This window comes from Vigna unguiculata, chromosome 5, assembly GCF_037176805.1.
Source record: "Vigna unguiculata cultivar grain cowpea cultivar isolate G323 ecotype 2 chromosome 5, ASM3717680v1, whole genome shotgun sequence".
Lineage (NCBI taxonomy): Eukaryota > Viridiplantae > Streptophyta > Magnoliopsida > Fabales > Fabaceae > Vigna > Vigna unguiculata.
Window position 1 is genome coordinate 49961081 of NC_140796.1, and position 133480 is coordinate 50094560.

General features: G+C 29.8%; 12 protein-coding genes, 1 long non-coding RNA gene and 1 pseudogene across 15 annotated transcripts; 7 read left to right on the plus strand and 7 right to left on the minus strand.

Moving 5' to 3' along the window:
• Positions 1–7599: 7599 nt before the first annotated feature.
• On the minus strand, positions 7600–9699 carry DPBF2 (Basic-leucine zipper (bZIP) transcription factor family protein). Its single transcript, XM_085673487.1, is given in 6 exon segments — positions 7600–7970; positions 8209–8238; positions 8336–8407; positions 8594–9321; positions 9324–9368; positions 9672–9699. Coding segments are annotated over 6 exon segments (999 nt in total). The 3' UTR covers positions 7600–7874.
• Positions 9700–19859: 10160 nt separating this feature from the next.
• Positions 19860–22940, minus strand: LOC114183887 (alpha/beta-Hydrolases superfamily protein). 2 transcript variants are annotated; one of them, XM_028071055.1, is made up of 5 exons: positions 22747–22940; positions 21259–21514; positions 20935–21146; positions 20548–20803; positions 19860–20422 (listed from the first exon to the last, which is right to left on the minus strand). In XM_028071055.1, the coding sequence occupies exons 2-5, from the start codon at positions 21508–21510 to the stop codon at positions 20117–20119; spliced, it is 1026 nt and encodes a 341-aa protein (XP_027926856.1). In that variant the 5' UTR covers positions 21511–21514; positions 22747–22940; the 3' UTR covers positions 19860–20116. The 2 variants fall into 2 exon arrangements, with proteins under 2 accessions (XP_027926856.1, XP_027926857.1); XM_028071056.2 differs by lacking the exon at positions 22747–22940 and adding an exon at positions 21858–22373.
• Positions 22941–27373: 4433 nt separating this feature from the next.
• LOC114184750 (pentatricopeptide repeat-containing protein At1g74630 pseudogene) lies at positions 27374–29645 on the minus strand (annotated as a pseudogene).
• A 6852-nt stretch (positions 29646–36497) lies between these two features.
• LOC114184219 (CEN-like protein 2) lies at positions 36498–37688 on the plus strand. Its single transcript, XM_028071499.2, has 4 exons — positions 36498–36777; positions 36868–36929; positions 37018–37058; positions 37140–37688. The coding sequence occupies exons 1-4, from the start codon at positions 36571–36573 to the stop codon at positions 37358–37360; spliced, it is 531 nt and encodes a 176-aa protein (XP_027927300.1). The 5' UTR covers positions 36498–36570; the 3' UTR covers positions 37361–37688.
• Positions 37689–49011: 11323 nt separating this feature from the next.
• On the plus strand, positions 49012–52937 carry LOC114184129 (zinc finger protein WIP3-like). Its single transcript, XM_028071380.2, has 2 exons — positions 49012–49678; positions 52025–52937. The coding sequence occupies exons 1-2, from the start codon at positions 49214–49216 to the stop codon at positions 52466–52468; spliced, it is 909 nt and encodes a 302-aa protein (XP_027927181.1). The 5' UTR covers positions 49012–49213; the 3' UTR covers positions 52469–52937.
• Positions 52938–58688: 5751 nt separating this feature from the next.
• On the minus strand, positions 58689–59794 carry LOC114185906 (A20/AN1-like zinc finger family protein). The gene is made up of 2 exons (XM_028073856.2): positions 59508–59794; positions 58689–59406 (listed from the first exon to the last, which is right to left on the minus strand). Exon 2 carries the CDS (start codon positions 59392–59394, stop codon positions 58924–58926), a length of 471 nt encoding a protein of 156 aa, XP_027929657.1. The 5' UTR covers positions 59395–59406; positions 59508–59794; the 3' UTR covers positions 58689–58923.
• Positions 59795–60729: 935 nt separating this feature from the next.
• On the plus strand, positions 60730–65005 carry LOC114186010 (uncharacterized). Its single transcript, XM_028074001.2, has 3 exons — positions 60730–63374; positions 63455–64262; positions 64340–65005. Exons 1-2 carry the CDS (start codon positions 61497–61499, stop codon positions 63533–63535), a joined length of 1959 nt encoding a protein of 652 aa, XP_027929802.2. The 5' UTR covers positions 60730–61496; the 3' UTR covers positions 63536–64262; positions 64340–65005.
• Positions 65006–75287: 10282 nt separating this feature from the next.
• On the plus strand, positions 75288–81358 carry SKD1 (AAA-type ATPase family protein). The gene is made up of 8 exons (XM_028072799.2): positions 75288–76025; positions 76154–76259; positions 79029–79227; positions 80168–80236; positions 80318–80392; positions 80493–80591; positions 80679–80834; positions 80989–81358. Exons 1-8 carry the CDS (start codon positions 75551–75553, stop codon positions 81112–81114), a joined length of 1305 nt encoding a protein of 434 aa, XP_027928600.2. The 5' UTR covers positions 75288–75550; the 3' UTR covers positions 81115–81358.
• A 1020-nt stretch (positions 81359–82378) lies between these two features.
• LOC114184199 (Tetratricopeptide repeat (TPR)-like superfamily protein) lies at positions 82379–85417 on the minus strand. The gene has a single exon (XM_028071475.2). The coding sequence runs from the start codon at positions 85230–85232 to the stop codon at positions 82602–82604; it is 2631 nt and encodes an 876-aa protein (XP_027927276.1). The 5' UTR covers positions 85233–85417; the 3' UTR covers positions 82379–82601.
• A 2042-nt stretch (positions 85418–87459) lies between these two features.
• On the plus strand, positions 87460–94442 carry HIRA (histone chaperone HIRA-like protein). Of its 2 annotated transcripts, XM_028072291.2 has the most exons (11): positions 87460–87608; positions 88132–88303; positions 89026–89301; positions 89508–89759; positions 89835–90232; positions 90368–91379; positions 92107–92317; positions 92497–92737; positions 93124–93246; positions 93586–93703; positions 93841–94442. In XM_028072291.2, exons 2-11 carry the CDS (start codon positions 88196–88198, stop codon positions 94183–94185), a joined length of 3084 nt encoding a protein of 1027 aa, XP_027928092.2. In that variant the 5' UTR covers positions 87460–87608; positions 88132–88195; the 3' UTR covers positions 94186–94442. The 2 variants fall into 2 exon arrangements, with proteins under 2 accessions (XP_027928092.2, XP_027928095.2); XM_028072294.2 differs by lacking the exons at positions 87460–87608; positions 88132–88303 and having other exon boundaries at positions 89073–89301; positions 89505–89759.
• A 2699-nt stretch (positions 94443–97141) lies between these two features.
• On the minus strand, positions 97142–98407 carry LOC114185738 (uncharacterized). Its single transcript, XM_028073623.2, has 2 exons — positions 98330–98407; positions 97142–98121 (listed from the first exon to the last, which is right to left on the minus strand). The coding sequence occupies exon 2, from the start codon at positions 98113–98115 to the stop codon at positions 97312–97314; it is 804 nt and encodes a 267-aa protein (XP_027929424.2). The 5' UTR covers positions 98116–98121; positions 98330–98407; the 3' UTR covers positions 97142–97311.
• LOC114184751 (uncharacterized) lies at positions 98114–100161 on the plus strand. Its single transcript, XM_085673489.1, has 5 exons — positions 98114–98123; positions 98616–98689; positions 98883–99001; positions 99593–99676; positions 99813–100161. The coding sequence occupies exons 1-5, from the start codon at positions 98114–98116 to the stop codon at positions 99865–99867; spliced, it is 342 nt and encodes a 113-aa protein (XP_085529615.1). The 3' UTR covers positions 99868–100161.
• A 2239-nt stretch (positions 100162–102400) lies between these two features.
• On the minus strand, positions 102401–103280 carry LOC146886519 (uncharacterized). The gene is made up of 2 exons (XR_014994774.1): positions 103199–103280; positions 102401–102952 (listed from the first exon to the last, which is right to left on the minus strand). It is a non-coding gene; the product is annotated as an uncharacterized LOC146886519 (long non-coding RNA).
• An 18031-nt stretch (positions 103281–121311) lies between these two features.
• Positions 121312–126912, plus strand: LOC114184085 (alcohol-forming fatty acyl-CoA reductase-like). The gene is made up of 10 exons (XM_028071325.2): positions 121312–121479; positions 121570–121673; positions 122391–122593; positions 122672–122772; positions 122898–123090; positions 124864–125025; positions 125403–125484; positions 125580–125846; positions 126073–126200; positions 126385–126912. The coding sequence occupies exons 1-10, from the start codon at positions 121401–121403 to the stop codon at positions 126536–126538; spliced, it is 1473 nt and encodes a 490-aa protein (XP_027927126.2). The 5' UTR covers positions 121312–121400; the 3' UTR covers positions 126539–126912.
• Positions 126913–133480: the final 6568 nt, after the last annotated feature.

The window sequence follows — 133480 nt, forward strand, 5'->3', positions numbered from 1 at the left end:
AAAAACGAAGGTATGAGTAAAGAAGATATTGTCTTATTAAGGTGGTTCATTGCACAACTTGGTATCTAAAAAGGAAGGGTTGTTTTTATGTTCTTTAAGGTTGCAAATGGGAGAAGGAGTGCTTTATGTTGATTGGTATGAAGTGGTGGCAATTAGGTTTAGTTTATCAATGCAAAAGAAGGAAAAAGAAAGAAAGTGGAGGGAAAAAAAAGTTGAAAAAATGAAGAGGGGTTTTTTTTGTTTCTTTGCTTCTGTTCATAGGGATAGAATATAGAGGAAAAGATTTGGATTTTATGAAAAACTCAAAAGCATGGTTTCAGAATGATAGAGAGAATTGCATGTAACCCCTTCACTATCAGACAACAGATATACTCATATAATTTATTTTATACAGGTGTATTCATTGTTTCCATAACTTCTTCTTCCAAAAGATATCAATGTCAGATTTATCACAATACACTGACACCACACACTGTAAAACTAAAACCACAAACAAAAATTAAATGTCATTTGTGAATATTCGTTTTATAATTAATATTATTATTTAATTATAAATTAAGTTTTTCATAATAAGTTTAACTGACATGTGAAATTGTTTTATTAACTGACAAAAACATCACAATTATTGAATTTATATGAAAAGAATGAGTTGGGATTTTTATTGTTAATGAAATAATTTCATCTTAACACTATACATTGATTGCTCTGTGTTTTCTCAATACATAAATAATTTAATATATAATTAATTATTATAAATAAATATGATTAAAATATAAATTATATTTTTGTTTATTATATTTATTTATATTTATTAGAAATAAATATGATTAAAATATAAAAGTATTAGGTAACGTACGTTTTCAATCCTTATTAATTTATAGTTTGGGTTTATTCTATCATAATAATAATAATAATAATAAATTATTGTATATATAAGTTAAATAAAGTAATCTACCTTCGCTCAAATACATATACAGTACAACTCACGACATGCATAACAACGTAAGTGTCAATAAAAACTTTTACGCGTACATGCACATCCCGACAAAGAAAATAAATAAAGTACTATTTTCACTTCAATATGACATTTTTAATTGAACACGTGATAGATGTTTATATTATGGTTAAAAAAAAAAATATTATTGAGTTTACGTGTTAATTTTAATGCTATTTTAAAATTTTTAACATAAATTAAAATCTTCTTATGAAAATATAAGAAAACTCTTAAACATAACCAATTATAGTAACACCGTTAGTAACTATAGTTATTGATTATTAAAATAGTCATTATTATGAATTAAAAAAATATAATTTGATCATTAAATTAGTCTTCAAAATTAATTACTAAGATTTTGATTAAGAAAGAAGATTTGTCAATAGAAATTAGTTACCAAAGTTTTGGTTTCCAAATGAATTAGTTTCTAAATAGATTTCTAATTAATTAGTAACCAATTTAATGATAAATTATAATTTTTTAGTGACTATTGTATTAGTTTGGTAAACTAGTATCAAAGTGTAGTCACTGTAATAATTATCTGATTATAAATTTTCTTGTATTGTAATTTTTTGGATGAATAACAAAAATGCTCAAATAAGATATAAGTGTTTGATGAAACACAGGTAAGTTAAAACTTGAGAGAAATATTTTATTGAATTATTCTAAAATAAAAGAAATGTGCTTGAATATAAAGGGAAAATTCAAGCAACCGAAAATCATAAAATAAAAAACTGAAAGAAGATATTAAATATATCTCTAATATACTAAAGGTCAACTACAAAATAATAGAATATTAGACTTGATTGTAATTTTTTATTCCTCACTTTTCCTTTAAATTTAATCTCTAAATGTCTAAGTATTTGTAATTTCATTTAATATTTTATTTTGAGACATTTACCTATTGTGTTGGACTAAAAAAATAGTAAAATAAATTAAAAGGTAAATATAAAATAAATACATGTTTTCTTTATGATGGGAGTATTTTTTGTTTTCAAATTATTAAACTATAGCTTATAATTAAACTTATAAATAATGTATAAAGAACAACTAAAATTAAAAACTAATAGTCACTTAACAAATAAATAATATAAAGATGATCACCGATTTGTAATGTATGAACAAAGAACTTAAAGAAATTTAATAGAAATAAACATAATTTGTTTATTACTTGACAATATTAGATTGGTTAACAATATATTAGAATTAAAAATTATTTTCAATATAAAGTATGATAAATAAATAAAATTTGATAATTATAATTCAATTTTTTTTCATGGAAATCACTTATTCAAAGTATATATTAACAAAAAAAAAACATTAGTAAAATAAGATGAATTTATTATTATAATAATGATAATAATATCATTATTATTATTAATAAGTGTATGAATTACAAATGAATACTATGTAATCCAAAACTAAACCAAAACAATAAAATTGTCTAATATTACATCATACACTAAATAAAATAAAAAAATTAATTATCTAAAGCCATATTAAATCAAACTTCTAAGCACAATTCAAAATTGAACTAAAAAACATAACTCTTTAATGACATACAATTACCACTATAAAATCCAAAACTAAACCAAAATTCAAAATTGCTTAAAGTTACATCACACACTAAATAAAACAAAAACAAAAATAAATTTGTCTAATATTATGTCACATCTAATTTTTGAATTTTTGAACAATGACACACAATTCAAGATGACAAAAAAATATAATTATTTAATTGACACAAAATATTATTGGACAATCAAAGCTAAACAAAAATAATAATAATAATAAAATTGTCTAATGTTAGATCACATACTAAATCAAAAAATAAAATTATCTAATGTTATGTCACTTCTATCTTCTAAGCACAATTCAAGACTAAACAAATAAATAAAATTATTTAATGACACAAAATAATCGTTACAAAATCCAAAACTAAACAAAATAAAATAAAATTATTTAATGTTTCATCATGCACTAAATCAAAAAAACAAAATTATTTAATATTATGTCATATCTAACTTCTCAGAAGTGACACATAATTCAAGATGACCAAAAAATAAAATTATTTAATGATACAAAATGATCACAATAATATCCAAAACTAAATAATAAAATAAAATTGTCTAATGTCATGTAAGATATTGAACTAAAAAAAAATGTCTAATGTATATCATATCTAACTTTTAATCATAATAAAAACATGAATAAAAAAAAACACAATTTTTAATGACACAAAATGACTTTTGTGTTTAACATACTTATGTTAAACAAAATTGGTATGTTTTTTTATCTAACTTAAATGTATTTAAGATTGAATGATAATTTATCTATGTTGCATTTACTTATAATAAGAATTAATTAGTCATAAAAATAAATTTTTATTTCATTTTTAAAAATATTTCTTTAAAGTTAAATTATAATTTTGCTAGTCAAATAAGTTATAATATATATTTATATTTAGGCATTCAATTACACCTGTCTCTAAATACGTTTTGTCATTATTTACAGTGATTTCAACATGTAAAAAGTAGAATTCAGATGACAATTTTACTGAATTACATGAAAAGAATTAATTCAGATTTTGATTGTTAATGAAATAATTTCATCTGAACACTACATTGATTACTCTATTTCCTCAATACATATATACTTGAATATATATATATATATATATATATATATATATATATATATATATATATATATATATATATATAAAATTATTTATTATAAATAAATATAATTAAAATATAAGAGTATTAAGTAAGATAAATTTTCAATCTGTTCTATAAGATAATTGAATGCATAAATATATATATATATATATATATATATATATATATATATATATATATATTAAAATTCAAATACATAATACAGTTCATAACACGACATGCATGATAACGTAAGTGTAAATATAACTTTTACGCGCACATGCATATCCCGACAAAAAAATAAATAAAGCATTATTTTCACTTAAATATGACATATTTTTAATTGAACACGTGATAGATGTTTTTGTTATGGTTAAGATATTTCTTTATTGAGTTTTTATATTAATTTTTATATTAGATTTTATAGAAATCACTTTAAGTATATATCAACACAAAAAAAACATTATGAAATAAGATAAATTCATTAATAATAATAATAATAAATTATTATTATGTATATCAATTATACATAATATATTATTTTTATGATATATATATATATATATATATATATATATATTTAATATTTTTCAACTTTATTGCAGGTTTGTGTTATTTCAAATGTCAGAACTCTTTATTAAAAAGATTGTATTGTACAATGTTTGTTCAAGAGTGTACACTCAACAATTTCTCTTAAATACAATATATAGGTGTTATTCAACCACAATCCTTCCTTGCCCTTGTTATATAATATGAATACAAGTGGTATATAAACACAATCATTTATTTTATTTTTAAACATTTTTAATAAAAAAAAAATATACCTTTTGTTTAATTTTTATCCTTATAAGAAAAGAAGCTAATTAATTATATTTTTAATATATCTATCTTTTAAAATTTTCTGTTTAAATTTAGTAAGAATAAAATTTAAGAGAATAAGTTATAATACATGACAATGAGGAGAGTAGTTTTATGTAGTACCCTTGGTTAAGCAAGATTTTATAAACTTGATCAGAATTGAATTTAAAGAGAAAACAAAGAACATGTTAAAGAAACAGAGTTTATGTGACATGAATACCAGTTTTAATGGATAAAACAATATTTTAAAGATAAACACTTATCTCCAACTAGACATAACCCTTGTTCTAACGTCTTGCAACACTAAACACTCCTTGTTGAGGGATACAGAGCTATACCAATAACTTATATACAGAGAACATCAAAATTTGCTCTGCTCTGTTTAATCTCTACAATTAGTTTAATCAATCTAATTATAGATTAGTTTTTTGCAATTGGTAATGCAACTCCTAAACCATAAATCACAGTTTTCTTTTTTATTTATAGTGAACCCTTAATTCAAAATGAAGTGATTGAATAAAGAAAGGTTATGAAAACAAGTGAGATAATTTATCATATAATAAACTTAAATCTTAATTAATAGTTAAATGTTCAAAGATTGAAAAAAAATATTGTTTATTGTTTTATATTTTTATGGTCAAAATTCATTTCTCTAATCTCTCACCCTCTGCAGGAGCAAAAGTATTACTTCACACTCTCCCTGTAAATATATACATAAATAGAATAAAAATTATAAATTAAATAACATTTGAATGAAAAAAAAAATAGAGTATTACATCGAACGTAAAATTTGTACGTGCATGCATGCACGGTAATATCTCCGTGTGAATTGGGGCTGTGGGCGCATATCGCACGTGCATATTCGAATAAAAACAAATAATGGTTAACGTAAACGAACCGATTCATGCACAGTTCATGCAGAAGAGTTCCAAGTAAAAATAATGATTTTCTTTTTCTATTTAATTAACAATTCAATTCAATTTAGTATTTATCATAATTGTAAATCATTGCTCAAAGCTTTAAGTATACAAAATATTTTAGACTGCAAGTGAAATTAGTGAGTAAATAACAGTGTAGAATTACTGGACAATAAAATAATAAATTGTTGAATTTGATATTTTATATAGATATTTTTAGAATAATCTTCACAGTTCTTTCTTTAATACCAGGTGAATATAACATTTATGCGTTAATTTGTTATGTGAGATTTAATTCCTGAACAATGACACATAATTTAAAATGATCAAAAAATATAATTATTTAATGATACAAAATTGCATGATCTAAAATTAAACAATAAAATAAGATTGTCTAATATAATATTATACATCGAACTCAAAAACAAAATTGTCTATTGTATATTATATTTAACTTTTTAGCACAATCTAAGACTAAATCAAAAAACACAATTTTTTAATACAAAATATCGCTCCAAATCTATACCAAGAAAAAAAATTATATAATATTACATTACGTACTAAATCGAAAAGTAAAATTGTTTAATATTATGTCATATTTAACTTCTGAACAGTGATATACAATCCGAGATTGAATCAGATAACAAAATTATGTAATGACACGTTACATTTAACTTTTGAAATGATAAGGTTAAAAATTTCTAACACACATTTTATTATTAAAATATATTAAAAAAACTAAATTATTTAATATTACATCACATACTAAATCGAAAAGTAAAATTGTTTAATATTACGTCACATCTAATCTCTCAACAGTGACACACAATCCAAGACTAAATGAGAAAACAAAAATATATAATAACACGTTACATCTAACTTCGGAATAATGATAAGGTTAAGAAATTCTGACACACATTTTATTATTAAAATGTTGAAAAAAAAAACAAATTGTTTAATATTACATCACATACTAAATAAAAAAGTAAGATTATTTAATATTATGTCACATCTAACTTCTGAACAGTGACACACAATCCAAGACTGAATAAGAAAACAAAATTATGTAATAACACGTTTCATCTAACTTCTGAATAATGATAAGGTTAAAATTTCTAACACACATTTTATTAAAATATATTAAAAAAATAAAATTGTCTTATATTACATCACATACTATATCGAAGAACAAAATTATTTAATGTTATGTCACATCTAACTTCTGAACAGTGACACACAGTCCAAGAGTGAATGAGAAAACAAAATTATATAATTACAAGTTTCATCTAACTTTTGAATAATGATAAGGTTAAAAATTTCTTACATACATTTTATTAAAATATATTAAAAAAACAAAATTGTCTTATATTACATCATATACTAAATCGAAGAACAAAATTATTTAATGTTATGTCACATCTAACTTCTGAACAGGGACACACAGTCCAAGATATAATTTTGTTTTCTGATTCAGTCTTGGATTGTGTGTCACTCTTCAGAAGTTAAATGTGACATAACATTAAATAATTTTGCTTTTTGATTTATTATATGATGTAATATTTAAAAAAAATATTTTTTTAAAACATCTTAATAATAGTGTGTCAAAAAATTTTAGTCTTATCATTATTCAAAAATTAGACGTAACGTGTCATTATATAATTTTGTTTTCTAATTCCTGAATATTAATAAGGTTAAAAATTTCTGACACACATTTCATTATTATAATATATTAAAAAAAATTGTCTTATATTACGTTACATACTAGATTAAAGAACAAAATTATTTAATGTTATGTCACATCTAATTTCTGAACCGTAACACACAATTCAAGATTGAATCAGAAAATAAACATACAGTCCAAGATTGAATCAGAAGACAAAATTGTTATATAATGACAGGTCAGATCTAACTTCTAAATAATGATAAGGTTAAAATTTCTGACACAGAGTTTATTATTAAAATATATTATTTTTCTTTTAAGAAAATCAAATCATTTCCATGATACTGAAAATGAGAATTTGCAGGGTTAAGCTTTTACAATTGCATAGCCCTTTAATACATAGTTTATTATATTCCATAGTCTCATTTTAATGATAAAGAAATTACCAGAACAATTTAAACTTGTAAACATATCAAAAGGGTAATACAAATTAAGCAAAGTAAACCACACTTAACATAAAAACTCACAGATAGTTTTATTACAAACCAGGAAATTAAAAACTGAGACACCAGGTGCATATTTCAAAGAAACAAAAGCAACACTTATAACGATAATACTCATAACTCTTATTTTCTTCTACTCTCCATACTTCAAAATAAACCATCATTTTAGATCTTGATAAACGGTTCAGGTGCATCTCAGATAACGCATACACTTTATTTCCTTTTTCTCACAATGTGCATGTTCATCTTCTAATGTGCCTGCCGTTGAAGCTTCTTCACCACTCACCAGGATGCACTCAGAGGCCTCTTCAGTTTCTTCAGTTTTTCATTCCTCTTTTGAGCCATTGTTGAGGGTGGTGTCTTCATGAACTCAGTTAACTGCATCAAAATATTATAATTATACAGAGATCTTAATTCAGTAAACCTGCAATATGTATTCAGAAAAATAGACTAAACTCAAAAACTGTCATTCAATTTCAAGGTTATCAGATATAGCAAATTTTTTAATTTACAATAATTATCTTAAAAATCATATTAATGATTGTTAAAAGTGCTTGACAACATTAGCTTAGTTGTCAAATACAACACTAATTATATTTGAAACATAATCACTTACTATTTTCTTTCTCTTCTCTTCATCTTCAGCCTGTTGCAGATGTAAAAGAATATAAAATATGTTAAACACCAAAAAACATTTAGAAAGAAAAAAAATAATAAGAACCCTCAATTTCAATATTGTCTACCAGAATATTTTTCAGACTCTCATTCTCGGTTTTGAGATTTCCCAGCTCTGCTTCAAGCTCCACAGTATATGCCTGCATCAGAAGATTTTGCATGTTAACTAGTAAACCATATCTAAAAAGACACGGTGAAAATGAACCAAAAAATTGATTATGGAAGATGAGAAAGGTAACATACTCTTTATGTTAGGGGATTAATAATTATCAAACATATGAATCTGATGTATATAACAAAAGAGAAGGTTACGATGACTACAAAACCTGTCTTCTTGCACGAGATCGTGCTGCAGATTCTCGATTCTTCAGCATTCTGCGCTGCCTTCTCTCTACTACCACTTCAGGAGGACCAGACATGATCCTCTTCTTACCCTTGTTGCTACTTGATTCAGCTATGTTTTGAGGATTCTCCACAGCAACATTTGCAGGAGGGAGATTCCTCATAACAAAGTGGTTATTCTGTGGCAGCATTTGAGGTGGTTCAAATCTAGCACAGGGCACATTGACATTAGATCCAGTAGTGCCTATTAATATATAGCTTGTGTTAAATGGCACATGAGTTGGGATGGTAGGGAAATGATTCTGAGGTAATATAGTAGTGAACAGTGTTGATTCAGTAACAACCCCAGCTTTTACCAGGAAATCCTCCAAAGTCATTTCTCCAAATGTGGATTCATTTTGGAGGGTTTCATTCCTGGCAAGAGTGGTGTTGTTGTTGTTTTCAGGTTCAGTGTTTTGTGGTTGGCTTTTCTGGATCTGAGACCAAACTTCTTCCGAAGTTTTCTTGCAATTTGGGGGAGGGACAGAGGTTGAGGCTGAGGCTGAGTTTGGCTGAGGAATGGTGGGTTCCGGTGCAACGCCTTTGTTCTTTTCAGCTTCATCGTAGGGTAGAGGAGGGTTCACTTGGATTTCATCGGTGTTCCAAATGCTGGCTATGAATTCATCCATGTTCATCGTTCCTGAGCTCTTTCCGTTCTTGCCACTGGCCTCGTCACTGAATTTTGCTGGTTCAGCTGAAAATGCAGTGGCACCTCTTGCTCTGATTGTTGGAAATTCAAGAATGCAGATTAAAAAAATCAGTTTTTGCCTCAGAAATCACCAGTAAAAAAATGACAGAGAGCTTGAAATGAAATGCATTAAAAAAAAATGACAGAAAACTTGAAATGCATATCAGAATTAAAAACTCATGGAAAATTGAAACGCATCGGTAGCTAACTTGAAAACAGCACATCTGGGTGAACCTTGAACTAACCCCAAGATCCCCAAAAGATAAAAACCAAAATTCTCATCATTTATCAGAAAACTCAGATTATGCAATCGATGTGCTGAACTGGGAGTGTACCAGTTGCATGCAACATGCAATCATGCATCTGAGTATGATCGAAATGATAGAAGCCGATTAAGGGCAAGAACAGAAGCAAAATGATGCAATGCAGAAGAAAGAGAAAAAATTGAAGCAAAGGGTAGCTGAGTACCAAGAGAAGGAAGAGACTGAATTATGAAAAATGAGGAAGATGTGAGGAGTTAATATAGGCGATGAGTAAAGGAAGAAGAAGAACAAGGTGAAATAGAGGAAGAGATTAAAGAGAATGGTAGAAATGGTTTCACTGGATCGAGACAAGGCTTTAACTGCCATTGGTATCATTTTAACACAATATTTGTTTCACTCAGTTTCTGGCTTTACTTTATCATTGACACGTTCTGCGAAATCAACCGTTTTCACCTTACCACAACAAAATTATTTCGTTTATTTTCATTTTAAAGCATCTACCTCTTCGATGTTCCTTGTCCTGTTTCTTGTTCGGTGCGTAAAGATAATACTATTATTATTATTATTTAATAAATGAATGTTATTTCAAGATTTTTTTTTTCGATAAAATTTAAGAGTGTTGTTTTTAGAGAGAGAAAATTATTAATTGAGGTTTCACTTTTTCAATTGGTTAATACAGAAAAGTAAATTAAAGTCCGAGAAAAGTCATGGAACCACCAACCCTTTTTCCCTTCTTCTCACACAATTTGGTTGAAGTTTAAATATAATTTGTATAGATGATTATGATTTGATTTTACTTTTTACAAAAGAAATTATCTTTCTAGAATAGGGAATTTTATTTTTATTCTTTTGTAAAATAAATAAATTTTAATTTCAATTTCTAGACTTTTTTTAAATTTTAATTCTAGTATTCATTTGAAGAAGTATAAATGAAATTTATTTTAGATATTTTTTAAGTATTGTATTGCAAATTACGATACTAGTGGGTGTTATTTAAAAGTATGAGTTAACTTTTTATTCATTCATAAGAACTAATTATTGCTATGCAATGTTATTAATAGAAATAATTAATTTTCATTTTAGAAGAAAAGAATATTTTTTTTTACAAAATCAATGCAAATTTGATGGATAGTTTGCTGAAAGTTGTGGTATTGATCTTTGAAAATAATTGTGTGATGGGATCTTTCATTACAACAATTACCGTAAGTATAATAATTACCTAATTATGAAATCATAATTGTTTAACCGTGATAACTAGAAACAGGTTTCTTTTATATATATTACATTGTATCTTAAAAACTAAACAATATTCAAAATTAATATCTCTCATTATCAAGTTACTTTGCATCTATACAGTACCATCATATACAATCATAATAATTTAAAAATAAAATGATATACATAATTTTGTTTTAACTTTTTCTATTCACTTATTTGATTTGGATTATTTTTCTATTCATCTTTCAATAATTAAAATAATATAGCTGTAAAAATGAAAAGAGAATGGGGAAACCATGAAAAACAACAAACCTGTTTAAAAAGTAATAAAGACAAAAGAAGGGAAGAAAAATACAACATATTCTCATTATTATTTTTTTTTCCTTTTCTAACTTGTAATTAAAATAATACTTGAATTATTCCCAACAATCTCCTATCAATTTTAAGGGTTGAATTTCCAACAAACACTTAAAAATTACCCAAAATTAAAATATTTTATAAAAAAATTTAAGGGTTAAATAGTTTAGAATTCTTAAATTTAGACATAAAATTAAAATCCTTCTTTACTTTAAACTTTGATATATTTTGGTTTCAAATATTAAAAATGAATTGATAAAGTATTTTTACAACCTAATCTAACAACGTTAAATTTCTTTCACGCAATAGACAATATTTTATATTAATATTTGAGTATGAATATGTCAATCAATATAAACAGTTGTGTCATCAATATAAAATATGAAATATCCTTCTATACGTAAAAAAAAAGTAACTCAATTCAATTAAAAGAAATATCTTTATTCATTTTAAAGTTAGAGATCAAATTAAATTAATATCAAAGTTTGAATTAATATTAAAGTTTGAGACAAACAAAATTTTAGTTTAATACATTTTTTTTTTCAAAAAGTAGTCATGCATTCCTGATCATAAAATGAGTTCAATGTAAGAAATGGTAGGGATGGAGTTCGATCAGTAAAATAAGATTGTAAGTTAAACTAACAAAGATTATTATTTTTTTTTAAAAGTACATAATAAAAATTTTAATATATTTTTTACTTTTAGTTATTTAAAAAAAAATTATTACTGCGACTTGGACCATCAGTGGCTTCTCAATTATTATTTTTCTTCTTACTAATAAGTTTGATTTTTTTTAGAAAAAAAATAATTTAAAAAATTGTGTGATGTAACTTATCTCTAAGGAGAAGAAAAACTCAAAACAAACTCTGATTACTTTCCTGCTAACAATCACTACCACAGTGTCGAATTTGTGGTCACACTTCAGTGCTTCACTCTTCTCAATGAACTCTTATGTTTGTTAGTGCCTCACATATTACCCCCACCACACAATCAATCTTCCAATATCTACTTTTCACCACTTCGCTATTACAGTTTTACAATCTAAGTCTTTCAATTTTTCTTCATATCACAAACCCTAATATTCTTCTACATAAACTTTGTCTTTTCTATCTTTATATTATGTATATAAAATATAAAAAAAACAAAAAACCTTACTAGGATTACATCATGAAGAGAGTTGACTATATAATTGCCTGTTGAGGTTGTTTTATTTCCCTTAGATTTTGCAATCTAAATTAGATTTGTGAGCTGTAGAGCATTGATTTTGCAATCTGAAATAGATTTGTGAGCGGTAGAGGCTTGTTTGGATATTTATTTTTGGATTAAATATGTTTTTAATTTTTGAACTTTGACACAAAATTAAAATTCATTTTTGTCTAAAACTTTTATATATTTTGATTTTCATAAATTTATCTAAAACGGTGTAAATAACTTAAATTTGACATAAAATAAAACGTGTTTGACATGTTAAAAAATTTAACATAACTAAATTAAGGATTAAATATATTTTTGGTCCCTTAACTTTCAGTAAATTTTGAAATTAGTTAATTTCAAAATTTTGGACCAATTTAATACTTCATCTTTCGAAATACATGAATTTAGTCCTTTTAATCAATTTTTTTAAAGTTTAGTTGACATTTCAAACGCGTTTCATAATAATATTTGACTTAATATTAAAGTAAAAATATGTCATACAATATAAACAACTCAAATACAATCCTGACATGCGTACGAAATATCAAATAAACCTAAAAAAATTGATTAAAAGGACTAAATTCACGTATTTCAAAATATAAAGAACTAAATTGGTCCAAAGTTTCAAAATAGACTAATTTCAAGATTCACTGAAAGTTAAGAGACCAAAAACATATTTAACCCTTAAGTTAATAAGATTATATTTATTCACTTTTAAAATTTGGTAATGACTAATTTTAATTTCCGCATCAAAAATCAGAATTAAAAACATATTTAACTTTTTTGTATTTGTTGGCTTTATAGTATTAGGAGAGGAAATTTCTTTCCACACCCCCATAATAGGAGTGGGTGAGTGTCTTCTCAAAAATTGGGTTAGTATTTTCCGAAAAAGAATGTTTCCAGAATTGATGTAGTGTGTTTTGGAAAATAAATTTTGGAATGATGAGCTGCAGAGAGAAATCTGATAGGGTGCAGGATGAAACTTAGCAGGAGGGTTGTTGCAGTTAGGCCCATTTTTTTGTTAGTGGCCCGTGATTGTTCTTCCTGTGTTACATCAGTTCATGAAAAATTAGATTTGTGAGATGATATAAGAAATTATAATTTTTTGACTAATATTGTTCTAAAATAGCCCAGGAAACCTTGTAGGAAGTTAAAATATATTACATCATCTAATAGAATAGCATTTCAACTCCTAACCTCAAGCTTAATTATGTTTCACTTAATCATTAAGACATATTAATTAGACTAGTAATATTAGGATTATATTTTCCTTTTACATACTTTCAAGTGTAAGAAAATTAAATCACATAACAATGAATATACATAATATTTTATTTATTAATTGAATTGATTTTTTATTTGTTAAATCATTTGATCTCATAAAAAGTTTCTTAATTATTATTAATTATTATTATTTATAATTATATATGGCTTTCTATTTAATGTTAGTATTTTGTTTTTACTATCAATGTTTGTTGGGGTTTCATTATTCATGGCTTGATATTTGTTTTGTTGAGTAAGAAAAACTTTTGTGATCTAGAACCGAAACAAAATATATAGTGAAACTTCTATTTAGTAATAAATTTTTACTCATGTTGTGAAAGTAAATTTGCTTACTAAGTGCTCAAAGAATTGACAATTAATAAGAAAAATTAAGTTCATATAAAAGTGGTAAAATGGGACATCTTGATCCGGCCCACCACAACAAAATGGACTATAATTTGTGATCCATGCACCAAAGGATGGGCCGGCATATTGGCCTGCCAATTTTTTTCTTAATTTCTATTTTGATTTTTTTTAATCTTTAACTTTTAAAATTGTTTATATATATATATATATATATATATATATATATATAACATATTTAATCATATAATTATCTTTTATATTGATAATTAATTAATTAATATTTTTTTTAATTAGATAAATTAAAATAATCATTATATTGTGTTAAATTTTTATATTATAATTAATAATTGAAATTTAATTTATAAGTATTAGTGATTTAAGTTATAATATATTACATGTTTATAGTTTTCAAGAAACATAATATAGAAGAATTAATCTTTATTTTAGTTTTAATTAAAAAAAATGGTTAGTCTACTTGCCATGTTCAAATTGGTTTGACACATTGATACAAAACATATTAGTATATTGAAAATTTCAACATGGTATATCCTGTTTTTGACCTTCACCCAAGGTTGCATCCCACTTTGTCAACTCAAGATTCATACTACTAAAAAAATAGAATTTAGTTTTAGTAAAATTAAGGGTTTATTTAGCTTTAAATTAAAGAGAAATTAAGTAATAATATATATGAGAGTGAGGTTAAAAAAAATAATTCTAACAATAATATGGCATATAATTCATTATCTATTCTTCTATCTAAATGTGATAAAAATCAAAAAGTTTTTTTTTTCTTAACTTTTATTACTTTAAACATCAATACAATATCTAAATTAATTATCGATTTAATTATTATAATGTATTATACAATTTCTTTAAATAGCAATAACTATTTATTATTTAATACGGCAAAACTACAGGAATAAGATTCTCACCTAGCATAAACATTTATATTTTGTTTTTGTATTTCAGCTAGAAGAATTTGTGTTAACTTGAAATGATGTTTAAATATTTTCATTTGCTCCTTACCTATTTGAATTTAGATAAACTTTTCACGCACCTCCATGGAGTGTGAGCAAATTCTAAAAAACGGTTTTTTTACATGTATAGTGCAATTTCGTTTCAAAATTACTAAAATGATGCAAATTTTGAAACAATTTCAAGTAAGGGTAAATCATATGAAGTTATGATGGCTTTGTTATAAAGAAGTTGTGTTAGTCAAAGATAATTTTAATTAGAATAAACTGAAATCATGACAAATTTTATTTATAAAAAGTAAAGTCGTGTCATCGACATATGACTTTGATTAAGAAGTCGTTCTAAGATGAGAAGATTTTAGTATCAGATTACAAATAAAGAAGTCGTCCCTAAATGGAGAAAGTTCTATTGAATTCAGAAAATGAAGAAGTCATTCAAAAATGGAGAGACTTCAGAAAATGAAGAAGTTGTCCAACATGGATAGACTTCAATGTTAAAGAAGTCGTCCCACCATGAAGAGACTTCAGGGTTGAATTTGTAACACAAGTCGTCCCATTGTGGCATGACTTTAGTGTAATGTTTTATGTGTTTTTTTACAAAGGTGGTATCTTGCGCCATATCTAAGGCATCATACCCTTACAAAATTGTCGCTTTAATTGAAAAAACCCAGTACCAACTAAATCCTAGACAACTAAAATATTTCTATAGTTTGATTGGGTCATGCGACAATTTGGATTTCGCCAAACTATTCCTATCGACCCTTTAAATTTTGATCAACTACATAGAGAATGTATGAGAGGCAGAACAAAAAGATATTGGCCTTAATACCATGCGACATGAATAGTAATGTGGAACGATGTAAGTGACTTACCTAAAAAAATATTTAAATTTTATTCGTATTAACCTACACATCCTTTAACACAAAAGTCATTCCATTATTTTATTTGCACTAAAGTTGTGCCATTATAACAACTTCATTTCACAAATAACATTGAAGTTGTGTCAATATAATACGACTTCTTCATTTGCATTAGTGAAGTCGTTTTCATTTCAACTAAAGTCTTGCCATTGTGGTACAACTTCTTAATGTCTTCTTCAACACTACGGTCTCTCCATATTGGAACACTTCTTCATTTCGTGAAGTCTCTCCATTTTGGGATGACTTCTTCAGTTTTCAAATTTACAAAAGTCTTTCTATTTTGGAATGACATCTTTATTTGTAATTTGACATTGAAATCATGTGATGATGACACGACTTCACTTTTTATAGAGTAATCTTATCAATTTGTCACGATTTCATTTCATTTTAATTGAAGTTGTTATTAAGTGATATGACTTTTTGTAATGAAGTTGTCCTAGTTTCCCAAAATTTTCCCTTGCTTTTTTTTATTTTTTTTATTTTTGCACCACTTTAGTAATTTTGAAATGAAATTATTCAAAATTTGCCCCACTTTAGTAATTTTGAAATGAAATTACGCCACATATGTTAAAATAAATCCTTAAAAGCAGTTGTTTGAATGTATATTTGCGGGAATCGCTTACACATCTCAAGTATTTACAATGAGTATTCCTAAAATATAGTCATATCCATTCAATTAAGTATGCATTACTCACTGGGCATTTGTATGGAAATATCGAAAATAGTTTATAAAAATATATTAGTTAATCCAGTTTAGTCTAAGTTTTAAATATATATTAATTTTTGTAGTCCAACTTGGTCTGGTGTTGGACCAATAATCCATTTTAGTTTTTTTTTAAATCTTAAATTTAAATCACATTAATAAAATTAATTTTAATTTTTAAATTAAGTGATTTAATGTATATAACACATATTATTTATTTTTTTAATATAACTACTAATTAAAATCACATAATTATTTCCCTAAAAGCCATTCCATCCTAAGCCCAATGAGTTGTGTGTTAAACAACTTGATTCAATTTAAGTCATTAAGTCATATTTTTTCTGATCCAGCCCAGTTTGTGGACTTATTATATTTTCAACACCTCTATATGTATAAAGGTTGTTTCTTTCTGAACTCTATCAATTTCTTTTACCACATCAAAGTTTCCGAAAAAAAAAATATCAGAATAAGAGTGGGTGAGTACGTTTAGAAAAAATATTTCTGGAATTGATTTAGTGCGTGTCAAAAAATAAAATCTGAAATGATGGTGCAGGAAGATATTTGATGGGTGCAGGAAGAAAAAGTCATATATAAATACATTTTAAATAGTATTAGTTTTATAGTAAAGTACAATAAATAAAAATGTAGCGTTTTATTGAAAAGATTAAAAATTATACTTTTATAATAATTCTTCCTTATTCTCATTTCATATTCATGTCACACAATACTACTCCCTAAAGTTCAAATTGTAACGTTCCATTTAATTTATAAAAGCAATTAAAGGAAACGCTAGATAGTAAAATAACGCAATCCTGGGGTCTTAACGTCATCCATACAAAACTAGGCACACCACGATGCCAACGGGATACAGTTGAAAGGTCAACAGATGAAGTAGTTTACTAAGTATAAATAGTACATAGGCCCAAGCTCTAAAGAAAACCCATCAAGAAATAAAATCCAGTCAACGCGGACTATGCAGCAGACCTATCACCACCCTGTTGTCCGCGGGTGTTCCTCACATATGCTCACACCAACGAGTTGATGATCATCGCAAGAGAGAGTACCACACAGCAGAACACACAACAAAAGTAGGGTAAGCTAAAACACAAAAGATTTCATCCATTCAATCAGATATAATTTCACAATATCATGCACTCGATTCAACCAAGCATGTTATGACTTGTCAAGCAATACACTACGACTCGACTCGACTCATCTGGATACATATAACTTGGTCGGATTCAGTGGATGCTTGCACTTGTGGTGGATACCTCTGCTCACCCCCGAGCTATGTGTTACAAGTGTTACAATAAATCAATTTCCCTCACCACAAGGTTAGCCCTTAGTGAATTTTAGACTTCTTGCTACTCTCACCACAGGAGCCAGTCCGCTCTAGGTGAGACTAACTGACTCCTTAGAGTGTCAGGATGCAACCTTACCTTGAATCCTTACCTAGTTATACATATGGAGCACCACCATTGACACCCACTAACAGGGGCCATGGAATTACGTCCCGACCACTGAAGCGCAACCCCGGAGGTCTCACCTAGAGACCCCAAGGAATTACACGCTGACACAGACTAACAATCATAAATCAACAGTATGAGAACATTAAACCATGTTTGCAATTTCATACCAACCCTTGGAATTAATTCCTCATACGTATCACATTTTGAATCCATACCATTGGTCATCGCCACCCCATGAGTCTAGGTCCTCATCTCATATCAATAACATGTTACTTTAATTCCAATCCACTCATTCATTTCACATGCCAAGTTCCCACAATATCCATCATTCACCATTCATGAATCATGTCACGCATACATAACAATCCCCTAGGCATATATATATCCTCATATGTACATGTATCTCATCATAACAATCATACCCAAACAATTCCAATCATCCGAGAGTAATCACGCAATCAAACACAACATTGTCTCGCCCAACCCCTCGCTCAGGCGAGTCCCTTTCGCCTAGGCGTTGGCTCGACAAAGCACCAAGAGAGCAACGCGAGATCTCGCTTAGGCGAGACCCCTCTCGCCTGGGCGAGATGCTCGCTCGCTCAAAAATAATGAGCAGGTCGCCTGGGCGACCTCTCGCGTAAAAGGGCTTGGGCGAGCCCCTGCTCATCTCACCTAGGTGAGACTGGCTCGCTTGGGCGGGATTTGCAGGTCTCGCCACTGTTTTCCTGCAACAGTGACACCCACCACTCCAAACAACATATTTATGCGTTCCAAACCAACATAGCATCATACCACCCACACAAAACTGAAACAACAGCTAAACAACATGGAACAATAGAATATATGAGAAGGGCCTTAGCTTCCCTACCTGGAAAAAGGCCAACAGTTGGGTTCCTGGTGCGAACAGGAAACGCAGTAGCTCCCAAGGCAACTTAGTGAACTGGAAAACACAAGGATAAAGTGGCACGAAGTACTTAGTACGGCTCTAGACAGAACTCGAAGCAACTGAGCTAAGAACAAGAAGGTGTGGGAGGGGATACAACTTACATGGAACGAACTGGCTCGAACGGACGTGACGGGGCTTCAAGGCTGAACCCTAGCGGAGTGACTTCTGCGGCTCTAAGCACCAAGAGAGTGGGTTCTGAAAGTGCACAATGAAACAGTTAGGGCAAACTTAGGGTGATTTTATCCTTTGGGCCAGCCCCTAGGCCCAACAGCTTAAAAGCAACCCTTAGAACTTTAGGGCAGAAAATTGGGTTTTACACAAATAGTTTCATTGATACTCTCTTAACACATTCATTATGAAAAAAATTAGCTTGGTCCTAAAAGGTTAAAATTAAAAATTTGGTTTTTATACATGCAAATCTTTTCCTCCTCTTAAGATCTTTTCCTCCTCTTAAGAAATAACAATAGTCCCAAAAGAGGGAAAGCAAAATTTAAGATATCAGTGAAGATGAATGAAAATACTCGAAAGGGGTAAAAATTCTTGAAATTGCTAATTTGATAAACTAGATCTGAAGGAAATTATTTTCAGACATGACGAGAAGGTCATTATCATATTTAGAAATTTTATTTGTTTATTTTGTTAAAATCTTACACATTCTAATTTTTTATTACGATCCATCTTTCAGTCATATCAAAGAATTTCATTTCATTTTTGCATTATAAACTTATGCCTTTTTATGTCTTTATCATCGACAACAGAATCCTATTACAGGTTAGCCCTTTAACATGACCGAGGAAACAAAATAATTTTTGTACACTCCAATAAGCAGAATCATTTGTGCTCACTCATGTGTCTTTTAATGATGTTTAATCTATAATAGGGGTGTGGCAGAGGCAAAGCATTTTATGATTATGGTCAACGATGAACTTGGTACCAACCAGTCACACTGCTTTTATCCTATGCCTATAACATGTTCGACAATTGGTACACTGGCATGTTTGTGGGATAACAAACTCAAATATTCCTTCATCTGCTCATAAAATTTACTTGTATGGACCAGACCATGGTCTATACAATAGAGCCATGGTTTACTCCACACACTGCATCTTATTCTGAAATATCTGGTGAGAGTACAAGTGCTCTTATAATAGACTCACATTCATTTTTCTTGAAGAGAAACAAATGTCCTGCATGAGGAAGCTCATGATAAAGAATCCATGGTAATTTCTGAGAGATGTAACGGTTCAGTGTGTAGGGAATGATCCTATCTTCAAAGCCTTGCCATATGTGGACTGAACCATTGTTATCAGGGAAAGGATTTTCTATCTCTGTGGGGCCAAATTCCCACTCTCCAAAAGCACTCATTATGTCTCGGTGTAAAGATTCATATTCACCTTGCTGAGCTATCCTCTCCTGCATGTTAAGACACAAAACTGATAAACTAATTGTGTGCATCATGCATGAATGAATTTTTACATGTTGTCTTCTGTGAATATGAATGTGAAGATTAAGTGAGAGATGAAAAATGCAGGTACTACCTGAGCAGTGTTTGGGAGTTCTGACAAGGTCTTCACTATTTCTACATCATCAGGAGACAACATATTTGTCAAAGTTAATGAAGGGAACCATTTTTGTGTCATCCACCAATGGAACAACCAAGGGGCGTAATGTGCAACTCGAAAAGTCCATTGGTCTGACCGAGGTAGCATCTGAAATGCCTCTCTCAGAAGATTATCAGGAAAAGAAGGCCACCAATAGCTTATAAATGGAGCCACCAAAGCTGCTCCTGATAATCTGCCAAAGGAGTTCAAGATAACTCTATGAAGATCCTTTGTTACATCTTGATAGTGTAAAAATCATTGATCCTGTGCAAGAATGGAAAACATGAAAACCAAAATGAAGATACAAGTAAGTAATTAACATGCCTGTGTGGAATGTATTTTAGGCAGCTCCAAACAGAGTAACCTCCCATTGACATTCCAATTATGTAGAATTTATCACCAATCTCCAATTTATCAGCCAGTTCTTGAATATCATAAGCTTCACTCTTCACAGAACGTGATGAATATGGGTCACTTTCACCATAACCAGCCCTGTCGAAGTGGAGGAAATATATCCCAAGCTCTTCAATAAGTTCCTGCACACAACCAAACCCAACTAGTTTAACATTTATTAATCTATATTTATACACCTACCACTCCAGGAGTGTGACAGTATAAAAGAAGAGGAAGTAAGTAGCTGAAACATACTTGAGAAAATGGTAAAGTTGTGTCTTTGAAACTGTTATATCCATGAATGACAATGATCTTGTACCTAGCTTCTCCCTTAGGAACACCAAATTCTCTGTAGGCCAAATGCCTCCCATCACTGAGCTTCACTCTGGGTGAAGTAACTTGAGGACCACCAATGGATCCACAGGTTTTAGGAGCTGGGGGTTTTATGGCCTGATAAACCAACCCACTGAGAATCACCACCAGTGCCACTGCTATTGGAATCACCATTGCTCTGCAACATCAAACTTATTATCCACTACTTTCGTAACAATTTTAAAATGGGAAGAAACAAGAAGCAGAGTTGTGCCTCTTCTTTGCTTCCAATAACACAGTCAATCAGTTAATCAATAACATTCTCCAAGAACAGTAAAAGAATAGAAAACAGAACCAGAGCAGACTCTTCTTCATGAAACTTACCATCCACAAACAAAACTTCTCTGAAAATAATTAATCATTACTACCAAGTTTATTTCATAATAACCGGTTTAAAAGACAGAATGCAAATAATTTCTAATTGATTAAAAGTATATAAAATCTGATCTTATCAACTTTTCAAGCAACCAAATTGCTCTTACCTCTGATTACTAAAATATAATCCAGTCGGAAACAGAGAGAAGGGTAGTTATTATTATTAGAGGTGTGATAAGAATGCATGCAGTATTCTATAACTCAAATCTTTTCATCAATACAGTTTATTTCTTGGTTAAAATTTATTAAAAATTACCAAAAAAGTTGTGATTTTTAATATTTTTAAGAATTAACATGTATAAACGAACAACTCTTGCATCAATTTTTTGTTAAGAATATAAACATTGGGATTCCTTGATTCAGATATAATGACATATGTCATGTGCAGCAGAAGCAGAGCAGTGGGTAATGCATTGCAGAGTGATGGTCCCTCTCATATACGTCAAAAAAGAATTACGTGGAAAAAACACGTTATCTACACTCTCCAAACACACCCTAAGAAATATTTTCATATTCCAATTCTAATATTCCTCACCGTTTTATTACTATTTCTCTTATTCTACTAAATAAGAAATAAATAAATAAATAAATCTAAAATAACGTTTCCCAGAAATTCAGAAAACGTTAACTCACTTGGACAACTTCATGTTCTTAAAAGACACGAGTCCAAACTCCTAAACCCAAACGGTTCCTCTCTTCACAACATAAACACGTGAAGGAGTAACATTTACGCGGCCACGAGACTGCCACGTGGCAACCAATTAGACTTGTTTCAGAATATTATCTTTAATTAATTAACTAATTAATTAACACAGATTAAATCCGAGAACTGGAAATGGAAGCAGATGAACTGAGAGGGGTGTTCTTCCATTCCATATTTATAATTTGAACTGAAAAACGAAAATTTAACACAAAATTGATTTGACAGACGGTGGAACAAGGTTTGAAACAAGAGGGGAATAAGAAAGATAAAAAAAAAGGAAAGAAGAGTCTCACCTGCAGAGAATGAGGTGTCGATCTTATGAATCTGCAAAAGATGTCTGTTTCTTCTATTTCTTTACAGTGTCATGTCTTCTTCAACCAAAACTCACTCATATAAAGAGTTCAAAAGCTATGTCTGACCATGACGTCACTCTCACAAACTATAATCCTTTTTTTTCTTTTTCAATATTTGTTTCTCTTAATTACCTTCTCCATCTTGGGTCAGGTTTTCGCATCTGGTCTATATAAAATTGCAGCTTTTTTTCTTTAAAGTTTATTAAAAAAATAATAATAATAATTTGGTTCTTAACTTTTCCTTAAAAATTGAAATTAGTTATTTTTTAAAATTTTGATTCAATTTACTCTTTTAATTTTATGAATGTTTCAATTTAAATTTTTTAATAAAATTTTGTTAAATTTATTTAATGTTTCGAACGTGTTTCAATCCAGTTTCTTAGCTATTATTGAAACGAAGATGTGTCAAGCGAAGTAAACAACTCAAATATTCTCATGACAACGTTTAAAATATTAAATAAACTTAACAAAAATAGTTTAAAATGATTAAATTCAAATATTTCTAAAATGATTAGTTCTTTCATCATCATCATCATTTCATACATCAATATTCACATGCATATTTATCCATAAATTTATCAACCATTCCATAAACAACATTTACACATCAATTATATTGACTATTAAAGCCATAAACACAAATATACTAATCAATGAAGTTAAAAAGAATACAGAACTAACAGTGAAACTGGTGCTCAATGACATTATTTGAGCACTCAACGCCAAAGTCTTCACAAAAGTTGGTGCTCAGCGATACCATTAAGGTGCTCAACAACAAAGCATTCGCAAAAGATGGCACTCAATAGTTCAACCTGCCACTTAACATCCTAGAGCTAAAATGATCCTAAACCTGCACAACGAGACTGGCACTCAACGGTACATCTTGCCGCTCAACGTCCTAGAGCTAAAATGATCCTAAACCTGCACAACGAGGCTGGCGCTCAATGTTAGTCTGCCACTGCTCAACACTATATCAGATATCAGCAAATCCATTTTGTGATTTTGAAGGAACTTAGACCTGTTCAGTTGCTCAAATTGGTACTCCTCTCTCAGTACATTGGTTAAAAACAATTTTAAGACATGGGAGATTGTACCAATTTGCTCAATTTCTTAGATTTAAATTCTCCCAAATAACACAAAATCAAACAAAATCACTCAAGTATGAATCAATAATCCAAAACATACTACATTACATCAAACAAACACACTACACTAGATTCATTAGAAACAATCAATTTTGATCCCAAATGCATTAGAGTAACAACATGAAAAATATCAAATTGATAAAACTCACACAACACATATTCAAGACTAGCTTCCTTGACCTGACTAAGCAACTCATAAGATCCTAATCGGTGAAACTCCTCCCATCTCGCAAGGTACCCCTTTCTAAGTATAAAGACATTAGTAAGTAGAGATTCAAGAAAAGCCTCACAAGGTCGAATGCAAGCAGGAAAACCTCACATGTAATCAAGGTTAATCGAAGAAGACAAGAAAAGGGCAAAAAAATGACTTACCCTCAACGAAAAAATTGATCGGTCCAAATTGAAAAGTTCATCGCGAGGATCAATGCTAAGGTCTTGACTCTTTAATCAGATTAGCAAAGAGAAACAACTCTTGTAAAGAAGTCATAAAACTCTAGAAAAGTAATTTGTAGAAAGATAATATGTTTTAAAATAATGAAACTCTTTTATGACAATACTATTTATACTTAACCCTTTTAATATTAAAATAACTTAGTCTCTTTATTTTTAAACCATTAACAATTATAAAATGACATTTTCTAGATCTACATATATTCAATAAATAGTTCTAATTTAATATTTAAAACTAAATAAAATAAATATACTAAATTTGATTATTTTAATATTAAAATAACCGTCTCTCACTATTTTTAAACTATTATCAATAATAAAATGACATTTTCTAAATCTTTATATCTTCAGTAAATAGTTCTAATTTAATATTTAAAACTAAATAAATAAATTTATTAAATTGATTATTTAATAATAATGATTTATTCAATTGAAAATAGTTATAATTTTAAAAAAATAATAAAATTAAAGAGTAAAAAATAGAAGAAAAAGAACGGGATAATGTTATTTCAATTGTTTTTTGTGGCTACATTTATGAATTTGGATTCTCTGTTGGATTTTGTTTGTATTGTTCTTTTACTGTGCCTTCGTAATACACTGATTACCACTAATCTTGACATTTTAAAATATATTAAAAACATATTTAAAATATCAATATAGTGTATTTTTAATGCTCAACAAAAGACAACACAAAAAACCAATAAAAAATCTGGAGTCTACATTTATTGATTGGGTAATTGGCCAACCCAATCCAACTTACTTCATTGCATTGAGTTTTATTTATGATTAGATTAAATTAGGGTGGCAAAATGACTTGGTCCAATGGGTTAGCTCATCAGTCTGTATAAAAAGGATGGGTTAGGTTAAAAATTTCAACCCGACAGCCTGTTTTGGTCCATCCTGTCCAATCTGCCAATTTAATGGGCCAAAATTCGGATCAGTTTGTCTTAGTTCATTTTTAAAAAAACAAAATAAAAATAATTAAAAAGATTAATTTTTTATTTTAAAATGTGTAAATATATAATAATATTATAATATAAATCATTAATACCTATAAATTAAGTCTCAACTATTAGTTATAATTGAATAATTTAATACGTAAATAAATTTATCTATTTAAAAACATTACTAATTAATAAAAAGTTTAAAAATATTTTATTTGATCAAATATGTTTTTAATATTAATTTTATATGTATATATAAACAATTTTTTTAAAATAACAAAATTGAAAAAATTGAAAACAAGTTAAAAAAGTTAAAAAAAGAAAAAGAAAAAAACTGATGAATTAGCCCAACTCAAAAACCATAAACGAACTGGGTCAAAGCGGATCGAATTGCGAATTTCGCCACCCCTAAATTAAATTCAATCCAATTCAAATTAACTTTTATATAAGTCAGAGGATACGTTTAGCGTAAATGATATTATACTCATTTATAAATGTGTTATAAGCACATTAAGTATGTTTTTTTTTATCTCTTAAATTAGTTTGGTATAAACTTGTTATAATTTTACTTATTATTTACTTTAATTGTTTATATAATTTATTTTAAAGTTTGTATTATTTTTCAATTAGATTAATATTTTGAAAATACATAATTTTAGAAGAAATTCAAAATTAACTGAATTGATTAAGTATAAATTTGATTGACTTGAGTTTAACCTAAAAAGAAGTATAAAAAACCAAATTTGAATATACAACCCAATATTATTTGAATGTGTTGGATAATGGATTCGTCCCGATCTTATACGACCGTACTCAACCATCCAATAAACACCCTAGACAAGTTGATAAAATAAGAAATATTTAAAAAAATTTAATAGAAAAAAGTTAGCCACAAATTTTAGAAGTAGGTTTAAATAACTTTCTTTATATATTTGTTATAAATTAAAATCAATTTATTTATAGATTGAAAATGAGCTCTTAGAAAAAAAGTTTATTCAAGAAAACTTTTACATTAACCCATGTATAAATAAATTTTAACTTTTGAAAATGTTTAATTTTTTTATATTTTAAAATGTCCATGAAAAATCTATATTAAGGAGAACTTATAAATTATAACATTATTTTACTCTTTTAATTATTATCTTTTCTATTCTTTCAACAATTCACCTGTTTTCATGTCTCTGGTCCCTATGTTTTCAATAATATAAAATTAGTTTGAAGTTATTTATTAACCATTGATTTGTATTTAACGATGTATAACCATTTTTACTTGTACCCAGTCTGATTTTAAATATATTATCTCACGTCTTATTTTCAATAATAAACAAAAACCAGCGAAAAAAATAATCTAATTTGTGACATTGCAGAAGCAATGATGCTAAGTATGTATTATGTTCACTGGTAATTTGTGCAGGAAGATTAAATTCACCAACCAACCACCAATAATTTGACTGATATATTCAGATAATAAATTTTTATAATGTTTTTAATAACGTTATTTCGATCTCTTTTTATTTTTTATTTCTTTTGTAATTCCTTCAAATATTCTATTTCTTAAGTTTAAGTATCTAGTATCATTATTTCTTTATTACATTAACTACTATTCCACTGTTAACAAATTATTCAAATTTATCTTTTAATAATAAGTTGATGCAATTTGATTATTTGATTTTTTTAATAAGTAATATAATTTTGTACCCTCTGTCTAAATTAATTTGATTAATTAATTTTTTTAATAAGAAAATTGCTGTACACAAATAGCAACAATCTTTTAACTGGAGTTAAAATATTTCACCATTAATTAGCATAATCCTTTTAAGTCAGTTTGGATAGAAAAGAATAATTGGAATAATTAAAAAAAAATCAAATTAAACTGCTTATTAATTATGGAACAAAATAAATAATCATGATGTGTATATGAATAGTTTTACTTGAGATTAAATTTAAATAAAGTAAAAAATGTTTAATAAAAAGAATATGCCTATTATATCTTTATGTCATTTTCTTTTTCCTAATTAGATCAGTATGTTGATAAAAATAATGAAAATGATGAATTCTGTACTGGCATCATTGTGTGGTTGACAATTCTACAACATTACATAATCATCCTGTTAGATGTGGCAACTGAACAATATTTGATGTTTCGGTTGAGAAATTGTCCAAACTATATATACATTATGGTACCTATATATAACAAAATTACCAATAATTTCTGCAGGAACAACTACCTTTACTAAAATGATGAAAACGGTTTTGATCTCTGACTATAATTTGACGTTTGTAGATTTTCGAAACCAGTTGCATGAACGTGTGACAATCACAACAAATTCTTAAATTCTTCACTATATGAATGGGAACACCCTCTGGCACACTTGACAGTGCAAAAGCAAGAGCCAATTTTTCACTGTGAAGAATTAGTTGGCTCTCTTTTTCACACTCTTCAATGTCCAGAAAAACCTCATCAAGATCAGGTTCATATCCCTCTGATTTCAGCTTATACACAACCTCCTCTAACTTCAGCAAAACACTTTGGTTATATCCCTCATTCAAGGCCTTCCCCACAAGGAACTGATGCACTTTACCATCCACCAGAATTGAGCTACATCCAGGAATTTTTCTTACTCCCCTTTTTCTCATCATCAATCTAACTTCATTCACCTCATTCCACCTTCCCATTTTGGCAAAGATATTTGAGAGAAGAACATAGCAACTTGAATCTTGTGGAGCCAACTCTATGGCTCTCAATGCAGCAGTGTGCCCCAACACAACATCATTGTGCTTCATGCTGGCACTAAGAATGGCCTTCCAAATTAAGACATCAGGCTCAAAAGGCATATCATGTATAACCTCAAGTGCCTGTTCTAGGCAACCTGATCTACCAAGTAGGTCAACAATGCATCCGTAATGCTGAATTTTAGGGACTATCTTGTATTTCATTTGCATGGTTTCAAAATACAACTGACCCTCGTCCTTAAGACCTCCATGATTGCAAGCATTTAAAAGCCCCAAGAAAGTTATATCATCAGGCTTAAGTTTTTCCCTTTCCATCTCCTGAAAAAGTTCAATGGCTTCACGGGCAAGTCCATGTAAGGCTAAACCAGAGATCATAGAATTCCAATCGCCAACGTTTCGCCGGTGACAAATGCTTCTAAATACATCGTAGGCATTTTCTATTTGACCACATTTAGCATACATGTTTATGAGAGCCGATCCAATAAAACTATAACTGTGAAGCATCTTATTACAAACTATGTAATCGTGTATCCATTTTCCTTCCTCAACAAAACCAAGGTCAGCAATGGCTGAAAGGACACTAACAACAGCAGGAGCATCCGGTCTAACTCCTAAACTCAACATTTCTCTGAACAAACATAACCCTTTCTTTGGTTGATGATTAAGAACAAACGCTGAAATCATGCTCGTCCAAGTCACCACATCCCTGACACCCATGTCCATAAAAACCTCCTCAGCAAGCTCGCAGAACCCATGCTTCCCGTACCCATCAATCATGGTATTACACGAAACTAGGTCCCTTTGAGGCATTCTCTCAAACACCTCACGTGCCATGTCAATCTGACCGGCTTTTAAGTAACCCGAAAGCAACGAGTTCCAAGAAATCAAGTCCCTTGTAGGCATTTTATCGAACACCGACCTTGCAAGTTCAACCATGCCAAGCTCCAAACACATGCGAACCAGGGAGTTGGTGACAAACGGGTCGTTCCACAAATGAGTTTTCAAAATGAAACCCATTATCTGTTTCCCTTCCTCAAATGCACACGACTTCCCACAAGCTTTGAGTGTGGGAGGAACAAAAAACTCGACTCCCCTGATGCCATGGAAGCCAGAAAGTGCATGAACAAAAACGGAAATGGCGTCGTAGGGGACACTGCTCTGAGAAAGAACGTTGACAAGTTTGGCGACAGAAAGCGCGTGAGTGATGAGCTTTGTTTTGATGAAGTAGGCGTGAATTTGGCGCACTTGTGACAGTGTGGTGCGTTTATCCGACAACAACCTTGTTGGGCTCGCCCCAACTGAAACTGGAATACAGTTTAATATCATGCTAACAACAAACAACAAACGACAAACGTGAATTGCTACTTCATGCTTTAAAACCTCATTGATTTCGCTCTTATTTCTGCCTCATTTCAAGAACTAAATACAAAAATATAATCCCAGTTCCAAAAACAACATAATGCAAGAAGTTCCTTAACTGACCGAAAACTCTCTTTTAACCCAAATCCCATCAAATATAAATCATTATTTTAAGCTTAAACATAACTTGCTCAAAATAGTTAAAAATGTTTCTTTTTTTGACACTTCTAAGGCATCACAAGTTAAAAATTAATGCAAATTTCGAAGTCTGTCAAATTTAGTTTCAACAATAAAAGAAGGAGGAGAACGAAAAAGGAAGTTGATGGGTCTAATCCATAGATTTCACTTTCACATTATCATAACAAATTTTGTCTTAAAAATATTTCATCATGAAAAGGAAGAATATAGAATTCACATATATTTTAATTTATGTCTTAGGTAAAATCACCAAGGCTTATATTCAAAAGCATATATGTTCATACCATGGAGTTTTTTAACTTTATTACTCATAACACAATTAAGATCGACATGATTATCATTTACTTGTACATGTTATAATAGATCAAGCATATACATTCTAAATTGACACGTGACACTGATATATAACATTATTATTGTCACATGACATGATGCTCACTTAAAATATTAACTATTTTTTTTTAAATTAAGAAAAAATAAAAAAACAAAAAATTCACAAACTAACATGTGTCCTACACTGTTCATATTTGTTAATTTAAATAGTATTAATAAAAAAAGTTAAACAAAATTAATGTAAATTAAGACTTGATTGAAAAAAAAAACAAAAACTAGGATTGAATTAGTATTTAAAAAGAGACTATGTTAGAATATGAAGTAAGTTAAAGATGACTTGTTAAATTAAAATTATTTTAGTATAATTTTAATAAAAAAATATTTTAAAATATTAATTCAAAGAATAATCTTTTAACATTAAATAGACTAAATCATTATTCTAACATAAGAAATTGATTTTTACATTTTTGTAATATAATTCAATAATATTAATTAAATTAAATATACTAGCTATATACTTAAATTTAATATAAAAAAAACCATAATAAGCTTGTCTTTTAAAAGAAAGAAATATAATTTACTCCAAAGTGTTTAAATATTTAGTCTTGCAGGTTACAATAGCATTAGCAATTCTCATATTTCCACTTTAAAGTAGAATATCTTGTCAATTCATTGTGTAACTTTTCATCATCATTTTAAAACCAAGACTATGATACATACAACTTTCTTTTTCTTTTTCTTTTTTTTTTCCTTTTTGAAGAAGAGGACTAACATTCCTTAATGTTCTGTTCGTATTATAATCTCAAAATACATAATTCTTGCCCCATAATTTACAGAATAAGTTCCATCTTTTAAAAAGTACGTGTCATTATCCAATGCTTTTTGGTGTCGTTTATGAAGAAAAATATCAATACAAAACTCGAGTAAATGACAGTGGTTAAAAATACTCAAAATACAAAATAACCGTTGGAATTTACTTTTTTTAAGGGTAAGGTTTGTTTAGGCAACACACGAAAACGTTTACCATAAATCAAAGGTAAAATTTAGTGAAATAAACTACAAAAATTTATCTTGATAAACTGAACTAAGAAGCTTATTAAAGAAATTAAAGACAAAATTTTTAGTAATAGGCAAATTATTTTTCATCCCATTGAAGCAACTTTTTGTGCCATTTTCACTCTCACATACTCTTCAACATCATCTACTAATCATTCTTTCCACAACATAACAAATAATGCTTTAAAGTTTATTTTGAAATTATTTTCTCCCATACAATTATGTAATGTGTTTCTTTCTTCATATTTTTACTTTTAATTGACTTTCTAAACCATATTTTGCTCTTCAATTTTTTTTTTCCAATTTTGCCTTGATCTTTCCACAACCTTGTTGCATTTTTTTAAGACTTTGTTTCTTCTTTTACAGTCACCATTTACATATTTGGACTCATGAATTTTTTTTCTAATTAAAACCGCTATGTCCATTACTTATGTTAGAGCAACAATTCAAAATTTGTAATCTCTTAACTCTTAATTTTTCTTAACTTAAACACCCTCTTTCAATTTACACTCTCTGCAGCTCTATAAAGCCAAAAAAGAAAAAACACTTTAAAAGAAAAAAAAATAAGGATCCCAACAATCTTTCTCTCAAGTGTGAATTCCTTTACATAAGCATTTAACATTAATGAGACATGAGCTCAATCCACACATAAGAGATTGACATCACTCTTAGTCAAAAACTTTAAGCATTGAGTTTACGGATCTTCATTCTTATCTAATGCTCAACTTTCTTATTTTTACTCAATGTGGGAATTGAACTCACACTTGAATTCCCAATAAAAAAAAGTTTTTAAAATTTGTAATCTTGAAAACAGAAATGATTTTGGTTTTATATTTTAAATTAATGAATTAGTTTTCAAGATTTTAAAAATATATGCATTTAATCTATTTTTCAACTTTTTGGTCGCAAAAGATTACTACCAAATGTTAAATTTTAACAAAAAAAATGAACCAATTTCACATAAAATTAAGATGGGTCGAATTAATTATAGACTGATAAACACATATTTTAGCTTAATTTATTTATTATCAAAGTAAAACCTTTTACACGATCAGTCATTAAAAATTATTATTGAAAACTACAATAAAATTCAACATGTATATTATTTACTCATACCGTAAATTCTTTGTAAAAAAAAAAACAAAAAATATCTTATATCATGGACACAATACCGATCCTTACAATAATTAAGTATACGTTTCCACTAATATATAAACTTTAAATTAAACATGTTATATATATTCTTATTGTCAATTTTACATGTCTTTTCACTTTGATTAAGAGGGATAGTCCTGTCTTTATCATTGGTTATTCAATTTATAAGGTGACTGTTAGAGAATAATAACGAATTAATGAAACCTTATCTTTGCTCTTCAATATTAAATTAGATTCCTTAAAGCATATGTGGTGCCTCCATGATAATATTGTCTAATTACTCATGGAACTTAAAAAAAAAATGAAACTCCAAATAACATTATTATTTAATTTGCGTATTGAATGTTGACTTCATAGGAAAAGATAAAAAAGAAGTTGAAGCCAAGCACTAAATATGTGATGCCAATATGCATATGGGTGGCTACCAAACTTAATCAGGGGAATCCATAAAATGCACAGTTCTTGGAAAAGACTCAGTTTAATTTGTTATCTCAAAAATATTAAATGTATCATTGATTTGATGGAAAACCATATACATGAGATTCTACTATTAATCTAATTATCAATCATGTGAGAAGCTAGGTTATCTTCTATCTAGCTAATATATTGTTCTTACAATATTAAAGTGGCTATATTGAATCATTCATATATGCTTTCAGACATTGAGTCTTTCAAGTTAGTATTTTGGAATTTCATAGTCTTGTAAGTACTAAAGAAATTCACAAAAGTTAATCTTTATATTTGTCTTTTATATAGTTGAGTCTATGTAAAAAAGATAAAAAAAATCCAATGTAGAGACAGTGGTTTGGGCTTATCTGTTTTGAACGTGGATTTAGGAAAGATATTCTCGATCGTTGATTCGGACTGGCTTGTTTCGGTTGTTGGTTCAGGTGGGCTATCTCGGTTGTCGACCTTGGGTTAAGTTGTTTTGACCGTCGGCCCAGCGCAACCGTCTCAACCGTGGACCTGGAATTGCCCTTCTCGGTCATGGGCTAAGGCCAAGTCAGACCGACTATCGGCTCAGGCTGGCCCGTCTTGATCGTGGGTCTTACCTTTCTTGTCTCGCTTGTCGACCTGTTTGGTCCGACTTGTCGTGGTCATCGACCCATCCTGGCTCGTCTCAGTCATCTGCTCAAGTTGGTCTGTCTGAACTACACGCCTAAGCTGGCCCATCTCTTTCGTTACCCCACCAGGTCTTTCTTGGTTGTTTGTCCAAATTGGTTAGACTCGTCTCGGCCATTAGCCCGGGACATGCCATTTGGGCCTCAGCCCGAGGTGGTCCATCTCGGTCGTCTAGTCTTGACTTTCAGTTCGGGTCCGATCGAGACGGTTTGATTCCATCTTTGACTCAGACTCAAAATATTATTTTTAAAAATTAGTTAAAATATTCGTTTAATTATTCTTTTGGTTCCTCTTTTTGTCCAAAAATGTCAAATTAGTCCTTCAGTTTTTTTAAATTTCAATTTGATCCCAATTTTAAAAAATTGATGCAATTTGGTCATTTTTTTAAAATTTCTTAAAAAATTGAAATTGTTAATAATGATAATTTACTTTATATAATTAACATAATCGTAATATCTTCGATAACAACAATTAAGAGTGGAGGGAAGAGGAATAGTGTAATTAAGAAGGCAATAATTTGATGGTTCCTGAAAGAGCCATCCACTCCCCCGTAATGTCTAATTTGAATATGAAAAGCGGTGATTCCATCTGAATCTTCTTTTCTGTGAAATGACCATAGCCACTACCTTTCATCAATTTTCTTTATTTCTTACTGTGGAATACCTTTATACTCCAAACTCTGGTTCAATTATTGGCAATGTTACCACGAATGTTTAATTTGGGAAGGTTCTAATATGGGAATTTGAACTTTTGAATACCATCATTGGAAATGGTCCCATATATTTTTCCTCAGTTTAATGATGCCTTATAAACCTCAAATTCTCTATGTTTCCTAATATACAATTTGGGAATCACTCCTACGTTCTAGCTAACTTGACCCCTATAATAAATAATAAATAAATATTCTATATATTTATATATTTCATTTGTCTATTTTTGTTTCTTTTCGTTAGTCAATCATTTTGAACATAGTTAGAAGGTGAATTTTAACACATCCTTTCTCATAGGAAAATTTCATCATAGATACTTGATGAACTCTACTACTATTTTATGAAAATAGCTCAACTTCAGAAATTGGTTGAACCCAATCATAACTAATATTTTCGATCACTTCAAATTAATTTTTTGTAGCATATCTAGTTAAGATGGCTATATATAGGTTGAGATACAAGTTAAAAATACCTTATAGAATTTCTTTACCCAAAAAATATAGATTTTTTACTTAATTTTTACTCTTTTTTACCAACAAACTAATAAACAAATAATTATTAGTCTTATATTTAATGGACGTAAAATCTATTATGCCATAAATCTTTTTTACATATTGTGCAACAGGTGATAACGAGATAACGAACGATACGAAAGATCAAACACATCTAACAATATATTAGAAAGTAAATTTAAGTTTAATATATCTTCGTAGTATAAAAATAAGATTATTCTTATAATTTACATAATATCTCTTTTAAAATTAGTAAAATCTTTTATCATTCTAGACATCTCACACGACAAATTATTAAAATATGTCTTATTTATTATTTTTTTTAACAAATTTTGAATAAAAATTTGTAATAAAAATTTGTAAGTCTTTTCTTTCAATTTTGTAAAACTTAGAAATTATACACACAAAAAAGTTCACAAAATACTCTTGTGGTAAAATATATCAACAACATTGTAAAAAACAATTACTTATGAAAGATAATAAGCTAAATACTCTTTATTAAGAAATATATATAATTTACAGGAGTACAATTTGAGAACCTAGATCACATCGTATATTACCTCAGTCTAAACCCGAAGCACTGATTTAGTACTTACTTCAAAGGACTTTATAACATAACACAATTATAAGATATGGAATATTAACAATAGTATATAAAATAACCAAATTAATATATAGGTACATAGAAAGTCATTTTATATTTTAATTTCAAAATAAGATTTCCCCTTAGAGTAGTTATAGATTGTGTAGTGCTTGAGAATCATACTAAACTTAAACCAGGATAAAATTCTCCTACTTTCAATATCAATATAAAATTTGTTTGGTTTGAAAGGAATCCAATTGATCAATTCAAAATGCATTCAATTGTAAAACCAATTCACTGAAAACAATTCTTTTATCCAGTTCAGCTAAACAGTTCTCTAGTTTTGTTAAGTGTGAACTAACAATTTTTCTGATTCAGTTCTGCTTTTTCAAAACATTCCTCTCTCAAAAGAACAAAACCCAAACTATCACAGGAGGACTATCGAACTGAATACATAAGAAAGAATGGCAAGGTAAATATATATGCGTTAGCTTTTGTAGATGTTTCTACTCTTTTGCATCAATAGAAATCTAATTATTATAGGATAAAAAACATTCTTAATGGGCTAAAGATGTAGTTACTTTTCATAATAGACTCCTACTTATATCCGAATTTGGATTCTATGTTGATTTTTGTTGTGTTGTTCCTCTACTGTGTCTTTATAATACACTGATTACCACTTATTTTGACGTTTTTTTAAAATATATTAAAAAGATATTTAAAATATCAGTAGAGTATATTTTTAATGCTCAGCAGAAGACAACACAAAAAAACCAGTAGAGAATTTGGACTCCTTATATCCACATGTATTTGTATTTTCTAGAACATTTAAATAACATTATAATCCTAATAAAATATTCAATACATACATTATATTATTGTGATTTGTTGAGATTAAAGTTACCCTTAACTTATTAAGAAAACGATTTAGGTTTAGAAAATTACGGCAAAAAGTTATGTCAAGATATCACAACTTTGTTATGGAGAAGTTTTGTTAAGATGACATAATTTTAGTTTAAAATATTTTTAAAGTTGAAGTCATGTCAAGGTAACATGATTTTCCTTCAGAGTTTAAATTGAAGTCGTATCATTTTTTAATTGGCTTTCCATTTTTTCATTTTCAATATTTCAAAATCACTTTAGAGATGATATCTTGTTATCCTATTTTATATATAACATGTATCTAAAAATGACATTAATATTAAGATTTATTTAATATATGCTATTTTATATTTTTTTTCTAAGATATGTTACCAATATTTTTGTAAATGTGAAAAGCAACTTGAGCCTTTTTCACAATGTTCCACTTTTCTCCCTATTCTTGATTTCTGGCTTCCCACTATGACTTCTAATTATAAATATAGGGTTTCTACTCATATTCACACACAGCAAAGCAGCAACATTAACTATTTGGTTGCAAAAGCTTGAAAGTAAAGTGTAGCTAGCATTTTAACTAATCTTTCCATGGCCATGAACATGATATCAACAGATCCTCTTGTGATTGGGAGGGTGATCGGAGATGTTGTCGATCCTTTCACTCCAACCGTCAAAATCACCGTCTCCTACAACAATAAGCAGGTCTATAACGGTCATGAGTTTTTCCCTTCCTCAGTAACCACCAAGCCCAAGGTTCAGATTCGTGGAGGCGACATGAGATCCTTCTTCACCCTTGTAACCATCTTCTTTCCCTCCACTCTCCTTCATCACTTCAACCTTTTCATGCATCTCACTCACTCTTCCATTTCCATGCCTTTCTTTCAGCTCATGATAGATCCAGACGTTCCTGGCCCCAGTGATCCATATCTCAGGGAACACTTACACTGGTATCATACTAAACCATCACATGCAGAGTTTACTTGGTTTATGATTTCATCTGAAACAATGTGTCTGACCATATTTAACAACTCACAGGATAGTCACAGACATCCCTGGCACAACGGACACCACATTTGGTAAGTTATATAATCTTATTACAGACACATAACTTTCATAAAAATCTGTGTTTTTTTTGTTTTGAACATGCAATGGAACAGGAAATGAGGTGGTGAACTATGAAATCCCAAGGCCAAACATAGGCATCCATAGGTTTGTGTTCTTCCTTTTCAAGCAGAAGTGCAGGCAGGCAGTGATGAAAATACCAAGTTCTAGGGACCTCTTCAACACCAGGACCTTTGCAGAGGACAATGACCTTGGCCTTCCTGTGGCTGCTGTGTTTTTCAATGCTCAAAGGGAAACTGCTGCCAGAAGACGTTGAATAATGAACCAACCCACAAAAGTGCCACAATGTGCTTATCACTACTAAAGCCTACATACCTGTCCACTGCAGTAGTGCCCACCAAATAAGTCTAGGTTTCTAAGGGTTTGTGGGGCACTTTGTCTAGTTAAATTCCAACTTGCATGCTGAAACTCTCGTAGCATCTAACATTCTTGTTTCTAGTTTCGTGTTTTCAGTTTGTAACCATTTCAGTTTCTGTTTAACTTTCTCGTAATCTATGTCTATGTCCCAGTAACCATGCAAGTTATTATTACATTAACTAGTTTTAGTGCATGTTTTTGTTGATTAAGAAATAATCGTTTTCTTAGCTTTTTAAACTTCAAAAAATAAAAATAAAAATAAAAAACAACGCACTAGTTGTTAAAATTTGTTTGATTCCTACTACAATAAAAGTTGGTAGGCAATAAATAGTGTAATAGAAAAATGTTAACGAAATTAATGAGACGAGGTAGAAGTGGCGAAGTTTATAATATGAAAAAGAATCTTGTGATGTTCTGATGTTCTACTTTATTCAATATTTCTATTATTGATTCAGCAGAGAGGAGTGGTATTTGCTTTTTTCAATCTTTTCTTTCACTCTTCTCTTTCTTTATTATTTAACGTATAAATTTGATTTGAATCCATAATAACAAACAGCTTTATACATGAGAGTTGTTAATGTAGTATGCATCATGGTACAGTACGTGTACTGAGATGTCAACACCTCTTTATCTCTGATTCTGGGACGAAACGAAATCAAACGACATCCAAAAATGAGAGGTTATTGTTGTTACTCTAACTTCAAAAACATCAAAGAATGCGACCTGATTCATTGACTTTATCTCTTTCTCGAAAATGAAACTCCATGATTTATAAATCCCACTCTTCAAGGGAGAAGATTCTGAAGCTCACTACCCTCTGTGTAGAGCAATATTAACCGATAGATAAAAAATAAAAATAAAAAAACTTAGGCCTGCGTAGCAGACGCCATTTCGAATTTCTGACCCTAAAAAGCTTAGCCACAAATCTAAACAGTGTTTACCTATAACAAGTAACACTTTATTTTCTACTTTACTTTCGTCAAATTATTGAAAATATGGAAACTGGATTGAACAAATCTGGTATACAAGGTAAAACCAGAAAGGAAACATAACATATCCTTTTCGTGTTAGAACTGAGAAATTTACTTCTTGTCTTCGATCGTGCGAATCGGAAAATAGTATGTTTCTTTAAAAAGAAAGCCTTCATTTCTATTTGAGAAAAACCTTTTTTTTTCTCTGTAAAAATGTGTACGTTGTTAACATTTTTGTTGATACTAAACCGACTCTGTTAACATTGTCCTTGTTCATGCAAAGCTTTGCTTAAAAAATGAATGTGAAATTATAATTTTGTGATTGATATGTACTTTGATTCAACCCGTATTGAATGATCTCAATGTTCTGAACTTGCAAGGACATTTCCGTTAAAAGAGGACTACGACCTGCAGAAAGCAGTTCTGGTTGGTTGCATCGGAATCAAGCAAAAAGAACCGTTCGACTATTCACACACCATAGGGTTGAAAATGTGTCTTTTAAGGTTTGACATTGTGTTTATGATTCATAAGTAAATCCACCCATTTTAATCATGTATTCTAATCCCTGACTTTGAATCTCTGAAGAAAAAAAGATTGGACTAAAACTTGGTTTTAACATGATTTTGATGTCTAATCTTAAAACCATGTTGTTTATTTTGTCTAATGAAAAAATAGTTACATTTTTCATCTTTAAGAATTTTATTAAATTTTAAAATTCCGTATTCAATCCAACCTAAAAAAGAATGTTTAAGAATTTAAATGGATGTCTTTGACAAATTTAATCTTCAAACTCTTCGTGAACCTTTAAAAAAAGATTGTTGACAATATTAAGTAAATAATTCTCTAATATTACAATATTACTGGAAATTTGTTCTCTCTTCAAAAGTGTTTGTTTTCTGTTTTATCTTTTATTAATTTACTTCAAATCTATTTTCATTTTCATTTTTCTACTTTTTATTTTTTTAGTGTTGAACTATTTTTTGTGTACCGTCGTCTCCTCTCAATAATGTCATATGCTATGTATTTTCACATTTCTCTCTCTCTCTCTCTCTTTCTCACAGACTCACATGATTATTAAAAATAATAATTATTTTTATGTAAGAACTATTAAAACCTTCTTTCAAATATTAGAAATTAATTTTAAATAACATAATTTTATTTAATTAATTAGATTACAATTTAGTACAAATTTAAGTATTCCATATTAAAAGTAAAACAATTAGTGTCATCTTTCATAATCAAACATTCACCTTTATAACATAAATTTAAAAAATCATTATCTTGTTTTCTAAGTGATAATTAGAGGTATGTATAACTTAAAGCTAAGAGGTAAGCACATTAATTAAAATTAAGACTGTTATTAACATCCAAAAACTTACATGAAGATCAAATTCATTAAAAAATATTTAAAATAGCGAAATGTAATTGATTTAAATTTCAAAAGAACCAAAACTGCAAAAGTTAAGAGATATAAAAATAGTTTTAGCCAAATAAATATTGTGGTTTACCTGAAGGAAGGTGATGCCTTATATCAGTGACAGCCATGAATAATTGAGTCTTGTGATACTGTCATCTCCAACGTTATAATAGTTATAATCAATGCATGTATTTACTGTGGGCACATTTGAATACGACAAGACAATGATGTTGAAAGATACTATGAACCAACTAATATGTATATATATTATATATATTATTACTATTATCATATTCATGCTTCCTTCTGTCAAATCTAGGGGCTCTTCAACCACTCTCTTCTTCTGCACAAATTACTCACTCACCTAGTTTTTACATTCTGCCATTTCTTTTACAATCTATAAATTACCTCTGAAAAGTTGATCCGTTGTTCGTTTTCCAAACTATCCACGTTACCATAACGAATCCTTGTTTCAGTATAGTGTCAGAGAAACAAGGCAGGCAAAATCCTTCTTTCTCACTCTTTTCAAATTTGTTATTTACTATATACATGTGTGTAAATTTTCCAAAACTTAATTTAGTCCTTAGTTGAATCTTATGATGTCACATCAAGTTTATACCATTTAATAGGCTAAGGTTTTTCTGTTGTTAATGTGTATACATACCAGATATAATCCTCTTCATTGATATCAGCAATCTAAGACATTCTCCTTATGATTAAGTTAAGGAGGTAACTAAATATTTATCAGAAGAAAGTGTTTCAGAAGTAGAAACGATCATTCGAAACACAATATACACATATATATATATGTTTGAATGATGTGAGTAATTAATGGAGACATGTTGATTTTGTTTGTTGCATTGTATGATTTAGCAGGAGATAGGTGAGTGGTAGGTAAAATGAGAGGTAGGTTTTTGGATGTCTTGGAATTGGAGAAAGAGTGTGTTATGTATGTACTGTGGATGATGCAAAGGCTAATAATATAGGGTTAGGGGATGCATGTGATGTGCATAGCTACTTCTGAATAAATGCTTCTCACTCGGTATTCAATTCACTCTCTGTATCATCCACATTAACAACTGCTATTAAAGAATATGTTACCTCATTTAGTTCTATATATGAGAAATTAAATAGAATATCATTTGTCTTAGATGTATGTTCAGCTAATAAGATTTTCAAAATAAACTTTTCAGAACATATATAATATGTTCTGGAATAAACTTTTAATTAAATGACTATTTATACATTTTTTTTTTTAATTTAATGGTTGTCAATTGAAATTTAAGCTTTTGGTGTCACTTGATTCTTGTATCAAAGAGGCAACAACGAACGAGATACATATTTTGGGTTTTTTCTTCTTACACCCACTTAATTTCTATGCGCACCCCTCCCAAATTTTTGTAAAAGTGACTCTCTGATTACTTGATCTAGAAATTTTTTCAGAAGAAGTTTTATGAAATTAAACGCTTTATGGAATAAGATTTTCGAAATAAACTTTTCAGAACATATATAATATTTTCTGGAATAATTTTTTTAAAACAAGTTTTCCAAAAACACATAAACTATATTTCAGAAAAAGTTTTCTAAAATTAACTTTTTTCGCAATATCTATCTCTTCTTCCATTACTGCAATTTACCTCTCTTTTCCATTCTCTACGGCGGCAGAAATGATGGCAGCGGAAACAACAGTGGTGGTGGTGATGTGATACATTGAAAGCGAGTATTTTAATTTTTTTTCTATTAATATGAGCTGCATTTAGTAATGATAGGGTGCAGGAAGAATAAGTCAAAAATTTTATTCCAGCCCATTTTGGTGGCCCTTGATTCTACTACCAAATGGGTACTCTAGCCCACCCAAACTGTGAATTTCTACCAATAAATAATATAACTTTATATGATTCACATTAAACATTAGATCAATACTTCACTTCAAAATAATAGAACTTTTTTAAGGATTTAAAATTAAAATCTATAACAATTTTTCATATAAATGTTTGGTTTGGTATATTTAACGCAGTAAATTTGAAAATTTTAAATAAACTTTAATTAGGAATTAATTCAAGTAGATCCTCATGCTCCCATCCACCATAACTTTGATCTAACTTCATGTAGTTCCTATTCATAATTATCTTGTTCATTATCCACTTTCATCAAAATTATTTCATTTATAATTATACGATGTCCATTCACTTAGATAATTCATCATTACTTGAAATATCTATATTCTTGTTACACCATAATTTAATACCACTAACATAATTTATACAAATAATAATAATAATAATTTGTGTCGCATTAATATATTATGATCAACTGTCCATAAAACAGTAAGAATGTCAAAGCATGTTGGTCAAAAAATACACAACAACTATGAAGATAAAATTACCCATTCATAACCTTATTTAAGAATGTTTTTAAGAGAATAGAATGTGGAAACCATTTTCAATGGAGTTCCGAGAAAAATTCCATAGTTTTGGGTCTTCTCCATTGAAATTTGTGTTGTCTCAAAACTATTACCATGAAAAGAGGAGGTCAAGGTCAAATTTGTGTGGAGAAACTTCTAAATTTGATTCTGTGTTGTAATTTTAGAATGTGATTATCTCAATAATTAATTAAAAAGTTGCAGGTAATGTACGTCAATAAGGTGTTTAGTTTAATTTATGAACAATTACTCATATTAAAAATAAAATAAAATTAGACAATCATTATTTAAAATTTAACTTGAAATAGGCATATACTTAAGGGTTAAATATGTTTTTGGTCCCTCAAGTTTTAATGAATTTTGTAATTAGTCCATTTTTGAAACTCTACACCAATTTAGTTCTTCATCTTTAAAAATACATGAATTTAATCATTTTAACCAAATTTTGTCAAGTTTATGTGACGTTTCAAACGCGATTTATGATAATATTTGAGTTAATATTAAAAAAAAGAATGTGTCAAAAAGTGTAAACATTTCAAATACTAACATAAAATGCGCTTGAAACGTCAGATAGACTTAACAAAATTTGATTAAAATAATTAAATCCACGCATTTCTAAAAATTGAGGATTAAATTGATTTAAAGTTTCAAGGAGTGATTAATTTCAGATTTCACTTAAAACTTGAAGGACAAAAACGTATTTAACCCTATAATTAATACGGTGAATGCACTCTCCACCATGATTTTAAATAAAAAAAATCATTAATTTAATAAGTATTCTAGAATTCTTGTTAGAAGGGGTTAACCTTAATTAATTTTAGCCTGAGTTACCACCTTGACGTGAAGTTATGACGTTAACTTCCACTAACTTCCAAAACTTGTAGTTTTATTTTTCTCTTTATAAATGTAATGTTAGTTTGAATTAGTCAAGCCAAATGAAGCTAATTTTAATTCCATGAATTTGTTTAATCCCATTCTTTGTGGATTTGATGGGTTATGTTGAAAATAGACGATGAAGTTAATGATGAAAGTAAGAAGTTATAACATATTTATGTTGAATTTTAACGATCGTTATTATTATATATTAGTGCATATTATACATACATATTATTTTTCTATTCCTTTCCCATTCATAAGATCCACCAAGACTCGCTCCTCAAATTACGCACAACTTTTTTTTTTTAATCAACCAATTAAGAATTTGATGATATGGGTTAAGTCTTCACTTTTGCTAAACATATATACCTTAAACTTAAGAAAGGGACAACTTTAATGGGAAGCTTCATTTTTGGATCACACTTTAATTATTTGAAATTCTATAAAATGAGTGCTACATAAGTTTGAAAAAAAATGATAGCATACAATTGAATTTTGAGCATTTTCCAATCTAAATAAAACACTATGTTGTAATTTGAGAATTCAAATGAATTTTTGTTTGCTAAAAGAGTTAGGTAAATATGAAATCGAAATGACACTCTATGAGGTTCATGCATGCCTTCGTTAGTTGTCTCTCATCAATCAATTCTCTTCCTAGTATAATCAGTAATTGTGACAATTATATTTTATATTTGCAAGAATATATAAAAAAAATGAAAAAGGAGCAAATTTTAAAAACGAAGCAATACATTATCTTAAAAAATGTCATTTTGGAGATGAAACCAGATTGAATGCCATATATAACTTGCTTACCTTCGATACCAAATAATGATATAAAAAGAAGGCACATGTAATAATCCTTAATTTATGATTATTATAATTAAAAGTCTTTTTAGCATTGTTAATTAATTTTCAAAAAAAATTGAAGATATTACTTTAGTTATCTGGAATCATTTTTAATTGTTGCACATCTTTTAAAATACAATAAAACAAAATATTTAATACCTAATTATGATCAAGGATTTGTCCTCCACTCCCTTGTACATTTTTTATCTAGAGTTACTCTTCTTTGTAACATTTAATACCTATTTTTCTTTTTCTTTTTCTTTTTTCTTATTTCTTATAAATCATAATGATTGTCATCTTATTAATATTTGATAATAAATATATTATTTTAAAATAAGTGAAATTTTATTTTTAAAATATAGAAAAACATGGATAATCCATGATAAAATTACATTACAGACATAAGCAAAAATACTTATCATGAAAGAAAACTAAATAAGTATGATGTTAAAATGGGTCATTCAACTCGATCCCGTCCGATCCACTACGGGTTGACAACTTAGTGAGTTAACCCAATTTGACTCACTTATTAACGGGTCTAAAAATTTCAAACTCGATCCGGTCCATAACGGGATGTATTAAACTACTCACTTAATTAAAAACAATTTTTTTTATTCTAAAAAAATTATAATTTTGATTAAAATTTAAATAAAGTTAAAGACATATTATAGTAAAAAAATGAATCAGTTATACACTAGAGAATTAGAGAGAGAAGATTATTTAGGTTTTTTTTTTAATATAATTTGATATTTAAAATTTATGGGTCTTAAACGTCTTGTCCTTTCAAGTTTGAATAATATATTCAAAATTGTGATATTCTTAAACGAGTATTATTATAGATGAGTGTTTGTCTAGTAGTTCAATTGTAGAGTGTATAGAAAATTGGAAGAAAGAGATTATACTGTATCAATGTTTAGCATCACATCTCAATGAAAATAGAAATAATTTATATACAAGAATAAAGAAGAGCCCACTAATTGATCAAAGGCAGGACGAAAATTCAGTAAAGAGACAAGAATTTTGATAAGATTGATAAAGGCAAACTAAAAATACTCATAAATATGGAATCTACCTTGAAAAAGTCTAATTTATGATTTAGATATAACAGCACTTTATATAAGTTGCAAATAAACAGAAAATTTAATTAAATTTTAAACCAGTCAAAAACATTTGTATTTCTAAGAGACTTTTCATTAAATTGTTTGCTTCATTTATCAATCAAAGTTTTATATTTTTTTCAATTGAATTCCGGTTCCTTAACATTTTCCTTTGTGAGGGTTGTTATTTTCCCTATCATTTTCCTTACTTATATTCACATACTAATTAAGGGTGGCAAAATGGGCAAGTACGGTCCGTTTTGACCCGGCCCACCTGTGACCCGTCCAAAACAGGTCGGGTCGGGTTGGCCCGCCATCCAAAAACGAGTTGGATATTGTAACCCGTCTCGTTTTAGGACGGGTTGGCCCGCAGGCTGGTTTTTTTTTTTTTTTAACTTTTTATAACTTTTTGTTTATAAATCTATTATATATATATATATATATATATATATATATATATATATATATATATATATATATATATAATTTATTTATATAATATAAAAAAAATATTATTTTTTAATTAATTTTAATTTTAAAAATAAAAAAATTTAAAAAAAAATAAAAATAAAAATAAAAAAACGGGTTGGCGGGCTGGCCCGTTTTGGCCCGCTAAACTAGTGGGCTAGGTGGGCCGAGTTACAGTGGGATGATGGGCTGGAAATTTCAACCTGGCCCGCCCTTTTTTTGGCAGACTGGCGGGCCTGGCCCATTTTGATATCCCTAATACTAACGTATGTGAATTTGTTTGTTAATATTAATCGGGTTAAATAATATATTTTTTTATTTTTTATTTTTCAGTAAAAATTGAAATTAGTTCATCTCTTAAACTTTGGATCAATTTAATTTTTCTTTTGTAAAAATGTGTGAATTTAGTCATTTTAACCAAATTTTATTAAGTTTATTTGACATTTCAAATGCGTTTTTTTACTTAACATTGAAGTAGAAAGTTGTCAAACGGTATAAACAACTCAAGTCTTATTATAAAACACATTTGAAACGTCAAATAAACTTAAGAAAAGTTGGTTAAAATGATTAAATATACATATTTCTAAAGTTGAAGAACTAAATTAGACAAATATTTCGAAGAGAAACTAATTCTAATTTTTACTTTAAAATTAAGAATCAAAAGCTTATTTTAGTCGTATCAATATTGTGATTCATATAAAATGAAACATGACTTTCATTGTTTTTAATGAAAACATATTCAATAATGAGATTACCTACTCCTTATATATAGATTAAGGTAGTGTTATAATCAATGGAAATAATATATAGGATTTGTTAGTTTTCATTAATCACAAACAAAATCTCATAATACATGAACACAAGTAACACGTTGTGATTCAATTGATTCAATTATTTTCTATTGGTAGTAACCATGTGTTTTCTAATTTTTTTTTCTCTCTTTTTTTTTCTGTTTTATATAAGAGGTGGAATAACCTATTGTATTACTGTTAATAAAAAAAATAAGTAAAATAACATGACAAAATAACTGTCCCATCATTAAGTTAATCAAAAATTAAATAATAAACTCAATTAAAAAACATAAAAAGAAATTAATTACAATAAACAGACAAAAGTAAACAAAAAAATCAATTAAAAATACCTAAATTTGTAAAAAACTTGGAACTTACTTATACCTAAATCGAATGCCGCTATCCTCTTCAAAAAATTTAACACGCATTCTTAGTTCCCTACCACAAGATTTATTTATACAATATAATTGGATTCCTTCTCTATATGTACATTATGTAAAAAGTTTTGAAAAAATATGACATTACTTTAAAAAATGCTTAAGTAACTTTTAAATTACCCCAAAGAGTGAGCAAATTTTCTAAGGTGTGGTCACGGGAAGGTATGAGTGTGACATGCAGCCAAAAAGAAAAGGGGTCTCAAGGTAACCTACTATACATGTGTACAAATCCAACACTACCTTTCAATTGTCAAAATCCTCAATTAACATACCAACTCAGAATTTCTTTCAACATTACAACACCACCACAATTAGACAAGACCACTAATTCATTTATTGCCGCTAACTACTCACTAGCAGTTACATTGTCAATTAACAATAACCTCTTCAAACCATTCATCTTCTGCAAAGGACACTTTTGTGTATATCAATATCATCTCTCCTGGGACAATAATACAAACATACATATAAACAAGACAAACCACCCAGATTTTGATTGATGCAGGTTAATCTTTCTGATTCATCATTCATACCCAATTTCAAGGATTATTCAGTGAATGATTCATTGAATTTACCACCTAGCTACGATACATATAAACTTTCTTAAACTGTTGTAATCAATTGGTACGTGAATGTACTTCGAGTCAGATTTTGGACCCCTTCACTATCAAACACGGAGAAAGGTTACAAGAACTGAACAAAGGGTGTTACAATTTCAGTTAAAGGTGGTGATCAATCGAGACAGAATGATATAAAATGACTTACAATGATCACATACATCTCAGTGGTGTGAAGCTTGGTAATTAACCAAGTGTGGTTAACTTGTTACAAGAATGAACTGTTTTAGGGTTGTAGTATAATTTTCTGATCTCAACTAACTGGGTAAAGTTACCTCAGTTCAGATCAGAATTTTCTTCAGAGAAAGTTACATTTTCTATAAGGGAAGAAAATTAATAAAAAAACTTATAGAAGATGCATGGTCATATGATCATATAGATCGATGTATAGACAACATATGCATACATAGTAAATAAGTGAAAGTCAAAGAATGATAGTAACTGCTAGGAAAGCCTGTGAAAGCATTTGTCGTTTAAGAAAGAAGTGATGACAGTGTTTTGTCGGTGACAACCATTAAGCTCTTCAGACTTCATCACTGATCAGTTCAGCTTACGCTTCAAAATCCTCAGTACTATTCTGCTTAATTTGCAGAACAGCATCTCTCACTTTTTATATTCTTTCTTCATAGTTACATTTTTTCCATAATCATGTCAGTAAAATACTTCAGAATAAGGATAGTCATGCTGTGATCAACATAAATTATATGAAGAGAGTGATAAAGAAGTTGAAATTAGTTTATATATAAATATTTGAACGTGGCATTTGTCTGATAAAGATCTGTTGTTGGATAAGATTTGTGTAGCACAAGTTTAAGTTATTGAATACAATATTAGTATTATATATATAATTAGTTAATTATAAAATTAAAGTAATAAGTTATTATAATTGTACTTTCCAGAGGATTAGTGTCCGATTAATATAAGCAACAAAGCTTAGTTTTTTTAAGATGGGTTGTTTCTCTTGAATAAATTGAAGATTTGAAACGAACCTTCCCCAGCACTTTTCTTTTCATGTTCTTGAACAGAACTTAAGTATATAAGATAGAATAAATTAAGAATTATGAGGAAAATATAATTAATAAGAAAAAATTTGGATTAAATATGGTACTCATAGTTATTTAATCGGCATATATACTTGCAGCAGTCATGATCAACACCAACAATTAAGCCTGAATTATATTCGTTTTTAATCATAGATGTATGAAACTTAACCAACATGGCACGTACTATTGTTGCTGTTGTTGGTTTACACGGCACATATATTATAAAACACTACATAACATACTGTCTAGGTCCTCGTAACATTGTTCGTCATTTCTAATACTTTTTCTCAGTTTAGGTATTGACCTAATGCGTCCATATCTATTTTCATCCTCTTATTTGAAATCATTTGTTTAAGGTCAATGTGTGAGAAAATGTGGGCATGTGGGTCAAATTCCATTGTATGTTAGAAAGAGAATATAAAAGGATGAACTCGTTCGCTTCACATTGTACCAATTACCAAGTAGTAGTTCACCTCAGAGTTCATACTGTTCTAAGATTCTTTTCTACTAAATTGGTCATTCCTGTTTTGCATGTCATTTTCTATCCCCACCAATTAGTCTCCTTTTTTCTCTCACCAAAAAGAAACAAACAAAGGCCAACACAGGAGAAAGAGAAAAAGTAAGGGTGAAAAAAAAAAAGAAAGGAAGAGAAAAAAAGAAAAGAAAGCTTGATTTCTTTCATTCATCAATAAGTGCAGGCTTTCTTTCATATAGGCCTTTTTCTGAGTAGAGAAATTTCACAAATCCTTGGAGTCTCTTTGAGGAACATGAGTTTTAGGGAGTGCAATGTAGAAAACGAGAATCTGTGTGTTCAAACCCCAACTTTTATTGAGTGGCTGAAACCATCTTCTTCTTCTGTAATTAGTTCGATATCATCATCACCTTCTCCTTTGTCTCAGCATGATCAAGAAACGATCCAGTTTTTGCCCTTCAAGGAAAACCATGAAAAGGATGGTTTAGAAGTGAAAGAAGAGAAGGTGGAACAGGTCACTGTGGCTTTGCACATTGGATTGCCTCACACAGAAGAATATGACGCTGATAATCATGAAGCCACTGAGAAGAAGATTACCCATGTAAAGGAAGAAGAGCCCTTCAAGAAAAGCTTCCATGGTTGTTCTTTCAACCAGGAGAGAAGATTTTGGATACCAACTCCTGCACAGATCCTTGTTGGACCGATGCAGTTTGCTTGCTCCATCTGCAGCAAGACCTTCAATAGATATAACAATATGCAGGTTAGTTTGGTTCTCATCTTCTGGTGTAAACAACACACAAAGATTTTCTATTAATTCCACATAAACTAATTAACTTGTTTTTAAACAAACACCTAATATGCAAAAGGATCTAGCTTTCAAACTTAGAATTAAGTATCTCATTACTGCTTAACCTACCACATAGTTTACACTTCAATTTCGTCTCTATATACAAGTACCACAATAAAAAAGTAGAATCTAACACCAGTTCAACACAGTAAGTTGGGAAATGGAATGTTTTGTTTTTGTATTGTATCTGAAAGAACAGCTCTTTTGGAACGTTGTACCGTTTGAGATTTATAATACTAAAAAATTGAAAGTTGTGTATGTATCAGTTTTCTTCACAATAATCACAGCAGCAGAATAGACATTCTGGGGAAAGATATAGGTTTCAAAACAAAATAAATTCGTTGTTAGAAGCAGTTCTATATCATATAAATTCTATGATATCATTATTAGTATGTGAATGAATATGTTTGTCACTTGATTTCAATTTCAATCTGATATAGTATCCCTCTAAAAACTATATCTTGAGGACAAATATCAGTGCCAATAAATTAAGGGAAATTTGCAGTAATTTGCTGGTGTGAATCGATCTATACTCAGAATTTGAATACCCTATCCAAGCCTACTTGAAGTAGGAGTTTTTCATGATGATGATGAAGATGAAGAATAATCATCAAGGTTAAAACAATCATTTAAATGAACTTTTATGGCTATATAAACATGACTGTTAATGAGTGTCTTTTTCTTTTGCTTTCTTTTTCACTTTAACAAAATTGAGTTATGGCCTATTGCCCCGCCATCACCACCATCTTCAACTTTTAGCAAAAGGCTCCTTTTAAACCATAAGATTTCAAAGGGAAATTGAACTTCCATATCTTCATGCTTTTCTCCTTCTTTTTTTTCTTTTCTCTTTCCATATGTGCATGTTTGTCCTTTTGGGTTAAAACCTCATCACTATATACAGCTATCATAGGAACTATTCTTAGGTGTTTGAGGCATGCATGCAGTGTAGCACAATGTATATCTACCATAGCAAGTCCTTTTGAACAAGAACTATGCCTTTTAAAATAATTATATAGGCAAGAGAAGGTACATGATTTTCCAATCTTAAAGAGGCATTATTATATATGTATCTCTATTAATTAGATTACTAAAAATCACTTTTCTTTTTGTTTGATTTTTCCTTTAATTGAAAAATGAGTTAACAACTAATTAATGACAATGGCCACTGCTTGTCCATATAAAGGCCAACATTGGTAGGTTATATTAGTGGATGGAAATCATTTGTTCTCCATTCTTCTGTCTTTCAAATTAAAAAGCAAATTTTTTTTATCAGAAAGTATATTTTCTTTTTAATTTCTAGTTTGTTTATTTACATGCTAGCTTTTAATTACTCAAAAGAGCCAGAAAACAATATAAAGAAAAGGAGACACTTAATTTGGATCCCACATAAGCATGCTTAATTAAGGATTATAATTTGAAGCAAGTTTTTGGTATCAATTATACAAAATGAATATGTTAAACAAGCTCATGTATAAAGGACGGTTAAAGTAGTCTTGTCCTTTTTAATAATTTTTTTTTTGGACTTTTTATAAACAAAAAGAATTTATCAAAATGATAGATAAAATTTTAAATAAGTACACAAGGTGTGCCAGTTTAAGTCTCCTCCAGCACACTTGATATTAAACCAAGTGTGAAACAAAAAACCATACTTCACAGTTTAGAAGATATTCATTATATATTTACCTCACATTTCAATTCTACTAATTTCATTCATTTTTCGACTGATTTTTTTTGTCTCATCGTTTCTTCTTTTTTGTCTCATATATCTTAAAATTGAGTCATGATTGTTATCAGTGTAAATTACCTCTCACATATATAAATGAAAATTTTCAAACAAAAAGTTAATTAACTACTTTTAATAAGAAAAAAAAAAACGTGTTAATCACATTGTTTTCATTATTTAAAATGCACACAACTTATTTGGTTAATATATTTGTTAAAAGTGAGGATTGTGTGATCCGTTAGCAGTCCAATATCGGATGGAACGGAATATACAAAAAAATTCATTAGGATAGACTATAACTTTGCTCTTATCATGTTAGAAGTGAGTTTTAAATCTAAAAAGGTTTCACAAAATCAACTTATAAAATGAGGATTGCACCCAGTTATATATTATGAATTGATCTTATCTCTAGTCGATGTGGGGCTTCGTTCAATGTTATTAATTCTGTTAACCATAATGTAATGGAATTATCTAATAGTCATTACTCAATTTATTTTTCTTATGATGAACTTAACAAAAACCTTAACAATTTGCAGATGCATATGTGGGGGCACGGATCCGAATTCAGAAAAGGACCAGACTCACTGAAAGGAACACAACCAGCAGCAATGTTAAGGCTACCATGTTACTGTTGTGCCCAGGGTTGCAAGAACAACATCAATCATCCAAGAGCCAAGCCCTTGAAGGACTTCAGAACTCTCCAAACCCACTACAAAAGAAAGCATGGTGCAAAACCATTTATGTGCAGAAAGTGTTCAAAATCCTTTGCAGTTAAAGGGGATTGGAGGACTCACGAAAAGAACTGCGGAAAGTTGTGGTATTGCACTTGTGGTTCAGATTTTAAGCACAAAAGATCCCTAAAAGACCACATTAGATCCTTCGGAAATGGCCACTCCCCTCATCCCTCTCATGAAGGCTTCGTTGAAGATGAGAAAGAATGCGTTACTGCATCTGATGAAGATGAAGTTGCTCATACATGATATGTAATGTAACATGCTATATATATATATATATATATATATATATATATATATATATATATATATATATATATATATATATATATATATATATATATATATATATATTTTGTCTAAATTAACTCAAGCAAAATGAAACTAAACAATCTCATGGTTGGTGCAATTCATACATGTATACAAGAGAATTGCACCAATCATGGTTTAAGTTCATTTTCACTTGAAATAAGTTAGACAATTTCTGTATAAATAGGTTTATTCATATATATATATATATGAAAGAGTAGTGGAAGTAAGTGTAGCAGATGATGTTACTGCTGCATGATGCCCTTGTGCTCAGTAACAAAAAATTCTCGACAATTAGTGAGGGATATTAGGGAGCGGTTTGCTACCGAGCACTTGAAGGATGTGATGGTGTGCATGCATGAATTTGCTTTGTGGTTAATTAATTAATAAGATTATGGTTCTTCAAGTGATGAAGCATGTGTGATTTTTTTCTGATAGCTGCAGAAACAGAAACAGGAGCTACACCATGTTGAAGTTTTCATATATCTTTCCAATGGAGAAAAATTATCCGCTTCGCTACTATAATTAAGGTAATGTTATATCAAGAACTTTGATGAATATGTCGTTGAAATCTTTGAACAGTATTTTGATATATTACATCCTGTTAATTGTAACAATACTTTTGGTTTGAGTTTACTTATGGTGTGCTGATATAGAATCATTTATAATCATTAAGTAGGAGATATTAGCGTCTGCAAAGGATTTTCACAATCTTTACTACTTTTTACGAATATGATTACTGATTGACCCCTCGTGTGAGGAACAACGAAAACTGCACAACATATAGAAAGCTGTCATTTATTTATCCTTATAAAAGTTCAGAACGGAAAAGAGAATAAAAAAAAGACACTAAAAAGCTTATCAATGGTAACATAATTGACTCAATAGTGAATAATTATAAGATGGCTCGCCGCAAATTTACTTGCTCAATGCGAAAACTGTGTGATCAGATAGATACTCGGATACCAAGTGTATGCAACTAGGTTTTCTTTTTTCTTTTTGTCGTACTTGTTCTCATAAATTTTATGTGTAATTTAAATCTGATTTAGTATTAGTCTTACAAATATAAGATTTCTTCTTACTTAGATATTATAAATTTATTTTGGTGGTATATTTAGATTATCTATTACGAAAAAGTATCCAAATTTTTTATTGATTTTTTTGTGTTATTTTTTATTGAACATTAAAAATACATTAGTATTTTAAATATCTTTTTAATATATTTTAAAACATTAAAATTAGTGATAATCAGTGTATTATGAAGACACAGCAAAAAAATAGCACAGAAAAATCTAATAAAGAGTCCAAATTTGTGTTGAATTACGCAAGTAGTTTTGAAAAAGAGATGGGTATGGTGTTATAAGAGGGTGTCTTTTGTGACAGAAGACATGGTGATCCTTAATACACGTGAGGAAGAAAGAGAAAGAGAAAGAGAGTAAATTTATAAAAGGGTTTGGGATTTGGATTCTTTTGAGGAAAGCAAAAAAGTGGTAGGGAAAATGGGAGGTTGTGTTTGGTTTTTTTGAAGATAAGGGACCTCCACCATGATTTGTCGGGTAAAACGTTGGAGGTGTAGAAAGATGAAGAAACCACCGTCTTTAACTGCACCAATTTACGCTTTCACACTCAAAACTGCTTCTCTCTCTCAATGTCATACTCCCAACCAACACACTACATTTTAGATCAAATTAATATTCATGCAATATTCCACCCCAATTTATCCCTCATAAAGATCGAATAAATAAGAAAATATGTGGCTATTTAAACCCTTTTACAAAAACCAAATATTCATGTCACAGATAAGACTTATAAGATTGATTAAGCCGCAAAAGCTAAAAAAAATGGTAAAAAATGTAGTAGGTTCAACTCTCCTCTCTACTTAACATTTGGAAGTATAAATTTGGTTTGAAATAAAGGATAAAGAGATTTGTGAGTACTTTACCCATTAACAAAATATTAACGATTAACATCGATAAAAAATATCACAATATCCAATCTAAAAAATGTGAATATGTAACAATATAGTTTAAATTGAGAATTGAAAAAATTATAAGATAAATAAATTTCATTAATACTCATTAGATAAATTAGTGAGATAAAATTATTTGTCTAAGTAAGAAAAAAAAAACATATAAAAAATTTTTAGAATAAACATAAGGGATAAACATTTAGTTAAAAATTTAATTATATGGTATATTTTTGTCTAAAAACATACATTTTGTTTATATAATAAAATTTATGTATCTATGTCATGTAATATCATTTTATACTTATCAAACAATTAATGACTAACCTTACTAAAATTTTTCATATTTTATGAGATGTTTCTTAAAAATTTGATATAAAAATTTGCAAATAAAAAAGAAGTTATTATTTTTTCTACAAATTTAATTATTATTTACTACAAAATTATAAAATTTGAAAGTAATAAATTAATAAATTATATATGCACTATAAGTAATAAGTTAAGTTATTAACTCACAACTCTAAATAAAAAGACTATAAATTAATATATAAACACCTTATCACTTAAAAACTAACATGATTGATTTCCTAGTTAAACTAGTTTTGCCAACACTTCCTATTACTCTAAAAGGTGTCGGCTAGCAAAATAAAATAAGTTAATCAAACTCCTGTTTGTATAATCATCCCCTTATTGAGAAGATGTATAATATATACAACAAATTTATCACTCGTAACAATTTTAGGTCCAATAGACATAAACATTTAAGTCTAATTTAATTTTATAAAACTAGTTAGTAATAAATGAGGTGTGCACTTTACTTATATATTATAAAATTATCTTATTTTAGTCGATGTGGAATATTAAATTTTGAATAAATTTAAATAGGTGCTAACTAGAACCGTGTAAGATGATATTCTAAAAAAAATTACATTGACAAATAATATGACTAAAATTAATATTTAAAAATGTATATAAACTAACGACAATATTCCATCATAGTTAAGGTTTCAGAATATGTGCAACAAAAGAAGAAAAAAATTTGAGGGGTGGTTGAAAATGTGGATGCTGGTGCAAAATGTAAATAAACCCAGCGAGAGGGATAGATAACCAATATTCAAACTTGAATTGTACATGTAAATTTGGGAGATGAGGACCATAAGTTATTTTTTAACTTTTTGTACCAATAACTCTCAAAAAGTCCACAATCTGAACTTTATACATTATATATAGTAGTTGGCTTATGGAAATCAAGTTTGAAAATTATACTGAAAACTTGTTTGCATAAACAACTTTTGAAAGGGTCATGAGAGAGCATGGTCAAAGTACTCCTTATGGCTCATTCAAAATACAAACTTTAATGTGTTATAATATCAATTCAATGTCTTTCTTGTGCTTTAATATTGTAATAACTAGGTTTTGGGAACGTAAAATTTTAATATATTTGCTTTAAATTTATTGACAGAACACTGTTTATTTTTTTGAAAATAATATACTAGTTTATTTATTTTATTAAGGTTATTTGGATAATGTAACTTCTAATATAACCACACTTACTACTAAAAATAATTGCTTTAGAATAAAATTTATTGAGAGAAATGTAAATGTATAATTTAGCACTTCAATAATGCATTTATAAATTATATTAAAATAATTAATTTATTATAAATATGTTCATTTTATTTATGGAAGATTATTAACATTATTTATAAATTGCTGCTACTAAAAGATTTTTTTAATTAAAACTGTTTAAATTTTACCTAAAATCAACAAATTTTCTTGGCAAAATGGGTTAACTAGTCATGTTACAAGATAAATCTACAAGCTTTTTCAACATTAAAAATTTAGAACTCTATTGTAAAACGTTAATTAATGTTAGTCTAAATTAACATGAAAGCTCCAAAGAAATTTAGAATCGTGTTGCAGAGTTGTCCACAACCATGTCAGTCTAGAATTTGTAACATATAAATGGAGTTATTATACAACATGAACACTCATTTCACTTTTCATTTTAATATTTAGTCTAAAAATAATCTAAAGTATGCATATGTTGGAGATGTTAAGTATTTTTACATTAGGTTAGTTAAGATAATATCATTGGGATTAATTATGGTATATATGGAATTATCTATTTTAAACCCTAAACTCTAAACAGTTTTGATTTTAGAAAACATTTCGAAGATAAAAAGATAAAAATAAAAAGGGAAATAAACTGTACTTAAATTATCCTTGACATTAATTCATGAGCGAGGTAAAACTTTTGAACATAGAATTACATAATAATTTTTAAGATATAACTAAAATATTTTTAAGACAGAATAAGGAAAAATAAAATGAGTATGATTATTCCAAGATTAGATTAGGTTAGGTTATAGTGTTTGTGACTTCATGAGTCCAACCAACCAATGTATATGCAGTAAAAGACAGAAAGAAAGGAACAAAAGAGTAAGTAATGCAGGTTGAAGCAAAACAATATAAGCAACATTTATAATATTCATTCATCATAGGAATATGCAAGAAATTATTATGATTGTGTTGTGGGGACATGAAGGTGGGTTTTAAGGATGTTGTGAGCTTCAAGTTTGATCATGTTGATATGACTAAAAACAACTATACTGGTTTCATATATGTGGCTTTCTTAGTTTCTCAGAGACTGTGGAAAGTGTCTGTATAAACACTTCATCATGCTTTCAACAATCTATATTACTGTCACTGTTGCACTGCCTTTCCATTGAGACCAAAACAGATGAATCAGAATAATACTTGCCTAAACCTAATTAAATACAACTAATTACTGACATTTATAATAAGAATTAGTCTGGTATAGTGAGTTAGGAAAACATGACAGAAGAAAAGATACTTATTAATAAATAATAATTGATTTATTTTTTTTATTGTTTTAAATCTTATTATTTTATTTTTTAAAATAAAATAATTTTAAATGAAAATAGATAGTGTGATAGTCAAAAGAAAGTTTTGAGTCCGTAATATATTACTGTGTTATTTCATGTAAGTAGTTTGTAGATTTTTTTAGTCTTAACTACTTAACAAATTCAAAGTTTAGATATCAGTTTTTGTCATTACTTTTTTCTGATGGAATGATAATGTGTATGTTAGTATAACACATTAGCAATCCATCGAGTTGTTGGCTTATGGTATACGTCAAAACAGTATTTCAATTTGTTAAGTATTCAAGAAAAGGAAAAAGGTTTTATTTATATCTAAATTTGATTTGATATGAAGAAAAACTCATAATTACCAATTTAAAAAAAAAAACTAAAGATGAAAAACACCCTAATCCCATTTGTTGTCCAAAATAAACAATTGAGTTCTTTTGACGCAGTGAAAAAACATTCAATTGATTTAAAGCGAATTTTTAATAAACCATAACAACTTATTGTTAGCAATTTAAAAAGTAGTCTAAACCCTAATAATAGTAGCTTAGTAAAATAGTTGTAATATCATGAGAGGTCGAAATCAGTTGAATTTTTATAATATATATTTTTATTTCAATACTAAAACTTGTATCATATTTAACATGGCACTCTATCTACCGCAAAAACATTTCACAAAGAACAAAAAAAAAGTTTTCTTCCAGAATAGTTAAGAAAAAGCATTAATTGCGTTCAATTGGTCCAATTTGTTATGTTTTGTGCGCCACAGAAGAAGGGCGTGGCTAGCACTTACTTTCACTACACGTTAACCACAAAATAGGTATAACGTAGCATTTATTATTCTGTTATCTAAAAAATAAAATAAAGTATATATCATCCTATATTAAGACTGAGATTTAAAAAGAGGTATTAGGAAATGCTATTTATTACAACAATTTAGCTTAATCAAATGAAATAAAATGGGAAAAGTTATGTTCATTATACGTACAAAAACTAACATTTAAAACATAAAAAATGATTGATTACACCCCCAAAATTGATGCGAATTGAGTGGAGAGGATATAATGGGCTTCGAAAAATGTACAATAATGGGTATTTATTGGATACGATAAACTTTACTAATAATGAAAATATATTTTTGGTGAACCCCACCTAACATTGAACCGCTTACCACTTTTCTAGCGTGAAGGAAAAGCCACCGGCCCACGGGTTCGCAAAAGAATTATTAATTTTTATTCAATTATTGATGTAAAGGATTAAAATTAATTGTTTCGGAGGGTAAATAAAAAGAACTAGAAACTGCTTTCAAACCAGGTGAATGAAATTGAAATGTTTTTAAATTTAATTTACAATGACAACGCAACCACATAGCAATGACCCACTCACCCACCCCACCCACCACCCACCGAATAATACGGGCGCCCGTTCGTAACACCCACGTCACGGGTCAATCATCCGACCCGAATTCCACATCGGCAACCACCAACTTGATAAACACGAAATTACCATAACACCCTTCGTCGTTCGTTTCCGTTTCAGATCTTCTCGAGCTTCTCGCCCTTCACCACCGGATTCGCCTTCGCGATCTGGTCCCTCCCCATCCCCTTGAAGTCGAACTCGCACGCGTGCTGCTCCGGGTAACGGTGCGTCCCGCAAAGCATCATCCCGCACCGGCACTTGAACCCCGTCAACCCCACGCGCCGCCTGCACGTCATACACCGGTTCTGCTGCGGCGCCTTAGCCTCCTCCGCCGCGCGTGGCGCCTCCTCAACCACAGCAGAAGCCGGATCCGCCGCCTTCGAAGAAGACGGCTGAGAAACCGGCGCCGGAGCCGCCGGAACAACGAGAGACTGATTCAGAACCATCTTTGCGTTGGAAGATTGCTGCTCGTTGAGCTGCAAATCGCGGTAACACTTCGAGCACAGATTCTGCGTGGCAGGGCTGCCAAAGAAACCGCAATTGTTGACGCACAAGCGTGGTGCCTGGCATCGGTGTTCTTCGGCCATTTCTGTAGCAACCTGAAACACGACGAGATCCGATCCGTCAGAAACGTGAGATTTGATATCGAAACCCTAAAAAGAAACGCAGAAAGGGAAAAAAGAAAGCGATGGATTATTACCGTTAAGGAGAAAGGTTATTAGGTTAACGAATCTGCGGAGAATTGGAAAATGGAAGGAGAAATAAAAGGAGGAAAAGGAGAGGTTGGTTGTTATAAGAGAAAGAAAGGAAGGAATCTAGAATTTGAAGGAAAGTCCCAAAGAAAAGAACCTCCACACGCACACGACACACCAACGATCTGAAGAAAATTCCAGATACGCTTCTCCCCTTCTTCTTCTTCTCTGATTTTTTTTTTTTTTATCTTTCTACTTTTTCTCGGTTTGGGCCTTGTATTGAATTCCTTAAAACTAGTTTCCGTTTGTACCAAACAGAGCGTAACGAAACGCGTGCCTCTATTGTAACGCGTTAGCGAAACGGTCTTTTTAAGGAGTCTCCTTCTCTTCTCTCTCTCTAGGTTAGCCGTATGGGGTCATGATTCGGTATCTTCTCGAAGCCGTCTACGCCACGCTACTACTTTCCCTTATTGTTATTAATTCTCATAATGATGCCATTTACTATTTTTTTTATCAGACCCTTTTCTTAATTTAAAACGATAAAATATTTTACGAAAATAAAACGATTAAATTAAGAGCGCATTTACTAATTTGTCCCTTCATAAATTAAGCAAGAGGGCAATTTGAGGGTGAAACATACGGCGCCGCGGATAAGGCACGAGGCCAACAGATTTTGAGCGTACGCGTTCTGAGCCGTTGATTCATTCATTTTCTTTGGAAAAAAAAAATGGAAAAGAAAAAGGTTTGACATTACGATGCATTGTATAGTGTTTATGATGGTAGTCGTGTGAAATTGACAAGTCGAATGTTGTTTGCCTCGGAAAATGGTTATTTACATATCATTATCGTCAACTGGCTGATGTGACCTCCCGTTTAATTAACCCAATTTTGCATAAATAATTATCTTTTTTTTCTTCTTAACCATGTTTTTTTTTCTTAATGATTAATTAATCCCATTTTTTATGGCGTCAATTGAATATTCAAATTACATAAATAACATGAGAATTTGATAATTGTGTTACTTAGATTAGATTTCAAGTATATAATAATAATAAAGGGGTGATTTTAGTTCTTTCCTCTTCATCATGTTTATATTATTTTGAATTAAATATATTTTTAGTAGTTCAAAATTATAATTCTATTTGAAATTTGGACACATTTTTGCTATCAAAACTTTAAAAATAATGAATATATTATCTTTAATCTAATTATGTTAATTTTTGTTTGAGATGTCAAATGCATCTCATAAAAGATATTGAACTGACTCCAATACTAACATGAAACGCGCTCGACAGTTAAAAAAAATGGGTTAATTATGTTTTTCGTCCTTCAACTATTATCGTTTTTTGGAATTGGTCCCTCTCCCAAACGTTAAACCATTTTGGTCCTCGTGATTTTGGAACTACTGATTTTAGTCCCTAATTTGTGAACGGTGTAAGTCTGTGACTGCGTGGCAAACGACGTTCCACCTAGACTGGTCATCTGATGACACGTGTCTATTCAGATGCTGACACGTGTTAAATTAATATTTATAATTCATAAATTAAATTTTTTTTCTTCATTAAGTCGTTTAATTATTATTTTTTAATACTAATTTTAAAACCGTGAATTTGAGCACGTGCTTGGCGTTATGAATGAGCAGCGACATTCTCTGGTTCCTAAGTTAGGGAGAAAGATTTTCTCCGCGAAAGCTCATTTGCTGTGCCGGTGAGAGTGGAAAACCAAACGTCAGTGAGATTATGTTCTGGGCGAGGTTGTTTGAAGTTGTTGGCGTAGCTGGTGACTAGCTTTCTCGACGAGGTTGCAAGAGTAGAGCATTGGTTGGAAGCAGAGGTAAGTTCTTTCCTTTGTCACTCTGATTTAGGGTTTCAGTGGTTTTCATTTGGGGGGAAATCTATTGCGCATTTGGAGGTCCAATTTGCAGCGGTTGTGTTAGTGTGGGTTTGATTTGTGGTTGGGTTTGATGGGTTTAGGGTTCTGTTTTGGTTGTTATACAGATGGTTTTTTCAGTGGTTTTTCGGCACATGGGGAAGTTTGAAAGATTTAGGGGAAGGATGCTGCGTTACGAAGGTGGAGAGGAGCATGTAGTGTGTGGACTGGATCCAGATATGTGGTCCTACTTCGAAGCATTGGGTATTCTGAAGAAGGATTTTAAGTATGATGGAGAACTTTATATGTGGTGGAAGCCAAAGAAGGGGAGAATGGATAGAGATCTAAGGCCATTATGTGACGATAGACATGCTTTGGAGTTGGCCGAATATGCAGAAAATAAAAACGAGGAGGTTGAGATTTATGTGGAGCCTGTGGTTAGTTCTGCTCAAGTTATTGAACTTGTTGAAGGGGCTGTTGTTGGGACAAATGAGGAGGTTGGTGCTGCTGTTAATGTTGGTGTGATACTTGAAGAACAGGCTACTGGTGCTAGGGAAAATGAAGAGGTTGGTGCACCTGTTAATGCTGGTGTGATAAATGAAGAAGAGCCTGTTGCTGCTGGGGCAAATGAAGAGTTTGGTGTCGCTGTTAATGTTGGTGTGATAAATGAAGAAGAGGCTACTGCTGCTGGGCCAAATGAAGAAGAAGCAACTGCTGTTGAGAATGGTGGTGAGGTGAATGAAGAAGAGGCAAATGTTGCTGCTGCTGGGCCAAATGAAGAAGAAGCAAATGCTAGTGTTGAATCTGGTGATGAATTTGGCGTTGTTTCAGGTGATGATCAAGCTGATGAATTGGATGAGAGTGAGGAAGAAAGACATAGAGATGATGATGACTGTTTTGGGTTGGAAGATATTCCACGCAGGAATTTTTCTCAAGTTTTAGACAGGTGGAAAAAATTCAAACAAGAGTGGAAAAATAGGAAGAGGTCAAGAACAACTGTTATACCTACAGCTGAAGGAAACCAAAGTGAAGGTGTGGGTACATCTACCACACAACAAAGTATTGTTGATCATGAAATAGATGCGAACTACAGCATTGATGAGCTAGATAGTGATGTTGACATTGCTTATGGGGATGGTGGGAGGAAATACCCAATATTCAAGGGCGAAGACATGTGCAAGGAATTCAAATTCAAACTTGGGATGGAGTTTTCTTCCTTGAAAAAATTCAAGCAAGCTTTGATGGAGCATTCTGTGTTGAATGGCATAGAGGTTAAATTTGTGAAGAATGATGATGTCCGAGTGAGGGCTATCTGCAAAAGGAAGTGTGGATTTTTGAAGTGTGGATTTTTGATTTTATGCAACAAAGTTAGAGGAAGTCAAACTTTTAGGGTGAAGACCTTGATTGATAGTCATAATTGTGGCAGAGTTTTTGTTAACAAGAATGCAAACAAGGAATGGGTTTCCAAAATTGTAGTTGATAAGTTTAGAAATGTTGGGAGAATGACAGCCAATGAAATAATTGATGATGTCCGAAGGTCGTACAGTGTTGCAATAACCCCCTGGAGAGCTTGTAGAGCAAAAGAGATTGCAATGGACATTCTTGAAGGAGATGGGCAAAATCAATATAGTATGCTATATGATTATGTTGCAAAGCTAAGGAGAGTGTCTATTGAAACAACAGTTAAGATAAAAATTAATCAACCTCAGCCCACATTGCAGCCACAGTTTGGGTCTTTCTATTTGTGTCTAGATGGGTGCAAGAAAGGGTTCGTGAATGGCTGTAGACCATTCATAGGTGTAGATGGATGTCATTTGAAGACTAGCTATGGACGCCAACTTTTAGTTGCTGTGGCAAGGGATCCAAATGACCAGTACTTTCCACTGGCATTTGTTGTTGTAGAGAATGAGTGCAAGGAGACTTGGAGGTGGTTCCTAACATTATTGTTAGAGGACATTGGAGACATTCAAAGTAATCGATGGGTATTTATTTCGGACCAGCAGAAGGTAAATTCAGATTCATGTACTTAAGTATCACCAATTAAATTATATGTATTATTGACTTATTGTATATGTACATTTTACAGGGACTGATGCAAGTATTTGATGAATTATTGCATGGAATGGAGCATCGATTTTGTCTAAGGCATATGTACAGCAACTACTAGGTTACATGCAATTCCACGTAAGTCTTGGTGTAAACATGCATTTAGTGCATATTCTAGGTGGGATGTCCTCATGAACAACTTATCAGAGTCATTTAATAACACTATATTATTAGCTAGGGATAAACCAATTATAACAATGATGGAGTGGATTAGGACATATTTGATGAGTAGGTTTGCACATTTGCGGGAAAAATTAAGTGCATTTACGGGTGTTGTAATGCCTAAACCTAACAAAAGGCTAGATAGGGAAATAGAGAAAAGTGGAAACTGGTTTGTTGTTTGGACTGGAGATGGTAAGTTTGAAGTTACATAAGGATTCACCATGGATAAATTCATAGTTGACCTCACAAACCACACTTGCACCTGTTATTTTTGGGACTTAGTTGGCATACCATGTAGACATGCCATGGCTGTAATCAATTACAGAGTAGAACAACCCTCTGATTATGTGCACGCTTATTACAAAAGGGAGGCTTATGAAGCTTGTTATGGGTCACCAATTTCACCCATTAATGGCCAACAATTGTGGCCTAAAAGTAATGGACCACAAATCCTACCCCCAATATTTAAGACTCCTCCTGGGAGGCCACGAAAATTAAGAAGAAGAGAACCTGATGAAGATGTCAGCCACTCTAGGTTGGGGAAGAAACATCTTAGAATGAAGTGCAGTAACTGTGGCCAGTTTGATCACAACATCAGAAGCTGCAAGCAGGGAAAAACCAACAAGGTAAATCTGTTTATCATAATCAAATGAAGTACGGTATAATTAAGAAGTTGGAACTAATGACTGTGCGGTCTTTGCAGGGAAAACAGAAAAGGAAGAAGTCTGCAAAAACTGCAGCTGCTACTGAAGAAAAATCTGCCATTATTTTTTGTAGTAGTTGCTTTAAGAAGCAGTAATTGGTCGCCACAACCACAAACTTTTCTTCCAAAATGAGAAGATCCCACTTGCGCAGAAGAAGACGAAGACGATGGACAACCCTTCGACCCAACACTCATCTTCATTTACAAACCCTAAAACACAAAAAATTCCCAAATAATCAAATCAACCTACCTTATGTTGATCAACAAATGTTGAGCACTTCAATATTCTATGATGGCGTGGTAATGGCTTTCTATTTTCATTCCTTCAGATTTCAACATCCACATCTTTCTTCCAAACTCTTTCTCTTCGATGGATTCACAGACCTTCACAAACCTAACGGTTCCACACTTTAAAAGGCCAACTGCACGTGCTCAAAATGAAGAAAAAAAAATTAATTTATGAATTATAAATATTAATTTAACACGTGTCAGCATTTGAATAGACACGTGTCATCAGATGACCAGCCTAGGTGGAACGCCGTTTGCCACACAGTCACAGACTTAACGCCTTTCACAAATTAGGGACTAAAATCAGTAGTTCCAAAATCACGAGGATCAAAATGGTTTAACGTTTGGGGGAGGGACCAATTCCAAAAAACGATAATAGTTGAGGGACGAAAAACATAATTAACCCAAAAAAATTAACATAAAAAAGTAAAATCTAAACAAAATACCATGTGGCACAATCTCAACAACACATTCCAAAATCTTAAAAAAAACATAATTTTTTTAAGAAAAAAGATGTGCACACATAGAATTGTGACACATGATGTGGTGTAGTGTTGACACGTGTCCAAATTTAAATTCGAATATTTGTCATTTCCCTCCCAAACTATATATTGTCATTTATTTATTAAACATCTCATTTTATTCCTCTTAACCTCTCATTTTAGAAACTCGTATCTCTCTCAAAACCCATTTCTCTTTCACCGTGACTCGTCAGTGTGACTATCTCTCCATATCGCTATATCAGTGTTTGCACGGAGGTTTTGTTAGTTCCTTTTTATGTATATTTTCTTTTTATTTATGGTTAAACAACTCTTTAATTAACTTGCCTATAAAAAAAATACTAAATACTAAAGAGTATACAAAAACCAATCACACACCACGTGGCACAACTTAGCAACATGTTCCAAAATTCAAAAAAAAAATCCAATAAATAAAAAAGAGGTGCACACCTAGAATCGTGACACGTGGTGTAGGGTGGGCAAAATTAACTATACTGAATTGAACTGTCAAATAATTATACCATATTATACTAAAAATATTGAACTATTTAGAATGAAAATTGAACTAAATAATTTTATAGCTTAGTTTTTAAAAATTGAACCTCTAAAGTTGCAATTAATTGCTCATTAACTTAAACTACTTTGATTTATACTTTTTACTTGTATAAAGTGTCTTGTCCCTTAGGAAGTCAAAGACCAAGTCTTTAAGGACAATGTGTTTCTGATCTACGTCACATAGTTTGACTACTTCAAACTTTTAAGGAATGACATTGTACATTGAACATTTTATGACAGGTAAAAAGGGCTTGCTATGACAAGTATTCGAGTAACAATCATAGTAAGTCCAACTCAACTTCATTGCAGAATACACATAAACATGGCCCATCTCACACCAAATCATGTGACTCTATTTTGTTCATTTTACCTTCAAACTCTTTAAACTTTAATTAACACATGATTTATGTTCAAGACATTGAATACCTCTTCAAGAAGAAATGACATATGTAATCCAAAAAGGAGGCAAGTCTGCAAACTCTCTCAATCAACTTTGAGCGATGTTGGATGTGGAAGAAAACAAACCACAATCTCCATCACCATCCAATTAACACATTAAAACAATAAATATAAATATTTGAGGTTTGATGCAGAAAGAAGAAACCCATATAAGAGAAGTGGGTATTAGCGCGGATAATGCAGAAACTAAACTCAAGGATGAGAACACGACCAAGACCAGCCTTGTCAGAGCATGATAACGGAAGATGAGGACATGACAATACAAATTGAGAAGTGATAATGAAAAACGAGGTGCCACTATGTGAGATGAAGGGGACAATGGTGCAAATATGGTAGACGACAACACTACGAAGGGGAGAGGACGCCTCTATGTGAGAACAAACTAGATGATGACAATTGTGTGAGAAAACTTAAGAATGGAAGACCGAGAGGAATATTGAGCATGGGCGGATTGGGAAATGCGAGAGTGCCAAAAGTTATGGATTTAAAGATGTTATGACATGTGTGGAACTAATAGTCATGGTAAAGTCTATAACATGGTCCTAAAACTGAAATAATAAGTTTTCAACCTAATTACATATGTGTCATAATAAGTTTTTCCTCTTCACTTATTATGCCAAGTCCCCTTTAACCCGTCATAATAATTATTATTTTTGTTACGAAAATGTCACCGGTCAACTTATTATGATAGGTGAATTATGCTAGTCATTATAATTTGTCATTTATTCTTTTTTTTTTCTGCTAGTGATCGTAGAGAAGAAAATCATTGAGATTAGAAGCATTGTTGTTCTCACAATTTGATTTTAATGGTATCGTTTACAGTTTTTATTTTCCTTTTGTTAATGATATGTTTCATTTTTTTATGGACAGACATTATTGCTTAGAATTTGATATATAATGCTTCTTTCTAAATTAGACTAGTCAAAAATTGGGATTAAATCAAATTTTGGAATTTGGCGAGCACGTTTTCATTTGGATCTCTTCTCTATATATCTATTTAGCTATCCAATAATTTCATTTAAAGTTATTCGTCTCTTTCTATGAAAGAGCTATGTTTTCCTAATGAGAGCTTTTCAAATATTGGTCCTCCTTTGTTTGATAAATGAGATATTTGAGAGTTTTAGATAACTGGGTGTTTTTAGCGAGGGATGATAAATAGAATAATAAAAAGCATCATAAATTCATGTGTTGCAATTTGAAGAATGTTGATGTTTGAATATTAGAAACTCTAGAGTTTGAATCTATCAAACTTTATTATTTTTTTTGTTATCAGATGAATTTTACATTGCCAAAAATAGTAGAAACTCTCACACAAATACGGTTGGAATTCATCTTTTACCTCCTTGTATCGATACACCATCAACTGAGCATAGTAAAAGTCGGTCAGATGTATGGGGACATTAAGAAAATCCTAATACAGAAGCATTCAAAAAACAAAAACTCTCATCATTAAATACAAAAGGGGTTAGTGTTGGTCATTCACCAACTATTTCTAAATATTACCAAAATGCATCTCAAATGAAGTTGGTGAAGATGTTTGTGAAGTTCGAGCTTCCTTTTCGATTTGTGGAAGATGAGGACTTTCATGACTTTTTATGATCCTTACAGCCACGATTTGAATTCTCATCCTGCTCTACATTAAGGCATGAAATGTGGAAACTTTATGATATGGGAAAGGTAGAGTTGAAAAAAATTCTATTAAAACAGTGTCGGAGGGTTGCTTAGTTATAGACACATGAACTTCATTTCAAAACCCAAATTACATGAGTTTAACAACTCACTTTATTGACAATGATTGAAAGCTTTAAAAGAAATTTTCTCATAAATTTCTTAAAAAATAAAATATTCTCATGAATGTCTTGAATATGAGCGAATTTCTTATAAAAGTCTTGTTTGTCTTGATGTTGGAACTAGGTGGAATTCAACTTACTTAATGTTAGAGGAAAGCTTGAAGTATAAAGATGCCTTTGTCTTGCTAGATATGCATGATAAGAAATTTTGTGTTGAAATGACCAAAAGTAATGGTGGTGTGCCATTAGAAGAGGATTGGGAAAATGTAAGGTTTATTCTACCATTTTTAAAGATGTTTTATGACTCTACCATATAAATTTTTGACAATGAAATTAAAATTATTGTCATCTTTAAAAAATATTTATGAATAATATCAAAGTGTTGAGGAGGGTTCTCAAAGTAGCCAACAAGAACCTCAACGAGATGAGAAGATGATCTTCATGGCATGAGTTTCTACGTAAGAGCTACAAGATAAAAATTTGATTATATTTGAGAAAAGATCTTGAACCTTATACAAAGTCATATGAGCTTGATGTTTTACATTGGTGGAAAGTCAACTCAACTAGATTTTCTATCATTACGAGCACGGTTCGGGAAGGTTTTAGTCATTCTCATTTCTATCGTAGCGTCAAATTGTGCATTTAGTACAAAAGGAAGGGTGATTAGTCTTGATTGTTGTTGCCTAACGTCTAAATCTAAAGTAGTGAAGTACTTGTTTGCACACAAGATTGGTTGAAAGAAACACCTTTCTCCATACTTGTAGAAGAGAATCCTAAAGAATTTGATAAATTTAAACGAGGTGAGTTTATATAAAAAAAATTATATATTTTATAGTTTATATTTTAAGTTTTCAAAAATGATTTTTTTTTCTGGATATAACATTTTAAGGTGGGGTGAACCTTCAATTGCTATTAATTTGAATGATTGAATGTATTGGTTAGTTGTATTTGTATTTTATAATGCAACTTATATTTGGAGATGTATTAATTTTTTTATTTTGTTGTTTATAGGAGAACCTATGTTCTTGAGTAGAGACAAATCTTTCCCATGTATTTAGTTTTATGTCCTTTTTTTATAAGGAACCTATATTATAAATGAAGTAGGTAAATACTTCCTTTTTTTAGTTTTTTAATTGAAATGCAATGTTTAATTTAATTATTTAGTTAAACAATTCTAATGATGTTAATGTCAAATATCTATTTAATATGAAATGGAATGCTTTGTTTTTTAAATCATTTTTTGATAAAGTGACGAACATAGCCGAATTGACCATTGGGTGTTAATTTTTCTTCTTTTTCAACTTTTTTTTAAAACATCAACACAATTCAAAAATAGTTCACAGAGAGTTAAATTCAAAAATATTGCAGTTTGGTTAAAAAATAATGCAATTTAGTTTAAAAGAGGTGTAGTTCGAAAACATGATAAGGTACGTAAAAGTTCAATTCATATTATATTTAAATGCAGTTCAGTGCAATGTAGTTTGGTATAACAAAATATAGTTCAATTTAGTTTGTCTGAACTCATTTTCAGTTCACTGCGATTTTTAAAAGTTCTGTGTAGTTCATTTATCTCACCCTTAACGTGGTGTTGTTTAGTGTTGACATGTGTCGAAATTCAAATTTAAATACATTATTCTTATTCCCTCCCAAATTATATCTCTTCTTTTAATTATTAAAAACTCATCGATATCTTTCTCTCACTGTGGGTCGATCATTATGGCCCTCTCTACTTGTCGCTCTTGCGGTGTTTCCATGGAAGTTTCGTTATCGTTATTTTTTTCTCATTTTTACGTTTAGTTGAACTGCTCTTCATCTAACGCATCTATACAAAATATAAAAGAGTAGACACAAAAGAGTAGACACAAAAAACAATCAAATGTCATGTGGCACAATCTCAACAACACATTCAAAAATTCAAACAAGTCCAAAAGAATATAACCTATTTAAGTAAAGATGTGCTGACCTAGAATTGTGGCACATGGTGTTGTGTAGTGTTGACATGTGTCCATATTCAAATTCAAATACATTTTTTTGATTTTTCTCCCAAACCATATCTATTATTTTATTTGTTAAAAACTCTTCTCTCTTTTCCTTTCGGTTTTTTTCTCTCGAAACTCATATCTCTCTCGAAGCCCATGTCTACCTCTCTCGAAGCCTATGTCTCTCTCTCTTTCTCTCTCATTGTGGGTTGATTAGTGTGATTGTTTGTCCATGTCACTATGTTGGTGTTTCCATGGAGGTTTCGTTATTTTCTCTTCTTTTTATATTTTTCTTTTATTGTTTATGGATGAATTGGTTTTCATTTATTGTATCTATAAAAAATACAAAAGAGTAGACACAAAAATCAATCACACGTCACGTGGCACAATTTCAATAACATTCCAAAATAAAAAAAGAATCCAAAAAACAAAGGTGTAACCTCTTTAAATAAATAAGAGGTTCTAAGATTGTGACACACGGTGTTTTGTAGTTTTGACACGTCATATTCAAATTCAAATTCAATGTTGAACAATCAAAATTTATGGGAGAGTGGCGCACACGCGAATAGGTATTGGAGAGACTTTTTCAGATATCGAATTGAAGATTTGGATATTTGGAATTCATTATCTCTTAATGAAGTTAAAACCTAAGGAAGATTGATTTTTAGTGTTGGATATTTAGAATTAGTTTTGTAATGTTTTCTAATTTTACCCACGAATTTAACAAAATTATCCATGCCTTTTCTTTTCCCACCAATCTAGTTTGATAGGTAAACTTTTTTCTTAACCCACTTTTTCATGTTAATTTCTTTTTGGTAGGTAAAGATATTACATACGAATGTGTGTGTAGGTAATATAAATTTACTTACAAATATTATTCCCTTAGTAATTATTCACGAAAAATTGGAATTTTTCTTGAAATGTATATTCATTTATTCTTATATTTTGAAAGTAAAATATATGAATTATAATTTTACATTAAAGTTAAGAAATTAGAAACATATTTATTTTTTTATAATATTTTGTTCACAAAATTCTAAATTTTGAGACTGCTTCCACTACGTATAAACATGAACAATCATTCTAAAGTTTTTTATATGCATCATCTTGCGCGCTCTATAAATGGTTTATTTGTGTATTTATTTATTCATTTGTTATAACTGTTAATTTTATTTATGTTTTTGTTTATTTGCATATGTTGATATTTAATCTTTATTAATGGTTAAAGATTGGATCTGATTTAATGACATAGTGTGTTTTATGTATGTTATATATGTTCAGTTAGTAACTATAATTGTACAATTGTAAGTAAATAAAATGTAATGTTTTTTTGTCAAAACTATCATCGCATTGTGTTGGTAAGATTGATCTAACAATTAATGCTTGATAAATCATTAACAACAAATTTGACGAAAATGATTATAAATATAATGTTTCTGCTCAATCATTTAAAAAGTAAGAAATTTTATTGATTATGATGCAAAATTAATTTTATATTAAAAAAATGAAAGAATATGCGATACTCCATCATTTAAAAAGTAAGAAATTTTATTGATTATGATGCAAAATTAATTTTATATTAAAAAAATGAAAGAATATGCGATACTCCTCCGACCAATAGAATCATTGTTGATGACTTCAATAATACAGATATAGAAAGAGACATCAATTTATATTTTATAATTTTAATTATATATTTTGAAAATATCTTATAACAAAATATTTTAGAAAAGGTCAATTATTAAAATATTATTTGTAAATATAATATAAATAATTTTGTACTAATTATTAAAATTAGTTTGAATTTAGTTTCTTTATTTAAATTAATTTTGTGAAAAATAAAATTTTATTAAGAAGATATATTTATTATCGTGTGAAAAAGAATATTTTATAAAAAACATATAATTTATAACAATATATAAATAAGATTCTTTTTTTTTTAATATTTTTATAATATCAATTTTATTTTTAATTATTTTAAAAATTAATTATTATATAAATAATTTATTTTCAATCATTATTCTAATTTTTTTTTAATTTTAAATTATTATTTTAAAAATGTACTGTGTTCACTAAGTAGAAATAATTTAAATATATTTTTACATTAACAATAATAAAATATTATTATTTAATTTAATAAAATTAAAATATCAATATTAATTTTTGTTATATTTTAGTTAACTTAAACTTATTTAACAATTAATTTTTTTTAATGATAATGATATTTTAACCTACTTTTTTTATTCATTTTTAATTCAAAATTTCAATCACCCTTAAATCATCACATCACTACAAAAAATTAAAACATATAATCTAAGAGTGGTGGAAAGAATGAATTAAAAGTGGATAAAAAAAATCAATTAAAATATCATTATCTTATTTTTTTAAATAATCCTGTGCATTGCATAATAAAAAACTAGTAGATTTATATATACATGATATGATTTATATATATATATATATATATATATATTGAATAACTTATATTACTCACTTTTTAATAACGAGATTATTCCTTTGCCATCATATACGTGTTGATAAGAAGATTCTCGTACTTTTTTCGATCACTTTTATGTTATTATCAAAGTTTTTTTTTTCCATATTAGATGAAATTATATTTATTCTTCAACATCCTTTCAATAAAAATAATAAAAGTCTCTCTTATTCCTTTTACATTAATTATAAATTTTTTATATTAATGATATGACCCTTTATTTATTATTTTATGCAAAAAAATAAATAACAACATTTTAATAAAAAATATAAAAAGTTTCAAATATTGAATTATCAACATTTTTCAACGAGAAATTCAATTATAAATACGAATATAGTAAAACTGAATTAAAACTAAAAGGAATAAACATATTATTTATATTTAAGTCAAGATATAAGAATAATGAGTCTAATACAAATTTCATATTATAAAAGTACAGCGAAATGATTAATTTATTATAATATATAAAGAGATTATCTGTTTTTGTCCATATAATTTTATTTTTAATTATTATTTTAAAAATTAATTATTTTATAAATAATTTACTTTGATATTATCTTACAAATTTATTTTTTTAAACTATTATTTTATTTAATAATTATTTTAAAAATTAATTTACATATCAAAAATAAATATTATTCAACGTAACTTAAATCTTTATAAAAATTAAAAAATACGAAGACATAGTTGCAATTATGTGTTTTCAGGTATATAATAACATTCATACATGATCTATTATGAAATAGAAAGAAAGAAAAAAAATGGAAATTGGTATTACAAATAACAATATTTTTATATTAATATCGGTATGTATTTATTTCTCTTATTTTTATATTATGATTTGTTTGGTTGAACGAAAGTATGTTTTTCATCTCTTTTAACTTGTCCATGTTTCCTTACAAGTAGATGTAATTAAAAATGAAAATTAATATGACATGTAAATGTAATTTTTTTATTATTAATGGATTCAATATATTAAAAATATTTACTCTAAATTAATAAATTTATTATCATAAAATTTTACATGATAGAAAAATAATATGATTTCTTACAGTACATTAAATGTAAATTGTTTTTAGCCATTTGATTTTCTGATCCTGATACCTAATTGATCAGGATATTCGACAAGCACAAGATTAAAGATTTAGATTTGTGCCGAGATAAATACATCTTGTGGTACACGGTCTCTAGACTATTGGACTAAACACATATAAGATCACATAATTACGAGAAAGTGGTCTTTATAAGGTAATTAGCGTCTAAGCATGATTAAAACATATTTAGATTCAGACTAATGTGTAAACAATAAGTCAGGTCCGACCTATAAACATAGGTAAAACTAAACATATGAAATTATTTTAAGCAAATATTAACTTAAGATATCAAAGTATTTTTTCCAATACTAAATAACGAAAAGCCTACTAATAGAAAAAGATACATAAGAAACATAAAAATAAAAGTGATTGATCGACTTAATATATCTCTATTAATCAAGAATAATTTATAAATTATTTACATAAAATATTTTTATATAATGATTTAATGTATTGATTTAATTTTAAAATTTAATAAGATTAAATTAAAATACTCAGATGACTTAAAATTAAAAAAATTACGTTAAAGCGTATAAATACGGATTAAGTCGTATAGTTATAAAACTTGAATTACATTGTTAGTTTTGACTCGAGTCTCAAGAAAGTGAAAATTTAGAAATAATCTTATTTGAGAATTTAATTAAAAAGTATTATTACGTTTATTAGAATTCAATATTTTACATCAAAATATATTATTTATAAGAAAGGAGAAGTGTTTTCGTTTATGATCATAATTTAAAATATCATATTTAAAACATTTTTTAATTATTTAACTAATAATTAATTTTTAATAATACAGGAAAAATATTTCTTGGCTTGAATATTTTTGATCTCTCATATTTATGCCAAGATTGTTTTTGGACTTTCAACTTTAATGGTAATAATTATTTTAGCTATGTAATTAAAAATTGTGCGTTTTGTTTTCTAATTTATTTTTTTTCTAGTTCTAAATAAAGTTTAAAAATAATTATTTGCAGATTAGAAAGATTAAAAATAAACACAGATACTTATTTTTTGAATTACGTCTTAAATTTTAAAATAAAAAATGTAATTTTTCGCGTATCATGGCAGTATTAAAATTAAAATCTAAAACTTCATTCAAGTCATCTAAAGTCCCGACCGATGAACTTGATGAATTGTCATTTATATAAATTGATAAAGAAGAAAATGCATAAAATTACATTAAAAGCAAATTTATATTTTCTAAAAGTGAAATAATTATACATATACGACAGTTTGAAAGTAATGATTAAGTAAGGAAAGAAAATCATTAATTTTTATTTTTTTGATATTGTTTGGTATCACTCAAAATCCGAAAAACAAGCTTATGGATTTACTCTTATTTGCAATCCTTCCAATTGAAAAAACAAAATATTTTTTAACTGAAAGACCAAATTATCCTTGTGTATATATTCATTATATCTTTATTAATCATGTTTGTATCATTTTATATTTCATATTTGACTTTTTTTTAACTTTTCCCCCTTATTTCTTACGGACAATTTTCACAATTATTTAACTTTTTATTAATTTTATTTTCTCTTACCTTTTTCTTTTCTTCTTAAACCTCGCATACCAAAAGTGCCCGCTTTTTCCAGTATTTGGAATTATTTTTAAGTGATTATAATATAAAGTTTAAGTTCAATGATGAATGAAAAATATTTTAGATTAAATTAAATAATAGGATAATTTTCTTTTTAAATTTATAAAGAAAAAATGTATTTTAAAATATCACAACAAAACGCAACGCATTAGGTGGTAGTCTCTCGGCCACCCCATGGATGGAAAATTCACACAAAATAAGCGAAACGCGTATTTTTGGGTGAAAAATTACAAAACCAAACATTGCGTTTTTCTCTACTCTTTTTCCCCTTCTATCCTCGAATTTCCGATCAGTTCCGATTCTTACAACTAGGGTTTGGAAATCGACCACCACACTTTCTCCCTATTCGCTGAACGCGCGATCGCGATGCAGCTCTAGGGTACTTCCTTTCTTCCCACTCGCGAATCTGAAATCTCGTTATCGTACATGCCATCGGTGGTGACCGCAAGATGTATAGCAATTTCAAGGAGCAGGCGATAGAGTACGTGAAGCAGGCCGTGCAGGAAGACAATGCCGGAAACTACGCCAAAGCGTTCCCTCTCTACATGAACGCCTTGGAGTACTTCAAGACGCATCTCAAGTACGAGAAGAACCCTAAGATCAAGGAAGCAATCACGCAGAAATTCACCGAGTACCTGCGTCGGGCCGAAGAGATTCGAGCCGTCCTCGACGACGGAGGCCCAGGCCCGGCTTCTAACGGGGACGCCGCCGTAGCCGCCAGGCCCAAGACCAAACCCAAGGACGGTGAAGGTGGCGGCGACGGGGAGGACCCCGAGCAAGCCAAGCTCAGGGCTGGGCTCAACTCGGCCATCGTGAGGGAGAAGCCCAACGTGAAGTGGAACGACGTCGCAGGGTTGGAAAGCGCCAAGCAGGCCTTGCAGGAGGCTGTGATTTTGCCTGTGAAGTTCCCTCAGTTCTTTACTGGTGGGTTCACTAGGTTGTACGAATCCTGAGTTAGAATGAGTTGCATTTTGTCTGAGAAGTGTGAAGGGATTTTCTTGTGTGGAATTTGGTTGAATGTTTGATGTTTTTTCCCGTGGTTACTTTTTCAGGGAAAAGACGTCCGTGGAGAGCCTTTTTGTTGTATGGACCTCCTGGAACGGGAAAATCTTATTTAGCCAAGGCAGTTGCAACAGAAGCCGAGTCTACATTTTTCAGGTAAAATTGTTGATTTTACGGTTTAAGTGAAGGATGGAATTTATAGAACTAAATAACCTTTAGGTCTGGTGTATACCATATTACATGAAAAGCCATTGAAATGGATTCTGATTCCTAAGTTAAAGAATGCGCGTGTCTCAATTTCCGCACTGCATACCCTTTTATCGGCATTAAGATTTGAATCCAAGGTAGTTAAATTCTATTATTTATCTAAAATAGGAAGGGGGTCTTAGGAAGATTTTACAGAATTCATAATCCATATTTTCCATGTCATGCATAAAATTCATAAGTAATAACCCATAAGGTAGTATAAAACTTAATAACTCTACAACACAGGTACACAAAACATTGTACGGCATAATCTGACATGTGCTTGCATTATAATCATAAGGATCTACTGTTTGATCCTCACCTTCAACTCCATCTACTTCGCCAACCAAATTCTCCTAGTCGTGATGACCAACTATATCCGCTCCAACTTGTCTTAAGCCAAGTTGTCTTCTCCCTCATCTTGATTTGAGAAGCATTGAAATATATGGTGCCGTTGTCTAAACCTTCAATCTCGTCATCATTTTCTGCTCATCATTAGGCCAAACATCAGGAAGATCCAACTCCGGAGTTCTTCTAGCTTACTTCTTTTTAATTAATTTTAAACTTGCCATGATAAATACATCAGTTGTTGTCTTTTGCTTTAAGTGGGTTTTTCTCTAATGACTTTGGACAAATACAAATAATGCTAACATAGGCTGTTAGGTAAGGATTCTTAAGTAGACTTTAAGCCTATCTCAACCTCATGAAACTGGTTTGTAAGGTTTGCACCCACTTTCATACTATAGTTTAGTTACATCTCTAGTTGATTTGAGATCTTCAACACACTTCTTGACTCTGCTGACTCAAAGTCTCAAGTGTGGAACTAGTTATTTTCGGGTGGTTTGATAGTGGTCTAATACCAGGTGACACAATGGGCCTGGCAAACACTCATTAGGACAGGCTCTAATACTATCTTACAAAATGAACTTTAAGTTTAATTCATTCTCATAAAATCAACTTGTGAGGTTCTGTTTGCACCAACTTGTTACTGTAATTTGACCATATTGGTAGTTGACATGAGATCTCTAACACTAATAAATACATTACAATTCATATGCCACATTTTAAAAATATTACCGTGTCCCATTATATTCTTGCCCTGCTGAGCTGCATGTCATGCTTAATGTGATTGACAAATCTTTTGATCTATGTATGGCCATCAAACATCTCAAAGGCTTTGCTCTCTGTTTTAAACATGTGGTACACAGCAATGGACTTCAAAAACATTATTCCTTTAGGGGCTGCTAACTGGAAATTTAAAATTGTCAATCAACGATTATTGTGCAATCACTTTCCAAATGGTTTTACGTTCTTCATGTCAGTTAACGAAAATGTTTAGATTTGGCCCTCTCTTGTCAGTCCACGAACCAGTCATTATCGTGGAACCAATTGCTTCCAAACAGTTTTATCTTCTTAAGTAGCCTCCACTGTAAACTTCATTTATTGTTTCAAATGCTCTACTCCTCTAATGTTATGATAGGAAAGTGGTTTAAAACCTTTTGCTATGGTGCACAATGAATTAACATAATAGAAAAACCTTGCAATTATTTGACATGCATTCTCTGGTGTACCCTTCTTAAACATGGTGTTGATTGTGTCTTCAGAGCCAAATGCGTTTTCTCTGGAAAAGGTTTATGATTTCAACATTCTCAATGCCATCAACTTCATTGTTTTTTCTCTTTTCAGCCCTGGTACTCTTTTACCACCCTTGGTTTTGTTTAAAACCAGCCACAACTCCCAATGACTCCATTTTCACTTACTTTGGAGCAGCTTTGCAAGGTTCAACATTCTGAATTGTTTGAGCAAAGTGATGGTTAAACCTATATATTACTCCAGTATATACTTTTTGACAGAATATGCATTGAAACTTTGTAGTACCTGCATACTTTTATCCCACATCAGTTCCAGTGAACAAATCTGTAAACGTTAAGCTAGCAGTGGAGCATCCTGCACAGTATTATCACCAGCACTTTAGCTTTTACCAGCCCCACCGGGTTCATGGTCATCACCCCTTGTGAAGCCATCTTCACTTTAGTTAATAATAAAACACTGGAGCCCTAAATACGACTTCGTTTTGGGTTTAAAACTTTTTCTCGTCGAACTCACCAAATCGTTACAAACTTGTGAGTTCAAACGAGTTAACCGATCCTACATCTGATTTTACCTGAAAAATGAGTTTGCTTGAGAGTTGACTCGGAAGCCATGACTGGGCACGTAAATGCATCCAACTTAATGGGTTAACTTGTGAGTTTGATAACCGTTGTTGCATTTGTATGAAAAATAACATTAAAATCCTAAAAAACTGCAATATTCCTGTAGTGTTGTTTCCTGTCCTCTTTTGTTTTCGAATCTTATTTTTGTATGATAATTAAAGGAAGTAAAATAAATGTTATTTACCATTTGATTTAACACTTAAATTTCTAGCACCATGATAAATGGTGTTGTACTTTTTCCCATTTTTGTAAATTTAAGAAGATGACACGTCCATGATTGTAGTTTTCTTCTAATTCATCTTTCCATTTTCTCTATACTTTTTCTTGACAGCAGTTCTATTATGAATTTGAGATATGTTTGATATGATATCTATTCAAAAATGGTCTTTTGAATTGTTGTGAATGTAGGTCCATAAGTGGACATGTTCTTCTTGCAAGCATTTTTAACTTTTGAATTCTTCATCAGTGTTTCTTCATCAGACCTTGTTTCAAAGTGGATGGGTGAAAGTGAAAAGCTGGTTTCAAATCTTTTCCAAATGGCTCGGGAAAGTGCTCCATCCATCATATTCATTGATGAAATAGATTCCCTATGTGGTCAGCGTGGGGAAGGCAATGAGAGCGAAGCTTCAAGACGAATTAAAACAGAGCTTCTGGTTCAGATGCAGGTATTAGTTTTAATTGTTTGTAGGTTTACTTATGAATTGCAATATTGCATGTGCACAACAAGCTGGCAACTTGCCTTAGTCAGTGTTGTATAGCCATATATGTGGAACTATTGTTAATTTAGCTTCAAATCATGATGAAAAAACGTCAGTGATTTGATAAATTCTTTGATAAGTCCTTTTAAGCACAAACACGTGATTAATTTTTAAAAGTAGCTTCCTCCTTGGGTTATGTCCTCGCTTGGCTGGGTTCTAATGAACACATCATATATGCTTCCGTTCTTTTGGTTTGAAATTGGAAAGGCTAAACCAGTAATCTGTTTAAAACAATTCAGCTAAATTTTTCTTGTTTTTGCATGTGAGGTGGCTATATTAGTTGAATAGGAAGACTGAGCTAGTTCATGTTGGCCCTTGCTACTTGTTTTTGGGTTTCAATCATGTTTGAGTATATAACTGCAACATTTGGAACTAGCTCTAATTCTACGGTTTCATTAAACCTATAATCAGCATGTTGTTTTCTCTGGTGTTTTTCTTGTTCAAAGCAATTCTTCACAGTTGCTAATAATTACATTCACCTTGGATTTAAAGTTGTCCTTGTGGTGTACTTGGCGTGCCGTGTACTGTTCTTGTTTGGTGAAATGTTTGCACTTCACAAATAAAGTTGCATATTTTCAATTATTCTCTATCTTATATCTACGTCTCAAAGAAATGCTAGGTTCTGTTCTGTTTTACACTGGTTTATTAAGTTAAACCCAGCAGTTACTACTTTGTATAATATCGTCAGAATATATGGCTTGCGTATCTGTTTTTTATTCTCTCATTTTAATTCACTTTTTTGCTATTAACATCAGGGAAGTTTCCAACAAGAAATTCACTTTTTTATTCTCTCATTTTATATGTTTTCTCTGTTTTATTTAATATAGTTTATCCACTTACACTGTAGGGTGTAGGGCACAATGACCAGAAAGTTCTTGTTCTTGCAGCGACCAATACACCCTATGCCTTAGACCAGGTCAGAAAAATAATATTTGTTTATGCAATCCCATATAGAATTAATACTATGTTGTTTTCACTACTGCACTTCTAATTGCAGGCAATAAGGCGAAGATTTGATAAGCGCATATATATTCCACTACCAGATTTGAAGGCTCGCCAACACATGTTCAAGGCAAGTACAATGTACTTTGATTGTTGAATGATGGATTTTGTTGTGCTATACAAATATTATGGGTTTAATATGCTATTTTGCGGGCTTAATAAACGAGCAGGTGCATCTGGGAGATACTCCTAATAACTTGACTGAAAGTGATTTTGAGTACTTGGCGAGCAGGACAGAGGGGTTTTCTGGTTCAGATATCTCTGTCTGTGTAAGTTTGCTTTTATGTGAAATGATTGGTTTCATTAATCTAATACTTGATGAATCTCTAGTAAACAATTTTGGACTTGCTCTTCAGGTAAAAGATGTGTTATTTGAACCTGTTCGCAAAACCCAAGATGCAATGTTCTTCTTTAAAAATCCCGAGGGTATGTGGATCCCGTGTGGACCAAAGCAACAGGGTTCTGTACAAACCACAATGCAGGATCTTGCTACAAAAGGACTTGCTTCTAAGGTATTTAATGTGTATAGTCTTTTATGGTAGTAGGACTGTTCGAAGTGTCTTCATTTTCTTAATGATAACTGGAGAAGTAGAGTTGTCTTTGGACGAGCTTGTTATGTCTCTAATTGAAGCTGGGAAGTGCTTACTACTTTGAAACTTGTTGTAGATCCTGCCACCCCCTATTACGAGGACAGATTTTGAGAAGGTACTCGCTAGACAAAGGCCTACAGTAAGCAAAACCGACCTTGATGTTCACGAGAGATTCACGAAGGAGTTTGGAGAGGAAGGTTAATACTGATGGAATTTCACTCTGAAGGGTCCACACTGGCTTCAAATATATTGTTATAATCTGTAATTTATTTAGCTGCTGGATCAAATGAAATGCATCTTTTTCATTTTGTTCTGGGGAATGCAGAGGCCCCTTTTGTATTTTGTACCGAGGTGGATTTATAAAGGTCGATACTCATTTTACTTCTAAATTGTGTATAACAGAATCTGAAATGATTTGAAAAAATAACTTGTGTGATTCTGGTTCTTATGTTTGTCTGCTTTGGTGGATGTAGGATGGCCATAGATTTTAGTGCTTTTTAGTTTCGCGACGGATCAGATACTCAAGAAATATGTTGCAGTAAAAATTACTGCTGATGGGGACATACGAGAGACTCATAATAAAAGATGCCATGTTGACCAGGCTATTCTACTTAGCATAAACTGTTGACTAATTGTAATGATAGAATGTTTTTCTATTCAACTGGCCATTGTCGGTATACTATTGATATTACATTGTTATCTCACATCACAGCTCTTTTTTTTTTATACTTTTTTCCTGGACGTTATCAGTTTTTCTGTAAGACTAAATCAACCAACAAGAGTTATTAAATTTACATATTGTCATGCTGGCTGGAACTATATGATTCAGGGACATGGGCAAGTGAGTTTCACTCATTAAATGTTCGATGAAATTTATGCAATCAAATGGTTTAGACGAGACATGCTTGAATTTTGTTCAAAGCTTTAGAGAGTCTGGCTCCCTGATGTTTAACTTTTTTTTCCTACAAATTTTGGCATTTCGGGATATAATATGTTGTTGATAGAAATTAACAAATGGTTCGAAAGATTAAAGTGCATTGGGATCAGACTAAGGTTATGAACATGCATTTACAAAATTCGTTTTATGAGTATCAGAACTAATGATATGATTTATTTAGCATTTATTATTTATAATAGTTAGATGAATAGTCCCATTTTGTTTATATTTAGCATGTTTTTCAAACTAATTTAAATATTGAACTATAAACACTTGAAATGAATCTTGAAGAAGGTTTTAGCAAATATACAATTTTAAACATCTTTAAAATTAAATTCTAACTCATTTATGGTGTGATTTTTACATATGATTGTCTTTTATTGGTTCAGGAAGGAAACGCATGCATACCCTCTTAAACTTTAGGATATCTAAGCAATCGCATTTTAAACTTTGATTTCTGTAATGTTTAGAAAGTGATCATAAGAAATAGGTTTTCCCATAATAGTATCTGCAATGGGCGATCCAAGAGTGGAAAACCAATATCATCATACTCATTGCCATAATCTACCTCAAATGTATCCACAAAAATAGTCACGTGTGGATTTCAATTCCAACACTCTTTCCTTAAAGCTGCCATCAGAATTTATGCCTTAGAGAGGCTTCATGGATTCAAATTCTCTGGAAAACAAAGGTCTGATCAACCAAATCAACCAAAGAATCTTCGAAACAAATAAAACATATTAGCCCAAACATCACCAATAGTCCCCACATGAGCACAAACCCTCTTTAAAGTGGTGAAATCGGTTTGAATCTCTAACAACAATATATCTCTGTTCAATGAGTGACACTAACTTAATAAAGCTGTGGCAATCTCCACAAACTCTAAGATTCTTCACAATCTGAAGGGGAATTCCAGGAACTGTAGCTATTAAGCCAAAGGCAATGGCAAGCCTTTCACTATGATGAGAAAGAATCGTTTCTTTTTGTTCATCTTCAATATCATGAAACACATAATTTGTATCGGGCTGATAACCAGCATCCCTCAACCGGGTATTTAACTCCGAAAGTTTTGAGTAAATATGATCTGACAAAGGATGCGACAAATCACCGGCCAAGAATGAGTAAGTCTTGTTTTTCACCTCAATCCAACTGTACCCAGGTTCTTTTTTCACTTTTCTCTTATCCATTAGTTTTCTCACATTCACTTTCTCTTGCCAGTTTCCTGCTGCAGCATACATATTTGATAATAGGACATATGCAGCTGAGTCTTCTGGTTCGAGTGCAATAATTTTTTCAGCTGCAAGTTTCCCCAGCTCTATATTGTGGTGTACTCGAGAAGCTGCCAAAACAATGCGCCACACGGTTGCAGCTGGTGAAAATGGCATCCCATTTATGATATCCATGGCTTTTTCCATCATTCCTGCTCTGCTATATAGGTCAATCATGCAGGAGTAGTGCTCCATTGTTGGATTAACGTGATGATCATTGATCATTGCATTGAAGTAGTTTTGACCTTTTTCCACTAAGCCAGCATGAGTGCAGGCAGAAATGACACCAATGAATGTTATAGCATCCACTTGCAATTTTTGTTTTTGCATCTCCTCAAATACCTCTAATGCTTTCTTTGCCTGGCCATGCTGTGCATATCCAGAGATCATCGAGTTCCATGAAACCAAGTCCCTCTCCTTCTGCCTTTTGAAAACTTCATGTGCACTATCAATGTTGCCTCTCTTTGCATACATGGTAACAAGGGAACTACTTACACACAGAGCATTATGCAATCTCAGTTTAATTGCATATGCATGGAATTGTTTTCCTTGCTCTACTGATGCCGTTGGAGCTGTACAGGCGTTAATGATGCTGCAAAAGGTGAATTCATTTGGTTTAATCCCCTCCTTTGTTAATTGGTGGAAGATTTTAGCAGCTTCTTCAGTTTCTCCTCCTTGGGCATATCCCGCTAGCATTGCAGACCAAGCTATTACGTCCTTCACTTCAATTAGTTCAAAAACTTTAACAGCATCATCAATAATTCCTATCTTAACATAAGCATCTAAAAGTGCAGTTCCCACCGAAGACGACTTCTCATAGTTAGTTTTGATGACTTCCGCATGTATTTCAGAAATGAAAGCAACATGTTGCACGGTAAGGATGGCAGAATAAGTGAAATGATTTGGTTTAACACCTTCACCCCTCATTTGAGAAAACAAATTCACAGCTTGATCAGTGCCCCCATTCTGCAGGTAACCACTGATCATCGCAGTCCATGAAACCACACTTTGAACCCCGTCCATCAAGGAGAATAAACTGAAGGCATCATCCATTTCCTTGCACTTAGTTAACGCTACCATGAGTGTTGTTAGGATCTTTTGGTGAGCGGAAAACCCACTCTTAAGAGTCTTACAGTGCAGCACTCTTAACAAACCTAATTCTTTAAGGTTGGCACATGACTTGATAACAGATGCAAATGTCGCGCTTGTTGGTTTAGCCCCTGCAAGTTGCATTTTGTTAAATACTTCAAAAGCTTCCAAATCTTGTCCATTTATCACATGTCCAGCAATCATGCTATTCCAAGAAACTGAATCCTTGTTCTCCATGCCATAAAAAATAGCTCTGGCACCTCTTAACATCCCTGACTTTGAAAGCATACTGATTAGCGAGTTGCACACGAGTTTTTCTGCCTCAAAACCGAGCTTTACAACCATGGCATGAGTTTGCATTCCTACAGCAACCACGCTCAGCTTGGCCAAAGCTGGAATTACAGTAGAAACAGTATAATAGTTAGGCCTGTATCCCTCAACTTGCATCTGACAAAACAATTCCCACACCTGATCATTAAACCCATTCAATGAATAACCTGTGAGCAAGGAATTCCAAGACACCACATTCTTGTCACCCATTTCATCAAAAACCCTCCTCCCATCTCTAACATTTCCAGTTTTCATGTACATATCAACAACAGAGTTTCCAACGCTAACATGGTGCACAAATCCACATTTCACACACTGACAATGCACTAGTTCACCGACAGTCCCATCAGAGGAACCTGCACAATGATCCAAAACATAGCACATGCTTAACTCATCAGGGGATAAACCAGAACGGCAAATAGAGACAAAGTGGTGGAGGGCTTCTTGGGATTGTTCATTGCTAAAGGAACCAAAGGGCAGCCGGTTAGGTTGTTTGAGGTCTCTAATGGGACTTTGATCGAACAGTTGTTGTGCAATGGGAGGGTCAGTGTCCCTTAAAAGGGTCTTTGAATTTAAGGCAACAGCATGGGATTGCAGAAGAGGGTTGGAGTGGCAGTGAAATTGGTAACGTCCAAGTCTGAGAATTGGGTTGGTTGAAGTGTTCGAGAATGTCCTTAAAGTTGTATTCAAAGTCATTTCTGGTGGAAAATTTTTACTCTAAAGATGGTGACTTTTTAGAAGGGTTTTGTTTGTTTCATATTTTTAAGCAGTGTTAGGTACAATGATGCTACGAACACCATTATAATGGCTATGGTTTCTGTTGTTGTTGGGTTCTTTAGTAAGAAGCGAAACAGTGACATGTGAACTGATACTAAGAAGAAGCCCACGTGTGACTGTAATGTCATGTTCACAACTTCAAAATTTAAAACTATCTTCAATTGTAATATTTATTCAAATATTTAATTTGATAAATACAGCTAAATTCACATTTTTATATAATAACGTAGAAGTGGCTAAAATAAAAAAACATTTCAAAATAACATGTTTCCATAGTTTAAATTTTAAAAAATTATAATGGTAAAATAACTAATATTCAAAATAAGAATATAAATCCATAAATAAATATAAATTAACGAGACTGGGTCAATTCAGTAAAACAGATAATTAATTAAATACCGAAAGGCTTGAGTGTCTTTCCAAATTTTATGCTTGTTATAATGAATAAGTAAATAATGTTTATAAAAAATCAACAATAAAATAATAAATAAACATATTAATATTAGAAATAAAAATAATTAAAATGACGATGCTTAAAATTATAAATAAGTAATAGTACTATAATTTTAAAATTAAATAAACTAAAATAATATTATTTTATACTATTTTCCTTTTATTTCTCTCTCATGAAATATGATTTATTTTCAATATATTTTAGGAGTGCAGTTAGGGTCAGGCCCGTCGGACTGACCCGTAGACCCGCGAAAAAAAACGCGGGACGGGCTAGAGTAGTGAGCCCGTAGGTCTGCAATGGCCCGACTCGCATAAGCTTGCAGTTTGCGCGGATCGGTCCGCAAGCTCGCATAATTTTTTTTAAAAAAAATAAAAGAAATTGCACTTATGTATATATATATATTTTTTTTATGACTATTGTATTAACGTTTCAAATTCTTGTATAACTGGAAAAGACAAGTATTATGTATTTTTTAATGTGCTAAAATTTAAAGAATACATTGTGTATGTCATAATATGAATATGATAACAATGTTGAACTATCAATTTATCATCTAATTTCCCAAAGTCTTTACTTAATTTTGTAAACTTCTTAAAGTTTTACAATTTTTAAACATTGAAAGTTTATCATAAAAATAAAAAAAATAAAAAATAGTTAAAAAAAATGGACCAGCTCGCAAGCTCGTAGACCAAAGAATATGCAGAACAGATCAGTATTTACAGCCCGCATAAAATGTGCGAAACGGGATAAACCAACTCACACAACACGAATTTTATGCGGGTCAGACCAGCCTCCATTGGCACCCCTAATATATTTCAGTGCCATCAAATAACTTCTTATTCTATTAATTTATTGTTCTTACCAAATGTACCCTTGTACCAAACCTAAGTGGTCCTCCATTTTCTTTAATTTATTCTCAACTTGGTTATTATAAAAAAGACATTTTCTTTTAAAAAAATGCTATAAACCAATATATGTCACGGGACCCAAAGTATTATAGCTATATTTTAATTTATATAGAAACAAAAGGTCCTATTTTCTCATATTTTGAAACAGATTCTAATTTTGTATATTAGTTTTTTAATTTATTATTTATATATAAATTAATTTTAATATTTTGTAGTGACTAAACTTGTTTAGAAAAATTAAACTTAATGTGTATTGAAAGTGAATTTAAATTATATTTTAGATTATTCATTTTAATTTGACTTAATATTCATATTCTATTTTATACTTTCTTAACAACTAAAAATAAAAAATGATTTTAAATTTAATCAACATATCTACACTTCTATACTATTATATTCTTAATACGTAATTATTTTAAATTTAAATAATAATCTTGCAAATTTTATCTTTTATGTGATTGATTTTTAAAATTTAATCAGTTTTTATTTGATGTTTTTTAATTTAATAATTTTTTTAAACTAAAATAACTATTTATAATAAAACGTCTATAAAATAAAAAAAATATTTTTTTATTATAATAAATATTTATGCTGATATCAATTTAATGTTATATTATTTTATTATTGATAAATTTATATATCATTAACATATCAGAAAATTTTATTAACATATAACCTTATTTAGTGTATGGGTTTATCAATTTTAAATAGGTTAAATTCTTCCCCCAACAAGTAAATATTAAACTAAAACCCGACACTGCAAAGAAACATCACATCACACATATTTATTTTGAAAAAAACCAATGTTATACAATTTCTGTGTATTTGTTTCTGCTTGAATAATTGTATGTATACTTTCTTGCTTCTTAGTGCTACTAACCAGTGGGAATCTGCACATTGAAGGTTAGAGAATTTGAAAGCCTCACTCATAAAGTAAGTTAACCATTTATTTCCACCACTATACCATTTTCTCTTTCAATCTCTGTTATGCTGCTGCTTCTTTTTTATTATTATTATCCTTTAAAAAAATTATCTTTTTATTTTTTAGTCATTCGAATTTTAGCTAGATTTGACCGTTAAGGAGGAAGTTAACCTTCGATCTTCTCCACGACCAACATCTTCACCTTTTAGGGTTTTTGTCCATTTATCCCCAAGCTTAGGCCCTTGTTGTCCCTTTAGCTTTTTATTTTTATTTTTTAAATTCGAAAGAAGATTCTTTTTTTTTCTTCTTGGGTGCTCTTCAATTTAGGATTTTCACCCTTTGAGGAAAATTGCAAAACCCTTAAAGTCGGTACATGTTAAATTTTTTTTTTTTTTTTTTTTTTACTGTCTCGGTTTCACTGTACTTTGGGGGATTCAGAACCAGGAATTTGCGAGTTTTGGGCGTAGTGGGTGAAATTCTCTTCTCATTTCGCTGTCCCCAAATTCAAGCTTCTTTCTTCCTTTGAATTTCCAGCGAGCAGAGTGGAAGAAAGATCGTGTCTTTTTTGTGAAAGAAGAAAATTTATTTCTTGGGGAAGATGATAGCCGAGAAACCTAGTTGGGTTAGGCATGAAGGCATGCAAATTTTCTCCATTGATGTTCAACCCGGAGGGCTCAGGTTTGCTACTGGTGGTGGTGACCACAAGGTAAGGAATTTTTACTGTCTTTAAGGTTCAATTGTGGATAATTTTGAATTTTGGATGTTCAGTTACATGGTATTCTGGGAAATGACTTCCCATTTTTATTTTAAGATTTTAAACTTATCAATACCGTAATTTTGAATATGGGATTTTTTTATTGTTCTTTCTTTTCACTAGATACAGAGGAATATTGCCTTATTTATATTTTCCATTAATAGACATCACTGATCAAAATTTCTAATGAAGTATAGAAATTGTTAAATATTTTTCTTCATTCAAGGTAAATTGCACTTCTTGTTTACTTTCTGGTTAACGACTGGTTCTTAAGGAAGAGAGTATCTTTTGTCTCATATTTCAGACACAACTTTGCTCTTGAAACCAAGTTTTCTTGGTGCACTTTGGTGAACTCTTTTTTCGTTAAAAAAGTAAGAAATACTAAAGATCTAACATTAGTAAGGTGCCTAGTGTCAGGTTTAGGTACACATCTAAGTAGTATGTCATGTGCAGTAGTTGTGCTACAATTTATTGATTTTCTTCACTTGTTTTGTTTTCATAAGTTTCCTGTCTTCCTTAGTAATGATCTCACTTTATGTTGGAGAATACTAGTTGTATTCTGACCTTCAGGGCAGGACTACATTGGGTCCTTTTTGCAACTTTAATTTCTTAATCTGTTTTAAGCACCTGAATTAATTTTCACATAATTACATTCTCAACAATGTACTATGCAGGTTCGAATATGGAATATGAAGTCTGTTAGTACTGACATAGAAAATGATGCCTCTTCTCAAAGGCTTCTTGCAACCCTGCGGGATCACTTTGGATCTGTCAACTGTGTTAGGTGGGCAAAACATGGAAGGTTTGTTGCATCAGGGTCTGATGATCAGGTTATATTAATTCATGAGAGAAAACCTGGTTCAGGAACCACTGAATTTGGCAGTGGAGAGCCCCCAGATATTGAAAACTGGAAAGTTGCAATGACTTTGAGAGGGCACACTGCAGATGTGGTAATGCTATTGCTTTTATTATTCAATCTCATCCTTTGCAAAAAATAGTTTCTTGTTTGAACCATTTAATTCCATTCTGCCATTTGCTCTCATATTTGAATGAATCAATTATCATCTAAATGGATAACTAGCTGCTTGTTCAAAAGCTTTTTGCATTTTCAATGATCATCATTAACTTGGGATCTATTTCTCCGTGCTTAAAGTAGGTGGATCTTAATTGGTCTCCTGATGATTCTGCATTGGCTAGTGGGAGTTTGGACAACACTATCCACGTATGGAATATGAGCAATGGCATTTGCACTGCTGTTCTAAGGGGCCACTCTAGTCTAGTTAAGGGGGTTGCCTGGGATCCTATTGGCTCTTTTATAGCAAGTCAATCTGATGATAAAACTGTAATTATTTGGCGAACTAGTGATTGGAGTCTTGCCCATAGGACAGATGGTCACTGGGCAAAATCGGTAAGTTTCTTAATTTGAAAACTTTTCTTATGGAATAAGCAACTCTATTTCCTAATTAACATCTCTTCCTTTCAGCTTGGATCAACCTTTTTCAGGCGTCTTGGATGGTCACCTTGTGGTCATTTTATCACCACTACTCATGGTTTCCAGAAGCCAAGGCATTCTGCCCCAGTGCTGGAGAGAGGGGAATGGTCTGCAACGTTTGATTTTCTAGGACACAATGCTCCAATCATCGTGGTGAAGTTCAACCATTCTATGTTCCGAAGAAATTTGACCAATGCTCAGGAAATGAAATCTGTACCTGTTGGGTGGTCCAATGGCACTTCCAAGACTGGAAGCAAAGAGCCACAACCTTACAATGTTATTGCCATTGGAAGTCAGGACCGAACTATAACAGTTTGGACTACTGCAAGTCCTCGTCCTCTATTTGTGGCTAAGCATTTTTTTACTCAAAGTGTTGTGGATTTGTCCTGGTACTTCTCTTCATCTCTGGTTGTGGTTGACGTGATATGTGAATGTTGTATTTTTGCTTGATATTTATTTTGGTTTTATTTTATTTTTTGTGAGTAACTCCTCATTGCTGTTCTTTCTTTTCCCTTTTCAAATAGGAGCCCTGATGGATATTCACTTTTTGCATGTTCCTTGGATGGGTCCGTGGCTACATTTCATTTTGAGGTAAAGGAACTTGGTCAGAGATTAGGTGATGCTGAGCTAGACGAGTTGAAGAGAAGTCGTTATGGTGATGTGAAGGGTCGTAAAGCAAACTTAGCTGAAAGTCCAGCACAGTTACTGTTAGAAGCTGCTTCTGCCAAGCTAACAACTAGCAAAAAAGTGGTTTCAGATGTTCAGCAAAACCAAATTAAGGCAAAGGCTTATGCTGATGCGGGAGTTACTACAAAGAACGCTGAACCTCAAAATGATGATAGTAAGAAGAGCGTAGGTCCAGTTGGTGATGCATCAAACAAAGTTACAACCTCTGGCCGGATTTCTAGTCCTGTTAAGCAAAGAGAATATAGACGACCTGATGGGCGTAAAAGAATTATTCCAGAAGCAGTTGGAGTACCTGTTCAACAGGAAAACATTTCAGGTGCAGTTCAGCAATCACTTGATTTTCCTGCAGTGTCTTCGGATCACAGAAAGGATACTGACCGAATTGTTTCCAATGATGATGGTGTAAGAGTAAGTACATTGGGAGCAGCACATGGGAGAAATACTGATTTGAAAGAGCGCTCAGGGGTTACTTCTAAGACCACAATTTCTGAGAGCCTAGTGATTGAGAAGGTTCCAGCTTCTACTGGTGACGGAAGTGTCAATGTTGACCAGTCGGCCAATTTGATGACTTCCAGTTCTTCAGCTGCTTGTAGTGGTACACTTTCCATTAGAGTATTTGACAAGAAAAGCGGAGAAGATTCTTCACCTATTCTTTTGGAAGCACGGTCAAGAGAACATGCTGTAAATGACATCGTGGGGCTGGGAAATACATCTATGATGAAAGAAACAGAAATTGTGTGCTCGAAGGGGTCTCAGATACTATGGTCTGATTGGATATCAGAAAAAGTTACTGTTTTAGCTGGCAATGGAAATTTTTGGGCCGTTGGGTGTGAAGATGGATGTCTACTGGTAAATTGCTTTTCTGCATGTATATGCATGGTTTTCTTTAAATGCTAAATTTTTGTTAACATTTCTTATATGTTGCGATTTGGTTTATGACTGATGTCGAGCTCTGGTAGTCGTACCCCAGATCCTTTACAATAATTTCTCTTGGTATTATTGAACTTAGTTGTGTTTTCTTTATAATACCCTCATGTTTTAATATATTAAAGATTTGTCTCTTCTATGCCTTCGAGGGTTTTCATGACATGTTTTATAGTATCTTGGTAGCATCTCTTACGCATCAATTAAGTCCGTTCAAGTTGTTAATGTGTGTGTTCCTTGCATGCATACCACTGACATAAACTTAAATATTTTAGTTGTATGATTTAAATTGATTAGGAAAGTTGCTTACACCTATAATATCCCGTATTACAAGACATTGAGGTTGAAAACAATAAACTAGTTGAATGCAAGAGAGATATCTGTCAACATTTGACTGTAAATTTGTATCTCAAGTTGTGTGTTCCCTATCCCTTTACTCCCATTATCTTTTAGTATTCTGATTTCAGAAAAAGTATTGTCGAGTTACTATTCTGATAAGTGCTTAAGTACCTTGGGACTAGTGCTAATTTGTATGCAGTGAGATGTATTCTTAAGCTTGTAAAATTATGGGCTTAGTGTATTATTTTAGCGCTTGTGCAAGCTGTAATGCTGTAGAAATCTCTAATTTTTTTTTTCTTTGGCTTCCGAAAAGATTTACACAAAGGGTGGTAGACGAGCAATGCCTACCATGATGATGGGTTCTGCAGCAACATTTATAGACTGTGACGAACGCTGGACATTACTGCTGGTGACAAGGGATGGATCCTTGTACTTATGGGATTTATTCAACAGAACCTGTCTTCTTCAACATTCATTGGCTTCTCTGGTATCTTCAAGTCCTAACTCATCTGCTAAAGATGCAGGTACCATATACTATCTTCTTTTGTTTGATATTGGAGATGCTTGGTCTTTAACTACGGCCACTGTCTGACAGCTTATTTATATTTTCCTTGTACGAGGACAACTTGCCCCGGTTTTCCAACAATTTTTGTATTTTTTTCAGCGGCTCTATGTTGTCTTAAAATTTACCATTTCTTTTCAGGAACCATTAAAGTTATATCTGTTAAACTATCAAAATCGGGTTCCCCTCTGGTAGTGTTGGCCACTCGTCATGCTTTCTTATTTGATATGAATGTCAAGTGTTGGCTGAGGGTTGCAGATGATTGCTTTCCTGCATCAAATTTTTCCAGCTCTTGGAGTTTGGGTTCAATTCAAAGTGGCGAGCTGGCAGCATTGCAGGTTGATCTTAGAAAATATCTGGCCCGGAAGCCAGGTTGGACTAGGTATGTAGTCAAATATTTACCCCATAACGATCATTTGATGATGAACATTTTTCACATTCAAGCCTCTTTGTTCTTTTCTCCCATGGCCTAACCATCTTGGTCAAATTTTTGTCATCTTATCTTTTGAAGGTGTGACTTAAACTTTTTCTTGGATACATTTGTTTCACATCATCTTATATAATATGCATTTATAATGAAAGATGCCAGTGAGAAATACTGTGGCAGCATTTTCATTGCAGAATCCCCATCTGTCATATTCTACCCTGTCTTCAATGGACTGTTTTTCATTCTAACAGATCATAAAATTGAAAAACCCCTTTCCCCTTTTGTTAGAATTGTGATGTTTTTTAAAAGAGCACTTTCTGATGATGACTACCATGATACAGAATTACTGATGATGGAGTACAGACACGTGCTCATTTGGAAACTCAATTGGCTTCTTCCTTGGCTTTGGGGTCCCCCAATGAATATCGTCAATGCCTTTTAGCATACGTACGCTTTCTTGCAAGGTGCTATTCTTCTCCCTTTTCTTTGAGATATCCTTCAAATACAAGTTCATCACTTCATTGACCTTACATAAAACATGCACAATGCTTGTATACACTTTCAGCTTTTGCCGAACTATCTAGTTTGTATGACAACTATTCTTATGATGAACGGAATGCAACTCCTTTAACTATCTTCAAGATTTTTCTTTTATTAAGAAGGTGGCATATATATTATTTATACATGGAAATGTATGTCTTAAATCTTAATTTTAATTCTTGTGATTATATATGTTCATATATATTATTCTGTTGTCTTTGTCATTTTGGACAAGTTCAGACTAAATTATGAAACTATTGCAGAGAAGCAGACGAATCTCGTTTACGAGAAGTCTGTGAGAGTTTCCTTGGACCTCCAACAGGGATGTTTGGGGAAACATCTTCGGATTCAAAGAACTTAGCATGGGATCCTGTCGTGCTTGTAAGCTTTTCCTTATCTACATCTCTTTTTTCTTGAATTATTAAAAGTAAGTCAAGTTGGAAATGGTAAAACAGTACAGAAGGTAACATGAACATGATCTTCTCAGTTTCTCAAATGTTCTTGCTGAATCTTTGCAGGGAATGAGGAAGCACAAACTCCTTAGGGAAGACATTCTTCCATCCATGGCATCAAACAGAAAAGTCCAAAGATTGCTGAATGAGTTCATGGATCTTTTATCCGAATACGATATCAGTGATGCAAATCAAGAGCAAACAAACCGCACAGTGCCGAGTTCATCTCCACCAGCAACCAATCCAGTTGAGGTAAGTTCTGTAGCAACAACACTTCAGGAGCACACTGCTCTACCAAAATTGGATCACAGTACCCATCTGGAAAAGGAGCAATTAGGTTTCCCTCCTACACTCACAATTGATGGCACTGCAGATACCCCTATGGCAGATCAAGCTAACAAGGATGCATAAGGGAAAGTGCTCAACTTGTGCATATAGAACACAGCATTAAGGTTAGAAGTGTTTCAACTAAGGATGTTTTGGTGGCATGGATGAAGCCAATTTCATGTTCTACTTTTATGATGCGTGTAGCTCTCTTTTAAGGTTGATCACACTAACACACACTCACAGAGGTATCATGAGTTATATGTTGTAACTTCTCTCATCGACTTGGACCTTCCTTCCTTGTATAATGTCTCAATTAAAGGAAATTAGAATTTAATTCTTTCTGGTTTGAGTTAACAAAACAAGGCTCTTTTCTTTATTGAACTCCAACGATATATTACTTCACATAAGAAAGATGAATCCCAAATGAAAAAGTCTTCATTTTGATGTCTTAATTCCGAAATATGTAAAGGAATTTGTTTTTCGTTTTGAAATGGTTCATTCAGAACGAAGGTTCTTCTTTTTCAAAAACCCATCGACTGTTTCATTCACGTTTGGATTTTTGTTTGCAAGTCTATGATTTGCCTTCATTAAAAAAAGGTTGTTTTAAACGAATCTTTCTCAACATTAGTTTATAAACAAGTTATTTTTTAGAAAGAAAATTAATTTTTTATTTGTGCATAAAGTAATTTAAATTAATGGACAATTTTTTTCCTAACAGGTTTTATGAAATAATAAGTAGTTTGGTCTCATTCGGAATAATTAATTAAGGATCTAAAATCGAAACTTTAATTTATAGAATTATACTATTTTAAGAATAAAAGCATTCAACCATAATTTATATACATCCTTCAACTTCAAAATTTCAACTATAATCAAAATTATTATTTTAGATTTAGTTTTAAATTTTGACCGAAGCACATATTGGTCTTGCAAACACACCTTTGTGGCTTCTATCATTTCACACATGTTTAAGAAAGCAAAACTAAGTTGAGCTTTCTTGAAATTTAGTTCATTTATACTTAAACTCTATTGTTTTAAAAGATACACTTTTCATAATAAGATTCAATTATCATTACACTTCCCTTTTTAAAGAAAGAAATCATTAAATTACACTTTTACTAAAGAAAGGTGAGTTTGACTTAAAAAAAAGACACATCTTAAAGTCTACTTCAAATCTCTAAAAATGTTAGACAAACTCGTTAAAAATAATTAACTTCACTAAATTCATTGAAAAAAAAAATTAATGAAACTTTACTCATTGGGTCATTGTGGTATAAGTTAGAAAAATATATAACTTTTGTAAGTGTCAAAAGTTAATTAGTTATATTATTATGTTATGAACCCGTTGAAGAATTAGAAATAATTATTTTGATGATGTAATTAATATTTACTCAAATAAGTATTATTATTTTTATGTTTTAATGATTGTGTTACACATTAGATTATATCCTAAGTAAATTGCATTAACTTATGTTTATTTAATTTCTGAACACTTGTATTTTTTTAAGAAACATTTAATCAATAAAAGAAAAATACATTCTTGATAAGCTTAAGCTTAAAATTGAGAAAATACTAAGGTTCACAGGTGATCAATTGTCTATCATAAATAAATAATGGATTATGTTTAAGATAGAACTATTATTTGAATGTTTTTCAAGTATTTCTTATATGTGACATTTTCCGACACAAATTCACTGCAAATTTTCTTACAGAAGATGAATTTAGGTAATTGTGAAAATAGAAATTTAAATTTATTCTGCAATGGTTTCCAATACCTTCCAATTCAAGCAAAACTTATCCAAACTTATTTTGCACGTCATTCAAAAAAGTCTTTATGTTAAACACGCACATACATATAAATTTGTGTATTTTGTTTTCATTTTATTTTTTTTAAATTACTGATTTGAAAATAAAACACTATGTCTATAACAAAAGTACATGGACTTAATTAACTTCAGATACAAAAAAACAAACCTAACACTTACTAATTATTATTGTGGTGAACATAAGAGAGCGGAGAAATAATTAATAAGTGCTGTTAAAAGGTTAATAATTAACAAGCCTGTAAATAATTCTAAACTCATCTTACTCTCATCATTAAAAAGTACGCGCAATTGTGTCTTAATATCTATATTTATTTGTCATCATTAAATCCCAATTATACTTACTTATTTCAAAAAATAGTTGTTATTAAATAATTAATTTTCTTAGGAAACACAAATCAGAAGGATTCCGGAACAAATAGGAAGGAAGTATTGGATAAAAAGGAAAAGTAATGACATATCAAAATAGATAACTTTATAAAGTCAAAATAAATCTAAGCATACAAAAATAGTGTTAATTATAAATAGTAATGAATTATTTCTGATAAAAAGATATAGGTGTGTTTCAAAAGATATTAATTTTGGTTTAAAAATAAAAAGAGAAGATTTTAAAAGTAATTTCGTATAGTTGATATTAAAATACAATCCCAACAAGTTCATGATGAAGGTCGGTATTAAAATTTAACCCTGATTATTGATATAAAATGTAAGTAAAAAGTAGTGATATAGAAAAAACATATCTAAATTTTGTCTCACATGAGAACCTCCATATCTTGTGGTAGCCATACCACAAAGTTCTCTCACATGAGAACCTCTAACTCTACCTGGCTATATAGTATGAGCCTCTTCTGAAATTAAAGATTATCCAAATATCTTTAATGGTAAAAATATTTAAAAAAATTTTTAGATTAGTAAAAAATATTATTTTATAAATTTTAATAACAATTTAAAAAAAAATAAACTATATTATATTAAATTATTATTATTATTTTTATAATAATTACTATTATTTGAAAATTTTATTATTTATTATTATATTTAATTACTATATATATTATGTATAAATCATGTGACTTTTAATCGTATAAACACAATAATGCAAATTCTTTACTTTTCCCTTTCATGAAAAATTTCACCAACCATACATTTTCAGGAATTTCACACAGAATTGTAACTGAAAAAACAAAATGCAGTACATTCACATGTTTATAAAGAAAAAAAAAAAAAGAAAACTTTATTCATGGTGACGTGGGTATAGGCCCTTGATCTACATACATTATACCGTACCCCCTACACATTATACCGTACCCCCTACACATTATACCGTACCCCCTACACATTATACCGTACCCCCTACACTGCCCCTACACATTATACCCGTTGAATCCTAAATACTACTTTTGTTAACCATCAACCTTGCATCCTTCCAGTATTTAACTAAGCAAGCAAATCTTTTATCCTCAATCTGTCTAATATCTCTTTTAAGAGCTTCAATATTTGCATTTAACTTGTTAATCTGCTCTACAGACGCCATATCTTCTGTTTCAAAAGCATGCGCCATTAAACCCATAGACCGGACATTGTTTCTACTTACACTGATAGGGTTAGGGTTAGGAGGAACAACCGGAGGAACAACCGGAGGAACAACCGGAGGAACAACCGGAGGATCAACCGGAGGAACAACCGGAGGATCAACCGGAGGATCAACAGGAGGATTAACAGGAGGATTAACCGGAGGATTAGGATTACGGTTAAGGTTAATCGTATTAGGGTTACCCAAAGGGTTACCCACACCAGCCGTATTAGGGTTAGGAGGAACAGCAGAAGGAACAGCAGGAGCAGCAGGAGGATTAACAGGGTTACCTACGTTAACCACAACACGGGTACTACCGCCGCCGCTACCGCCGCTGCCGCTTCTGGTATTGCGCATAAGGATACGAGCACTTCTTCTCAAGTTGTCAGATCCTTGGTGACCATGACCTCTCCGACGGCTCCTGCTGGATTCTGAGTGACACGGACGGGAACTTCTCCTGCTGGATTCTGAGTGAACCGGTCTCATATCAGTTCCACGAACGCGGCCTGGAGACTTGTCGATCTTATAGCAAGGAGCTAAAAGACCTCGGTAAGGACGAACATGATGCCTCATCATTCCTATCCTCGCCGGAAAAGCATCATACCGATACATCACCATGATGAACTGTAAACAAAGACAAAAAAAAATTTAAAATAAAAATACAAAAAAAAAAATAAAAAAAATGCATATATATATATATATATATATATATAAACTTAAATAACTATAAATATTAAAAAAGTAAATAATAAATACAAATATAAAAAATACAAAAAATGAAATACTACATAAATATAAAAACGAATATCAAAGAAACATATATTACACATGCCTAAAATTTGAAAAAAAATTATTGCTAAGAACTTTGGTTATTACTACTAAGTACCCAAAGCTAATTAAACAACGGAAATTAAGCCTTATATAAAATAAGCAGAGTCAGCTTCATGGATTCAAATAAACGATGTGGGACTAGAAATCAAAATGAAGAAATGAATTAAGGGATTAACTTCAACAAGGTTCAGCAATAGTGCAATATGTTAACGAGATCATTGTTTTTAATATTAGATGTTTGTCTATTCCAGTCTTCTTTTATCTGAACGTTTTATGAGCTTTTTCAGGCTTGCAAATCAATGACATTGAACCGTTTTGTCAAGACCAAATTGCTTTATATAAGGAATGTGCTGAACGAAGGGTGAGACCATTGTTATCATATATCATTTATGAATATCCGTTTATTTCTCTTCCTCCTTACTCCATCTCTTCCATTTTACCACTAAATCATATGTAATCTTCTTTGAATGATCTTTAATATGTGACAATTCAGTTTGTTAGATTATCTTCACCTTTACTCTTTTTTTTTTGGAAAAAAAATAAATAAACCACAGGATAAGGAGATACGGAAGCGACTTCAAGATAGTGAATTGAAGTTGGGTTTATCAATGCCTCTAGATGAAGCCAAGGGGAGGGCCTCTCAGCTTGAGGCAGAAGTTACATCATTGGAGAGGTATGTTCAAGTAGTCCTATATTGTGGTTTATTGTCTAGAATGTTTCTTTGATTTAATATATCCTAAAGGAGCATAAAGCAAGCTTTTAATAAATCGTTGAAGAATGATTTTTCCCAAGATTTCAAACTACGGAAACTCCAGCTTCTGTAGGCATGATTATCTTTTATAACTAACATTTATTTTAAGGAAGGTGCTGCTGTATCTTACTCTTTTAAAGATATTACTGTACTTATCCCAAAATTTATGATGGTAGAGAAGAATATTTGTTCTTATTTGAACTTCTAATATCTATTTAAAAAATAAATCAAAATCTAGGACTAAAGTACATAATTTATTTTATTGAAGTTGGTAGTGAATTTGCATAATATAAACTCTCTTTAGGCTCTAATAACTAGAAACTAAATTCATAAGGGCTCTTGGATTGCCTTATATACTTCTATTGGTTGACCTTATTTCCTCACTTTGACACTCAAACTTTTGATAATATTTTTTTTGTGTATTGGATATCGTGTGACATTTGGGTGTGTGAATGTGATGTTTAGAATTTTCAATCTGTAGAAATCTTATGTACCTTGGTTTCATATGTATAGGCGCCTAATTCTTGCTAGTGGAGTTGAGGGCATTGAAGGTTTCCGCCAAAGATGGAGCCTACATGGCCGCCTTACTGATTCCAAGTAAGGTTTATAATCCATAATTGTGTTTTTGTGACACGTCACTTGATTGCCAATATTTTTATCTTGTGTCCATACATGAAAAGCCTTTGTCATTTTTATCTTGTCCTTGATTTCTGGTAATGTAAAATTTATGCAGAAATAGGTTGCAGTTCTTAAAGCAGGGCATAGATAGCAGAAAAAATAAGGATTAGTCCATTGGAGAATCAACTACCAAAAATTGACTCTTGATGTGAAGATTGAACCGGCATGAGGATTGCACCATGTTTTGTTTGTCCTCCCAATACTTTAAAGTTTCAACTTTTCTAATACTCCAAGTGATAAATCAACCAAGAGTTTGGGATTTTAAGTCTGTATTCTGCATTTACACAGAGATCGACTGATAAAATATTGGATTTGACCATTGTTGTGTTTGCTAGGAGTGTTAATTAGTTGGATCAATTCGACCAACCTATGAATGTAAAACACATGAATTGAATTGGTTCAAATGGTTTAGAGCATTTGCAATCTACAAATCCTTTATATTTGAATAAAACAAATGGTATATTTTTTATTAATTATTATGCATCATGTTTTTGCTGGTCTAAGTTAATTAAGATACAAAAATTTTATATCTTCAAATGATAAAACAATGAGCTGAGTTTTTTTTTTTTAAAAAAAACATGCATTTTTTTTCTTTTTCTTAAGTGATAATTTGATATATTTGCATACAATTGAATTTAATTGATTGAATATGATTTAGTTTAGATATTTTAAAATCTAATTCATTGAAAATTAATTTATTTGAATATTAATTAATATTATTCAATACTAGTGGAAATACATGAGACATGCGTATTTTTTTATTGTAGATAATTGTTTTAATTTTAAAAAAAGTAATTAAATTTAGATAAATATTAATTTAAAAGAATAAAATGATAAAATAATTAAATTAACAGTCATTAAAAAAAGTGAAAATATAATTATTTAAATTTTACTTAAGGATAAAATTAGAAAGAAAGAAAAAGTGTATAAAAGAATGATATTAGCACATGACATCTCTTCATATATAATATATGTATTGAAGGTATCTTAAAATTATTTTAAAGTTATAAATGATGGTTGAGTAAACCTTTAATACTCTTTACTGGAGTTGAAGATATTTAATTTCTCAAATCATACATAGGGAACAATGTTATGTGCAAAACTTGTGTTTATATTTGAAAGAAAGTTGTCAAGTTATCAAAGGAAACATGTAAAATATCTATTAAGTTCTTACTTTAACTCAGTCATTTTAATTACTTCTATATACATATTACAAAAGATAACAAATTACAAAATAATAAGAAAATAAAAATAAGGTCAAAGAATTCATTACACACTTGGGAAGGTCTCTCTAGACATTTCCTCCAAAATATCATTATTTCTTAAATGTTGTCTTATACAAGGTATTCAAATATTCTAAAAATGTGGCATAGTCATGTTCTATTATTGTTAACAACGGATCAACAATCACATGTGGAATGGGCTTCTCCAAGGTCCAATTACCTTTCTTAAATTGTTTTTTGTTTGAGTTGTTGACAGAATCATCCAAAGAGGAAAGACAGATCATGAACCCATGGTCTGTAAATAAATAATGAAAGAAAGTATTTGATACAATGAGAATTACATTTCAAAAGTTTTTTATAAAGCAATTTTATGTTTTAACTAAAAATATTAGTGTAAATAAAAAAATATCAAATAATAAGATTGTTAAAATACAAAAAAATATATAATTATTTATTTTATTAAAAATTAATTACATAATAATAATAATTAAAATGTCATAATATAATGTGAATAATATGTATCGTTGTTCTATTGGATATGTTTTTTAGGTAGATGGTCTGGAAAAAGGGTTATTAGTGACAAATAACTCTGAATCAATATGTAGGCTATTTAACAATTGAAGTTGATGATTTGGATTTTTGTCTACATAACTTAGTTATATTCATATGTTTTTCTATACTTTGATGTTTTTCATATGTTTAGCTTTCTTTCTTGACTTATATTTGGTAGATACATATTTCTCTAAGTTAATAACAAATAATGGCTCAAAATTTTTAGTTGAAAGTTGAAAATATGACACTTAATAATTTTAAAGACAACAAATTTAAAATGTCCTTAAAATGAGAAATATATCATAATGTCTAAGGAACAAAATAAAACATAAAAAAAAATAAAAATAAAACATCAAAGAAAAAATGTAAAACAAAAGAAGAAAAAGAATAAAAATAATTTTTAGAAATTAAAATACAATATCATACCTCGTTGGGTTAAAATAAATAATTTTAAATATTTAGAAGTTTAAGCAACTATTTCTAGAATAATGTTAATAAAAATTACTTGTTATCTAAATAGGCCATTGGAATGTTTGGAAAAACATAACCTAAACAAGAAAATAAGCCAATCAGAATTGGAATTAAAAGTATTAATTTTTATTTTCGATTCTTATTTTGAATTTTAATTTAATTTCGTTAACGGTTGGAATTTTATTTTGAATTTTAATTTCGTTTACGGGGTCTCCCTTTCAATAATGTTATTGTTAAATTTGAAATGTTTATATTAAATAGAATACAAAATTATTAAAATATAATATTCTTCTCCAATTCAAAAAAATCTTCAATTCTTATGATTTTGTTGAAATTAGAAACATAATTAAATAATTAAGTAAAAAAAATTATACGAAACAGAACTAAACTAACGTAGTTAATATAAAGATTGTTAATAAAATTAATCAGGAGAAATAAAAAATACAAACAGTAAAAAGGGCACAAATAAAAAAAAGTATAAAGTAAACAAAAACAAATAATAAAAAAATCATGAACCCTAATCTAATCGATTCGTCTCATAAATTAATTTTCGTAAATCATCCCATAAGTTTGCTAAATTGACGTTTCTCCTTTCTTCTATCTGTGCCACCTCTGCTAGTATCATCCTTTCTTCTATCTGTGTCATCTCTGCTCGTATCAGAATCTTCTCTTGTAACTCTTTAACCTGTCTTTCATCTGCCTCATCCATCAGGTTCCATTCATCCACCATTGTCTTTAACACTTTAATGTTGTTCCTTTTGATTTGAATCACATCAATACCGGAACGAGCAGTACTAGAGGTACTACCAGAGGTACTACCAGTACTAGAAACACTAAGATGAACACTAGAACTTCTGGGATGATTACCAGCACGACCAGCTCCGGAATTAGCTCCAACTCCGCCACCAAGAGACCGACCTCCAGATCTTTTTCGAGCCACCATGGTGAACTGCAAAAGAGGGACCATACTGACCGGTTACACCCATATACTAGACAAAAGTAATATACAAAAAAAAAATAAAAAAATATATATATACGAACATTTTAAAAAAGCATACCAATAATAAAAAAATTAAAAAATATACAAACATAAAAACTAAATATCAATATAAAAAAGAAAAAAAATATACAAACATTGAAGAAAAATATAAATATAATAAAAGAAATAAATATATATACATTAAAAAAACTTTACCACGTTAACAGGTTAATAGATCAAAATTAAAAAAATCTTTATTTCTGAATGTACTTGCGTTATTCTGTAGGTGTCCAAAGTTAATTAAATCATGCAGATTAAGTGTTATATAAAATAAGCGTCAGACATATGTGCAGAAACACTAAACGATGTGGGACTAAAAATGCATGTGCGGTACTGTTTGTTGGTTTGAATAAGTTAATTTAAGGAAGTAAAATAGATGTTATTTATCATTTGATTTAACACATAAATTTCTAGCATCATGATAAATGGTGTTGTACTTTTTCCCATTTTTATAACTTTTAGAAGATGACATGTGCATTATTGTAGTCATCTTTCCATTTTCTATATACTTCTGTAAAATAGTTATATTCTGAGTTTGAGATATGTTTGATATGATATATATTTAAAAATGATATTTTGAATTGTTGTGAATGTTGGTCCATAAGTGGACATGTTCTTCTTGCAATCATTTTTAACTTTTGAATCCTTCATCAGACCCTGTTTCAAATGGCTCGGGAAGGTGCTCCATCCATCATATTCATTGATGAAATAGATTCCTATGTGGTCAGCGTGGCGAAGGAAATGAAAGCGAAGCTTCAGACTAAAAGGTTCTGAATATGCATTTGCAAAAGGAAATTTCGTTTCATGAGTATCAGAACTAAGATATGATTTATTTAGCATTTATTATTTATAATAGTTAAATATTGAACTATAAACACTTGAAATGAATCTTGAAGAAGGTTTTAACAAATATACAATTTTAAACATCTTTAAAATTAAATTCTAACTCAATTATGGCGTGAAGTTTACATATTATTGTCTTTTATTGGTTCAGGAAGGAAACAAATGCATACCCTCTTAAACTTTAGGGTATCTAAGCAATCGCATTTTAAATTTTGATTTCTGTAATGTTTAGAAAGTGATAATCAGAAATAGTTTTCCCCATAATAGTATCTACAATGGGCGATCCAAGAGTGGAAAACCAATATCATCATACTCATCCACAAAAATAGCCACATGTGTATTTCAATTTCAATGACACTCTTTCCTTAAAAGCGGCCATCAGAATTTATGTCTTGGAGAGGCTTCATGGATTCAAATTCTCTCGAAAACAAAGGTCTAATCAACCAAAGAATCTTCAAAACAAATAAAGCATATTAGCCCAAACATCACCATTTGAAAGACGTGGTATAGTAAAATTAAGTTATTAGCTTTTTTTGGTTTTAATTTTATGTGATTTTCACTCTCAAATTGTGAAGGAAAGAAGTCCCACATTGGTGTGGGAACTTTCTATGGGAACCTTGGTTGGTTCTTATATAAGGAGACTACGCTCCATTCTTTTCTATAATTTTCTTCACTCATATATTTGAGAGAAAAACGGAAGAGAAAATTGTCTGAATCCTTTTAGGAATAAGAATATATTGTGAGACTACTTTTGGTATGTTTCACTTATTTATTTATTATTTATGATAAATTATCATTCTTCAGTTATGTGTGTAAAAAATTTAAAATTGAACTTTATATATATATATATATATATATATGTATGTGTGTTCAACACATTTACTAGCCCAATTGCTATGTGATTTTAAGAGCACAATTCTGTTCTATCCCCTAACTATCAAAATTGTTATATGTTGATAGTATGCTGATAATTTTAAGTTATGCAAAAAAGAAAAATATCGTTCACAAGTATAAAAAGTTTAACATAAACGTGAAGAATACAAAGAAATAAATTTGAAAATTAAAAATAAACTTAAAAGTCAAAAAAAAAATTGTGAATGCTTGAAATAAAATACTGTTAATTTTCTTAGTTTTAATTGTTATTATTATAACTATAATTAAAAGAGTGATTAATATAGTTAGTTTAATTGTAAGTGAAAATGACCTTTCTTGAGCATGCAATTAGAAAGTTATTATTTTAATTGTTATTTTTTTTTTTGTAATCGGTTCTTAGGTGGAACCATATCTTATTTATTAATTATAGTACGTAACTTATCTTTTATAACTACTTTTGCTACTGAGTTGGCAATTTTTTCTTAATTTAGTTATCAAATAATAATTACAAATCAATTTCATTCATATGATCAATAGTGTTCATATATTCAGATTTGTCATTTTGTTGTTAAGTTGTACTTTATAAATGATATTAATAATACGAAATTAACTTTATAAATTTCTTTAGCATAACTTGTCATTTTGATCTTAAATTATGTAAATTGATTGTCAAATAACTGCTCCTATATGAATTAATGATAAAAATGACTTTTATTTAGTTCATAACATCCATATTCAAAGATAACAATATCATATCTATGCAAATAAATAAAAAAACTCGAATATTATGTAGTATAGGGTTTGTTAACAAAAATACTCATTATGAGCATATTTATACCAATCTTGTTCTAACAGAAAAAACAATATCCTACACAAGAGTTCTTAATCAAAGACCAATATTCAAAATAACAAGCTCTTAATTGTGAAATAAGAACATCATTTTGCGCAACTTAATATAACCATTGAATTGCATAACTTAAAGGATCATCACTTTTTATAATAACCTTTTAAAATAATAAAGATATAGTTATTTTACAATACCTAATATTTATAATATTATATATAATTAATTTGTTAATGTATGTACATACATGTTTTCGCAACCATTATAAGATTAATATTCCTAATAGCAAATACTTTTTAGCTTTAAAGTAGTAGTTATTTTGTAACAGGACGTTAACGGTGTTAAAAGCACAAATAAAAAACTTTTTGAGACGTCATAGAATCTTGTCCTTAAGAACTTATCGAGAATAACCTCTCACATGATATAATAGGCTTACAAAACTAGTTAGAGCACAAATGCAAAAATTAAAAAAAAAAAATTGCAAGATGAAAGACTAAAAATAAATGAATATTTATTGTGGAGGAGAGATAACTCTAGAATTTATATAGAGAATCATATTTGACCAACACGATCATATATTTTCAAGATACACAAAAAGGATGAGTAACATCATATGAAGCAAAAAGTAATGTTATGAGTAGGAGGTAATGAGTATAACCATAATGTTTATATAAGACATAAGAATGTTTAATCAACAAAAAACGTATCAATCTTTTATGAACAATCACCACATTTAATATTACTAAGTAAAGAAACTAATCTCTTTTAATAGAGAAAAACTAATGTAAAAAAGTTTCAAAACAAGAAACTAATCTCTTTTAATAGAGAAAAACTAATGTAAAAAAGTTTCAAAATCTTATTTTGGGAAGTTTCAAAAAATTTGAAGTGCCGAATAAATTATTGGAGGTGTAGGGAGAAAAGGCGAAAAAAACAAAAATTGTTTTAAACAAATCTTTTTCAACATTAGTTTATAAACAAGTTATTTTATAGCAAAAAAATTAATTTTTGATTTGTGCATAAACTAATTTTAATGAATGGACAATTTTTTCCTAAATTTTTTTTTGAAATAATAAGTAGTTTGGTTTCATTCGGAATAATTAATTAAGGATCCCAAATCGAGACTTTAATTTATGTGTATAATCAACAATTATATTACTATTTTAAGAATAAAAGAATTCAATCATAATTTATACATCGTTGAACTTCAAAATTCAACTATAATCAAAATTATTTTCTTAGAATTAGTTTTAAATGTTGACCCAAGTTTTGCAAGCACACCTTTGTGACAAAAATAAATGTTGACCCAACAAAAATCATCTTTGGAAATAACTGTTACAGGAAATCTTTTTAACCAATTCACCTCTTGATTATTATCAATCTTTATTGTTAAAAGTCTTCAAACTTAGTTAATTATAGTTAGGGATTCACATTATTCTCAACTTAAAATCTTAAAGATAATGAATTTATGAATTTTTATTATTATATAGTACTTTACTTTCTTATTTCTAGTCAACGTGGAACTTATACTTACATTCCTAACACTTACTATATTCCACATAATTACTCTATCTTTCTTCTCAATGTTTTTATTGTACTAAAAATAAATATATTCAATGATTATGTGAATCATTAAATGTTAACAAAGAAATTAAATTAATACAATTTACAAAACAAATTGCTCTGTCAAACATTATATTTGGTAAACATTGAGGTGCAGTGCTTAACAAAAAAAAAAAAAACATACACACAACGATAGAGCAAGTAGATGAAAGCATCTTAAGTTATCATTGCTGAAGTCTGAGACAGAAATTAAATTTTGTTCAGGCACTAGCTTATAATTGTGTGGTCCTGTTCTTCTTTTTTCCTCCATTTTTGTCTTTTTCCTTATTGTTTTGTTAAATCATATACACCTTTTTTGACCACCATTTACACTTAGTTTTCCCAGTGAGATATTCAAAGTCTGCATCAGTATGACAAAGATGTATATGTGAATGATTAGGGTATGCATGTTCTTCCTTTAAAGGAAAACCACATCACATGCTTCTTCCTCTCACAGAGATTCACATTTTCCAGAAATTGCTACTTCTTCTCCATGCATTCACTTCTTCCCAAAATATTTTATATAATAATTCAAAATCTTCAATAATTGCTTATCTGCACAAACACCTTACGTTCACATGCACGACCAAACCACATTAATTAGCATGCTCAAACTCTTCCACTATTGGGTTTAATATGATAATCTCATTTCAATGCCATTACTTGTACCTGTCACCATCAAACAGTTTTTAATGTTTGTAACATTCAATGAATTCTTTACTGTTCATTTTTAATCTTCAATTATTTTTTGTGTTCTTCTCTATCTTTTGAGCATATGGCATGGTTATACATATGAGTATGAGATGGTATAAATGGTGAGATAAGATACACATATCTATTAATTTGTGAGTCGGCAAGTGAAGGTTGAAATCACAGAAGTCAAGAAGATAAAGGGTTTAGGAAAGAATTGATTTTGTGAATTAATTGTTTATGGGTGATTGTGGTCCAGGAGAAGATGCAACTATGTAAGTTGAGTTTCTATATAAGATACAATGGCTATAAACCAATCCTTTTAATACCCCATAATGGCCTATGCATTCTATTCAAACATTTGAATTTGGCACAAGAAACAAACTAAGGGTAGTTTACATGTACTTCTACTTTCATTTTTGCTTTTTTTTTATATATAAAATTATTATTTTGTTTTCAAAATATGTGTATGGATCATTGATAATGAATGGTCTTTTTGTCTTTGTATGATGAAATCTTTGAATACAAGAAACAAATTTAAAGTATGGGCATAGTTTTATAAACTAAAAGTGAAATAAATGGATAGATAAATAAATGGTAAGTTTCGTTAATAGATTTATAGATTAGTTTTCAGAATGTATTAAATAATTCTAAAAGCTAATTTTCTATAAATTAATTTATGAAAAAAATGTATTTTGAGAGAAAAAAAAACACTGAAACTAAAATTGAGAATATACATAAAGAAAAAAAGAAGTTCGGAAAGATTGACCTATTTAAACAATTTTTTGGTTATTGTTATTATATTATATTAAGTTTTTAGATTCAAGGCTAATCAAAAAATAAGCTCAAAATTTGATTTATGTCATTTAAATGATTTTGAATTCAACTTTATAAAAGTATAACTTTATCTGAATACAAAATATTGATAAGCAATTCAAATATATTATTGATCAAGTTTTTCTTTTATATATATATATATATATATATATATATATATATATATATATATCATATATCAGTTATTAATATGATATATTAATACCATTCGAATTTTGTTGGTATTTATTAATAATTTAGTTAGTAACAATTAGGAGTAATTAAAGATTGATCCTCTTTGTTTAAGTTGATCCTAGTCTTCTGGTATTTGAAAAGTCAAAGGTGACGTAAATTGTGAGACTGCTTTTAGTTTGTTTCACTTATTTATACATGTTTCAAAATTCTAAACAAATTAATTTCCTCTATATTTAAGGACTTATATACATAATTAAAATTTTAAATCAAAACATATAATATAAATTATCATTCTCCTCCATAATTTCATTTAGGTATAGTTATTTATATAACAACATTATTATTATTATAATCAAATAACACAATAAATCACACAAATAGGATAAAATTGCACTTTAAAATTATATATATATATATATATATATATATATATATATATATATATATATATATATATATATTAAAGTATATTTGTGTTAAACACATATTTACTAGCCTAATTGTTATGTGATTTTAACAGCACAGGTTGTTGTTCTATCCCCTAACTTACTTTGACATTACATTTTTCTTCTTATTTTCGTATATATGGTCACTTTTGAAAAATTTGATCAAATCTGAAAAACAGTTATAAATATTACATTAAATTTTGCATCTTGCATTAAGTTTGCATTGTTGGTATAGAAGACATGAAAATTTAATGAAGTGGAATATATATCTATCCAAATTGTCTTGTTTACATTTATATGTTGATAGTATGCGATGATTTTAAGTTATGAAAAAAAAAATATATCGTACACAAGTATAAAAAGTTGAATATAAACGTGAAGAATACAAAGAAATATATTTGTAAATTAAAAACAAACTTAAAAGTCAAGAAAAAAATTGTGAACGGTTGAAATAAAATACTGTAACTTTCTTAGTTTTAATTATAACTGTTATTATTATAACTATAATAAAAAGAGTGATTAATATAGTTAGCTTAATTGTAAGTGACAATGACCTTTGTTGAGCATGCTCTTAGAAGGTTCTTATTTTAATTGTGTTATTTTTTGGTAATCGGTGCCTAAGTGGAACCATATCTTATTTATTATTATAGTAAGTAGCTTATCTTTTATAACTACTTTTGCTATTGAGTTGTCAATTTTTTCTTAATTTAGTTATCAAATAATAATTGTAAATCAATTTCATTCGTATGATCACTTCACTAGAGTTCATACATTCAAATTTGTCATTTTGTTGTCAAGTTGTACTTTATAAATGATATTAATTATAGGAAATGCCCTTTATAAATTTTCTTAGCACAACTTGTCATTTTGATCTTAAATTATGTAAATTGATGTCAAATAACTGCTCCTATACGAATTAATGATAAAAATGACTTTTATTTAGTTCATAACATACATACTCAAAGACTCCACATCCAAGATAACAACATCATATCTATGCAAATAAATAAATAAATAACCTCGTATATTATGTAGTATAGTTAATAAAAATACTCATTATAAGTATATTTATACCAATCTTGTTATAATAGAAAACAACAATATCCCTACACAAGAGTTCCTAATCAAAGACCAATATTCAAAATAACAAGCTCTTATATTTGAAATAAGAACATCATTTTGCGCAACTTAATATAGCCATTGAATTGAACTTAAAAGGATCATCACTTTTTAGAATAACTTTTTAAAATAATAAAGATATAGTTATTTTAGAATACCTAATACTTATAATGTTATATATAATTAATTTGTTAGTGTATGTACATGCATGTTTTCGCAACCATTATTTGTTTCCTTCATTGTATTCCTATAAAAGTGGAATACTTAATGATGTTCTTTATATTTAAGTTTGTGATGATATGGTTTGTAACACATTTTTTCTTATTAAAGTCCTTTTACATCTTTTGAGTAATTTCTTTAAAGAATAGTTTTTTTTATTAATAAAAAAATTTAAATAAATATAATAGAACATTTGAGGTGTTCTAACCCCTTGTAAAGAGTAACGCATACATTACCTTATTAATTGCTATTATGATGTGATTTAGATCAATATCTGTAATAGCAAATACCTTTTAGTTTTAAAGTAGTAGTTACGTAGCAAAACATTAACATTGTTAAAAAACATAAATAAAAAACTTTTTGAAACGTGATTGTCTTTAAGAACTTATCGAGAATATCATGCAAGTATTATAAAATGTAATAGGAACCTCTCACAATACCAAACTAAATAGAACACAAATGAAAAGAATGCAAGATAAAAGACAAAGAATAAGTGAATATGTATTGTGGAGGAGAGATAACTCTTGAATTTATAGAGAATCCATACACGACCATGTGTTTTCAAGATACACAAAAAGGAGAGTAACATGAAGCAAAAAGTAATTTTATGAGATTCAAGGCAATGTGTATGCAAAATGGCCATAAAGTAGGAGGTAATGAGTATAACCATAATGTTCATGTAAGACATAAGAATGTGGGATACAAGGATCGACACTTTAAGACCTACATCCACAAACACTTAAAAGAAGTATTATCACCCAAATGCAATTTTTCAGGTAAAAATTGCAAATCTTTCTACAATTTTTTACAAACCTTCCAATGACATACAACTACCCAAGCCCTTCATACACCCAGAAGACCTATTGAGTTGTAGTGACAACTCTAAAACCAACTCTTTACTTTTATAATATTTTTCTGGTGCTCTTTTCTTCATATTACTTAATGTGAGACTTGGGTGAATACTCACTTAAGAACCAACATATATAATATATAGGAAAAGAGTTTTTGAATTGTAGATGTAAGATATTATCTTGTATAATGAGGACAATGAGGACAGTCTATTTGAAAGACATTGTACATAATTTTGTATATTTATATTTTGCTGATAAAAAAATATATAAAAAAGAAAATGAATAAAAGATAAAAGAAAAAATTAAATAAAACTTGTTAAAAAGAATGAAAATTCTTATAGAATAGGTAGAATAAGTAGAAATTTGAATTGAAACTTGTCCAAAAAAAATATAGAAGAAATTCAATCTCTCATGCCTCACTTTCCTGCACATGACCTTATAACTCATGCTATCCTCTTTCAAGGTACGAGGAATATATTGGTATATAAACCATTTAAAAGTGAACGAATTAGAAAATGTGAGACTATTGTCTTTTGGACTTTGATATTGATTGTGGATTTTTTTAGAGGAGCTAGTAAAGAAATTAATCATTCATGACTTGTGAATATATAAAAAAATTAAATAGTTTTTAACTCAACCTTAAAATAATAAATTTACATATTTTTTCTAATTTTTCTATTTTTATAGTATATATTTTATTCATTCTAATTCAATGTGGGACATCCAAACTCCTCTTAAATCTTAAATTCCTATGATAGCATAGTTAATATAACAATTATAGAAATCACAAAAACACTTTGAAAAAATTCATGTGAATTAAAAGCACTTCAAAAAAAAATCGTGTGAATAAAAAAGCACTTTTACAAATATAGCTTAATTCTCATACATTTTCTAAAAATTTACCATCAACATCCAAATAACAGACTAAAGTGTAGATAATAATGTAATTAACTTTCTTTCTATCACCACCAAATCAAAAGTTAAAAACTTGATCACATTCTTGTTTTATTTCATCTATGTTTTAAAAAAAAAAAGTTTGATTTATATTTATAGAAGCTAACAAGAGTAAAGAATCCAGGTGATTGATGAAAAAGAAGGAGATTTAATTAGGGTAGTTTTTAACATTAATATGTGTCGGCTAGCATATTTGAAAGTAAACATCTATCATTGTCCAAATACAGCTTGCTCAAGTCATTTCTATCCCTTTTAATAAGGCCACATGCATACACAGCTTGCTTATCCAATATATTTTTTAAATTTATTTTTCATCCAATTTTCCGTTATGTTTACACGACAGAGTATGTTTGATGTGTTTAAGGTGTTTGATTATTGCTGTTTAGTGAGAAACAAAAACTAGGGTTTTGTTTGGTGTTGTAAAGTGAGATTGGTGGTGATATTGATTTCCACCATTAAAGCACAAAATGAGTGGTGAGCAAGATGAGTATTTATGGCTTACAATAGAATAGTTTATGTGTTATGACAGTGGGCAAAGGGTAGGGTACAGTGCCAAGAAATCATCCTCAGCATCAAATGTAACTGCATCTTGCCAACTACCAACTGTCTTATTAATACCATCAAACAATTTCACCACTAACCCACCCACTGCTTTTCTTCATCATTCAAATAGTCAACTTCACTTTCATTTAACACATTTTTTTTTTTGTTTTATCATTCCGTTTGAGTTTAGGTATTCTTCCTTCTTACATATGCTATATAATTGAATATTAATAATCACACTCATTAAAAGTTGTATATTTTATAATTTATTTATTTTTTATAAAAAATTTATGGGAAATAAGTTTTCATAAAAAAAATATATTGATAGGAAGAATGTTACCAAATATAGTATTTTTTAATAATATATATATTATAATATCATATGTAGGTGATAGAGTATGTCACGTTTGACAATATATCTTCAACTTTAGAAATTTTCATATTATTAATGAAAAATGATATAATTATTGTAAGGGTAAATTTAAAGAGCTATTTCTTATCATTGCTCTTCTAAATTTAAGAATAAAGATGGGTAACTTATTATAATTAGTTAAATTAAAAAGAAAAGTGTGACAAAGAAGAATAATTATTTTTCAAAGTAATTTATGGTGTAACTTTGTAATTCTTTATATTTAATATAAACTTAAATATATAGTTCATATAAAATGAGTGGATGTTTTTTTTTTATATTCACTTGTTCAAAATTTAAAACCATTATCCTGATAAAATATTTTTATTTTCGGAAAAGTATTTTTATTTATTTAATAATTTTAAATTATTATTTATATGTCTAAAATTTATTTTAAATTATACAAATAAAATTTAATTTAGTGTATTTGGTTATAAAAAAATTTCTTCATTTTTCACTTGTCCATTATTTGGGACCATTATCTTTGTAAACTGACTAATTTTATTTTCGATATCTGTAAAATATTTTTCTTTCTATTTCTTTAATAATTTAAATTACTATTGAAATGCCAAACATTTATTTTAAAATATAAAAATAGCATTTAATTTAGGGATTTAAAATATTACAGGTGTTTCTAGAAAACAATACCAATTAATGAATATCCAATAATACTAAAGATAAGAAATTATTTTTAATTTTAAAAGATTGAAAATAATATGAGCCAAAATTAAAATTCATTAATTATTATATATATATATATATGTTAAAATTAAAATTATTTTATTTGTTTCATAAAAATAAAATTAATAATATTTACTAATCATAAGTTCAGTTCATTTACTCATAAGTTTAAATTTAAGAAGAAGAAGTTAATTGTTAAATCAAAAAGTATGCAATTATGATGAAGTTATTCGGTTTATTGTTGGCACTCGTGCTTCCATATTAATTTGAAGCATTTATTTTCACTTTATGTTTGTGGTTATCTATTTCCTAACATGGATGGCAATTATACACATTGATGCCTTTTACATGTTGTATGTGGTTATCTTTTATTAATAACTTTATAATAATTATTTTTAATTTTTCATTAAAATTTGTAAATTATTTAATTCTTTTTTATAATTTTAAGTGAGTTACACATGACAAGTGTTTCACCGAAAAATAAGTTGAATGACTAATTCTTGATTCTAATTTTTTATTTATTTTATATTAACTGTGCAAATTAATTAAATAATAGATACTGTTAATTATTATCTTCTGAAAAATCATAATACTTTTTTGTTAAATGTTTCACTATTGCAACATTTTATCTTTTCGTCATTATTTCAACATTAAAACCATATGATTTTTTTCTTATTATAAGTAAATTAATTTAAAATAAAATGATATATTAGGATACGAGTAAATCATTTTACTTATTTTTAGAGTAAGTGGATCCTTATCATATATATATATATATATATATATATATATATATATATATATTAACAAAAAACTAATTATTTTATTTTATTTTATATTTACCAAATAAACAATTAGTAAACCAATCACTTTCAATTCATTAACTGTCTTATAAGTTTTCAAATTTAGTACATACCTTCTAACTGATAAGTTCTCAACTAACTTATAAGTTAGTTATGTAAAACTTGCTTTCATTATTATTTTTGGGATTCTAGAACAATTGGTTAAAACATTTTATGTATTTTTGGTTAACATAGTGAAATGTTTACCTACGTTACACATGAGGTTCAAATTTTTTCTAATTTCATCTATTGAATTTTTTTTTTCTCTTAATTTTCTCATATTTAAAATTGAAAAATTTATTTGTATTAGTTATTTGTTGAAAGGACAACATTGATTACTATTATGATACTATGATATTGATGCTGATGTGACAGTAAACATATTAAATAAATTCGCAATGCAACATTGACATGACACTATGATGTATAATGAAAGAATAAAATGTGTGAAATTTTGAAAACATATAAAGGATATATGAGAAAAATAATAGGTTATAAAAACATGGCTCTGTAATGCACCCAAAATCACGAGTATAGTTTCATTCTAAATAAATAATGATCACTCGGCAAGTCCCGATTACTTATTAGTCAAATTCGACGTGAAAAAAACAAATACTTGAATTCTAGTTATAGAAAATCTAGAAAAATTAGTATTAGACTAAAATGTCTTCGGATAATCGGAAATTTGGTTCTTCACTGCACTGAAATCTAACCAAACAAGTTAGAAGATGAGGTAGAAGCAGGGTAAATAAATAATGTTAGGTCCATTAGTACTATAAATAGATGTAATGGGAAAGGCAATACAAATATTCACAGATGAAAAATGTGAATCAAATCAATTCGAAATCGAAAAAAAATGGAATATTTTTGAGGAAATTATTTACTTCATTATAATCAAATAAACTCTTGAAAAACTGATAAATTAGATGAGGATAAAGATAGAGTCATATTCTACATGTCAATACCAACACCAATGATCTGTTCATTATCTATTTATGATTGTTTTAAACACTAACTTAAGCGTTAGAGTATCTTTTACATGTATATTGTCATTCAGTGTCAGATACTTATAACACATTTTTACTATATAACTAACATTCATTTTACATTTTTTTTTTTGTACACAACTCTCTCCTTTCATATTCATTCATTTATTCAATCCACCCCAACAATTCAAGATCCACTTCTTATGGTTAACAAACATTACGTGTCATTTTATATATCATAACTCAATAGCAAATATAAACAAGGGTAGGGATGATTCTTGTATATGTTTGGTCCCTTATAGCTCAAACATCACTATTCCTACCATGATCACCCATCAACCAAATTTTATTAAATAGAGACATGCTAAAGTCATCATGGGAGTAGAATACTCACTTCACTATTACATCAATATTTTACATCTATTTTTCTAGTTCACAAAAAAAAAAGAAAAAAAAAACTTCATATACTTATGCGTGGATGTGAATGCGCATTGAAAAATTAGGTAGAAAGGCCAATCTTGTTATGTATCAAATATGAAAATTTATTGTTGAATAAGTTTTAATATTTAGTGTCCAATCATATTTTAATTTTTTTTAAAAGCTATACGAATAGTAAAATAAAGCATTATTGAACACGTACAATACTCTATACCATATAATATATACATTTTGTGATGTTATTTATGATGACAGAATTATCTCTCTATATAATACCACTTGTTAAATGTTAAATGTCCATTATTATAATTACTATTAAAGAAGCAAATGATAGCTCAAATAATTAAATGTCAAGTGTTTTATTTGAAAAATGTGTTTTGTTAACACAAAAATGCCAATGGTTAAGATTGTTTTAATCTGGTGGGGAGAAGAAAAAATTTTTTTTCATTAATATAATTTTTATTAATGAAACTTGAATTATCAATGTGAATATTATAATTATAATACAATAATAATATAGGTGTGAGGAGAATGCAGGTAAATTAAAAAGGAAAAAAAAAAAAACAATTGTTAGAAGTGAGAGAAGACTGGTAGATTTAAAAGGAAATACTGTTATAATACATTTATGATGTTTATTGTAAATTTCTCTCTCCCAAAAACAGATTGATCAATTATTTATTAGAGATGCCTTAGAAGGCAAACAAGTTAAAAGGAAGTAAATTACTTTCATAGACAATTGTTACTTTAGAAGTAGTAGAAAATACTCAAACTAGAAAATTTTAGTGTATTTCAAACCAGTACATAAAGTTTTATTAAGAGTAATATCTGAGTCTTAGGTTAAAAGACACAAAACAAAGTGGACCTTATATTTTAAAATAGAATATAAAAAAAATTAGCCTTATACTTGTAAAACGAGAAATGTGTTGGTTTATAATCCAACGGCTACTGTCAAAATATAACCCGATCCGATCCGGCTCGACCCATCACAGGTTCATGATTTAGTAAACCAATTGAACCCGGCTCACTTTTTAGCGAGCCAAAAAAATTCGAACCCGACCCGACCCATCACAGGTTGGCGGGTTAAACGGGTTGATTCACGGGTTCACTTAATTAAAAAAAATATTATTATTTTTTCAGATTAAACTAAATTGTAATTCTAATTAAAATCTAAATAAACTTTAATACAATCCAAATACAAACCAAAATAAATAAAAATTACAAATTATTTATGTGTTCGATGAAAAAATAACCTAACATGACCAAAATGTAAAATCCAACTTAATAAAAATAAAAATAAAAACACTTGTGTGATCCTTTTATCTGCGGGTTGGTGAGTCAACCCGGCTCACCACGGGTTCAATCCGGATGAGCCGGGTTCTAAATGAGTCGAAAAATCAACCCGTATTAAAATTTGTAAAAAAATTTCAATCCAATCTTGTCCGAATCCGTGATGAACTGGATTGACTCACGAATTCCAACATATTTTGACAGCTCTACCAACGGCATACAGTAAATTTAATAGACAAAATTTAAATCGTAAAACAACGTAGAAGATTAGTTCTTATTGTTACCATTTTCGATGTAGTAGTGAAAAACTAAAATTCTGAAATTAATATAAATTAAGATGATTTTTTTTCATCATTTTAACTGTGGTGAAAAATATGTACGTTTCATTTAATTATATATATAAATATAAATATAAATATATATATATATATATATATATATATATATATTATAAATTTAATATATTAGAAACATTTATCTCTTAATGGCTACTTGCATCACTGCAATTATAGATGACAAATGTATATGTGTATACAAAAGTTTTATTACAACCTTCTTTTTAATATGGAGAACCTTCCAAACTTCTTTTTACCACACACATTTAACCACTTTTACTTTTATTATAATTATTTGACATTTCAATTGTTTATTAACCCTCTTATTTAATAATTATAAAATTATAAATTCTTCTTTGATATTTGGCATTAGAGAAAAATGTCTATTTTTTATATTTAATCCTTGATGATATTATGTGCTTTTGTTGTAATTTTTTTAAATTATTTAATTACAATTTAGAACAGTAAAACCATATATAGATATTGCATGAAATCATAACCCATCACTTAGATATTGCTTGGGCAATGATTCACCTCTTAATTAAGCGTTTCAACTTAGAGACACATTTTTCATCAATCAATTCAAACAAAATATACATTATATATTGATACTATAAGTTGAGTGATCCAAAAATCACTTTACATAATTTTAAGAACCTCACCTTTCACCTAACTAAACAATTGTCTAATTGATTAGATGAATTTTCTTATCTCGAGGTAGGATGCATTGTAGTAAAACTTTCTTTATCCACTCTTAGAAATCTTACTAAACTTTTTTGTGAGTCATAAATATGAACCATGCATCAATAATATTTTTACTTTACAAAACATTCTGGATAGGACACTATTAGATTTTTTTAATATTTCATGAAATTTTTCTTCCAATTTTTTTATTAAATTTTGCAAGAAAATATTTTTTTATTATTTTTTCTACGAATTTTAATTAACGGATAATTATTTCTTACAAAATTTTCTGCAAAAAATATTTTGTGCAAAATATTTTTCATAAAATGTTGTAGCAAATTCTTGCAAACCATTATTTATAACAAAATTTGCAAATGGCAAAAAATATATATTTTTTTAGTAATAAAATAATAAAAGAAATTAAATACTTAATACTAAATAAACTACTTATCTCTGATCAAGAATTTGTTCATCTTAACTTGATTTTGACCTTACAAATTCCTTATAAGTGTATTTTAACAACATAATTGTAACTCGGTTTCCCTAATCTTAAAAGAACTAAACCTTTTAAAGAGATAAAATTTCTAATAAAATAAAAAATTCCCATAATTTTTTTATTTACTTTTTTTTTATGTATTTAAAATTTATCTATACTTAAAAAACTCAATTCTTACACTTATAATATTTTGTAAAGAACAAAAAAATAATCTAGAAAATTTGATATTAGAATCAAACAAACGATAAATAAACATACAAAATAAATGATAAATAAGTCCCATTTTAAGTTTATGTAATCATTGCTTTTGGTAAGTAGTAATCAATGTGAATGCAACAAGAAATACTCTGGTGTCTTGCCCCCAAGTTTTGAGATGCTTCAAAATAAACTTACCACACCTCCAACAAAAATATTGCTTTATCTATTCATCTTCCAAGAAGTGACATTCTTAAAAGTAAGGATATATATCAATTTTATAAATACGTGAATGTCTAAAATATAAATGCATAAAAGAAAAGATATAGAAAAAAATTTACATTTAAAAAGAATAGAATTTTAGAAAGCGAGAGAAAATAACCACCGATAAAGCATCAAAATAGTATACACTATGAATAAAAAATTTAAAGCAACTTTTAGATTAAAATAAAAAAAAAATGGTATTCGCACAATGTTTACAATTAAAAATAATGTATTTTTCACATAAAAATAAGAGAGACTCAGATTTGTTAGGAAAGTATCCTTATTTTCTGGTGGAATAAAAAAAATATCCATTAAATGAAAGAAACCTACTTGATTGTATATAGTTTATTTATGATTTTCGCTAGATAGGAAAATTAGGTTTTATGATTAATGTATGAATTATAAGATGGTTTCTTTCTCACGTCCTCTTACGACAAGACATAATGTTTTGTGCAAAAACTATGAATTGCATTATTATTAACAAAAATAGACAAACAAATTAAATGATAAACCAAATTTTGCTTTATTTAGATATGTGTTGCCGTTTTCCCTCAGCAAGTGTCTTGCGCCTCCTTCCTTCACTTTGGGATATTCTTCCACCACACTTACCCCATAACCATCCAAAAAAAATATATTAATCCTTTTAATTTTTTATTTTTATATAGTATTGTTTGTGTGTTAAATATTTTTTAAGGATCAAAAGAGGACTCATTAACGCGCATTGAGACCCTAAGTGTATTTTATTTTTGTTACGGTAAAGTTTTAATAAAGTTTAATACGACAAAAAAAACAATGTGGGGTGAGTTATTTTGAATCGAATCGTACGGTGACATTAATTTGTAAGGATGAAATGTTGAATTCATATATATGTATCTATGGTATTGGAGTTGGGCAGTTACTACACCAACTTTATAACTTTATGAGCTTAAGGCTGAGTCATTGTTTCTGAGTTCAAAATTTTGTAGGACACAACCACAGAGACAAACTTTTGTAGGACACAACCACAGAGATAGTTGAGCTGATTCATGATGTTCTTCATGTGCAACGACCAAATATCAACTCAGTTTGGTACTACAATTTATAGGCACATTTAAACATTACAAACAAATAACCTTTTCTCTCTATAACTAATTAATTAATTAATTAATGTCCATCTTACCAATTAATTCAATTGAGAGATATTTTTTTAGTTTAATTAGTCGAATGGTAACTATTTTCGTTCAAATGTGTCTCGCTTCTAAAAATGTATTAATCTAGTTTTAACTTTTGAAAAAGTGTCTTAATGAGGTTTTTTTCAGACAAAAATTACTAAAGTAGGTAACTTAATTCATAACTTTTACCACTAAATTTTGATATAAATATCAATTCTTAATTTTATAAGTCATTTTAAATATTAATACTGTTAATGGTGTTAATTTTTTTTGCTGAAAATGACCTAATTGAAGCATATTTTCAAAAGTTGGGACTCAATTGACATCTTTTTAAAAATAGATAACAAACTGATACATCTAAATAAAAGTGGGTATCCGACTAATTAAACCTTCTTGTTTTTTTTATAATTTTGAAATTGAAGTCTTGACTTCACTATCACCAACAGCTTACCCACAACCCATCTCATAAGCCATAATTGCTCCATGATTGTTTCTCTTCTTATATGAAATGAAATGCCTCGATTTACATTCACCTCACACACAATTCTTCTTCACAACCCACTTTCCTTTCTTTTTCTTTCTCAACACATTTTCTCCGATGGAGGTGGGAAGTGTTCTTGACTTTCTTCAAAACAAAACCATTTTAATCATTGGAGCAACAGGGTTTATTGCCAAAAGTATAATCTCTCTCTCTCTCTCTTTCACAGAGTTATGTGTGCACTTTTTTGCTATATTCGTGATGTCTTTGGTTTCTGCATGTTTTTCAGTTTTTCTGGAGAAGATATTGAGGGTTCAACCCAATGTAAAGAAGATTTTTCTTCTTTTGAGAGCCTCAGATGACAGTTCTGCTACTTATCGATTGCACAATGAGGTATATGAACAAATACTACACTTATCATTTCTTCTATCACTTTACATATCTTGTTATATTTATATCTCTCACTTTCTTTCGCATCACTATAATTAACTTCTTTGCATAAGATCATATTACTTAATAATATAACATTGGTTATTTTTATATTATCATAAGCAAATCACACTTTCTCATGCAGAAGGGTGTGTTATAGATAATAAATGCACTAATATTATATTATTATTATCATCATCATCACGAAGGTGGTGATGATAATTAATTTTCAGCACTGTGCCGTTCTCTGCACTTTCCATCAATCACTTTCTCATTACATATATATGTTACAGTTTTTATATTGTTAAAGTATATCTTTTGATGAGAAACATGTGCATAAGGGTATGAATTGGACTGTGATTGGCCCTCATAAACACCAGTAATCAAATCAAACACAGTTGTTAACATGCTCTTTATTATGGTTCATTGTCTAAAAACTGCTATGATTCTTTTCTTCCTAACATTTCATGTGACTTTCTTCGATCTAAAAAATGCTTGCTGCGAGCATTTATGAATTTATGACATACTTAAGCATGAAATTGATACATGGATTGCTTTTAATATATCATTTTCAAGTTTGTCCCAATCATTAATGAGTGAGCATGTGGGTGAATTTATAAACTCTCATTTAATTAAACTTGTGGCTAATTAGAGCTTAATATATATACTTGTGACAATTAGATCATAGCGAAGGACTTGTTCATTGTGCTAAAGGAAAAACTGGGTGCAAATTTTAAGTCCTTCATCTCTGAAAAACTGACTCTGGTGCCTGGGGACATTACCTATGAGGATTTGGGTTTGAAAGATTCAATTCTGAGGGAAGACATCTGCAATCAGACGGATGTTATAGTCAATTTGGCTGCAACTACAAACTTTGATGAAAGGTACAAGATTAAGTTTGATAAACTTTTTTTAATTTTGGGTTAGATTAATTAATTTTCTTCCTTAAAAATTAAATGCAGGTATGACATAGCTTTGGGTATAAACACCTTTGGGACGAAGCATGTCATGAACTTTGCTAAACAGTGCACTAAACTGAAAGTGCTTCTTCATGTATCAACAGGTTAGGATCAATTAGTGTCAGTTTCAATCCATCTGAATATATAAAAAGAGCATTATTCATTAATAAATAAATAAAAGAAAGCATTTATTGGTCTCACAAAGTGGTGTTACACCTCAATATTTCAGCCTATGTATGTGGTGAGAGAGGTGGCCTCATACTAGAGGACCCCTATCACTTTGGTGAAACACTAAATGGAGTGTCTGGCCTAGACATCGATGCAGAAAAGACCATTGTGTGTAAAAAATTGGATGAACTAAAAGAACAAGGAGCCACAGAACGTGATGTTAAAATAGCCATGAAGAATCTCGGTATTACCAGGTTTGTCTATAATTTTCAGAATCTGTATTCTGTGATTAACTATTAGCAGCATTTTTATCTCAGCAACTTTCACTTTAACACAAATGTTCATGGCATTGTATCCAACTTCCACTAAATGTTCTGCATAAACTAATAGAACATGATTAATCAGTTGTGTTTTTGTGTAACATAACTCATAAAAGTGTTTGGTAAAAAGAATAAAAACTTATAAAGAGTAAACCAGAGATATTAGTTAACCTTTCTCATTAATTCAGAATGGACACAAACAACAGTATATGGTCCAGACAAGTGATGTTCAAGTTCAACCACCTTTTCAAACTCATCTTAGCTTTAACAAGTGTCTCATTAGTTATGAACACAGTAGTGAGGGAAAAAAGAAGATTAAGAACATATTTTTTTTACTGTTACATTAATAATGAAGGTGTGGCGAATCACACAATTCAATGCAGAAGTTATTACAGGCCACACACAAACATGTGACACACTCTGAGGATACAAAATGATCTGCTACCATTTTGCATATAAATTATAACTATGAAAAAAGTACGTGTTGCATAATGTTGAACCTTTATTTCCCGATTCATGTATAATGTGCAATGACTTTGGTAGATGGATAATATGAAACAATCTGCAAAAATATGTGTGTACAGTTAAAAGAATAGTTGTTATTATCATGCATATGAGACCCACAGAGGTGAATCATCATGATGGAGACTGTAGTAGATATTGACTCGAGCGTGCTTCTTATTCTACCTCAAAATTTATGTTTCCATAGGCTAATAAAGGAAAAGTACTACTATTAGCTAGGATACTATACATGTACAAAATTGTCTTGTTTGCTTTCAAAAGAAACCTATATCATTAGGTAGGAATTACTTGAATTGTTTTGGATAGAAAAAAAAAATCTCTTAACAAATACAAGTATTTAATCATGAATGATTAAGATTAAAAAAGGTTAAATTAATTTTTTATGTGGTCATATAAGTTTAATATAAATTATTTAAATGTAATTTTATGGTTCAAATCAAATCCTCTCAGTATTACACAAACACTCTCAATTGTCCTCTTCTATTAGTTATATATGTACATATTATTACATCATGTTTAAAGGGTTAAGTTGAAAAGTGTTAGTTGATGCTAACCTATATAGTCTTTACCATCTTTTTAAAAGTGGTCTATTAATTGGTATTTACAAATATAAAGTTATAGTAACACCTCTTAAATAGTTTTTTGAGAATATTCTACATATATTTATATATTTTTTAATATTTACGATAATTTGTGTTAAAAAGACGATGAATAATTGAAATATGAATAACTAGTAACGTTTTTCTTAAATAATTAAAACAAAATGAAAGCAAGAACAACAATAAAATTGAAAAGATTTCAATAAATATTAATATCATTTATTCTTTACAACATTTAAATTGAATTGATCAACTGTTGCATGTGTATTGACTGACTTGTACCAGAGGGCTATGATATCAAAGATCTTTCTAGAGAAAGGGAGGGACAATGACTCTACCAAAAGGTGGGTCCATGTCCCCTAAAACATTAATTAAAATTAAAAATAAGCATTATTATAATTATAATAAAATAATTATAATAATGATGATAAATTATGATTTATTTTTCTGACTTAATATATATATGTATAATTCTTTATGCATATTTTCTGTAAACATATTATTTATTTAATAGGAAATTGTACTATATGATACTATAAAATAAAATAAAATAAACATAATTATGTTTGGTGTGTGTTATGATCAGAGCAAAGGCGTATGGATGGCCAAACACATACGTGTTCACAAAAGCAGTGGGAGAAATGCTTGTGGAGAAACTCAAAGGAAACCTATCTGTTGTTATTCTGCGACCAACCATTGTCACAAGCACAATGAAAGAACCTTTCCCTGGTTATGCCGAAGGTGTCAGGTAAATAAAAGTTTTTTACTTTTTCACCTTCCACATATTAAATATTCAATCTTTCTTTGAGGGTCACTTAAATTTTAGTAAACAACATTGTTCACATAATAATGTATCAATTAATGAAGATAAGTACCATGATTAACTACAGATTAGATAAAGGAGTTTATGGTGGTCCAATCACGTACACAGTTCTGATCTGTACCAATTACTGAAGCAACTACTTGCATTCAATTATGTATCACCAACTAATCAAGAAAAAAGTTTAAACAAGTAGTTAAAATAAACAGAACACTCATCGATAGCAAACAAACATCATGGATTTGGTTCGAAGAGAATGAATATGAGCTCAAAGTGAAAGATTTTTGCCTTTGTTTTTGCTACAGAACCATTGACAGTTTAGCTGTTACTTACGCGAAAGGAAAGCTAACATGTTTCCTTGGAGATATCAATGGAGTTGTGGATGTGGTGAGTTAATTACTGCACAAAACAAAAATACAATGTTGTCTTGTTTCTCTGATGAATTCTGCTATAAAATAAAATACTGTGAATTTAATGTGTAGGTCCCAGCAGACATGGTGGTGAATGCTATGCTAGTGGCCATGGTGGCTCATGCAAAGCAGCCAAGTGATATCATATACCACGTGGGTTCCTCTGTTAGAAACCCTGTCACATATTTGAATCTCCAAGACTTTGGATTAAAATATTTCACTGCAAAACCATGGATAAACAAAGATGGCACACCAGTCAAAGTTGGCAGAGTCACTGTTCTGACCAGCATGGATAGTTTTCAGAGATATATGTTCCTTCGTTACCTCCTTCCATTAAAGGTTCTGGTTCTTCTCTGCTTTATCTACCCTCCTTAATCATCATCAACGTACTTAAATATCAAAAGTTTTCAGAATGATTAGTTCATTACATGGTATTATAAACTTCACATGTTGTTTTCAGCCAAAAGCTTCAGCTTTTGGCATGATTGGTGCATGACAATAGTCACTGCTACCACTTATGTTCAAAAATTCTTGACAAGACTTTGACAAATTTTCCATGAAATAGGGACTTGAGCTGGCCAACACTGCACTTTGTCAGTATTTTCGGGGAACATATCTTGAGCTGCATAGGAAGATCCAAGTTGTGATGCGGATGGTTGAACTTTACAGACCCTACATGTTCTTTAAAGGAGTGTAAGTGTTTGTAAACTACAACAAAAACTTTACGTGCTTCAGATTTCATTTCATGCACATTTTTTAGGTCTAGCGAGTAACACATATAGTAACACAAACACACCACATTATAATAACATGTTTAGTTATTGAGTTTATGAGGTATATATATTATTAACTGAGGCTGAGAATGTTAATTATGCAGATTTGATGATATGAACACAGAGAAGTTGAGAATGGCAGCAAAAGAAAGTGGGACAGAGACAGATCTGTTTTACTTTGATACAAAAAACATTAATTGGGATGATTACTTTATGAAGACCCATCTTCCTGGCATTGTGAAGTACATTTTCAAGTGATGTTCCTGGTAATTGGTGAAAGTTGTAAACTTTATTATGTTTAGATAAGCTTCTCCATAAAACTTACAAAAATAATAAGATAAAATGAATTTGGGTTTTTCTGTAAACTGAATTTGATTTCGGTTTAATAGAAAGTTCATTAAATGTTACCTTTTTATTTTTGTTTTAAGTTTTTACGGAGAAGTTTATCCAAAAACATGTTTAAGTATAAAATTGTGCGAGAGGGACAGCATTATTGGTGCTATTTATTTCTGAAGATCAGTGTAATTGGTACTGGCTAAATGCTAATTAAGTTTGGAAAGTTTGATTAAGTGTAGTAAATATCATATATTTGCTCTCTTCTGCAATTAATTGTCTCCAATGGAGTTTGTGTTGTTTTGATCCCTTTACAACTTTCATGTTCACTAACATGTTAACATGGAAAAACAAAAATGCTAACCAAATGTCTGCTTCAAGACTGATTAAAAAATGTTATTCCCACCAAAATACTAATGTTCCTTCTTATAAGAGTTTTCAAAATGTGATTTGATTTGGATTTTGATTAAAAGTACGTTCGAGTCGAACGTATAAGTTTGATTCGATTCAGTTTAGATATAAAAGAAAAGAAATTCCAATGAAAATAAACATTTTTTAATGTTTGATTTGAATTATATTTGTTATTTTATTTATGATTTTTTATTAATATATATTGAATTATGTTTTTGTTTTAGGAGAATAATTTCATTATTTTTCCACTATAATTAAATATTTGGTATCTTTAATTTTGTGTAAAATATTAAATAATCTTTTATATAATATTTTTTTTTAGTTAAATATATTTTTAATCCTTAAATTATAATGTGAAATTAGATTTGTTATTATTTTAAATGTTTATGTAATTTCATCTTAAACTTTAAAATAAATGAATGTATTCATTATTATGAGTATATATTAAAAATCTTTTAAACATAATAAACAGTATTTTAAGTGTCGATAATATTAATAAGTATATTTTTATATGTTAACGTGATAAAAATCGCGTAACAGAAAATTGTCTTCTAAGCAAAAGTATATCTGTAAACAAAAATAAAATATAAATAAGAACACAAAAAATTTAATGTGATTTAACATATTTCAAAGTCAACGCCGAATACTTAAAAAAAAATATTATTATTTATCTTAACATATAATTGAATTGTGATGAACTCTGAAAATAATTCTTTATTTTTATAGTTTTTTTTTCATATCATTAATGAAAGTTTGGTGAATAACGGATCTAACAGCATATGATAAAGTTTTTATTTTACGATTTTGAACAACAAAATATGGTCGACGTGATCAAATGTTATGGTTCATTTCCAAAATTGTTGGTGCAGACAGATTGACCAAAGTACAGAAGATAATTTAGGAAAAGAAAAAGGTATTTTTCATGTTTTGCATTCCTTATTAGACAAATGAAGCATAAAGTGTGGTTGATTCACAAGCTTCCAAACTGTTACTGTTTGTGGAGATTGCATGAAATGATTAGGCCTCAACATTGCATGTGCCACAGTTTGGGTGTGTCTGTGGCATCCTCATGAATAATAAGACCCTACAGATAAACATAAATGTTCTGTTTCAACTGTGTTCTTAACAATCAAACCTAACCGATAACGAGGAGAAACAGAGCATATGCCTCAATCTCAGGCAATATTAATGATGTGATTTTATCTATCCAAATTAAATCATATTGAATATTATGATTAGGGATGGCAACGGGGCGGGGCGGGGACGGGTTTCGCTATCCCATATCCATCCCCGCATAAAAAATTCATCCACATCCCCATATCCAAACCCAACGGGTATCAAACTTTTTTCCCATCCCCATCCCCATCGGGTAACGGGTATAATCTCATACCCGTACCCGTATTCTAACTACTTTAATATTAATTTTTATAAAAGAAAAATAATTACGGTAAAGAAAACATAATATTATGAAATATTAATATTATGAGGATTTTCTTCGATGCCAAATACCTTAAAATAAATTATAATTGTTTACATTTTATATTAGAATACCAAATAAAATTTCATGTGAATCAAAACATTTATTAAATTTGCAAACTACAACATTGATGAACTTAGTTGATAAAATTAAAAAATATTTCAAAAAAATATAAAAGGAAAACAAATATTCAAATTAAAATATATTTTAAATGTTTGTTTACTTCAATTTTTTAAATTCTAATGAATCTCTTTTTTATACACTAATAAAAGTTATAATATATCACTTGATCAAAATGACACAAAGAACAAATAATAAACATAATAATAAAAGGAAAACAAATATTCAAATTAAAATATATTTTAAATGTTTGTTTACTTCAATTTTTTAAATTATAATGAATCTCTTTTTTATACACTAATAAAATTTATAATACATCACTTGATCAAAATGACACAAAGAACAAATAATAAACATAATAATAAAATTTTGACATAGATTTTGTATCTTTTGAACTTCAATATATGTTGGATAGTGACAAAAAAATATTCATAGCAATTACATTAAATTTTTATATTGTAGTAAATAAAAGTTATTTATACAATTAAAGTGAAAAAAATTACAGTATGATTAATAGTGAGTTATAAAATAACAAATAATTAGATAGAATATATCGAAATATTATTCTACATGATGAAAATAAAAAATAAATAAAAATATTAAAAAACTAACAAATGTGTGTTTTAGAAATAATTTGAGAGATTATCGAAAGAAATCGTACAAAGGAAATCAAATGTATAATTAAGGTATGATAAGATGAAAAATACCTTAGAGAACTAATTATTAAATTATGTTTGAAGTGGTTAAAATTAAATAGAAATATCATTAGTGACCAAAAAATTTGTCATTAAATTACAAATAAATTAGTAATTAAATTGGTCACTAAATTAAGTACCGATTCGATCATTGAATCGGTCACTAATTTAGTCATTGATTCAGACAATAAATCAACTACTACCACCAATGACGAAAAATCAGTCACCATTTTATGTTTTTCTTGTAGTGAATTATCATATACTATTCCTAAATATCATTATATATATATATATATATATATAATTTTAACCACTTCAAACAGAATTTAAAGTGAAAAAATTACATTATGATTAATAATGAGTTATAAAACAAAAAATAATTAGATAGAATATATCGAAATATTATTCTACATGATGAAAATAAAAACAATAAATAAAAATATTAAAAAACTAACAAATGTATGTTTTAGAAATAATTTGAGAGACTATCGAAAAAAAACAAATCAAATGCATAACTAAGGTATGATAAGACGAAAAATATCTTAGAGAATTAAGAAAACTTTTCAAATATCAACATATATACTTAATGGTTGAAAAATAACGAAAATTATTTTAATGAAAAAAAAGAGTTCTTCAAATTAAACAAAAATTAATAATAATAATAAGTAAATAATTTTTTTTATATTACCCTAAATTGAGAGTATAAACATTCTCATGTGAAAGAAAAATTTATAATAAATAAAAATATTAAAAAATAATATTAAATATTCAAATGTGAGGCATAATTTTTTTTAATTAACATACATCATTTTAACATAATTACATAAAGGTTATGATAAGATAAAAAATATATTGGAGATGAGAATGAGTTTCATGACAAATGAAATAATTAAAAGAAATAAAAAATAGAATATATATATATATATATAGGGGTTACTTGATTAATTGTGAATATTTTAATAATTTAAACGAGAATGGAGATATGGCGGGGACGGGTATTATGGCGGGTATATGTACATCCCCATACCCATCCCCATACCCAACTGAAAAAGTCGGGGATTCCCCATACCCGTACCCATACCCAGTCAATGCGGGGATTTCCCGTCAAAACGGGGACGGGTTCGGGCAATACCCACGGGGACGGGTTTATTTGCCATCTCTAATTATGATCATATTATTTTTGACATCTACAAAATAATAATATGGTTAAAACATTATTATTTTGAGTAATTTTGCGAGAATATTTTAGGGATGTCAAAAAAATATGTATCTGTGGGTATTCGCGGATAAAATCTGTAACGGATCGAAAATGGATATTGTAAATAGATACCCGCGGATAACGGGTACGGATATTTTTAATACCTGCATGTTAACGGTACGGGTACGGGTATCATAGTATGTGTACTCGTGAATATCCATACTCGCTATACTCTAATTTAAATTAAAAACATAAAAAAATATGATTAAAATATTAACATATTGATTTTGAATGAGTTATTTTTTTTATTAATTAGTTTTAAGAAAAATTTATTTTTTTGTAAATTTTCATTCAACACTATTTAAATGGATTATTTGAACTTTGTTTAAAATTTATGAATGTTATTGTAAGACCCACCTTTATCTGGTCCTTATTGTAAGAGGGACTGTCCTAAACTAGTTGGGCCTAGGTCTGGCCCATAGGGTGTCCAAAGCCCCTAAGGCAGCTTAACCCCTCTCATTCTGCCACACTTTGCAAAGACAATGCTCTTACCCTCTTTCCCTTCTAACAGAAGCTCTGCTAGGGTTTGAGTGAGCTCCCCTATTTTTCCTCTCCTTTGAATGATTCACTCCAAGTAAGTTGAGCTCTCTATGTTCCCTTCTTTTCTTCAAGCTTTAGTTCCATGCTAGTCTCTGTCATAGCTCATTTTCATTCATCCCTCACTGTTTTCAGTTCCGTTGATTGCTTCTGCTTTATGTGCTAGTTCGCTAAGGATCTCATTCGCTTGAGTTAGCATTTTCCAGGTAAGGGAAGCTAGGGTTTATGTATTTAAAGTTATTTTGCCGATTTTTGGTCTGTTTGTATGGCTGTGATGCTTGAATGAGGATGTTTGTCGAATAAAAATGCATGGTGTGCGAGTATGTTTGATTGATATGGCGCTACTCTTTTTCTGCATTGCACACTTTTCGTAAAATGAAGATTCCTACTGTGTTAACCGTTGGATCGAGCTGAAATTTTAACAGCTTATTCTTAACACAAAATTCTTGACTTTGATAGGTCGGATCTTTAATCGGAACTCTGTAGTGAGAGCAGTTTTTATCGCAAGGTCACTGTAGTTTGGTTGTTGACAACACTGCACACTTTTCGTAAAATAAATGTTATTACTTCGTTAACCGTTTGATCGTGCTGATATTTTAACAGCTGATCCTTAACACATAGTTTTTGACTTTGACCGGTCCGATCTTGAATCGGAGCTTTGTAATGAGAGCAGTTTTTATCGCAAGATCACTGTAGTTTAGTTGTTAACAACATTGACCTTGTTGCTTGTTTGGTTTACAACTTTCTTTATGGTTATTCAATTAAGTTGGTTCTTGTTTCATTTGGTTCTTGATTCAATCATATTTAATTTGAATATAAATACAAAAAATTTGTGAGCTTTACACAAGTTGCAGTTTTATTTCTAAAATCCCTAAATCGTTTGCATAATGTGATGTTAAGTTGGATTGCTATGTTAAAGCATGAGATGAGTGAATATGCATGAGTAAGAGGGTGTATGAGTTGTGAATGATGAGCTTGGATAAATCTTGGCATGTGATTTCAATGAAATGGTTGGTATCAAAATGGCATGGTATTGGTATGAGGTGAAATTCTATATTCATGGATTGGGAATGATGAGTTGGAATGGATTCAACATCGAATATGAATGAGGATTTGGTTATAAAGGTTGGCATGAGAGTTATGTGCATGATAAATCTTTCTTTATTGATTGAGTATGATTGGTCTGTGTCAGTGCGTAATTCCTTGGAATCTATAGGTGAGATTTCAGGGTCGTGCTTCAGTGGTCGGGACGTAATTTCATGGCCCCTGTTAGTGGGTGTCCATGGTGGTGCCCCATCTATATAGTCTGGTAAGGATTCAAGGTAAGGTTGCATCCTGACACTCTAAGGAGTCGGTTAGTCTCACTTAGAGCGGACTGACTCTTGTGGTGAGAGTAGTAGGAGGCCTGAAACTCATTAAGGGCTAACCTAGTGTGTGAGGGAATTGATTCATTGTAACACTTGTAACACATAGCTCGGGGGTGAGCAGAGGTATCCACCACAAGTGCAGACATCCGCTGAATCCGACCAGGTTATACGTATCCGGATGAGTCAAGTCAAGTATTAGTGTATTGATTTGAAAGTCATAACATGTTTGGGTGTTGTATGTATATTGGATTGTGAAAGTATACCTGATTGCATGATGAAAATCTTTTTGGCTCTAGCTTACCCTTTGCTTGTTTGATTGCTTGTATGTTGTTCTCCTACTTTTGCGATGATCATCAATTTATTGATGGGAGCAGATGCGAGAGGAAATCGTGGTCAACAGGGGAGAGATGAATCTGTTGCATAGTCTTCCTGGGCTGGAATTCTTGTGCTGATGGGCTTTCTTTTAGGGTAATGGCCCATGTATTGTCTAGCCTTTGGGCTTTTTTTTTTGAAAACTTTGTCGTTATTCCTCTATGTTTTATTTTGGCATCGTGGTGTGCCTTGATTACTGTACGGAGCTGTGATTGTACTCCAGGACTGCTTAACATATTATTCTACGTGACGTTTCCTTCTAATTTGGTTTATTAATTAAATGGGACGTTACAATTATGTATTGTATTTTATTTGAATTTAAGATTAAATATATTGTTAAATTTTTATTTTTATTTTTTTGTAAATACCCGCGGGTATCCATGAATATTAAAAAATTATGCGAGTACCATGAACAGATACCCGACAAATATAAATACGGATATGAAACAAATATTTATCCAGCCGGTAGAGTACGGAAGAGTTAGTGCACGTACCCTACCCACCCATTGAAAGTATATTTTATTTAGTAGGTGTCTCAAAATACTATCATTATTATATTACTATGATATGATCTAAGTTCATTTGTTCACCTTTCCTTAAATATTATCATTTGTTGTAATGCAATCCTCT

Excerpts from the sequence above, each read along its gene's own strand:
- LOC114183887 (XM_028071055.1), bottom strand. The coding sequence starts at position 21,510 with ATGGTGATTCCAATAGCAGTGGCACTGGTGGTGATTCTCAGTGGGTTG. Across the intron at positions 21,147-21,258 it reads CAACTTTACCATTTTCTCAA|GAACTTATTGAAGAGCTTGG; the intron begins GTATGTTTCAGC and ends GGTTGTGTGCAG. Across the intron at positions 20,804-20,934 it reads CTAAAATACATTCCACACAG|ATTATCAGGAGCAGCTTTGG; the intron begins GCATGTTAATTA and ends CTCCTTTGGCAG.
- LOC114184219 (XM_028071499.2), top strand. The coding sequence starts at position 36,571 with ATGGCCATGAACATGATATCAACAGATCCTCTTGTGATTGGGAGGGTG. Across the intron at positions 36,930-37,017 it reads CTCAGGGAACACTTACACTG|GATAGTCACAGACATCCCTG; the intron begins GTATCATACTAA and ends AACAACTCACAG. Across the intron at positions 37,059-37,139 it reads CACAACGGACACCACATTTG|GAAATGAGGTGGTGAACTAT; the intron begins GTAAGTTATATA and ends GCAATGGAACAG.
- LOC114184129 (XM_028071380.2), top strand. The coding sequence starts at position 49,214 with ATGAGTTTTAGGGAGTGCAATGTAGAAAACGAGAATCTGTGTGTTCAA. Across the intron at positions 49,679-52,024 it reads ATAGATATAACAATATGCAG|ATGCATATGTGGGGGCACGG; the intron begins GTTAGTTTGGTT and ends AACAATTTGCAG.
- LOC114185906 (XM_028073856.2), bottom strand. The coding sequence starts at position 59,394 with ATGGCCGAAGAACACCGATGCCAGGCACCACGCTTGTGCGTCAACAAT.
- LOC114186010 (XM_028074001.2), top strand. The coding sequence starts at position 61,497 with ATGGTTTTTTCAGTGGTTTTTCGGCACATGGGGAAGTTTGAAAGATTT. Across the intron at positions 63,375-63,454 it reads TTATTTCGGACCAGCAGAAG|GGACTGATGCAAGTATTTGA; the intron begins GTAAATTCAGAT and ends TACATTTTACAG.
- SKD1 (XM_028072799.2), top strand. The coding sequence starts at position 75,551 with ATGTATAGCAATTTCAAGGAGCAGGCGATAGAGTACGTGAAGCAGGCC. Across the intron at positions 79,228-80,167 it reads AGCTTCTGGTTCAGATGCAG|GGTGTAGGGCACAATGACCA; the intron begins GTATTAGTTTTA and ends CTTACACTGTAG. Across the intron at positions 80,237-80,317 it reads CACCCTATGCCTTAGACCAG|GCAATAAGGCGAAGATTTGA; the intron begins GTCAGAAAAATA and ends TTCTAATTGCAG.
- LOC114184199 (XM_028071475.2), bottom strand. The coding sequence starts at position 85,232 with ATGACTTTGAATACAACTTTAAGGACATTCTCGAACACTTCAACCAAC.
- HIRA (XM_028072291.2), top strand. The coding sequence starts at position 88,196 with ATGATAGCCGAGAAACCTAGTTGGGTTAGGCATGAAGGCATGCAAATT. Across the intron at positions 89,760-89,834 it reads ATGGTCACTGGGCAAAATCG|CTTGGATCAACCTTTTTCAG; the intron begins GTAAGTTTCTTA and ends TCTTCCTTTCAG. Across the intron at positions 91,380-92,106 it reads GTGAAGATGGATGTCTACTG|ATTTACACAAAGGGTGGTAG; the intron begins GTAAATTGCTTT and ends GCTTCCGAAAAG.
- LOC114184751 (XM_085673489.1), top strand. Across the intron at positions 98,690-98,882 it reads AGGAATGTGCTGAACGAAGG|GATAAGGAGATACGGAAGCG; the intron begins GTGAGACCATTG and ends AATAAACCACAG. Across the intron at positions 99,002-99,592 it reads GAAGTTACATCATTGGAGAG|GCGCCTAATTCTTGCTAGTG; the intron begins GTATGTTCAAGT and ends TCATATGTATAG.
- LOC114185738 (XM_028073623.2), bottom strand. The coding sequence starts at position 98,115 with ATGGTGATGTATCGGTATGATGCTTTTCCGGCGAGGATAGGAATGATG.
- LOC114184085 (XM_028071325.2), top strand. The coding sequence starts at position 121,401 with ATGGAGGTGGGAAGTGTTCTTGACTTTCTTCAAAACAAAACCATTTTA. Across the intron at positions 122,594-122,671 it reads ACTACAAACTTTGATGAAAG|GTATGACATAGCTTTGGGTA; the intron begins GTACAAGATTAA and ends AATTAAATGCAG. Across the intron at positions 125,026-125,402 it reads GGTTATGCCGAAGGTGTCAG|AACCATTGACAGTTTAGCTG; the intron begins GTAAATAAAAGT and ends TTTTTGCTACAG.